This window comes from Telmatherina bonti (assembly GCF_933228915.1).
Source record: "Telmatherina bonti genome assembly, chromosome: 9".
In the NCBI taxonomy this organism is placed as follows: Eukaryota; Metazoa; Chordata; class Actinopteri; order Atheriniformes; family Telmatherinidae; genus Telmatherina; species Telmatherina bonti.
In genome coordinates, this window is record NC_136627.1 from 899,471 (window position 1) to 1,043,649 (window position 144,179).

The 144,179-nt window shown below is 48.8% G+C and overlaps 1 protein-coding gene across 1 annotated transcript; it reads right to left on the reverse strand.

Annotated features, from left to right (window-relative positions):
• Positions 1-63,386: 63,386 nt before the first annotated feature.
• nlk2 (nemo-like kinase, type 2) lies at positions 63,387-110,582 on the reverse strand. The gene is made up of 11 exons (XM_079246294.1): positions 109,243-110,582; positions 107,014-107,143; positions 106,806-106,861; positions 87,616-87,722; positions 87,002-87,087; positions 84,870-85,079; positions 78,257-78,358; positions 77,987-78,073; positions 72,744-72,942; positions 66,851-66,944; positions 63,387-64,129 (listed from the first exon to the last, which is right to left on the reverse strand). The coding sequence occupies exons 1-11, from the start codon at positions 109,698-109,700 to the stop codon at positions 64,075-64,077; spliced, it is 1,584 nt and encodes a 527-aa protein (XP_079102420.1). The 5' UTR covers positions 109,701-110,582; the 3' UTR covers positions 63,387-64,074.
• Positions 110,583-144,179: the final 33,597 nt, after the last annotated feature.

Consider the following 144,179-nt stretch of genomic DNA (forward strand, 5'->3'; position numbering starts at 1 on the left):
GTTCTGCACCAGCTTGGTTCTGCTGATGGCTCGGTTCTGCTGACAGCTCGGTTCTGCTGACGGCTTGGTTCTGCTGACGGCTCGGTTCTGCACCAGCTTGGTTCTGCTGACAGCTTGATTCTGCTGAAAGCCCGGTTCTGCTGACAGCTTGGTTCTGCTGACAGCTTGGTTCTTCTGACGGCTCGGTTCTGCACCAGCTCGGTTCTGCTGACATCCCAGTTCTGCTGACAGCTTGGTTCTGTTGACAGCTCGGTTCTGCTGACGGCTCAGTTCTGCACCAGCTTGGTTCTGCTGAGAGCTCGGTTCTGCACCAGCTTTGTTCTGCTGACTGCTTGATTCTGCTGATGGCTCGGTTCTGCACCAGCTTGGTTCTGCTGATGGCTCGGTTCTGCTGATAGCTCGGTTCTGCTGACAGCCCGGTTCTGCTGACAGCTTGGTTCTGCTGACAGCTTGGTTCTGCTGACGGCTCGGTTCTGCTGACAGCTCGGTTCTGCTGACGGCTCGGTTCTGATGAAAGCTCGGTTCTGCTGACGGCTTGGTTCTGCTGACGACTCGGTTCTGCACCAGCTTGGTTCTGCTGATGGCTCGGTTCTGCTGACAGCTCGGTTCTGCTGACGGCTTGGTTCTGCTGACGGCTCGGTTCTGCACCAGCTTGGTTCTGCTGATGGCTTGATTCTGCTGAAAGCCCGGTTCTGCTGACAGATTGGTTCTGCATAAAGCTTGGTTCTGCTGACGGCTCGGTTCTGCACCAGCTCGGTTCTGCTGACATCCCAGTTCTGCTGACAGCTCGGTTCTGCTGACGGCTTGGTTCTGCTGACGGCTCGGTTCTGCACCAGCTTGGTTCTGCTGATGGCTTGATTCTGCTGAAAGCCCGGTTCTGCTGACAGCTTGGTTCTGCTGACAGCTTGGTTCTGCTGACGGCTCGGTTCTGCACCAGCTCGGTTCTGCTGACATCCCAGTTCTGCTGACAGCTTGGTTCTGCTGACAGCTCGGTTCTGCTGACAGCTCGGTTCTGCTGACGGCTCAGTTCTGCACCAGCTTGGTTCTGCTGAGAGCTCGGTTCTGCTGACAGCTTGGTTCTGCACCAGCTTCGTTCTGCTGACAGCTCGGTTCTGCTGACAGCTTGGTTCTGCACCAGCTCGGTTCTTCTGACAGCCCAGTTCTGCACCAGCTTGGTTCTGCTGACAGCTCGGTTCTGCTGACAGCTTGGTTCTGCTGACGACTCGGTTCTGCACCAGCTTGGTTCTGCTGACAGCTTGATTCTGCTGAAAGCCCGGTTCTGCTGACAGCTAGGTTCTGCTGACAGCTTGGTTCTGCTGACGGCTCGGTTCTGCAACAGCTCGGTTCTGCTGACATCCCAGTTCTGCTGACAGCTTGGTTCTGCTGACAGCTTGGTTCTGCTGACAGCTCGGTTCTGCTGATGGCTCGTTTCTGCACCAGCTTGGTTCTGCTGACAGCTCGGTTCTGCACCAGCTCAGTTCTGCTGACGGCTCGGTTCTGCTGAAAGCTTGGTTCTGCTGACGGCTCGGTTCTGCACCAGCTCGGTTCTGCTGACAGCCCATTTCTGCTGACGGCTTGGTTCTGCTGACGGCTCGGTTCTGCACCAGCTTGGTTCTGCTGACAGCTCGGTTCTGCACCAGCTTCGTTCTGCTGATGGCTTGATTCTGCTGATGGCTCGGATCTGCACCAGCTTGGTTCTGCAACAGCTTGGTTCTGCTGATAGCTCGGTTCTGCTGACAGCCCGGTTCTGCTGACAGCTTGGTTCTGCTGACGGCTCGGTTCTGCTGACAGCCTGGTTCTGCTGACGGCTTGGTTCTGCTGACGACTCGGTTCTGCACCAGCTTGGTTCTGCTGATGGCTCGGTTCTGCTGACAGCTCGGTTCTGCTGACGGCTTGGTTCTGCTGACGGCTCGGTTCTGCACCAGCTTGGTTCTGCTGACAGCTTGATTCTGCTGAAAGCCCGGTTCTGCTGACAGCTTGGTTCTGCTGACAGCTTGGTTCTGCTGACGGCTCGGTTCTGCACCAGCTCGGTTCTGCTGACATCCCAGTTCTCCTGACAGCTTGGTTCTGTTGACAGCTCGGTTCTGCTGACGGCTCAGTTCTGCACCAGCTTGGTTCTGCTGACAGCTCGGTTCTGCACCAGCTTTGTTCTGCTGACGGCTTGATTCTGCTGATGGCTCGGTTCTGCACCAGCTTGGTTCTGCTGATGTCTCGGTTCTGCTGATAGCTCGGTTCTGCTGACAGCCCGGTTCTGCTGACAGCTTGGTTCTGCTGACAGCTCGGTTCTGCTGACGGCTCGGTTCTGCTGACAGCTCGGTTCTGCTGACAGCTCGGTTCTGATGAAAGCTCGGTTCTGCTGACGGCTTGGTTCTGCTGACGACTCGGTTCTGCACCAGCTTGGTTCTGCTGATGGCTCGGTTCTGCTGACAGCTCGGTTCTGCTGACGGCTTGGTTCTGCTGACGGCTCGGTTCTGCACCAGCTTGGTTCTGCTGACAGCTTGATTCTGCTGAAAGCCCGGTTCTGCTGACAGCTTGGTTCTGCTGACAGCTTGGTTCTGCTGACGGCTCGGTTCTGCACCAGCTCGGTTCTGCTGACATCCCAGTTCTGCTGACAGCTTGGTTCTGTTGACAGCTCGGTTCTGCTGACGGCTCAGTTCTGCACCAGCTTGGTTCTGCTCAGAGCTCGGTTCTGCACCAGCTTTGTTCTGCTGACGGCTTGATTCTGCTGATGGCTCGGTTCTGCACCAGCTTGGTTCTGCTGATGGCTCGGTTCTGCTGATAGCTCGGTTCTGCTGACAGCCCGGTTCTGCTGACAGCTTGGTTCTGCTGACGGCTCGGTTCTGCTGACAGCTCGGTTCTGCTGACAGCTCGGTTCTGATGAAAGCTCGGTTCTGCTGACGGCTTGGTTCTGCTGACGACTCGGTTCTGCACCAGCTTGGTTCAGCTGATGGCTCGGTTCTGCTGACAGCTCGGTTCTGCTGACGGCTTGGTTCTGCTGACGGCTCGGTTCTGCACCAGCTTGGTTCTGCTGACAGCTTGATTCTGCTGAAAGCCCGGTTCTGCTGACAGATTGGTTCTGCTGAAAGCTTGGTTCTGCTGATAGCTCGGTTCTGCTGACAGCTCGGTTCTGCTGACGGCTTGGTTCTGCTGACGGCTCGGTTCTGCACCAGCTTGGTTCTGCTGACAGCTTGATTCTGCTGAAAGCCCGGTTCTGCTGACAGCTTGGTTCTGCTGACAGCTTGGTTCTGCTGACGGCTCGGTTCTGCAACAGCTCGGTTCTGCTGGCATCCCAGTTCTGCTGACAGCTTGGTTCTGCTGACAGCTTGGTTCTGCTGACAGCTCGGTTCTGCTGATGGCTCGGTTCTGCACCAGCTTGGTTCTGCTGACAGCTCGTTTCTGCACCAGCTTCGTTCTGCTGATGGCTTGATTCTGCTGATGGCTCGGTTCTGCACCAGCTTGGTTCTGCACCAGCTTGGTTCTGCTGATAGCTCGGTTCTGCTGACGGCTCGGTTCTGCTGACAGCCCGGTTCTGCTGACGGCTTGGTTCTGCTGACGGCTCGGTTCTACACCAGCTCGGTTCTGCTGACAGCTCGGTTCTGATGAAAGCTCGGTTCTGCTGACGGCTTGGTTCTGCTGACGACTCGGTTCTGCACCAGCTTGGTTCTGCTGATGGCTCGGTTCTGCTGACAGCTCGGTTCTGCTGACGGCTTGGTTCTGCTGACGGCTCGGTTCTGCACCAGCTTGGTTCTGCTGACAGCTTGATTCTGCTGAAAGCCCGGTTCTGCTGACAGCTTGGTTCTGCTGACAGCTTGGTTCTTCTGACGGCTCGGTTCTGCACCAGCTCGGTTCTGCTGACATCCCAGTTCTGCTGACAGCTTGGTTCTGTTGACAGCTCGGTTCTGCTGACGGCTCAGTTCTGCACCAGCTTGGTTCTGCTGAGAGCTCGGTTCTGCACCAGCTTTGTTCTGCTGACGGCTTGATTCTGCTGATGGCTCGGTTCTGCACCAGCTTGGTTCTGCTGATGGCTCGGTTCTGCTGATAGCTCGGTTCTGCTGACAGCGCGGTTCTGCTGACAGCTTGGTTCTGCTGACAGCTTGGTTCTGCTGACGGCTCGGTTCTGCTGACAGCTCGGTTCTGCTGACGGCTCGGTTCTGATGAAAGCTCGGTTCTGCTGACGGCTTGGTTCTGCTGACGACTCGGTTCTGCACCAGCTTGGTTCTGCTGATGGCTCGGTTCTGCACCAGCTCGGTTCTGCTGACATCCCAGTTCTGCTGACAGCTTGGTTCTGTTGACAGCTCGGTTCTGCTGACGGCTCAGTTCTGCACCAGCTTGGTTCTGCTCAGAGCTCGGTTCTGCACCAGCTTTGTTCTGCTGACGGCTTGATTCTGCTGATGGCTCGGTTCTGCACCAGCTTGGTTCTGCTGATGGCTCGGTTCTGCTGATAGCTCGGTTCTGCTGACAGCCCGGTTCTGCTGACAGCTTGGTTCTGCTGACGGCTCGGTTCTGCTGACAGCTCGGTTCTGCTGACAGCTCGGTTCTGATGAAAGCTCGGTTCTGCTGACGGCTTGGTTCTGCTGACGACTCGGTTCTGCACCAGCTTGGTTCAGCTGATGGCTCGGTTCTGCTGACAGCTCGGTTCTGCTGACGGCTTGGTTCTGCTGACGGCTCGGTTCTGCACCAGCTTGGTTCTGCTGACAGCTTGATTCTGCTGAAAGCCCGGTTCTGCTGACAGATTGGTTCTGCTGAAAGCTTGGTTCTGCTGATAGCTCGGTTCTGCTGACAGCTCGGTTCTGCTGACGGCTTGGTTCTGCTGACGGCTCGGTTCTGCACCAGCTTGGTTCTGCTGACAGCTTGATTCTGCTGAAAGCCCGGTTCTGCTGACAGCTTGGTTCTGCTGACAGCTTGGTTCTGCTGACGGCTCGGTTCTGCAACAGCTCGGTTCTGCTGGCATCCCAGTTCTGCTGACAGCTTGGTTCTGCTGACAGCTTGGTTCTGCTGACAGCTCGGTTCTGCTGATGGCTCGGTTCTGCACCAGCTTAGTTCTGCTGACAGCTCGTTTCTGCACCAGCTTCGTTCTGCTGATGGCTTGATTCTGCTGATGGCTCGGTTCTGCACCAGCTTGGTTCTGCACCAGCTTGGTTCTGCTGATAGCTCGGTTCTGCTGACGGCTCGGTTCTGCTGACAGCCCGGTTCTGCTGACGGCTTGGTTCTGCTGACGGCTCGGTTCTACACCAGCTCGGTTCTGCTGACAGCTCGGTTCTGATGAAAGCTCGGTTCTGCTGACGGCTTGGTTCTGCTGACGACTCGGTTCTGCACCAGCTTGGTTCTGCTGATGGCTCGGTTCTGCTGACAGCTCGGTTCTGCTGACGGCTTGGTTCTGCTGACGGCTCGGTTCTGCACCAGCTTGGTTCTGCTGACAGCTTGATTCTGCTGAAAGCCCGGTTCTGCTGACAGCTTGGTTCTGCTGACAGCTTGGTTCTTCTGACGGCTCGGTTCTGCACCAGCTCGGTTCTGCTGACATCCCAGTTCTGCTGACAGCTTGGTTCTGTTGACAGCTCGGTTCTGCTGACGGCTCAGTTCTGCACCAGCTTGGTTCTGCTGAGAGCTCGGTTCTGCACCAGCTTTGTTCTGCTGACGGCTTGATACTGCTGATGGCTCGGTTCTGCACCAGCTTGGTTCTGCTGATGGCTCGGTTCTGCTGATAGCTCGGTTCTGCTGACAGCCCGGTTCTGCTGACAGCTTGGTTCTGCTGACAGCTTGGTTCTGCTGACGGCTCGGTTCTGCTGACAGCTCGGTTCTGCTGACGGCTCGGTTCTGATGAAAGCTCGGTTCTGCTGACGGCTTGGTTCTGCTGACGACTCGGTTCTGCACCAGCTTGGTTCTGCTGATGGCTCGGTTCTGCTGACAGCTCGGTTCTGCTGACGGCTTGGTTCTGCTGACGGCTCGGTTCTGCACCAGCTTGGTTCTGCTGATGGCTTGATTCTGCTGAAAGCCCGGTTCTGCTGACAGATTGGTTCTGCATAAAGCTTGGTTCTGCTGACGGCTCGGTTCTGCACCAGCTCGGTTCTGCTGACATCCCAGTTCTGCTGACAGCTCGGTTCTGCTGACGGCTTGGTTCTGCTGACGGCTCGGTTCTGCACCAGCTTGGTTCTGCTGATGGCTTGATTCTGCTGAAAGCCCGGTTCTGCTGACAGCTTGGTTCTGCTGACAGCTTGGTTCTGCTGACGGCTCGGTTCTGCACCAGCTCGGTTCTGCTGACATCCCAGTTCTGCTGACAGCTTGGTTCTGCTGACAGCTCGGTTCTGCTGACAGCTCGGTTCTGCTGACGGCTCAGTTCTGCACCAGCTTGGTTCTGCTGAGAGCTCGGTTCTGCACCAGCTTCGTTCTGCTGACAGCTCGGTTCTGCTGACAGCTTGGTTCTGCACCAGCTCGGTTCTTCTGACAGCCCAGTTCTGCACCAGCTTGGTTCTGCTGACAGCTCGGTTCTGCTGACAGCTTGGTTCTGCTGACGACTCGGTTCTGCACCAGCTTGGTTCTGCACCAGCTTGGTTCTGCTGATAGCTCGGTTCTGCTGACGGCTCGGTTCTGCTGACAGCCCGGTTCTGCTGACGGCTTGGTTCTGCTGACGGCTCGGTTCTACACCAGCTCGGTTCTGCTGACAGCTCGGTTCTGATGAAAGCTCGGTTCTGCTGACGGCTTGGTTCTGCTGACGACTCGGTTCTGCACCAGCTTGGTTCTGCTGATGGCTCGGTTCTGCTGACAGCTCGGTTCTGCTGACGGCTTGGTTCTGCTGACGGCTCGGTTCTGCACCAGCTTGGTTCTGCTGACAGCTTGATTCTGCTGAAAGCCCGGTTCTGCTGACAGCTTGGTTCTGCTGACAGCTTGGTTCTTCTGACGGCTCGGTTCTGCACCAGCTCGGTTCTGCTGACATCCCAGTTCTGCTGACAGCTTGGTTCTGTTGACAGCTCGGTTCTGCTGACGGCTCAGTTCTGCACCAGCTTGGTTCTGCTGAGAGCTCGGTTCTGCACCAGCTTTGTTCTGCTGACGGCTTGATTCTGCTGATGGCTCGGTTCTGCACCAGCTTGGTTCTGCTGATGGCTCGGTTCTGCTGATAGCTCGGTTCTGCTGACAGCCCGGTTCTGCTGACAGCTTGGTTCTGCTGACAGCTTGGTTCTGCTGACGGCTCGGTTCTGCTGACAGCTCGGTTCTGCTGACGGCTCGGTTCTGATGAAAGCTCGGTTCTGCTGACGGCTTGGTTCTGCTGACGACTCGGTTCTGCACCAGCTTGGTTCTGCTGATGGCTCGGTTCTGCTGACAGCTCGGTTCTGCTGACGGCTTGGTTCTGCTGACGGCTCGGTTCTGCACCAGCTTGGTTCTGCTGATGGCTTGATTCTGCTGAAAGCCCGGTTCTGCTGACAGATTGGTTCTGCATAAAGCTTGGTTCTGCTGACGGCTCGGTTCTGCACCAGCTCGGTTCTGCTGACATCCCAGTTCTGCTGACAGCTCGGTTCTGCTGACGGCTTGGTTCTGCTGACGGCTCGGTTCTGCACCAGCTTGGTTCTGCTGATGGCTTGATTCTGCTGAAAGCCCGGTTCTGCTGACAGCTTGGTTCTGCTGACAGCTTGGTTCTGCTGACGGCTCGGTTCTGCACCAGCTCGGTTCTGCTGACATCCCAGTTCTGCTGACAGCTTGGTTCTGCTGACAGCTCGGTTCTGCTGACAGCTCGGTTCTGCTGACGGCTCAGTTCTGCACCAGCTTGGTTCTGCTGAGAGCTCGGTTCTGCTGACAGCTTGGTTCTGCACCAGCTTCGTTCTGCTGACAGCTCGGTTCTGCTGACGGCTTGGTTCTGCTGACGGCTCGGTTCTGCACCAGCTTGGTTCTGCTGATGGCTTGATTCTGCTGAAAGCCCGGTTCTGCTGACAGCTTGGTTCTGCTGACAGCTTGGTTCTGCTGACGGCTCGGTTCTGCACCAGCTCGGTTCTGCTGACATCCCAGTTCTGCTGACAGCTTGGTTCTCCTGACAGCTCGGTTCTGCTGACAGCTCGGTTCTGCTGACGGCTCAGTTCTGCACCAGCTTGGTTCTGCTGAGAGCTCGGTTCTGCACCAGCTTCGTTCTGCTGACAGCTCGGTTCTGCTGACAGCTTGGTTCTGCACCAGCTCGGTTCTTCTGACAGCCCAGTTCTGCACCAGCTTGGTTCTGCTGACAGCTCGGTTCTGCTGACAGCTTGGTTCTGCTGACGACTCGGTTCTGCACCAGCTTGGTTCTGCACCAGCTTGGTTCTGCTGATAGCTCGGTTCTGCTGACGGCTCGGTTCTGCTGACAGCCCGGTTCTGCTGACGGCTTGGTTCTGCTGACGGCTCGGTTCTACACCAGCTCGGTTCTGCTGACAGCTCGGTTCTGATGAAAGCTCGGTTCTGCTGACGGCTTGGTTCTGCTGACGACTCGGTTCTGCACCAGCTTGGTTCTGCTGATGGCTCGGTTCTGCTGACAGCTCGGTTCTGCTGACGGCTTGGTTCTGCTGACGGCTCGGTTCTGCACCAGCTTGGTTCTGCTGACAGCTTGATTCTGCTGAAAGCCCGGTTCTGCTGACAGCTTGGTTCTGCTGACAGCTTGGTTCTTCTGACGGCTCGGTTCTGCACCAGCTCGGTTCTGCTGACATCCCAGTTCTGCTGACAGCTTGGTTCTGTTGACAGCTCGGTTCTGCTGACGGCTCAGTTCTGCACCAGCTTGGTTCTGCTGAGAGCTCGGTTCTGCACCAGCTTTGTTCTGCTGACGGCTTGATTCTGCTGATGGCTCGGTTCTGCACCAGCTTGGTTCTGCTGATGGCTCGGTTCTGCTGATAGCTCGGTTCTGCTGACAGCCCGGTTCTGCTGACAGCTTGGTTCTGCTGACAGCTTGGTTCTGCTGACGGCTCGGTTCTGCTGACAGCTCGGTTCTGCTGACGGCTCGGTTCTGATGAAAGCTCGGTTCTGCTGACGGCTTGGTTCTGCTGACGACTCGGTTCTGCACCAGCTTGGTTCTGCTGATGGCTCGGTTCTGCTGACAGCTCGGTTCTGCTGACGGCTTGGTTCTGCTGACGGCTCGGTTCTGCACCAGCTTGGTTCTGCTGATGGCTTGATTCTGCTGAAAGCCCGGTTCTGCTGACAGATTGGTTCTGCATAAAGCTTGGTTCTGCTGACGGCTCGGTTCTGCACCAGCTCGGTTCTGCTGACATCCCAGTTCTGCTGACAGCTCGGTTCTGCTGACGGCTTGGTTCTGCTGACGGCTCGGTTCTGCACCAGCTTGGTTCTGCTGATGGCTTGATTCTGCTGAAAGCCCGGTTCTGCTGACAGCTTGGTTCTGCTGACAGCTTGGTTCTGCTGACGGCTCGGTTCTGCACCAGCTCGGTTCTGCTGACATCCCAGTTCTGCTGACAGCTTGGTTCTGCTGACAGCTCGGTTCTGCTGACAGCTCGGTTCTGCTGACGGCTCAGTTCTGCACCAGCTTGGTTCTGCTGAGAGCTCGGTTCTGCTGACAGCTTGGTTCTGCACCAGCTTCGTTCTGCTGACAGCTCGGTTCTGCTGACAGCTTGGTTCTGCACCAGCTCGGTTCTTCTGACAGCCCAGTTCTGCACCAGCTTGGTTCTGCTGACAGCTCGGTTCTGCTGACAGCTTGGTTCTGCTGACGACTCGGTTCTGCACCAGCTTGGTTCTGCTGACAGCTTGATTCTGCTGAAAGCCCGGTTCTGCTGACAGCTAGGTTCTGCTGACAGCTTGGTTCTGCTGACGGCTCGGTTCTGCAACAGCTCGGTTCTGCTGACATCCCAGTTCTGCTGACAGCTTGGTTCTGCTGACAGCTTGGTTCTGCTGACAGCTCGGTTCTGCTGATGGCTCGTTTCTGCACCAGCTTGGTTCTGCTGACAGCTCGGTTCTGCACCAGCTCAGTTCTGCTGACGGCTCGGTTCTGCTGAAAGCTTGGTTCTGCTGACGGCTCGGTTCTGCACCAGCTCGGTTCTGCTGACAGCCCATTTCTGCTGACGGCTTGGTTCTGCTGACGGCTCGGTTCTGCACCAGCTTGGTTCTGCTGACAGCTCGGTTCTGCACCAGCTTCGTTCTGCTGATGGCTTGATTCTGCTGATGGCTCGGATCTGCACCAGCTTGGTTCTGCAACAGCTTGGTTCTGCTGATAGCTCGGTTCTGCTGACAGCCCGGTTCTGCTGACAGCTTGGTTCTGCTGACGGCTCGGTTCTGCTGACAGCCTGGTTCTGCTGACGGCTTGGTTCTGCTGACGACTCGGTTCTGCACCAGCTTGGTTCTGCTGATGGCTCGGTTCTGCTGACAGCTCGGTTCTGCTGACGGCTTGGTTCTGCTGACGGCTCGGTTCTGCACCAGCTTGGTTCTGCTGACAGCTTGATTCTGCTGAAAGCCCGGTTCTGCTGACAGCTTGGTTCTGCTGACAGCTTGGTTCTGCTGACGGCTCGGTTCTGCACCAGCTCGGTTCTGCTGACATCCCAGTTCTCCTGACAGCTTGGTTCTGTTGACAGCTCGGTTCTGCTGACGGCTCAGTTCTGCACCAGCTTGGTTCTGCTCAGAGCTCGGTTCTGCACCAGCTTTGTTCTGCTGACGGCTTGATTCTGCTGATGGCTCGGTTCTGCACCAGCTTGGTTCTGCTGATGGCTCGGTTCTGCTGATAGCTCGGTTCTGCTGACAGCCCGGTTCTGCTGACAGCTTGGTTCTGCTGACAGCTCGGTTCTGCTGACGGCTCGGTTCTGCTGACAGCTCGGTTCTGCTGACAGCTCGGTTCTGATGAAAGCTCGGTTCTGCTGACGGCTTGGTTCTGCTGACGACTCGGTTCTGCACCAGCTTGGTTCTGCTGATGGCTCGGTTCTGCTGACAGCTCGGTTCTGCTGACGGCTTGGTTCTGCTGACGGCTCGGTTCTGCACCAGCTTGGTTCTGCTGACAGCTTGATTCTGCTGAAAGCCCGGTTCTGCTGACAGCTTGGTTCTGCTGACAGCTTGGTTCTGCTGACGGCTCGGTTCTGCACCAGCTCGGTTCTGCTGACATCCCAGTTCTGCTGACAGCTTGGTTCTGTTGACAGCTCGGTTCTGCTGACGGCTCAGTTCTGCACCAGCTTGGTTCTGCTCAGAGCTCGGTTCTGCACCAGCTTTGTTCTGCTGACGGCTTGATTCTGCTGATGGCTCGGTTCTGCACCAGCTTGGTTCTGCTGATGGCTCGGTTCTGCTGATAGCTCGGTTCTGCTGACAGCCCGGTTCTGCTGACAGCTTGGTTCTGCTGACGGCTCGGTTCTGCTGACAGCTCGGTTCTGCTGACAGCTCGGTTCTGATGAAAGCTCGGTTCTGCTGACGGCTTGGTTCTGCTGACGACTCGGTTCTGCACCAGCTTGGTTCAGCTGATGGCTCGGTTCTGCTGACAGCTCGGTTCTGCTGACGGCTTGGTTCTGCTGACGGCTCGGTTCTGCACCAGCTTGGTTCTGCTGACAGCTTGATTCTGCTGAAAGCCCGGTTCTGCTGACAGATTGGTTCTGCTGAAAGCTTGGTTCTGCTGATAGCTCGGTTCTGCTGACAGCTCGGTTCTGCTGACGGCTTGGTTCTGCTGACGGCTCGGTTCTGCACCAGCTTGGTTCTGCTGACAGCTTGATTCTGCTGAAAGCCCGGTTCTGCTGACAGCTTGGTTCTGCTGACAGCTTGGTTCTGCTGACGGCTCGGTTCTGCAACAGCTCGGTTCTGCTGGCATCCCAGTTCTGCTGACAGCTTGGTTCTGCTGACAGCTTGGTTCTGCTGACAGCTCGGTTCTGCTGATGGCTCGGTTCTGCACCAGCTTGGTTCTGCTGACAGCTCGTTTCTGCACCAGCTTCGTTCTGCTGATGGCTTGATTCTGCTGATGGCTCGGTTCTGCACCAGCTTGGTTCTGCACCAGCTTGGTTCTGCTGATAGCTCGGTTCTGCTGACGGCTCGGTTCTGCTGACAGCCCGGTTCTGCTGACGGCTTGGTTCTGCTGACGGCTCGGTTCTACACCAGCTCGGTTCTGCTGACAGCTCGGTTCTGATGAAAGCTCGGTTCTGCTGACGGCTTGGTTCTGCTGACGACTCGGTTCTGCACCAGCTTGGTTCTGCTGATGGCTCGGTTCTGCTGACAGCTCGGTTCTGCTGACGGCTTTGTTCTGCTGACGGCTCGGTTCTGCACCAGCTTGGTTCTGCTGACAGCTTGATTCTGCTGAAAGCCCGGTTCTGCTGACAGCTTGGTTCTGCTGACAGCTTGGTTCTTCTGACGGCTCGGTTCTGCACCAGCTCGGTTCTGCTGACATCCCAGTTCTGCTGACAGCTTGGTTCTGTTGACAGCTCGGTTCTGCTGACGGCTCAGTTCTGCACCAGCTTGGTTCTGCTGAGAGCTCGGTTCTGCACCAGCTTTGTTCTGCTGACGGCTTGATTCTGCTGATGGCTCGGTTCTGCACCAGCTTGGTTCTGCTGATGGCTCGGTTCTGCTGATAGCTCGGTTCTGCTGACAGCCCGGTTCTGCTGACAGCTTGGTTCTGCTGACAGCTTGGTTCTGCTGACGGCTCGGTTCTGCTGACAGCTCGGTTCTGCTGACGGCTCGGTTCTGATGAAAGCTCGGTTCTGCTGACGGCTTGGTTCTGCTGACGACTCGGTTCTGCACCAGCTTGGTTCTGCTGATGGCTCGGTTCTGCTGACAGCTCGGTTCTGCTGACGGCTTGGTTCTGCTGACGGCTCGGTTCTGCACCAGCTTGGTTCTGCTGATGGCTTGATTCTGCTGAAAGCCCGGTTCTGCTGACAGATTGGTTCTGCATAAAGCTTGGTTCTGCTGACGGCTCGGTTCTGCACCAGCTCGGTTCTGCTGACATCCCAGTTCTGCTGACAGCTCGGTTCTGCTGACGGCTTGGTTCTGCTGACGGCTCGGTTCTGCACCAGCTTGGTTCTGCTGATGGCTTGATTCTGCTGAAAGCCCGGTTCTGCTGACAGCTTGGTTCTGCTGACAGCTTGGTTCTGCTGACGGCTCGGTTCTGCACCAGCTCGGTTCTGCTGACATCCCAGTTCTGCTGACAGCTTGGTTCTGCTGACAGCTCGGTTCTGCTGACAGCTCGGTTCTGCTGACGGCTCAGTTCTGCACCAGCTTGGTTCTGCTGAGAGCTCGGTTCTGCACCAGCTTCGTTCTGCTGACAGCTCGGTTCTGCTGACAGCTTGGTTCTGCACCAGCTCGGTTCTTCTGACAGCCCAGTTCTGCACCAGCTTGGTTCTGCTGACAGCTCGGTTCTGCTGACAGCTTGGTTCTGCTGACGACTCGGTTCTGCACCAGCTTGGTTCTGCTGACAGCTTGATTCTGCTGAAAGCCCGGTTCTGCTGACAGCTAGGTTCTGCTGACAGCTTGGTTCTGCTGACGGCTCGGTTCTGCAACAGCTCGGTTCTGCTGACATCCCAGTTCTGCTGACAGCTTGGTTCTGCTGACAGCTTGGTTCTGCTGACAGCTCGGTTCTGCTGATGGCTCGTTTCTGCACCAGCTTGGTTCTGCTGACAGCTCGGTTCTGCACCAGCTCAGTTCTGCTGACGGCTCGGTTCTGCTGAAAGCTTGGTTCTGCTGACGGCTCGGTTCTGCACCAGCTCGGTTCTGCTGACAGCCCATTTCTGCTGACGGCTTGGTTCTGCTGACGGCTCGATTCTGCTGACAGCCCAGTTCTGCTGACGGCTCGCTTCTGCTGACAGCTCGGTTCTGCTGACAGCTTGGTATTGCACCAGCTCAGTTCTTCTGACAGCCCAGTTCTGCACCAGCTTGGTTCTGCTGACAGCTCGGTTCTGATGACAGCTCGGTTCTGCTGACAGCTTGGTTCTGCTGACGACTCGGTTCTGCAACAGCTTGGTTCTGCTGATGGCTCGGTTCTGCTGACAGCTCGGTTCTGCTGACGGCTTGGTTCTGCTGACGGCTCGGTTCTGCACCAGCTTGGTTCTGCTGACAGCTTGATTCTGCTGACAGCTTGGTTCTGCTGACGGCTCGGTTCTGCAACAGCTCGGTTCTGCTGACATCCCAGTTCTGCTGACAGCTTGGTTCTGCTGACAGCTTGGTTCTGCTGACAGCTCGGTTTTGCTGATGGCTCGGTTCTGCACCAGCTTGGTTCTGCTGACAGCTCGGTTCTGCTGATGGCTCGGTTCTGCACCAGCTTCGTTCTGTTGATGGCTTGATTCTGCTGATGGCTCGGTTCTGCTGACAGCTTGGTTCTGCTGACGGCTTGGTTCTGCTGACGGCTCGGTTCCACACCAGCTCGGTTCTGCTGACGGCTTGGTTCTGCTGACAGCTTGGTTCTTCTGACGGCTCGGTTCTGCACCAGCTCGGTTCTGCTGACATCCCAGTTCTGCTGACAGCTTGGTTCTGTTGACAGCTCGGTTCTGCTGACGGCTCAGTTCTGCACCAGCTTGGTTCTGCTGAGAGCTCGGTTCTGCACCAGCTTTGTTCTGCTGACGGCTTGATTCTGCTGATGGCTCGGTTCTGCACCAGCTTGGTTCTGCTGATGGCTCGGTTCTGCTGATAGCTCGGTTCTGCTGACAGCCCGGTTCTGCTGACAGCTTGGTTCTGCTGACAGCTTGGTTCTGCTGACGGCTCGGTTCTGCTGACAGCTCGGTTCTGCTGACGGCTCTGTTCTGATGAAAGCTCGGTTCTGCTGACGGCTTGGTTCTGCTGACGACTCGGTTCTGCACCAGCTTGGTTCTGCTGATGGCTCGGTTCTGCTGACAGCTCGGTTCTGCTGACGGCTTGGTTCTGCTGACGGCTCGGTTCTGCACCAGCTTGGTTCTGCTGATGGCTTGATTCTGCTGAAAGCCCGGTTCTGCTGACAGATTGGTTCTGCATAAAGCTTGGTTCTGCTGACGGCTCGGTTCTGCACCAGCTCGGTTCTGCTGACATCCCAGTTCTGCTGACAGCTCGGTTCTGCTGACGGCTTGGTTCTGCTGACGGCTCGGTTCTGCACCAGCTTGGTTCTGCTGATGGCTTGATTCTGCTGAAAGCCCGGTTCTGCTGACAGCTTGGTTCTGCTGACAGCTTGGTTCTGCTGACGGCTCGGTTCTGCACCAGCTCGGTTCTGCTGACATCCCAGTTCTGCTGACAGCTTGGTTCTGCTGACAGCTCGGTTCTGCTGACAGCTCGGTTCTGCTGACGGCTCAGTTCTGCACCAGCTTGGTTCTGCTGAGAGCTCGGTTCTGCACCAGCTTCGTTCTGCTGACAGCTCGGTTCTGCTGACAGCTTGGTTCTGCACCAGCTCGGTTCTTCTGACAGCCCAGTTCTGCACCAGCTTGGTTCTGCTGACAGCTCGGTTCTGCTGACAGCTTGGTTCTGCTGACGACTCGGTTCTGCACCAGCTTGGTTCTGCTGACAGCTTGATTCTGCTGAAAGCCCGGTTCTGCTGACAGCTAGGTTCTGCTGACAGCTTGGTTCTGCTGACGGCTCGGTTCTGCAACAGCTCGGTTCTGCTGACATCCCAGTTCTGCTGACAGCTTGGTTCTGCTGACAGCTTGGTTCTGCTGACAGCTCGGTTCTGCTGATGGCTCGTTTCTGCACCAGCTTGGTTCTGCTGACAGCTCGGTTCTGCACCAGCTCAGTTCTGCTGACGGCTCGGTTCTGCTGAAAGCTTGGTTCTGCTGACGGCTCGGTTCTGCACCAGCTCGGTTCTGCTGACAGCCCATTTCTGCTGACGGCTTGGTTCTGCTGACGGCTCGATTCTGCTGACAGCCCAGTTCTGCTGACGGCTCGCTTCTGCTGACAGCTCGGTTCTGCTGACAGCTTGGTATTGCACCAGCTCAGTTCTTCTGACAGCCCAGTTCTGCACCAGCTTGGTTCTGCTGACAGCTCGGTTCTGATGACAGCTCGGTTCTGCTGACAGCTTGGTTCTGCTGACGACTCGGTTCTGCAACAGCTTGGTTCTGCTGATGGCTCGGTTCTGCTGACAGCTCGGTTCTGCTGACGGCTTGGTTCTGCTGACGGCTCGGTTCTGCACCAGCTTGGTTCTGCTGACAGCTTGATTCTGCTGACAGCTTGGTTCTGCTGACGGCTCGGTTCTGCAACAGCTCGGTTCTGCTGACATCCCAGTTCTGCTGACAGCTTGGTTCTGCTGACAGCTTGGTTCTGCTGACAGCTCGGTTTTGCTGATGGCTCGGTTCTGCACCAGCTTGGTTCTGCTGACAGCTCGGTTCTGCTGATGGCTCGGTTCTGCACCAGCTTCGTTCTGTTGATGGCTTGATTCTGCTGATGGCTCGGTTCTGCTGACAGCTTGGTTCTGCTGACGGCTTGGTTCTGCTGACGGCTCGGTTCCACACCAGCTCGGTTCTGCTGACGGCTTGGTTCTGCACCAGCTTGGTTCTGCTGACGGCTGGGTTCTGCTGACGGCTCCGTTCTGCTGACAGCACGGTTCTGCTGACGGCTTGGTTCTGCACCAGCTCGGTTCTGCTGACAGCCCGGTTCTGCTGACTGCTTGGTTCTGCTGACGGCTCGGTTCTACACCAGCTTGGTTCTGCTGACGGCTCAGTTCTGTTGACAGCTCGGTTCTGCTGACAGCCCGGTTCTGCTGACAGCTTGGTTCTGCTGACGGCACGGTTCTGCTGACAGCCCGGTTCTGCTGACGGCTTGGTTCTGCTGACAGCTTGGTTCTGCTGACGGCTCGGTTCTACACCAGCTTGGTTCTGCTGACAGCTCGGTTCTGATGAAAGCTCGGTGTTTCTGACGGCTTGGTTCTGCTGACGGCTCGGTTCTGCACCAGCTTGGTTCTGCTGACATCCCAGTTCTGCTGACAGCCCGGTTCTGCTGACAGCTTGGTTCTGCTGACGGCTTGGTTCTGCTGACAGCGCAGTTCTGCTGACGGCTCGGTTCTGCTGACGGCCCGGTTCTGCACCAGCTCGGTCCTGCACCAGCTCGGTTCTGCTGACGGCTTGGTTCTGCAACAGCTTGGTTCTGCTGACGGCTGGGTTCTGCTGACGGCTCGGTTCTGCACCAGCTTGGTTCTGCTGACGGCTCGGTTCTGCTGACAGCCCAGTTCTGCTGACAGCTTGGTTCTGCTGACGGCTCGGTTCTGCACCAGCTCGGTTCTGCACCAGCTTGGTTCTGCACCAGCTCGGTTCTGCTGACAGCTCGGTTCTGCACCAGCTCGGTTCTGCTGATGGCTCGGTTCTGCACCCGCTCAGTTCTGCTGACGGCTCGGTTCTGCTGAAAGCTTGGTTCTGCTGACGGCTCGGTTCTGCTGAAAGCTTGGTTCTGCTGACGGCTCGGTTCTGCACCAGCTCGGTTCTGCTGACAGCCCATTTCTGCTGACGGCTTGGTTCTGCTGACGGCTCGGTTCTGCTGACAGCCCAGTTCTGCTCACGGCTTGGTTCTGCTGACAGCTTGGTTCTGCTGACGGCTCGCTTCTGCTGACAGCTCGGTTCTGCTGACAGCTTGGTTCTGCACCAGCTCGGTTCTTCTGACAGCCCAGTTCTGCACCAGCTTGGTTCTGCTGACAGCTCGGTTCTGATGACAGCTCGGTTCTGCTGACAGCTTGGTTCTGCTGACGACTCGGTTCTGCACCAGCTTGGTTCTGCTGATGGCTCGGTTCTGCTGACTGTTCGGTTCTGCTGACGGCTTGGTTCTGCTGACGGCTCGGTTCTGCACCAGCTTGGTTCTGCTGACAGCTTGATTCTGCTGAAAGCCCGGTTCTGTTGACAGCTTGGTTCTGCTGACAGCTTGGTTCTGCTGACGGCTCGGTTCTGCAACAGCTCGGTTCTGCTGACATCCCAGTTCTGCTGACAGCTTGGTTCTGCTGACAGCTTGGTTCTGCTGACAGCTTGGTTCTGCTGACGGCTCGGTTCTGCAACAGCTCGGTTCTGCTGACATCCCAGTTCTGCTGACAGCTTGGTTCTGCTGACAGCTTGGTTCTGCAACAGCTCGGTTCTGCTGACATCCCAGTTCTGCTGACAGCTTGGTTCTGCACCAGCTTGGTTCTGCTGAAAGCTCGGTCCTGCATCAGCTCAGTTCTGCTGACGGCTCGGTTCTGCTGAAAGCTTGGTTCTGCTGACGGCTCGGTTCTGCACCAGCTCGGTTCTGCTGACAGCCCATTTCTGCTGACGGCTTGGTTCTGCTGACGGCTCGGTTCTGCTGACAGCCCGGTTCTGCTGACGGCTTGGTTCTGCTGACAGCTTGGTTCTGCTGACGGCTCGCTTCTGCTGACAGCTCGGTTCTGCTGACAGCTTGGTTCTGCACCAGCTCGGTTCTTCTGACAGCCCAGTTCTGCACCAGCTTGGTTTTGCTGACAGCTTGATTCTGCTGAAAGCCCGGTTCTGCTGACAGCTTGGTTCTGCTGACGGCTCGGTTCTCCAACAGCTCGGTTCTGTTGACATCCCAGTTCTGCTGACAGCTTGGTTCTGCTGACAGCTTGGTTCTGCTGACAGCTCGGTTCTGCTGATGGCTCGGTTCTGCACCAGCTTGGTTCTGCTGATGGCTCGGTTCTGCTGACAGCTCGGTTCTGCTGACGGCTTGGTTCTGCTGACGGCTTGGTTCTGCTGACGGCTCGGTTCTGCACCAGCTTGGTTCTGCTGACAGCTTGATTCTGCTGAAAGCCCGGTTCTGCTGACAGCTTGGTTCTGCTGACAGCTTGGTTCTGCTGACGGCTCGGTTCTGCACCAGCTCGGTTCTGCTGACATCCCAGTTCTGCTGACAGCTTGGTTCTGCTGACAGCTCGGTTCTGCTGACGGCTCAGTTCTGCACCAGCTTGGTTCTGCTGAGAGCTCGGTTCTGCACCAGTTTTGTTCTGCTGACGGCTCGGTTCTGCTGATAGCTCGGTTCTGCTGACAGCCCGGTTCTGCTGACAGCTTGGTTCTGCTGACAGCTTGGTTCTGCTGACGGCTCGGTTCTGCTGACAGCTCGGTTCTGCTGACAGCTCGGTTCTGATGAAAGCTCGGTTCTGCTGACAGCTTGGTTCTGCTGACGACTCGGTTCTGCACCAGCTTGGTTCTGCTGATGGCTCGGTTCTGCTGACAGCTCGGTTCTGCTGACGGCTTGGTTCTGCTGACGGCTCGGTTCTGCACCAGCTTGGTTCTGCTGACAGCTTGATTCTGCTGAAAGCCCGGTTCTGCTGACAGCTTGGTTCTGCTGACGGCTCGGTTCTGCACCAGCTCGGTTCTGCTGACATCCCAGTTCTGCTTACAGCTTGGTTCTGCACCAGCTTGGTTCTGCTGAGAGCTCGGTTCTGCACCAGCTTGGTTCTGCTGACGGCTTGATTCTGCTGATGGCTCGGTTCTGCACCAGCTTGGTTCTGCTGATGGCTCGGTTCTGCTGATAGCTCGGTTCTGCTGACAGCCCGGTTCTGCTGCCAGCTTGGTTCTGCTGACAGCTTGGTTCTGCTGACGGCTCGGTTCTGCTGACAGCCCGGTTCTGCTGACAGCTTGGTTCTGCTGACAGCTTGGTTCTGCTGACGGCTTGGTACTGCTGACAGCTTGGTTCTGCTGACGGTTCGGTTCTGCACCAGCTCAGTTCTGCTGACGGCTCGGTTCTGCTGACAGCCCGGTTCTGCTGACGGCTTGGTTCTGCTGACAGCTTGGTTCTGCTGACGGCTCGGTTCTGCACCAGCTTGGTTCTGCTGACGGCTCGGTTCTGCACCAGCTTGGGTCTGCTGACGGCTCGTTTCTGCACCAGGTCGGTTCTGCTGATGGCTCGGTTCTGCTGACGGCTCGGTTCTGCCGACGGCTTGGTTCTGCTCACGGCTCGGTTCTGCACCAGCTTGGTTCTGCTGACAGCTCGGTTCTGCTGACGGCTCGGTTCTGCACCAGCTTGGTTCTGCTGACAGCTCGGTTCTGCACCAGCTTGGTTCTGCTGACAGCTTGGTTCTGCTGACGGCTCGGTTCTGCTGATGGCTCGGTTCTGCTGACAGCCCGGTTCTGCTGACAGCTTGGTTCTGCTGACGGCTCGGTTCTGCTGACAGCCCGGTTCAGACGACGGCTCGGTTCTGCTGACAGCTTGGTTCTGCTGACGGCTTGGTTCTGCACCAGCTCGGTTCTGCTGACGGCTCGGTTCTGCTGAAGGCCCGGTTCTGCTGACGACTCGGTTCTGCACCAGCTCGGTTCTGCTGATGGCTCGGTTCTGCTGACAGCTCGGTTCTGCTGACGGCTTGGTTCTGCTGACAGCTTGGTTCTGCTGACAGCTCGGTTCTGCAACAGTTCGGTTCTGCTGACATCCCAGATCTGCTGACAGCTTGGTTCTGCTGACAGCTTGGTTCTGCTGACAGCTCGGTTCTGCTGATGGCTCGGTTCTGCACCAGCTTAGTTCTGCTGACAGCTCGGTTCTGCAACAGCTTCGTTCTGCTGATGGCTTGATTCTGCTGATGGCTCGGTTCTGCACCAGCTTGGTTCTGCACCAGCTTGGTTCTGCTGATAGCTCGGTTCTGATGACAGCCCGGTTCTGCTGACAGCTTGGTTCTGCTGACGGCTCGGTTCTGCTGACAGCCCGGTTCTGCTGACGGCTTGGTTCTGCTGACAGCTTGGTTCTGCTGACGGCTCGGTTCTACACCAGCTCGGTTCTGCTGACAGCTCAGTTCTGATGAAAGCTCGGTTCTGCTGACGGCTTGGTTCTGCTGACGACTCGGTTCTGCACCAGCTTGGTTCTGCTGATGGCTCGGTTCTGCTGACAGCTCGGTTCTGCTGACGGCTTGTTTCTGCTGACGGCTCGGTTCTGCACCAGCTTGGTTCTGCTGACAGCTTGATTCTGCTGAAAGCCCGGTTCTGCTGACAGCTTGGTTCTGCTGACAGCTTGGTTCTGCTGACGGCTCGGTTCTGCACCAGCTCGGTTCTGCTGACATCCCAGTTCTGCTGACAGCTTGGTTCTGCTGACAGCTCGGTTCTGCTGACGGCTCAGTTCTGCACCAGCTTGGTTCTGCTGACGGCTTGATTCTGCTGATGGCTCGGTTCTGCACCAGCTTGGTTCTGCTGACAGCCCGGTTCTGCTGACAGCTTGGTTCTGCTGACAGCTTGGTTCTGCTGACGGCTCGGTTCTGCTGACAGCTCGGTTCTGCTGACAGCTCGGTTCTGATGAAAGCTCGGTTCTGCTGACGGCTTGGTTCTGCTGACGACTCGGTTCTGCACCAGCTTGGTTCTGCTGATGGCTCGGTTCTGCTGACAGCTCGGTTCTGCTGACGGCTCGGTTCTGCTGACGGCTCGGTTCTGCTGACAGCCCGGTTCTGCTGACGGCTTGGTTCTGCTGACAGCTTGGTTCTGCTGACGGCTCGCTTCTGCTGACAGCTCGGTTCTGCTGACAGCTTGGTTCTGCACCAGCTCGGTTCTTCTGACAGCCCAGTTCTGCACCAGCTTGGTTTTGCTGACAGCTTGATTCTGCTGAAAGCCCGGTTCTGCTGACAGCTTGGTTCTGCTGACGGCTCGGTTCTGCAACAGCTCGGTTCTGCTGACATCCCAGTTCTGCTGACAGCTTGGTTCTGCTGACAGCTTGGTTCTGCTGACAGCTCGGTTCTGCTGATGGCTCGGTTCTGCACCAGCTTGGTTCTGCTGATGGCTCGGTTCTGCTGACAGCTCGGTTCTGCTGACGGCTTGGTTCTGCTGACGGCTCGGTTCTGCACCAGCTTGGTTCTGCTGACAGCTTGATTCTGCTGAAAGCCCGGTTCTGCTGACAGCTTGGTTCTGCTGACAGCTTGGTTCTGCTGACGGCTCGGTTCTGCACCAGCTCGGTTCTGCTGACATCCCAGTTCTGCTGACAGCTTGGTTCTGCTGACAACTCGGTTCTGCTGACAGCTCAGTTCTGCACCAGCTTGGTTCTGCTGACGGCTTGATTCTGCTGATGGCTCGGTTCTGCACCAGCTTGGTTCTGCTGATGGCTCGGTTCTGCTGATAGCTCGGTTCTGCTGACAGCCCGGTTCTGCTGACAGCTTGGTTCTGCTGACAGCTTGGTTCTGCTGACGGCTCGGTTCTGCTGACAGCTCGGTTCTGCTGACAGCTCGGTTCTGATGAAAGCTCGGTTCTGCTGACAGCTTGGTTCTGCTGACGACTCGGTTCTGCACCAGCTTGGTTCTGCTGATGGCTCGGTTCTGCTGACAGCTCGGTTCTGCTGACGGCTTGGTTCTGCTGACGGCTCGGTTCTGCACCAGCTTGGTTCTGCTGACAGCTTGATTCTGCTGAAAGCCCGGTTCTGCTGACAGCTTGGTTCTGCTGACGGCTCGGTTCTGCACCAGCTCGGTTCTGCTGACATCCCAGTTCTGCTGACAGCTTGGTTCTGCACCAGCTTGGTTCTGCTGAGAGCTCGGTTCTGCACCAGCTTCGTTCTGCTGACGGCTTGATTCTGCTGATGGCTCGGTTCTGCACCAGCTTGGTTCTGCTGATGGCTCGGTTCTGCTGATAGCTCGGTTCTGCTGACAGCCCGGTTCTGCTGCCAGCTTGGTTCTGCTGACAGCTTGGTTCTGCTGACGGCTCGGTTCTGCTGACAGCCCGGTTCTGCTGACAGCTTGGTTCTGCTGACAGCTTGGTTCTGCTGACGGCTTGGTACTGCTGACAGCTTGGTTCTGCTGACGGTTCGGTTCTGCACCAGCTCAGTTCTGCTGACGGCTCGGTTCTGCTGACAGCCCGGTTCTGCTGACGGCTTGGTTCTGCTGACAGCTTGGTTCTGCTGACGGCTCGGTTCTGCACCAGCTTGGTTCTGCTGACGGCTCGGTTCTGCACCAGCTTGGGTCTGCTGACGGCTCGTTTCTGCACCAGGTCGGTTCTGCTGATGGCTCGGTTCTGCTGACGGCTCGGTTCTGCCGACGGCTTGGTTCTGCTCACGGCTCGGTTCTGCACCAGCTTGGTTCTGCTGACAGCTCGGTTCTGCTGACGGCTCGGTTCTGCACCAGCTTGGTTCTGCTGACAGCTTGGTTCTGCTGACGGCTCGGTTCTGCTGATGGCTCGGTTCTGCTGACAGCCCGGTTCTGCTGACAGCTTGGTTCTGCTGACGGCTCGGTTCTGCTGACAGCCCGGTTCAGACGACGGCTCGGTTCTGCTGACAGCTTGGTTCTGCTGACGGCTTGGTTCTGCACCAGCTCGGTTCTGCTGACGGCTCGGTTCTGCTGAAGGCCCGGTTCTGCTGACGACTCGGTTCTGCACCAGCTTGGTTCTGCTGATGGCTCGGTTCTGCTGACAGCTCGGTTCTGCTGACGGCTTGGTTCTGCTGACGGCTCGGTTCTGCACCAGCTTGGTTTTGCTGACAGCTTGATTCTGCTGAAAGCCCGGTTCTGCTGACAGCTTGGTTCTGCTGACGACTCGGTTCTGCACCAGCTTGGTTCTGCTGATGGCTCGGTTCTGCTGACAGCTCGGTTCTGCTGACGGCTTGGTTCTGCTAACGGCTCGGTTCTGCTGACAGCTCGGTTCTGCAACAGTTCGGTTCTGCTGACATCCCAGATCTGCTGACAGCTTGGTTCTGCTGACAGCTTGGTTCTGCTGACAGCTCGGTTCTGCTGATGGCTCGGTTCTGCACCAGCTTAGTTCTGCTGACAGCTCGGTTCTGCAACAGCTTCGTTCTGCTGATGGCTTGATTCTGCTGATGGCTCGGTTCTGCACCAGCTTGGTTCTGCACCAGCTTGGTTCTGCTGATAGCTCGGTTCTGATGACAGCCCGGTTCTTCTGACAGCTTGGTTCTGCTGACGGCTCGGTTCTGCTGACGGCCCGGTTCTGCTGACGGCTTGGTTCTGCTGACAGCTTGGTTCTGCTGACGGCTCGGTTCTACACCAGCTCGGTTCTGCTGACAGCTCAGTTCTGATGAAAGCTCGGTTCTGCTGACGGCTTGGTTCTGCTGACGACTCGGTTCTGCACCAGCTTGGTTCTGCTGATGGCTCGGTTCTGCTGACAGCTCGGTTCTGCTGACGGCTTGGTTCTGCTAACGGCTCGGTTCTGCACCAGCTTGGTTCTGCTGACAGCTTGATTCTGCTGAAAGCCCGGTTCTGCTGACAGCTTGGTTCTGCTGACAGCTTGGTTCTGCTGACGGCTCGGTTCTGCACCAGCTCGGTTCTGCTGACATCCCAGTTCTGCTGACAGCTTGGTTCTGCTGACAGCTCGGTTCTGCTGACGGCTCAGTTCTGCACCAGCTTGGTTCTGCTGACGGCTTGATTCTGCTGATGGCTCGGTTCTGCACCAGCTTGGTTCTGCTGACAGCCCGGTTCTGCTGACAGCTTGGTTCTGCTGACAGCTTGGTTCTGCTGACGGCTCGGTTCTGCTGACAGCTCGGTTCAGCTGACAGCTCGGTTCTGATGAAAGCTCGGTTCTGCTGACGGCTTGGTTCTGCTGACGACTCGGTTCTGCACCAGCTTGGTTCTGCTGATGGCTCGGTTCTGCTGACAGCTCGGTTCTGCTGACGGCTTGGTTCTGCTGACGGCTCGGTTCTGCTGACGGCTCGGTTCTGCACCAGCTTGGTTCTGCTGACAGCTCGGTTCTGCTGACAGCTTGGTTCTGCTGACAGCTTGGTTCTGCTGACGGCTCGGTTCTGCACCAGCTCGGTTCTGCACCAGCTTGGTTCTGCACCAGCTCGGTTCTGCTGACAGCTCGGTTCTGCACCAGCTCGGTTCTGCTGATGGCTCGGTTCTGCACCAGCTCAGTTCTGCTGACGGCTCGGTTCTGCTGAAAGCTTGGTTCTGCTGACGGCTTGGTTCTGCTGATGGCTCGGTTCTGCTGACAGCCCAGTTCTGCTGACGGCTTGGTTCTGCTGACAGCTTGGTTCTGCTGACGGCTCGCTTCTGCTGACAGCTCGGTTCTGCTGACAGCTTGGTTCTGCACCAGCTCGGTTCTTCTGACAGCCCAGTTCTGCACCAGCTTGGTTCTGCTGACAGCTCGGTTCTGCTGACGACTCGGTTCTGCACCAGCTTGGTTCTGCTGATGGCTCGGTTCTGCTGACAGCTCGGTTCTGCTGACGGCTTGGTTCTGCTGACGGCTCGGTTCTGCACCAGCTTGGTTCTGCTGACAGCTTGATTCTGCTGAAAGCTTGGTTGTGCTGAAAGCCCGGTTCTTCTGACAGCTTGGTTCTGCTGACAGCTTGGTTCTGCTGACGGCTCGGTTCTGCAACAGCTCGGTTCTGCTGACATCCCAGTTCTGCTGACAGCTTGGTTCTGCTGACAGCTTGGTTCTGCTGACAGCTCGGTTCTGCTAATGGCTCGGTTCTGCACCAGCTTGGTTCTGCTGAAAGCTCGGTTCTGCACCAGCTCAGTTCTGCTGACGGCTCGGGTCTGCTGAAAGCTTGGTTCCGCTGACGGCTCGGTTCTGCACCAGCTCGGTTCTGCTGACAGCCCATTTCTGCTGACGGCTTGGTTCTGCTGACGGCTCGGTTCTGCTTACAGCCCGGTTCTGCTGACGGCTTGATTCTGCTGACAGCTTGATTCTGCTGACGGCTCGGTTCTGCAACAGCTCGGTTCTGCTGACATCCCAGTTCTGCTGACAGCTTGGTTCTGCTGACAGCTTGGTTCTGCTGACAGCTCGGTTCTGCTGATGGCTCGGTTCTGCACCAGCTTGGTTCTGCTGATGGCTCGGTTCTGCTGACAGCTCGGTTCTGCTGACGGCTTGGTTCTGCTGACGGCTCGGTTCTGCACCAGCTTGGTTCTGCTGACAGCTTGATTCTGCTGAAAGCCCGGTTCTGCAGACAGCTTGGTTCTGCTGACAGCTTGGTTCTGCTGACGGCTCGGTTCTGCACCAGCTCGGTTCTGCTGACAGCTTCGTTCTGCACCAGCTCGGTTCTGCTGACGGCTCGGTTCTGCTGACAGCCCGGTTCTGCTGACGGCTTGGTTCTGCTGACAGCTTGGTTCTGCTGACGGCTCGGTTCTGCACCAGCTTGGTTCTGCTGAGAGCTCGGTTCTGCTGACGGCTCGTTTCTGCACCAGGTCGGTTCTGCTGATGGCTCGGTTCGGCTGACGGCTCGGTTCTGCACCAGCTTGGTTCTGCTGACAGCTCGGTTCTGCTGACAGCCAAGTTCTTCTGACGGCTTGGTTCTGCTGACGGCTCGGTTCTGCACCAGGTTGGTTCTGCTGACGGCTCGGTTCTGCTGACGGCTGGGTTCTGCTGACGGCTCGGTTCTGCACCAGCTTGGTTCTGCTGACAGCTCGGTTCTGCTGACAGCCCAGTTCTGCTGACAGCTTGGTTCTGCTGACGGCTCGGTTCTTCACAAGTTTGGTTCTGCACCAGCTTGGTTCTGCACCAGCTCGGTTCTGCTGACAGCTCGGTTCTGCACCAGCTCGGTTCTGCTGACGGTTCGGTTCTGCACCAGCTCGGTTCTGCTGACGGCTTGGTTCTGCTGACAGCTTGGTTCTGCTGACGGCTTGGTTCTGCTGACAGCTCGGTTCTGAACCAGCTTGGTTCTGCTGACAGCTCGATTCTACTGACAGCCCAGTTCTGCTGACAGCTTGATTCTGCTGAAAGCCCGGTTCTGCTGACAGCTTGGTTCTGCTGACAGCTTGGTTCTGCTGACAGCTTGGTTCTGCTGATGGCTCGGTTCTGCACCAGCTAGGTTCTGCTGACATCCCGGTTCTGCTGACAGCTTGGTTCTGCTGACAGCTCGGTTCTGCTGACGGCTCGGTTCTGCACCAGCTTGGTTCTGCTGACGGCTTGGTTCTTCTGACGGCTCGGTTCTGCACCAGCTTGGTTCTGCTGACAGCTCGGTTCTGCTGACAGCTTGGTTCTGCTGACGGCTTGGTTCTGCTGACGGCGCCGTTCTGCTGACGGCTCGGTTCTGAACCAGCTTGGTTCTGCTGACAGCCCATTTCTGCTGACGGCTTGGTTCTGCTGAGAGCTTGGTTCTGCTGACGGCTTGGTTCTGCTGACGGCTCGGTTCTGCACCAGCTTGGTTCTGCTTACGGCTCGGATCTGCACCAGCTTGGTTCTGCTGACAGCCCAGTTCTGCTGACGGCTTGGTTCTGCTGACAGCTCGGTTCTGCTGACAGCCCAGTTCTGCTGACAGCTCGGTTCTGCTGACAGCTCGGTTCTGCTGACGGCTTGGTTCTGCTGACGGCTCGGTTCTGCACCAGCTTGGTTCTGCTTACGGCTCGGATCTGCACCAGCTTGGTTCTGCTGACAGCCCAGTTCTGCTGACGGCTCGGTTCTGCTGACGGCTTGGTTCTGCTGCCGGCTCGGTTCTGCACCAGCTTGGTTCTGCTGACAGCTCGATTCTGCTGACAGCCCAGTTCTGCTGACAGCTTGATTCTGCTGACAGCTTGGTTCTGCTGACGGCTCGGTTCTACACCAGCTCGGTTCTGCTGACGGCTCGGTTCTGCACCAGGTCGGTTCTGCTAATGGCTCGGTTCTGCTGACTGCTCGGTTCTGCCGACGGCTTGGTTCTGCTGACGGCTCGGTTCTGCCGACGGCTTGGTTCTGCTGACGGCCCGGTTCTGCACCAGCTCGGTCCTGCACCAGCTCGGTTCTGCTGACGGCTTGGTTCTGCACCAGCTTGGTTCTGCTGACGGCTGGGTTCTGCTGACGGCTCCGTTCTGCTGACAGCACGGTTCTGCTGACGGCTTGGTTCTGCACCAGCTCGGTTCTGCTGACAGCCCAGTTCTGCTGACAGCTTGGTTCTGCTGACGGCTTGGTTCTGCTGACGGCTCGGTTCTACACCAGCTTGGTTCTGCTGACGGCTCAGTTCTGTTGACAGCTCGGTTCTGCTGACAGCCCGGTTCTGCTGACAGCTTGGTTCTGCTGACGGCTCGGTTCTGCTGACAGCCCAGTTCTGCTGACGGCTTGCTTCTGCACCAGCTCGGTTCTTCTGACAGCCCAGTTCTGCTGACGGCTTGGTTCTGCTGACGGCTCGGTTCTACACCAGCTTGGTTCTGCTGACGGCTCAGTTCTGCACCAGCTTGGTTCTGCTGACAGCTTGGTTCTGCTGACGGCTCGGTTCTACACCAGCTTGGTTCTGCTGACAGCTTGGTTCTGCTGACGGCTCGGTTCTGCACCAGCTCGGTTCTTCTGACAGCCCAGTTCTGCTGACGGCTTGGTTCTGCTGACGGCTCGGTTCTACACCAGCTTGGTTCTGCTGACGGCTCAGTTCTGTTGACAGCTCGGTTCTGCTGACAGCCCGGTTCTGCTGACAGCTTGGTTCTGCTGACGGCTTGGTTCTGCTGACAGCCCGGTTCTGCTGACGGCTTGGTTCTGCACCAGCTCGGTTCTTCTGACAGCCCAGTTCTGCTGACAGCTTGGTTCTGCTGACGGCTTGGTTCTGCTGACGGCTCGGTTCCACACCAGCTTGGTTCTGCTGACGGCTCGGTTCTGCTGACAACTCGGTTCTGCTGACAGCCCGGTTCTTCTGACAGCCAAGTTCTGCTGACAGTTCGGTTCTGCTGACAGCTCGGTTCTGCACCAGCTTGGTTCTGCTGATGGCTCGGTTCTGCTGATGGCTCGGTTCTGCTGACGGCTTGGTTCTGCTGACGGCTCGGTTCTTCACCAGCTTGGTTCTGCTGACAGCTCAGTTCTGCTGACAGCTCAGTTCTGCTGACAGCTTTGTTCTGCTGACGGCTCGGTTCTACACCAGCTCGGTTCTTCTGACAGCCCAGTTCTGCTGACAGCTCGGTTCTGCTGACAGCTCGGTTCTGCTGACAGCTTGGTTCTGCTGACGGCTCGGTTCTGCACCAGCTCGGTTCTGCTGACAGCCCAGTTCTCCTGACAGCTTGGTTCTGCTGACAGCTCGGTTCTGCACCAGCTTCGTTCTGCTGACGGCTTGGTTCTGCTGACAGCTCGGTTCTGCTGACAGCCCGGTTCTGCTGACAGCTTGGTTCTACTGACGGCTCGGTTCTGCTGACGGCTTGGTTCTGCTGACGGCTCGGTTCTCCACCAGCTTGGTTCTGCTGACAGCTCGGTTTTTCTGACAGCTTGGTTCTGCTGACGGCTCGGTTCTGCACCTGCTCGGTTCTACTGACGGCTTGGTTCTGCTGACGGCTCGGTTCTGCTGACGGCTCGGTTCTGCACCAGCTTGGTTCTGCTGACGGCTTGGTTCTGCTGACGGCTCGGTTCTGCTGACAGCCCAGTTCTGCTGATGGCTTGGTTCTGCTGACGGCTCGGTTGTGCTGACAGCCCGGTTCTGCTGACAGCTTGGTTCTGCTGATAGCTCGGTTCTGCACCAGCTTGGTTCTGCTGACGGCTCCGTTCTGCTGACAGCACGGTTCTGCTGACGGCTTGGTTCTGCACCAGCTCGGTTCTGCTGACAGCCCAGTTGTGCTGACAGCTTGGTTCTGCTGACGGCTTGGTTCTGCTGACGGCTCGGTTCTACACCAGCTTGGTTCTGCTGACGGCTCAGTTCTGTTGACAGCTCGGTTCTGCTGACAGCCCAGTTCTGCTGACAGCTTGGTTCTGCTGACGGCTTGGTTCTGCTGACGGCTCGGTTCTACACCAGCTCGGTTCTGCTGACAGCCCAGTTCTGCTGATGGCTTGGTTCTGCTGACGGCTCGGTTGTGCTGACAGCCCGGTTCTGCTGACAGCTTGGTTCTGCTGACAGCTCGGTTCTGCACCAGCTTGGTTCTGCTGACGGCTCCGTTCTACTGACAGCACGGTTCTGCTGACGGCTTGGTTCTGCACCAGCTCGGTTCTGCTGACAGCCCAGTTCTGCTGACGGCTCGGTTCTGCTGATGGCTCGGTTCTGCTGACGGCTCGGTTCTGAACCAGCTTGGTTCTGCTGACGACTCGGTTCTGCTGACAGCGCAGTTCTGCTGACGGCTCGGTTCTGCTGACGGCTCGTTTCTGCTGACGGCTCGGTTCTGCTGACGGCTCGTTTCTGCTGACGGCCCGGTACTGCACCAGCTCGGTCCTGCACCAGCTCGGTTCTGCTGACGGCTTGGTTCTGCACCAGCTTGGTTCTGCTGACGGCTGGGTTCTGCTGACGGCTCCGTTCTGCTGACAGCACGGTTCTGCTGACGGCTTGGTTCTGCACCAGCTCGGTTCTGCTGAAAGCCCAGTTCTGCTGACAGCTTGGTTCTGCTGACTGCTTGGTTCTGCTGATGGCTCGGTTCTACACCAGCTTGGTTCTGCTGACGGCTCAGTTCTGTTGACAGCTCGGTTCTGCTGACAGCCCGGTTCTGCTGACAGCCCAGTTCTGCTGACAGCTTGGTTCTGCTGACGGCTCGGTTCTTCACCAGCTTGGTTCTGCACCAGCTTGGTTCTGCACCACCTCGGTTCTGCTGACAGCTCGGTTCTGCACCAGCTCGGTTCTGCTGACGGCTCGGTTCTGCTGAAAGCTTGGTTCTGCTGACGGCTCGGTTCTGCACAAGCTCGGTTCTGCTGACAGCCCATTTCTGCTTACGGCTTGGTTTTGCTGACGGCTTGGTTCTGCTGACGGCTCGGTTCTGCACCAGCTTGGTTCTGCACCAGCTTGGTTCTGCACCACCTCGGTTCTGCTGACAGCTCGGTTCTGCACCAGCTCGGTTCTGCTGACGGCTCGGTTCTGCTGAAAGCTTGGTTCTGCTGACGGCTCGGTTCTGCACAAGCTCGGTTCTGCTGACAGCCCATTTCTGCTTACGGCTTGGTTCTGCTGACGGCTGGGTTCTGCTGACGGCTCCGTTCTGCTGACAGCACGGTTCTGCTGACGGCTTGGTTCTGCACCAGCTCGGTTCTGCTGACAGCTTGGTTCTGCTGACTGCTTGGTTCTGCTGACGGCTCGGTTCTACACCAGCTTGGTTCTGCTGACGGCTTAGTTCTGTTGACAGCTCGGTTCTGCTGACAGCCCGGTTCTGCTGACAGCTTGGTTCTGCTGACGGCTCGGTTCTACTGACAGCCCAGTTCTGCTGACGGCTTGGTTCTGCACCAGCTCGGTTCTTCTGACAGCCCAGTTCTGCTGACAGCTTGGTTCTGCTGACGGCTCGGTTCTGCTGACAGCCCAGTTCTTCTGACGGCTTGGTTCTGCACCAGCTCGGTTCTGCTGACAGCCCAGTTCGTCTGACAGCCCAGTTCTGCTGACAGCTTGGTTCTGCTGACGGCTTGGTTCTGCTGACAGCCCGGTTCTGCTGACGGCTTGGTTCTGCACCAGCTCGGTTCTTCTGACAGCCCAGTTCTGCTGACAGCTTGGTTCTGCTGACGGCTTGGTTCTGCTGACGGCTCGGTTCCACACCAGCTCGGTTCTGCTGACGGCTTGGTTCTGCACCAGCTTGGTTCTGCTGACGGCTGGGTTCTGCTGACGGCTCCGTTCTGCTGACAGCACGGTTCTGCTGACGGCTTGGTTCTGCACCAGCTCGGTTCTGCTGACAGCCCGGTTCTGCTGACTGCTTGGTTCTGCTGACGGCTCGGTTCTACACCAGCTTGGTTCTGCTGACGGCTCAGTTCTGTTGACAGCTCGGTTCTGCTGACAGCCCGGTTCTGCTGACAGCTTGGTTCTGCTGACGGCTCGGTTCTGCTGACAGCCCAGTTCTGCTGACGGCTTGGTTCTGCACCAGCTCGGTTCTTCTGACAGCCCAGTTCTGCTGACAGCTTGGTTCTGCTGACGGCTCGGTTCTGCTGACAGCCCAGTTCTGCTGACGGCTTGGTTCTGCACCAGCTCGGTTCTGCTGACAGCCCAGTTCGTCTGACAGCCCAGTTATGCTGACAGCTTGGTTCTGCTGACGGCTTGGTTCTGCTGACAGCCCGGTTCTGCTGACGGCTTGGTTCTGCACCAGCTCGGTTCTTCTGACAGCCCAGTTCTGCTGACAGCTTGGTTCTGCTGACGGCTTGGTTCTGCTGACGGCTCGGTTCCACACCAGCTTGGTTCTGCTGACGGCTCGGTTCTGCTGACAGCTCGGTTCTGCTGACAGCCCGGTTCTTCTGACAGCCAAGTTCTGCTGACAGTTCGGTTCTGCACCAGCTTGGTTCTGCTGATGGCTCGGTTCTGCTGATGGCTCGGTTCTGCTGACGGCTTGGTTCTGCTGACGGCTCGGTTCTTCACCAGCTTGGTTCTGCTGACAGCTCGGTTCTGCTGACAGCTCGGTTCTGCTGACAGCTTTGTTCTGCTGACGGCTCGGTTCTCCACCAGCTCGGTTCTTCTGACAGCCCAGTTCTGCTGACAGCTCGGTTCTGCTGACAGCTCGGTTCTGCTGACAGCTTGGTTCTGCTGACGGCTCGGTTCTGCACCAGCTCTGTTCTGCTTACAGCCCAGTTCTCCTGACAGCTTGGTTCTGCTGACAGCTCGGTTCTGCACCAGCTTCGTTCTGCTGACGGCTCGGTTCTGCTGACAGCTCGGTTCTGCTGACAGCCCGGTTCTGCTGACAGCTTGGTTCTACTGACGGCTCGGTTCTGCTGACGGCTTGGTTCTGCTGACGGCTCGGTTCTCCACCAGCTTGGTTCTGCTGACAGCTCGGTTCTGCTGACAGCTTGGTTCTGCTGACGGCTCGGTTCTGCACCAGCTCGGTTCTACTGACGGCTTGGTTCTGCTGACGGCTCGGTTCTGCTGACGGCTCGGTTCTGCACCGGCTTGGTTCTGCTGACGGCTTGGTTCTGCTGACGGCTCGGTTCTGCTGACAGCTCGGTTCTGCTGACAGCTTGGTTCTGCTGACAGCTCGGTTCTGCACCAGCTTGGTTCTGCTGACGGCTCCGTTCTGCTGACAGCACGGTTCTGCTGACTGCTTGGTTCTGCACCAGCTCGGTTCTGCTGACAGCCCAGTTCTGCTGACAGCTTGGTTCTGCTGACGGCTTGGTTCTGCTGACGGCTCGGTTCTACACCAGCTTGGTTCTGCTGACGGCTCAGTTCTGTTGACAGCTCGGTTCTGCTGACAGCCCGGTTCTGCTGACAGCTTGGTTCTGCTGACGGCTCGGTTCTGCTGACAGCCCAGTTCTGCTGACGGCTTGGTTCTGCACCAGCTCGGTTCTTCTGACAGCCCAGTTCTGCTGACAGCTTGGTTCTGCTGACGGCTCGGTTCTGCTGACAGCCCAGTTCTGCTGACGGCTTGGTTCTGCACCAGCTCGGTTCTGCTGACAGCCCAGTTCTTCTGACAGCCCAGTTCTGCTGATGGCTCGGTTCTGCACCAGCTCGGTTCTTCTGACAGCCTAGTTCTGCTGACAGGTTGGTTCTGCTGACGGCTCGGTTCTGCACCAGCTCGGTTCTGCTGACAGCTTGGTTCTGCTGACGGATCGGTTCTGCACCAGCTCGGTTCTGCTGATGGCCCAGTTCTGCTGACAGCTTGGTTCTGCTGACGGCTTGGTTCTGCTGACGGCTCGGTTCTACACCAGCTTGGTTCTGCTGACGGCCCAGTTCTGCTGACAGCTTGGTTCTGCTGACGGCTTGGTTCTGCTGACGGCTCGGTTCTACACCAGCTTGGTTCTGCTGACGGCCCAGTTCTGCTGACAGCTTGGTTCTGCTGACGGCTCGGTTCTGCTGACAGCCCTGTTCTGCTGACGGCTTGGTTCTGCACCAGCTCGGTTCTGCTGACAGCCCAGTTCTGCTGACAGCTTGGTTCTGCTGACGGCTCGGTTCTGCTGACAGCCCAGTTCTGCTGACGGCACGGTTCTGCACCAGCTCGGTTCTTCTGACAGCCTAGTTCTGCTGACAGCTTGGTTCTGCTGACGGCTCGGTTCTGCACCAGCTCGGTTCTGCTGACTGCCCAGTTCTGCTGACGGCTTGGTTCTGCACCAGCTCGGTTCTGCTGACAGCCCAGTTCTGCTGACATCTCGGTTCTGCACCAGCTCGGTTCTTCCGACAGCTCGGTTCTGCACCAGCTTGGTTCTGCTGACGGCTCGGTTCTGCACCAGCTTGGTTCTGCTGACAGCCCAGTTCTGCTGACAGCCCACTTCTGCTGACGGCTTGGTTCTGCACCAGCTCGGTTCTACTGACAGCCCAGTTCTGCTGACAGCTTGGTTCTTCTGACGGCTCGGTTCTGCACCAGCTTTGTTCTGCTGACGGCTCGGTTCTGCTGACAGCTCGGTTCTGCTGACAGCCCAGTTCTGCTGACGGCTTGGTTCTGCTGACTGCTCGGTTCTGCACCAGCTTTGTTCTGCTGACGGCTCGGTTCTGCTGACAGCCCGGTTCTGCTGACAGCTCGGTTCTGCTGACAGCCCGCTTTTGCTGACAGCTTGGTTCTGCTGACGGCTCGGTTCTGCTGACAGCCCGGTTCTGCTGACAGCTTGGTTCTGCTGACGGCTCGGTTCTTCACCAGCTCGGTTCTTCTGACAGCCCAGTTCTGCTGACAGCTTGGTTCTGCTGACGGCTTGGTTCTGCTGACAGCCCGGTTCTTCTGACGGCTTGGTTCTGCACCAGCTCGGTTCTGCTGACAGCCCAGTTCGTCTGACAGCCCAGTTCTGCTGACAGCTTGGTTCTGCTGACGGCTTGGTTCTGCTGACAGCCCGGTTCTGCTGACGGCTTGGTTCTGCACCAGCTCGGTTCTTCTGACAGCCCAGTTCTGCTGACAGCTTGGTTCTGCTGACGGCTTGGTTCTGCTGACGGCTCGGTTCCACACCAGCTCGGTTCTGCTGACGGCTTGGTTCTGCACCAGCTTGGTTCTGCTGACGGCTGGGTTCTGCTGACGGCTCCGTTCTGCTGACAGCACGGTTCTGCTGACGGCTTGGTTCTGCACCAGCTCGGTTCTGCTGACAGCCCGGTTCTGCTGACTGCTTGGTTCTGCTGACGGCTCGGTTCTACACCAGCTTGGTTCTGCTGACGGCTCAGTTCTGTTGACAGCTCGGTTCTGCTGACAGCCCAGTTCTGCTGACAGCTTGGTTCTGCTGACGGCTCGGTTCTGCTGACAGCCCAGTTCTGCTGACGGCTTGGTTCTGCACCAGCTCGGTTCTTCTGACAGCCCAGTTCTGCTGACAGCTTGGTTCTGCTGACGGCTCGGTTCTGCTGACAGCCCAGTTCTGCTGACGGCTTGGTTCTGCACCAGCTCGGTTCTGCTGACAGCCCAGTTCGTCTGACAGCCCAGTTATGCTGACAGCTTGGTTCTGCTGACGGCTTGGTTCTGCTGACAGCCCGGTTCTGCTGACGGCTTGGTTCTGCACCAGCTCGGTTCTTCTGACAGCCCAGTTCTGCTGACAGCTTGGTTCTGCTGACGGCTTGGTTCTGCTGACGGCTCGGTTCCACACCAGCTTGGTTCTGCTGACGGCTCGGTTCTGCTGACAGCTCGGTTCTGCTGACAGCCCGGTTCTTCTGACAGCCAAGTTCTGCTGACAGTTCGGTTCTGCACCAGCTTGGTTCTGCTGATGGCTCGGTTCTGCTGATGGCTCGGTTCTGCTGACAGCTTGGTTCTGCTGACGGCTCGGTTCTGCTGACAGCCCAGTTCTGCTGACGGCTTGGTTCTGCACCAGCTCGGTTCTGCTGACAGCCCAGTTCGTCTGACAGCCCAGTTATGCTGACAGCTTGGTTCTGCTGACGGCTTGGTTCTGCTGACAGCCCGGTTCTGCTGACGGCTTGGTTCTGCACCAGCTCGGTTCTTCTGACAGCCCAGTTCTGCTGACAGCTTGGTTCTGCTGACGGCTTGGTTCTGCTGACGGCTCGGTTCCACACCAGCTTGGTTCTGCTGACGGCTCGGTTCTGCTGACAGCTCGGTTCTGCTGACAGCCCGGTTCTTCTGACAGCCAAGTTCTGCTGACAGTTCGGTTCTGCACCAGCTTGGTTCTGCTGATGGCTCGGTTCTGCTGATGGCTCGGTTCTGCTGACGGCTTGGTTCTGCTGACGGCTCGGTTCTTCACCAGCTTGGTTCTGCTGACAGCTCGGTTCTGCTGACAGCTCGGTTCTGCTGACAGCTTTGTTCTGCTGACGGCTCGGTTCTCCACCAGCTCGGTTCTTCTGACAGCCCAGTTCTGCTGACAGCTCGGTTCTGCTGACAGCTCGGTTCTGCTGACAGCTTGGTTCTGCTGACGGCTCGGTTCTGCACCAGCTCGGTTCTGCTGACAGCCCGGTTCTGCTGACAGCTTGGTTCTACTGATGGCTCGGTTCTGCTGACGGCTTGGTTCTGCTGACGGCTCGGTTCTCCACCAGCTTGGTTCTGCTGACAGCTCGGTTCTGCTGACAGCTTGGTTCTGCTGACGGCTCGGTTCTGCACCAGCTCGGTTCTACTGACGGCTTGGTTCTGCTGACGGCTCGGTTCTGCACCGGCTTGGTTCTGCTGACGGCTTGGTTCTGCTGACGGCTCGGTTCTGCTGACAGCTCGGTTCTGCTGACAGCTTGGTTCTGCTGACAGCTCGGTTCTGCACCAGCTTGGTTCTGCTGACGGCTCCGTTCTGCTGACAGCACGGTTCTGCTGACTGCTTGGTTCTGCACCAGCTCGGTTCTGCTGACAGCCCAGTTCTGCTGACAGCTTGGTTCTGCTGACGGCTTGGTTCTGCTGACGGCTCGGTTCTACACCAGCTTGGTTCTGCTGACGGCTCAGTTCTGTTGACAGCTCGGCTCTGCTGACAGCCCGGTTCTGCTGACAGCTTGGTTCTGCTGACGGCTCGGTTCTGCTGACAGCCCAGTTCTGCTGACGGCTTGGTTCTGCACCAGCTCGGTTCTTCTGACAGCCCAGTTCTGCTGACAGCTTGGTTCTGCTGACGGCTCGGTTCTGCTGACAGCCCAGTTCTGCTGACGGCTTGGTTCTGCACCAGCTCGGTTCTGCTGACAGCCCAGTTCGTCTGACAGCCCAGTTCTGCTGATGGCTCGGTTCTGCACCAGCTCGGTTCTTCTGACAGCCTAGTTCTGCTGACAGGTTGGTTCTGCTGACGGCTCGGTTCTGCACCAGCTCGGTTCTGCTGACAGCTTGGTTCTGCTGACGGATCGGTTCTGCACCAGCTCGGTTCTGCTGATGGCCCAGTTCTGCTGACAGCTTGGTTCTGCTGACGGCTTGGTTCTGCTGACGGCTCGGTTCTACACCAGCTTGGTTCTGCTGACGGCCCAGTTCTGCTGACAGCTTGGTTCTGCTGACGGCTTGGTTCTGCTGACGGCTCGGTTCTACACCAGCTTGGTTCTGCTGACGGCCCAGTTCTGCTGACAGCTTGGTTCTGCTGACGGCTCGGTTCTGCTGACAGCCCTGTTCTGCTGACGGCTTGGTTCTGCACCAGCTCGGTTCTGCTGACAGCCCAGTTCTGCTGACAGCTTGGTTCTGCTGACAGCTCGGTTCTGCTGACAGCCCAGTTCTGCTGACGGCACGGTTCTGCACCAGCTCGGTTCTTCTGACAGCCTAGTTCTGCTGACAGCTTGGTTCTGCTGACGGCTCGGTTCTGCACCAGCTCGGTTCTGCTGACTGCCCAGTTCTGCTGACGGCTTGGTTCTGCACCAGCTCGGTTCTGCTGACAGCCCAGTTCTGCTGACAGCTTGGTTCTGCTGACATCTCGGTTCTGCACCAGCTTGGTTCTGCTGACGGCTCGGTTCTGCACCAGCTTGGTTCTGCTGACAGCCCAGTTCTGCTGACAGCCCACTTCTGCTGACGGCTTGGTTCTGCACCAGCTCGGTTCTACTGACAGCCCAGTTCTGCTGACAGCTTGGTTCTTCTGACGGCTCGGTTCTGCACCAGCTTTGTTCTGCTGACGGCTCGGTTCTGCTGACAGCTCGGTTCTGCTGACAGCCCAGTTCTGCTGACTGCTCGGTTCTGCACCAGCTTTGTTCTGCTGACGGCTCGGTTCTGCTGACAGCCCGGTTCTGCTGACAGCTCGGTTCTGCTGACAGCCCGCTTTTGCTGACAGCTTGGTTCTGCTGACGGCTCGGTTCTGCTGACAGCCCGGTTCTGCTGACAGCTTGGTTCTGCTGACGGCTCGGTTCTTCACCAGCTCGGTTCTTCTGACAGCCCAGTTCTGCTGACAGCTTGGTTCTGCTGACGGCTTGGTTCTGCTGACAGCCCGGTTCTGCTGACGGCTTGGTTCTGCACCAGCTCGGTTCTTCTGACAGCCCAGTTCTGCTGACAGCTTGGTTCTGCTGACGGCTTGGTTCTGCTGACGGCTCGGTTCTACACCAGCTTGGTTCTGCTGACAGTTCGGTTCTGCTGACAGCTCGGTTCTGCACCAGCTCGGTTCTGCTGATGGCTCGGTTCTGCTGATGGCTAGGTTCTGCTGACGGCTTGGTTCTGCTGACGGCTCGGTTCTTCACCAGCTTGGTTCTGCTGAAGGCTCGGTTCTGCTGAGAGCTTTGTTCTTCTGACGGCTCGGTTCTACACCAGCTTGGTTCTGCTAACGGCTCATTTCTGCTGACAGCTCGGTTCTGCCCCAGCTCGGTTCTGCTGACAGCCCAGTTCTGCTGACGGCTCGGTTCTGCACCAGCTCGGTTCTGCTGACAGCTCGGTTCTGCACCAGCTTGGTTCTGTTGACGGCTCGGTTCTGCTGACAGCTTGGTTCTGCTGACGGCTCGGTTCTGCACCAGCTCGGTTCTGCTGACAGCTCGGTTCTGCACCAGCTTGGTTCTGCTGACGGCTTGGTTCTGCACCAGCTCGGTTCTGCTGACAGCCCAGTTCTGCTGACAGCTTGGTTCTGCTGACGGTTCGGTTCTGCCCCAGCTCGGTTCTGCTGACAGCCCTGTTCTTCTGACAGCTTGGTTCTGCTGACGGCTCGGTTCTGCACCAGCTCGGTTCTGCTGACAGCTCGGTTCTGCACCAGCTTGGTTCTGCTGACGGCTTGGTTCTGCTGACGGCTTGGTTCTGCTGACAGCCCAGTTCTGCTGACAGCTTGGTTCTGCTGACGGTTCGGTTCTGCCCCAGCTCGGCTCTGCTGACAGCCCAGTTCTGCTGACGGCTTGGTTCTGCACCAGCTCGGTTCTGCTGACAGCCCAGTTCTTCTGACAGCTTGGTTCTGCTGACGGCTCGGTTCTGCACCAGCTCGGTTCTGCTGACAGCTCGGTTCTGCACCAGCTTGGTTCTGCTGACGGCTCGGTTCAGCACCAGCTTGGTTCTGCCCCAGCTTCTGCTGACAGCCCAGTTCTGCTGACAGCTTGGTTCTGCTGACGGCTCGGTTCTGCTGACGGCTGGGGTTTTGCAAACGAAGGTTTCTCTGAGGTTCCAGAGGTTGGGGATGGTGATCTTGGATATCCTCTGCTTCTGCCATCAGGTGGCGCCGTGGTACGAGACATGCTGTACTTATAAATGACCTGCTGGAGTGTCGTGCTGTGGTGGGATGTTTGACCTACAGTTTCACCTTCATGGCTGACATGTATGTGGGGCGCCAGCGTTACAGGTTTGTTCTTGTTTCCATTCCAGATCATTTTGGGGCCCACCTGGTGTGGAAGTGGATCCGGATGGAGGGCTGCTCCCTCTTTTCTGGAAATGCATTGCTGTTTTGTGGCAGGGCCTGTCTGTGTTTTGTGATGTCCATCAGGTTGTTCATAGTGCTCTGCCTCCACCAGCTTACTCTGGGTGGAACTCCTTACGGCTGGTGACTGGAGCCGGGTGGAACTCCTTACGGCTGGTGACTGGAGCCGGGTGGAACTCCTTACGGGTGGTGACTGGAGCCGGGTGGAACTCCTTACGGCTGGTGACTGGAGCCGGGTGGAACTCCTTACGGCTGGTGACTGGAGCCGGGTGGAACTGCTGACCAGGAAGCTCTGGGGTTTTCGGAGGTTCTGACTGCTGATGCTGCTTCTTTAAAAGTTCCTGTGCCACTGGGCGACGTGAACATCCCAGGTGTGTTGGACGGTCTGCTTGCACCTCTTGGGTGGATAGAAAAGGGGAGTTCGTGGCCTTGACCGGATAGGTGTCTATCAACTGGGAGTCCGTGACCCCTGGTACGGAGGGGTTTTGCCTGGAGGCATGCGGAGGTTGTTTTATTTTGATCCCTTTTGGATCTTTGAAAGCAGAGTAACAGCAAGTTTAGAAGAATGCAATGCGAGGAGTTAGTTATTTTGAGTTGGTAATTTCAGACCCAAGGGTCTGAAAGCAGAGTTACAACAAGTTAATGAGAGAAGTGTCTCTCCTGCACATTCGTCGCACTCTAGCAGCACATCTGCTTGACATCTTTCTGTGGATGCTGGCTACATTGGCCTCCCTCTCTGTTCCTCCAGGAAACACACCATCAGCAGGTGTTCGCCTTCGACGTCACAGGATAGATCATCATGACGAACATGATAATCTGTGGTACCAGTTAGCTGAGCAACCTGCTGCTGGAGTGTCTAATGCTATGTGTTATATGTGATCATCACTCCTGTTTCTCCTCTTCTCCATCTATGGCCTGTAGATGTTGGTATTGTACTTTTGGCTTTTGCTGCCATATCGATCTGTAAAATAATGGTATACATTTTTTTTTTTAGATGCTTCTGCTCCCATGCGGCATTGTCCCTGGATGTATAACTTTTCTCTCTAGACTGTTAGGGTCCCTTGTGGGTTTTCCTCAGTAACAAACCGCTCTGTGGCCGAAGCTGTTGTGATGGTGAACACACTGACTGAAGCTTTGTTGAGTTTCTGCCCTGTTGTGTGGGTTCCTTGTCTCTAGGTGAGAGTGTTTCGTGAGCTGTTGCTCTGCCGGCCTGGATTTAGCCAAGATTTTGTGTATCGCCTCAGGACGTCTGTTGGGTTTTCATATATCTGACGGATTTTTCCTTGTTTGGTTTAGGTTCTCGACCGTCCCGAGACTGACTGTGATTTTCCTTCTCCTGAGGGGTGTGCCTGCCTTGCTAATGTGGGTTGGGGGTGTTGTGTTACATCTTTTTTTTTGTCTAGTGACGAGTGTGGTACGTGTTATCGGACTCATCTCATTCCCCATCTTCGTGTCCTTCCAGACTTGTCGGGGTTCCAGGCCTCTGCTGTTGTAGAGGGGTTGTCTGTCTTATCCCTGGACTGAGGGCTCTTGGGGTGTTGGCACTGCAGACTGGAATGACTTTAGGTTTGGTTGTTTGGGGTCATATTACACTTAGGACTTATGTTGGGTTAAGTGGCCCATTTTAATTTCTTTACTGGTGTTTAGTATTGCTGTATTTGGCTACTGCTTTTGTGTTGTGGTCTTATTTTATTTCTTTTGGGGTAACCGTGTGTTTGGTCTAAGTCTGTCTGGTGCTTTGTACTAATAAGGATTAAGTGATGTTTTACAGGTCTGTTGTATTATTTAATGGGTATTGTTGGATGTAGTCTGTTAAATAACTAGGTTTTCTACCTTTTTTGATCCTGTTTGTTCCTTCAGTTGTCTACCTGTTGGTTGTCAACAGGTTGTCCAACTGTTGTTTTAGGTTTTGTCTGATGGTAATAGTGTTTCATGTTTTCGCTCCGAGTTTTGGACATGGGTTTACTCGGGAGGTTGTCGGCAACTGCAGGTTGCTTTACTGAGGGTTGAGGTCGTGCTTCTTTTTATGCTCGGTGTGTGGAATTGGGTGCCATGCTCTGCGGCTTCCATGTTTGGTTTAGTGATTTCTTTTCTTTCTGTCTGTCTCCTTTCATATGATTTGTGTTCTGTTTGTGTTTTTAATTCATGTATCTGTGTCTAATCTTTTTGCTTTTACAGGGTTCTGGTTATGCAATTCAATTGTTCTGTTGAATAAAGAATTTTTTTGGCTTCATTCTGTTTTTTGGATTTAGGCATGGCTTGTTGTGCATGTGATTCCTCACCTGTGTTCTTGTGTTTCTATTTTCAGGGTTTATGTCTCTATTGTGCATGACTGGTTGATTCATGTGTAATGGTTGCATTTCAGGGTCTTAGTTGGCCATTGATTGGTTTGATTATCACGTGTCTCATTTAGGAGGTGGTTGTTTTGATGTTGTTTGTTCATAACATTTCTTCTGTTCGGTGATCTGTATGAAACAGGTTTCATTATGATCAGAAGAGGGGTATTGTTGTGGAAATGTTATGTTCTGACTTAGATTTTCATGTATTTAATAGTCCTAGTGTATATTTATTTCTGATTATGGCTTTGTGGGCTTTCTGAAAAGGACATGATGAACTTAAGAGCTTAAGCTTAATTACACAGTGTCTGCTTATTCCCCTTTACAGACATAGATTTGTAGAGGGCCTGACATGTCTGTATTCAGACATCTGGGATCTGATTAGTTAGAACACTCTCTTCCTTGAAGAGGGTTACAGCTAACAACAGATAGTTCTTGTTTAGAACAACATAGATTAAGGGCAGACAATTGACGCCCTTTTGCGAGGGTAAAAGGATGGTTCAGCCCCGGACTCAGGTAGTGCATTCCAGACTTCTGCCCCGTTGGACCTCTGGACTGTCTCTCCAAATTGCATTTTGTATTATTCTGTACTTTATTTTCTGTTCAATAAACTTTGTAATCTTTTTCACTTCAGAACCAAACTCCTTGTCATCGACAGAATTTTTTTCCACAACAGCTTCAGGCTAAGAACAGCATCTAATTTCATTTGGGTATGTCTTTTTCAGGCGTATTTGGCATTTTGGGTGAGACTTAAGGGTTTAATAAAACTTAAAGATTGAAATGCTTTATACATTCTTGTTGGATAATAAAATTAGCTAATTAAGCTACATAAAGCTATGATTACATGGATCTCTAACATAAGAATAAAATACTAATAAAGTGTCATATGCACCAAGCTTAGTTCTCTGGCTTCCTCCCACCGTCCAAAGACATGCATGTTAGGTTATTTGGTTACTCTTAATTGCCCCTAGGGATGAGTGTGTGTCAGTGGTTGTTTGTCTCTGTGTGTCCCTGCAATGGACTGGAAAGCCTACCAGGGTGTACCTTGCCTTTCGCCCAAAGACTGCTGGGATGTGGTCAGAGGAGAGGGATGAATTCATATCACTTATAATGTGGTCGCTAATAGCTGGGCATGTCTTATCATTCCATTAAGGGCGTCACTATTGCAACGCATTAATCAGCTGGTTCAGATCAGCTCATTTCTGACAGGTGAACAAAAGAAACAGTTATTTAGCATAAAAACTACATGGAGGCAAACATGAAATAGTTCCTATGCTTTAGTATATTTAGCAAGTTTTGTAAAAACATAAATATTTGTTATAAAATGTTTACGGTGTGGGACGATAATGGGACACCGTGCGTCGTGGCATTCGAGACTCCACGTTGTGGCGTGAAATGTGGCTCCTCGCCTTCCATGTTGGACTGTATCTGTTTGCTGTCATGTCATCATAAATAAACATTTTCTTGTTGCTAAATTTATTTCTGTACATATTTATTAACTTTTCATCCATTGAAAAAGAGAGAAGTAGCAGTCGTTGTTGTAGGGTAGGACAAACAAGGACCCAAGTGCAGATTGGATGTGGATACTTGGAAGGGTTTATTGTTTTCCTGGGCAGATTGGTAGGTGGCCAGGCAGGCAGGTTGACGGGCAGGAAGGCAAGAATCACGCACTGGTGACAGAACAGACAATTGTTAGACAAGCTGTTTGAGTCCTTAGGCAGAAATGCTGCAATGGCCGAGAGCTGTTACCACTGATGAAACAACAATCAGGCGATGACTGGTGAACTGAGCTGGCCTTTTATCCTGCTACTGCTGATCTCAAGATGAGAACCTGGTGTGGACTTGGTTGCCAGGGAAACAGGCACACCCACTGCAGCACAGGTCAGAGCAGGAACCACAACAGTCGTAGCAGATTAATAACCAGATAAGCTTCAGTAGACAGGAGTGCGCATAAGCAATGTCTGTCTATAGGCAACCGTGAATGTCCAACACACAAGTGAAGTAGGGAGGGGGTAGGGCCTGCACAGATTCTGCTCAAAAAGACAGTTTTGCTGGGTGTTGTATTTTCTGTGTATTACTTTGGTAAATATTATTAGATTAAGTGTTGATGTGACTGACGTGTAGACTGTAGGAAAGTTATGAAAATATGGAACAAAGTGCATCCTGTATTGGTTCAATCCGGGATGCAACATTTGTCTGTTGATTAAAGAACGATTCTGTATTTTACAAGACGGGTGGCGACCCTAAACAGGAGCAAACCAGTTAGCCAAGGGAAGCAGGGTAAAGCTAAATTATGCTGTTAACCGACTGAAAACCGTGATTGTGCTACATTCCTCCTTCTTGAAGCAGGAGATTGGGTACGTGTCAATCAAAAGGACACGCCTCTAAATATGCAGAACTTCGAGATTAAATTACTTTAAAACAGGTGTGTTTGAAAAAAAATCACTCCCCCCACAGTTGTCATGAAGGTAAACCGAAAATGGATTTTTGAACCAGGATGTAAACATGTTTATTCCTGCTGTAAACATGTTTATTTCTGCTGTAAACGTGTTTATTTCTGCTGTGAAGTTGGTCTTTTTAACATGGGAGTCTATGGGAATTTGCTCTGTTTTGCAGCCCCTAGTGGATGAAGGGGGAACTGCAGTTTTATACAATTCCGCATAGGCTTCACTTTTAACTGCCGGAGGTTGATGCTTGTTCTGAACATAACCAAGATTAGGCATCACGGTAAATGTGGCGGATCAGTAGAATAGTAATAATTATATATTAAAAGAAATCTGTGTGTTAAACTAAACACAATCAGATTGACTGGAGTTGTAGTGAATCACATTAGTTTTTCTTTATAAGCATGAATTCTCCTCCGTCACTATTTTATACATTATAATAATGAGATCACCCTATAAGGGACAGATACTCACACCCTAGTTTTTACATTGTGCATCTTTTGACACTGAGACAGACATTCTACTAGTTCCACCTTAGTGGACATGAATAGAAATGAAGGGACTTTGAGCATTTGACCTAAAACAAACTGGTCTGCTTTCATCAGGACATAGTAAAAAGTCAGCTTGGCATTATTAAGTCTCTTCATCTTCATCTTCATCTTCTGCCACTTAATCCGGGGTTGGGTCGCGGGGGCAGCAGCCTAAGCAGGGAAGCCCAGATTTCCCTCTCCCCAGCCACATTTGCCAACTCTGCGGGGGGATCCCGAGGCGTTCCCAGGCCAGCCGAGAGATATAATCCCTCCAGCGTGTCCTGGGTCTTCCCCGGGGTCTCCTCCCAGAGGGACGGGCCTGGAAGACCTCACCAGGGAGGTCCAGGAGGCATCCTGACCAGATGCCCGAGCCACCTCAACTGGTTCCTCTCGATGCGGAGGAGCAGCGGCTCTACTCTGATCTCCTCCTGGATGACCGAGCTCCTCACCCTATCTCTAAGGGAGAGCCCGGCCACCCTGCGGAGGAAACTCATTTCAGCCGCCTGTATAGGAGATCTCCTTCTTTCGGTCACAACCCACAGCTCATGACCATAGGTGAGGGTAGGAACGTAGATCGACTGGTAAATCGAGAGCTTCACCTTCTGGCTCAGCTCCTTCTTCACCACGACAGACCGGTGCAGAGTCCGCATTACTGCAGACGCCGCACCGATCCATCTGTCGATCTCGCGCTCCATCCTTCCATCACTCGTGAACAAGACCCCGAGATATTTAAACTCCTCCACTTGAGGCAGGACCTGACTCCCGACCCGGAGAGGGCAATCCACCCTATTCCGGCTGAGGACCATGGTCTCAGATTTGGAGGTGGTGGGATTACCGCCACGACAGGCACCAACGACCTTACAGCCACAGCTCCGGCTGGCCGCCTCAGCAATAGAGGCACGGAACACAGCCCATTCGGACTCAATGTCCCCCGCCTCACTCGGGACATGGTTGAAGCTCTGCTGAAGGTGGGAGTTGAAGCTCGCTCTGACGGGGGACTCAGCCAGACGTTCCCAGCAGACCCTCACAACACGTTTGGGCCTGCCAGATCTGACCAGCTTCCTCCCCCACCATCTGAGCCAACTCACCACCAGGTGGTGATCAGTTGACAGCTCCGCCCCCCTCTTCACCCGAGTGTCCAAGGCATGTGGCCGCAGGTCCGACGATACGACTACAAAATCCATCATTGAACTGTGGTCCAGGGAATCCTGATGCCAGGTGTACATATGGACACTCTTATGTTGGAACATGGTGTTCGTTATGGACAATCCATGACGAGCACAGAAGTCCAATAACAAAACACCATTTGGGTTCGGGAGGGGGGGGGGGGGAGGGGGGGGGGGCATGCCTCCCGATCACTCCGCTCCAGGTCTCACTGTCATTGCCCACGTGAGCATTGCCCACAAGTCCCCCAGCAGAACAATGGAGTCCCCAGAAGGAGCACCCTCCAGCACTCCCTTCAAGGACTCCAGAAAGGGTGGGTACTCTGAACTGCTGTTCGGTGCATAAGCACAGACAACAGTCAGGACCCGTCCCCCCACCCGGAGGCGGAGGGAAACTACCCTTTCATCCACCGGGGTAAACCCCAACGTGCAGGCACCAAGCTGGGGGCTGATGAGAATGCCCACACCTGCTCGGCGCCTCTCACCATGAGCAACTCCAGAGTGGAAGAAAGTCCAGCCCCTTTCGAGAGTACTGGTTCCAGAGCCCAAGCCATGCGTCGAGGTGAGTCCAACTATATCTAGTCAGAACCGCTGAACCTCGCGCACAAGCTCAGGCTCCTTCCCCACCAGAGAGGTGACGTTCCACGTCCCTAGAGCCAGCTTCTGCAGCCGGGGATCGGACCGCCAGGCTCCCCCCCTCTTGCTGCCGCCCAGCTCACACTGCACCCGACCCCTACGGCTCCTCCCACCAGATGGTGAGCCCACGGGAGGTGGGACCCATGTAACCCGTTCGGGCTGAGCCCGACCGGGCCCCATGGGTAAAGGCCCGGCCACCAGACGCTCGCTCACGTACCCCACCTCCAGGCCAGGCTCCAGAGGGGGGTCCCGGTAACCCACGTCCAGGCAAGGGAACATTTCAGCCTGAGTTTGTGTTCATCATAGGGGTCTTGTGAGCCGTGCTTGGTCTGGTCCCTCCCCTAGACACCTGTTTGCCATGGGTGACCCTACCAGGGGCATAAAGCCCCAGACAACATAGCTGCTAGGATCTTCCCCTCCACCACGATAAGGTGACGGCTCAGGGAGGGGATTATGATTAAGTCTCATTTCATTTTATCTAGTTGTGTTATCTTTGCCAACACTTCATATCTTCATACACATTATGAGATTTTGGTAAAAATAAAAAGCAGGTAATTGTCTTTTAAGAATGTCTAACTAATGCATTTGGTCTCCAGTCAAAGAGGATTTCAGCTAAGGATGCCTTGGCTCACCCTTAAAAACTGCAATTTTATGCACTTCTGCATAGCCTTCAGTTTTAACCACCGGAGGCTCCGTCCATCTTTCACATCCAGTCTATGTTATTACCATTCGGCTGGTACAGCACTGATCTAAAGCGACATTGTCAACACTTATGAAATATCTCAGGAACCACACAACAAAACTTAAGGGGAAAATTGCTATTACTGTTTGTGTGATCTATCGGGAACGTTTTCAATCCAGCCATTTTAAGTGCGGCATTTTTTCCGGGAACTTTGCAAGTGAATTTTGCCGCGCCATGTTCATGATGCTCAGATTTCTTCTTCTTTTGTTTTTATGACGGTGACATCCAATAAAATCAGCATGATTGAAATAATTGTTTTTCAGTATCGAAAACAAATAACTTTTTAATGTTTTTTTTTTTTTTTTTTTTTTTTTTAAAGTAATACAATATACATATAAAAAAAAACCTCCTCTCTCACCCACCCCTCCCATCTCCCAGGGTAGGGCGGGTGGCTGTTCATCTCTCCAGCTCGGGTTCTACCAGAGTCCTGGGAGGCTCCTCTTCAGTATCTTAGCTGTTCCTAGGACTGATCTTTTCTGGACGGAGATGTCTGATGTTCCACCAGGTATCTATTGGAGCCATTTCTCCAGTGGGGGGGACACGGCCCCCAGTGCTCCCATCACTATGGGTACTACTGTTGCTTTCACCCTCCAGGCCTTCTCCAGGTCTTCCTTGAGGCCTTGGTACTTCTCCAGTTTCTCCTTTTCTTGATATTTCCATCATTGGGGATGGATCCATCGATCACTACGGCTTTCCTCTGCTGCTTATCCATGATCACTATGTCCGCTTGGTTGGCCACCACCATTTTATCTGTCTGGATCTGGAAGTCCCAGAGGATCTTAGCCCTCTCATTCTCCACCATCTTGGGGGGAGTTTCCCACTGGGACTGAGGAAGTCTCCAGTCCATATTCTGTACAGATGTTCCTGTACACTATGCTGGCTACTTGGATATGGCACTCCATGTATTCTTTGCCTGCCAATATCTTGCACCCTGCTGTGAGGTGCTGGATTGTTTCAGGGGCTCCTTTGCATAGTCTGCAACTGGGATCCTGTCTGGTATGGTAGATCTGGGATCCTGCCTGGTATGGTAGATCTGGGATCCTGCCTGGTATGGTGGCTCTGGGTCTCGATGACTCTGGTACTCAAGGCCTGCTTCTGTGCTGCCATGATCAGTGCCTCTGTGCTGTCCTTCAGTCCATCCCTCTCCAGCCACTGATAGGACTTGTTTATATCGGCCACTTTGGTGACCTGCCGGTGGTACATCCCATGCAGGGGCTTTTCCTCCCATGATGGTTCTTCCATCTCGTGTTCCTCCAGATTCCATTGTCTGAGACGTTCACTAAGTGCTTCATCCCTTGGTGTCCTCTTCCTGATGTATTCATGGAGCTTGGATGTTTCATCTTGGAGTCCCCGGCCCCCTTCTTTCTGCTTAGTGTATAGTCGCTGGACACTGGACTTGGGGTGGAACCCTCCATGCATGGTGAGCAGCTTCCGTGTTTTGACATCCGTGGTCTGAACTTCCTCCTTTGGCCAGCTTATTATCCCAGCAGGGTATCGGATCACTGGCAGGGCGTAGCTGTTAATTGCCCGGATCTTGTTCTTGCCATTGAGCTGACTTCTCAGTACTTGCCTCAGTCGCTGCAGGTATGTAGCTGTGGCAGCTTTCCTTGTGGCTTCTTCATGGTTGCCATTCATGTGGTATGCCCAGGTACTTGTAGCTTTCCTCTACATCTGTTATCCTGCCCTCTGAGAGTGCAATGCCCTCCGTATGGATTACCTTCCCTCTCTTTGTTATCATCCGCCCACATTTCTCCAGTCCAAATGACATTCCGATGTCCCTGCTGTAGATCCTGGTGATGTGGATCAGTGAGTCGATGTCCCGCTCACTCTTAGCGTACAGCTTGATGTCATCCATGTACAGGAGGTGGCTGATGGTGGTTCCATTCCTGGGTCGGTATCCATGGCCAGTCTTGTTGATTAGTTGGCTGAGGGGGTCCAGGCCTCTACAGAACAGCAGCGGGGACAGGACATCTCCTTGATATATGCCACATTTGATGGAGACTTGTGCTATTGGCTTAAAGTTGGCCTCCAGGGTGGTCTGCCACAACCTCATTGAGTTTGCAACAAAGGTCTTTATGCTGCCATAGATCTTGTACAGCTTCAGACATTCCAGGATCCATGTGTGTGGTATTGAATTGTAGGCTTTCCGGAAGTCAATCCAGGCGGTGCACAGGTTTGTCTGTCTGGTTTTAGAGTCTCAGATGACTGTCCTGTGAATCAGCAGCTGATGTTTGGCTCCTCTGGTTCCTTTGCCAATGCCTTTCTGTGTCTCCGCCATGTATTGATCCATGTGCCCACTTACCTTAGCCGCTATGAAGCCTGACAGGGGCTTCCATGTCGTGGAGAGGCAGGTTATTGGCCGGTAGTTGGATGGGACTGATCCCTTGTGGGGGTCTTTCAGTATCGGGACTGTTTGTCCCTTGGTATACATAAATATACATACGTAAAACGTTTCTTTAGGTCATTTTAGGCAGTGCATTTGACCTATTTGTTGAGAAGAAAATTGGCAACTTCGGCGTCCCTTTTAAAACTCTTCTCTGTGTTCAGCTCCTACCACCAGGAGAAAGCTAGTTCGATGTTGATCGTTGTTTTTTGTATTTTCTGGTCACACTGCCTTTTAAGTGTCCTTTTGCGCTTTCTCAGCGATGGAGAACAGAACTCACATGCTGCTGCTGCATATACATGGTCCTACATCTGTGTTCACAACAACTTAACACAATTTTCCACACTGACAGCAAGCCGCTGGTTCTAGCAGCTTTAGCAGTTTTAAAACAGCAAAGTCACTGATATATTTTCAGCCCAGTAAAATGCCTAACTTCGGTAATTGCAAAAAAAAAAAAGATTTGATCTACAGTTTATAATGCAGTTATTGGATTAAACAAGTGGAACGCATCTGGAGCTTTATACCAAGAATTGGCAATTATTTATTCCGTCGTTGGGGAAATTTGTCCCATTTAGGAGGCTGTATGATTTCAAGATTCCAGACTGTCATGGCGCGCCCTGCTGGCTTACCCATAGAACCTAGAATCAAATCTAAAATATTTTGTTTTATGAGAATGTCGGGTTTGTAGCAGAGGTCATAATACACCAAAGATAACACACATGTAAATACAGAAATCAATTTTGGCCAGTTAACAACCAAAGATGTTACACAATGTCCATTTAATTCAGAATGTGGTGTGTTCGATCCGGTGTTAGTTTTGCCGGACGTTGCATGGGCGAGTAAGATGGAACAAATGAGCGACAAATTTGACTCCCTGTTCCATGAGTGTCGAAATTTGAAGGATACATTGGTGGTGAAAAAAACCTTATTGTTGTAGACCACACCTCCACCTTCTCCCATAGGCTGTTCTTTTCTTTTCCAATCTTTTCTCATTGGATCATTGAGGTGTGGGGGGGAAGCTCCTCCCCTCCTGTAGGATATGAGAAGAAGAAGACCACATGAATGTACTTTACCATTGAACATTGTTGAACCAAGATGGGAACCCTGCTCCAGAGACGCCTGACCACCATGGTCCTGATGCCGGCCTCTGGAGCTGCCAAGGCCTCTACACTGCGCACCGTGGATGAGGCGGAGCATCCTCCCGAGTCAGCCCTATCTAGCGAGATGGAGCAGCAGCAGCAGTCTGCAGAGCCAGGGGGTGCTTTTGAGGATTCAGTTTCCACAGATGAGGGGTATCAGGACTCCCAGCAGGCCGGGAGTCAATGAAAGAGTCTGTACTCATACCAACATCTTCCCTGGCCCCGTTCGAGGTAAGCATTGATGATGAATATGAGCTGGACGAATGGGTGTCTTCTTCGTTCATCAAAGCTGTGAAAACAGAGGTACTCCACCTGCTCACTATTACCCATCACAAGTTCCCCCAACTGCTAAGCTGCAAGATCAATCACCCTAGCCAGAGAGAGCATCTTTGTCTAGAAGCATTGGAGGACTACCACTACCAGGACAACTTTCACAGCAACATGAGAGAGCTATGCACTCCTCAATTCTGGCCATCCAGCATCTGTTGACCCTACTTAACATCAGTTACGATGACGGCAGGGTCAGAACCACGGCAGAAACCATTTTATACAAACTGAGATTGGTGAAGAACATTAAGGAATTTTCCGACTTGTACGTCTGATTGAGCAGGATCCTGTAAAAATAGGGCAACTCTTAATGTTGAGTGAATATTGGAAAAGCATGTAATTTAATGAAAAAGAAAAACAGGGAAATTACTGGAGAAAACTAAAAATATAGCATCTACTGTCAGCTAATAGAAGTTTTGGAGCAGATCATTGAAAACAGAGTTTTAACTTAAAGAGGTGTGGAGAAGTTTACCGTAAAGTTAGAAACTCAAAGACTGGAAAACATTTTACACGAAGTCCGTTCTCATTCTGTTCAAACACCCTGGGAGACGATTGTACAATGTACTGCGTGTATCGACACATCAGGTGTGTCAGAGACTTCTGAAAACATTGTCAAGGAATGGACTAGAGCTGCTTTTGTTGTATCACCTAATCATTTATTCACTCTTTCTGCATTGTTTATCAATGTGATGTGTTACTGTGTGCAAAACAACATGGATGTAAATATCACTGCAGAATAGAAAAGTTTGCATTGTATTATTCATAATCACTCAGAGAACTGCATTTTAGAGCAAGTCTTTACCATAATTTATGCTTAGGTTTTTTTGTTTGTTTGTTTTTTTTACCTTAAATAAAAAACATTAATTTATTATGATGCTGAATTGAAAAAACAAATGAAGAAAATTGAATAAAGAAGAGCTCTCCTGGCAGTTCCAGAGGAATAGAGCGACTTAGACGGGTTGTGAGAGATGACATACGGGAGAAAGTCAGAATAGATGATGGTCAGAGATTTTTTATCAGAACAAGATGCTCACACTCTGCATAAACCCACTAGAATCCATTTTATTTTTTCATTTCTGTCATGTGGGAGGGAGAGCAGTGAGAGCTTTTGAATCGATTTTCAAAGAAAGCAGCATGCCTAAAAGGTTACTAACGGACTCTCATAAAGTAATTTTTCAACAAAAGTTTCGATGAAGAAAAACAGAATTACACATTTCGCCACAGCTAGTGATCTCAAAGGATGGGTGATTGAAAGATTTAATTGCACTTTTAAAACTAGAATGTGGACATATTTTACCGCCAACAACACCAGATGTTACATCGACATCTTACAAGATTTGGTGAAAAGCTATAACCACAGCTACCATCAAAGTATAAAAATACATATTACAAATTCCAATTGCTCTATTAAATCAGAAATTGTCAGAGCGCACTTTTTGCTGGTAAGATTATCAAAGCTGAGAGGAGTGTTTGAGAAAAAAAATTATGAGCAGAGTTATATGGATGAGATGTTTTTGGTAGCCGAATGCATCCTACCCTGGTATACAAACTCCAAGATTACAACGGAGAGCCCTTTTATGAAGCAGAGTTACAGAAAGTATAGATAGCCAAAGACAGTATGCATTAAGTAGAGGAGATTTTAAAACGGCGAACAGTTGGGGGTGAAAAACAGGTTTTACTACGATGGAAAAACTGGCTTAAGAAATTCAACAGTTGGGTTAAAAACTGGGACCTGACAACTGCCTAAAAAAAAAACAGTGTGCATTGAGATTCAAGCATTCAACATTATGGATCGAGCATCAAGATGGATTTTACGTAATGCTGCCATCCAAGGACGTGTTTAAAGATAACACTAGCTCTAGCTATACGGTCGATCTGCCAAAACTCATTGAGCTGAGCAGTGAGTGGCTCATGGGTCTGTGCAAGATTGTCTACCCTCACACCTGATATAATCTCCAGCCAGATGCAACAATTTTCGAGTTCATTAAAATATTAGACAAAAAATGATCAGAGAAAGGTCCCCAAAAATCACTGGTGAGTGTAAAATTTAGTCAGAAAGACCTCTTGGATTGTCTTTGCACTTAGAAAATACGTCCCCTCAGCAAATGTTTCATACAACGGGGTGACAGAGTGTATCGATTTTAAAGGTGACTGTCAACATAAAATCTGTGCACACAGACGCCTGGCATACATGCTGGGCTTAAAAGTAAATGAATGGTGAACTCTCTTTCTCCTCTCACCACTCTCCTCCAATTGCTCTTCTCCTCACCCCAGCGACCTCAGAATGGGGATATATAACTTTTTTGTCTACACAAATCTTATTCAGTATCAAGCAGTAGGGCCTGCCCGGCTTGTACGGAGCGCCGGTGTGGTATGGCAGAGGCGAAGGATCCATATTCTCCAACCTGTTCTGTTTTGTTACCCCTCTTTTGAAGAAAGGTTTTGCCATAGCCAAGCCTCATCCAAAATCTGCAGCAAAGAACATTGTGACTGACGTGGTGAGCCATATGATGGGGAAAATGACGAGTCTCCTGAACAGGAGCGGTCAGGAGGGATCATGGTCCTCTCGCGCAGACCGAAAAGACATCCTCTGAGGGAGTGCCTGCACACCTCTAAAAAACGTAGAGTTCCTGCCAAGAGAAAATCAGTCAGTGCAGGCTCAGCCAGTTTTTAGTGGGTCTTTTCATGAAAGATAGCAAGCTATTGGGCGGCTGTAGCTCAGGAGGAAGAGCAGTTGTCCTTCAACTGGTAAGTTGGAGGATCAATTCCAGGCTTCCCCTGACTAAAATGCCAAAGTGTCCTAAATCAAGACGCTGCCCCCCAATGTGCCTATTGGGATATGAGTGCTTTGAATGGTCTGCATGACTAGAAAAGTGCTATAGAAGTACTGTTTACCATTTATTGATTCCGTCGTTATGAATAACTGACCAAATGGGATTAAATCAGAGAGCACATGAGGCTTTTACAGGAAGGAGAAACCTCTTGCCATTTAATTTCATCCATAACGACGTGGGCTATTTAGCTTTATGCCGGACGTCAGGTACCCGCCAAGGCCTTTCAGCCTCAATTTAATCAAGGAATCTCGGTTAGAGAGTTTTACAACATGTTTATAGCCATGGGGAGACATCTGAAAGTGACACCACTGAGCATCGACCGCAACTAATTTAACCAAGGCTACTCTTTTTGTCTTAAATCTGAACGCTACCGAGGACACCGACGCCCTGTCGCCCATCTCCAGCTGCCTGAGGCTGGAAATGAGATTCAGGGTACCTCTTCCGCACACAACGACTCTGAATGTGTATGCCTGCTACGTCTCCATACACATCCATACACAACTCGAAAAGACAGGTACCGGTGGATTATAATTAAAAAAATGAATGGCCCTGAAGAAGAAGAAAAATGAATAACCATCAACTGGAGAGTCTTTTGCAGTGTATGCTGGGGATTTTTTTTTTGTGGTGTGTGGGCCTCTGATCAATTACATTTGTTGAGTAGCAAGCTTCACCCGCCCTGCTGTTTTATAGTCAACACGCATCCTTCGGATAAACAGGGAGAACATTGGCTTCTGGAAGAAGATGGATCCTCAAGTGCGTAAAGATTTTTGGCACATCAGGATGTTCAGCCACTTGGAACATAACATCATCCAGAATAACCAGGTGTTTCTGATCAGAAGGAAATAAGGTTCGTCCTTGAAAAAATTAGGCAGACCTTTAATAAACTTGATGTTTTTATTCATTTTTCGCAATTCAGCATACATGGGCTGGAAATAGGTGTAAATCCAAACAACATTTGTAGGCACTGCATCCATGACATGCTCACAGTTTACAATAAAGTGTTTACAAAATAGGATTTCCCACAGAAACTGGGTCCTACCACCAGAATATAAAATGGCGTTTTGAGTCTGTATTTAGGTGCTGAAAAGTGTGACATTTCTTCCGACTTAATAACCTAAAGGCAGAGTAGATCCGTCAGGAAAAAGACATCTTTTGTTATGCACAACACAAAAGTTTTTGTCAAATGTTTAATTTCTGTGTTGACGGCTCTTTTCATCTCGACGAATGGTGTGCTGTGGTACGGTAATGTGCCCTGTGCTGCCGGCATTGGTTAGAAAACGTGCAGAGAAATCACGGGTCTGTGTAATCCCCTTGACCTTCATGACAACTTTCTGACATTCTGATAAGTGTAACTTTTACAAATTCTTGTATGCTGTCGCCGTCCAGTTCATCTGTCAGTTCCCTGAGCAAGTTGCCCAGTTCTAACTCCCCCGTCACCGTTTCTCGCTACATAGATTAACCAGTCAGTATCGGTGTAAAGAATGCAACTCTGCACCTGTTCCAGATAACTGTACAAGTTTTTTTTGTGTATGTGTGTGTCTGTAGGTATGTGTTTGTTGGTGTATACCATGATGATGGTAAGTGTGTGAATGTACTGGTGTGTAAGCAAGGTCTGCAGCATGTCCCCAGGTGGTGCCATCTGCTGTGGGTGTGGGGGCGGTGGGCCTTTGGTCTGTGGTCTTCCCGCCTCTGTCAGTTGGTGCCCTTTGAGGCTGGTGGCGGCTCTCTAGTTTGAGTTGCTGGGAGCTCTGGTTGTTGGGGCGGCTACCACTGGTTTGTCCTGGTCCTCTGGGGCCCCGAGTCCTCCTGTAGGTTTATTTTCTAACTGCAGTTAGTTTTCTTTCTGTGTGTCTGATTTAACCTGTGAGTTCTAGGTTTTCCTGATAGTTAATGGCTTTGTCCTCCCACAGGGGGAACATGACTCCAATGTGTACAGGTGTATGTACACTGCTCAAAAAATGAAAGGGAACACTAAAGTAAGACATTTAGATCTGAATGAAAAAAATATTTTTATTAAATACTCTATTGTTTCCATAGTTGAATGTGCTGACAACAAAATCACACAAAAACAATCAATGAAAATCAAACGTATCAACCCATGGAGGTCTGGATTTGGAGTTCTACTCAAAATCGAAGTGGATACAGAAGACAGAACACAGCATCCAGATAATCATAATCAAGAAAGAAAAAAAACTGTACAGTTTTAAACGTGCATAAACGGTGGTAAAGGTGGCAATGAAAATGTTGGTTTTTCCGGGCGGAGTATTGACACGATCGTGGTATTTCCACTTAACTATAGCTGTTTTTTTATTCAAGAAGGAGAAATACTCTAATTTGTACATTCCAGAGAAGACAAAGTTGAAAAATTGTTCCGGGTTACTGACAAGGTAGATACGAAGGTGATGGTTTCTTTGGGCAAATTTACCCCAGAAAGAGTTCAGCAAGATCTTTGCAATCTGATATTTTGCAGGGTTAACCTTAATTTTCTTGGGGTCTAACCAGATACCCTGATAAGTCTGATCACCCTGATGTATGCTTCACGGGACGCCTGATCGGTTACATCAGCCAGATAACTCAACGCCTCTTTTTTATAGGAAAAAAAAAAAAACTGTCAACAGATATATCATTCTTTCTGTTTGGTGTTCGCTGGCTCTTTTAACTCTGGTGCGCTCCCCCTACATTGAACCAAGCCTGCATCTCTTCTGTTGAAAAATGATAAAGACCGTTTGGAGTGCTCCTCCTATCGGCCCATCTCTCGACTTAACACAAAGGTTAAAATCCTAGCAAAAGTTTTGGCCACCTGATTAGAGGACATCCTCCCTCTTGTTATTTCACCCAACCAAACCAGATTCAGCAAGACCCGACATTCCTAGAGTTGAATGGGACTTTCTCTTTCAAGCTCCTTCCAGTTTTTTTTCTAACCTGTCCTGTCCAGCATCTCAGCAGACAGAACAGCAATCTGCGTGCCGTATTTTTGCCAGACAGATTTGCTCTGTCAAGGGAGGCATCTCATGTATATAGCTGCCCTTGATAATCTGAATATTTTTATTATTATGATAATTATTTTATTTATTTATTTATTTTCCTTTTATCATTTTGCAATCATCGTCAGTCTTGATATGGCCGAGCTGGACCTGACAGGGAAAGAGGAAAAAAAGAGGAAATGAAAGGAGGAAAAAGAGAGAGAGAAAAGAAAGACGTGTCTAAGCTGCTAAAGTTACAGTATTTGCAAAACAATATAAAGTACTGAAAAAATACAACAAGACATAAGTAGGATAGTGACAATATTCAAAAACAGACAAAAAAATGAAAAATAAAAGTAAAAAAAAGTAAATGAATGAATAAAATAACAATTCCAATACCAACCGTTATTAAACATACCTACAGAGAGTCATCAGCAACATTTAGTAGGAAGCAGATGGGAAGATGAGCGCATGTGGGCGTGCACGTGTGACTGTTCAACCTGTGATCATGCAATCAAAGATCAGCTGAGTGCTTGTAGGGGAGCACGACCACGACCCGAGGTGTAGGGGAGGAAGCCAAGGCCCCCAGGGCCCGGCAAGCCCACCGCGCACAGAGCCCGGGCAGGCAAAGCAGAGAGAGCCTCCGTCCCCCGAAGCCCAGAGCAGTGGAAGCCTCCAGGCAGGCGCCACCCGGCGCCACGAGGCAGGGGCACCGGGTAGCACAGGGAGACGGCAAGCCGGCCCGGCGGGCGCCGGGTGCTGAAGCGTGGGCCGCACAGAGCCCCGGCCAAGACCCAGCGGGCCCCGCCCACCCAGAGCAAAACCATCGCGGGCCGGCGCCACCACGATACCAGGGGCGGGATCCCCAAGGACAAGGACACGTCCGTAGACCCTCCCCCCAACAACCCCTCCCCACAACCCTCCCGCTGCTTCCTATCCCCCCTCTCCAGCATACCTCCCCATCCCCCTCCCTCCCACCCAAGCCCTACTGTCCCCAACACTCCCCCCCCCCCCCCCCCCCACTTCCTCCCACACACCCCCTCCCATTCAACCCTCCCTCTCCCTCCCAGTCCCCCCCCCCCAGCAACAGCCGGAGCCGGAGGACTGCAGGCCCCAGACCTGGACTCTCCATGTTCACACACACACACACTTATGCAGCCAACCAGAGACCCTGCCGGCCCCCTCATGCGCCCCAGGCATCGCCCAGGACAGAGGGCCCCCCGCAGCGCCCCGTCCCCAACCCCCAGGCCAGCACCAAGCCCGCCCCCCGTACCCCGAGTGCTCCCCACGAAGAGGGGACATAGGAAGACCCGTGCCCCCCCCACCCGCCCGCCTCTGTAGTGTGTGCATGGGTGGGTAGTGGTTATAGTGCCAGTAAAAAAAAGGGGTGGCCGTGGGGGGGGTGGGACCAGCTGCTACCAGACAGCCAAACCCCCCCTCCCCAGCATTCCCTTGTTTATGTCAGTGTGTGTGTGTTAAGTGTGTGTGCTGCTTGTGTAAATGTAATAGTGTCTAAGTTGTGAGTAAAATCGGGGGGAGAAAGACCCCTTGTCGTCCCCACATCCCCGGCGGCCCAGCGCCAGCACTCCAGGGGCTGGAGAGTCCCCGGTTGGCTGGAGAGTCCCCGGTTGGCTGGAGAGTCCCCGGTTCAGGAGAGTCCCCGGTTGGCTGGAGAGTCCCCGGTTCAGGAGAGTCCCCGGTTCAGGAGAGTCCCCGGTTGGCTGGAGAGTCCCCGGTTCAGGAGAGTCCCCGGTTCAGGAGAGTCCCCGGTTCAGGAGAGTCCCCGGTTGGCTGGAGAGTCCCCGGTTCAGGAGAGTCCCCGGTTGGCTGGAGAGTCCCCGGTTCAGGAGAGTCACCGGTTGGCTGGAGAGTCCCCGGTTGGCTGGAGAGTCCCCGCTTCAGGAGAGTCCCCGGTTCAGGAGAGTCCCCGGTTGGCTGGAGAGTCCCCGGTTCAGGAGAGTCCCCGGTTGGCTGGAGAGTCCCCGGTTCAGGAGAGTCCCCGGTTGGCTGGAGAGTCCCCGGTTGGCTGGAGAGTCCCCGGTTCAGGAGAGTCCCCGGTTCAGGAGAGTCACCGGTTGGCTGGAGAGTCCCCGGTTGGCTGGAGAGTCCCCGGTTCAGGAGAGTCCCCGGTTCAGGAGAGTCCCCGGTTGGCTGGAGAGTCCCCGGTTCAGGAGAGTCCCCGGTTCAGGAGAGTCACCGGTTGGCTGGAGAGTCCCCGGTTGGCTGGAGAGTCCCCGGTTCAGGAGAGTCACCGGTTCAGGAGAGTCACCGGTTGGCTGGAGAGTCCCCGGTTCAGGAGAGTCCCCGGTTCCTTCCAGTTTTGGCTTTGGGCCCTCATTCTGTTTGTGGATCAAACTGCTTTATTAGTCTCCCTCTGTGTCTGTTTGTTTGACAAACAGCCTTTACTCGCAGCCATTTGATCTACACAGAGGAACTTGGCAGGGATGCTCTTAGTATGCTTCTCTTTGCCATTGCCATAGAGCTGCTGGCCATAGCCATTCATAGTAACAGTAAGGGTATCCTAAGGAGGGGAACTGAACACAAGGACCTTCTTCTTTACATTACCAGCCCTAACAGTTCTCCTGAAATTCTCTCTCCTTGAAACTTTTGGCTGCATATCAGGTTATAGGATCAGCCTGGGTAAAAGTGAACTATTCCCAGTTCACTTTGCCAGCTGACATAGTCTCTGCATTTAAAGTGGTGGTTGAACGATTTACCTATCTTGGGGTTTGCGTCACAAGAGCATATAGACACCTTCTTAAGAATAACCCCCTGAACCTGCTTGACCAGGTCAAGGTTTCTCTATCCAAGTGGTCCCTTCTTTCTCTTTCTGGTAGAGGAAAGATTTATCTTAATCAAAGAGGTTATCTTTGATTAAGATAACCATACTGTCAAAATTTCTATATTTTTCCAGTGTCTCCCCATTTTGATCCCTAAATCCTTCTTTAAAGCCCTTTACTTGTTGCTTAGTTCTTACATGTGGAGTGGCAAGCCCCCCAGACTGCGTAGTGTTCCTGGATTGACCCTCCCCAATTTCCCATTTTAATACTGGGCTGCCAACATTTGCAGCATTTTCAACTTCAATAACTTAATGCTGCTTACAGTTACAATACATCTGAAAGCTCAGGGTAAAACTTTAGTGTTACTTTCATAAAAAGCCCATGCTTTTGGATCTACTCCAAAAGGTTCAAGAGCAGCATGGAATCCCCCAAACCCCCTGACTGCCATCTTTGGTCTGCCCCCAGACGGTGAGCTGCCAAAAGCTAAATCCTGGTCTCTTCCTCTCTTATAGCCTGCAGGGCTATCATACTATGTTAGAAGGAGCGCTTACCTCCATCTCTCACACTGGATTGCTGATATGATGAGGAGTCAGTCTGACCTAACCTTTTAAGCAGCAAGACATTTCTTGTTTAGAATAACAGGGTTATGAGGTACAATGGACGTACTGTAGGCGAGTAGTTCTGTGTAGGACTCATTTCAGACTTCCCGCTGTCGGACCTCTGGACTGTCTCGCCAAGTTGCAGTTTGTGTTACTCTGTTCCTTCTTATTTTCTGTTCAATAAACTTGGTGATCTTTTTCACTTCAGGAGCAGACTCCTCTTCATCGACAGACTCGGATTCGATCTTCAGCTCCAGAGCAGAAAGGATGAAGAGGCATGCTGAACGTTGCGGAGCACCAACCTGCCGAAGCTCAGCCAGACAGCGACTGTACAACTATCTAAAACAACTTGTTGGTCGACGTCAGAGGACATTGTTGCATGGACCCAATCCATGGAAAAGTCCAGTCCAGGGAAATCTTCAATGTTTCTTCACTGTGAAGTCATTGAGCTTTGCTGCTGATGGACTCGTCATACACTGCTTTCAAAGTGCTGTGGAAAAGAATAGTTAAAAACATGTCCCAGATGGTTCAGAGGCCTTTGCTGATGAGCAGCGGGCCTGAACACCTGAAGAAAACACCGGACTGCAGTAAACACCTCAAACAATTGTTTTCTAAATATTTTGTTTTGGACCACTATTCAGAAGCAACTTCAGGAGTTTCATTTCATTTTTATTGATCTTCCATTTCAGTGACAGCTGTATTTTTTCCTCATTTAATGAAAGGCTGCCAACACACTTAGGCACGACTGTATCTTCATTTGTCACCTCTAAAGGTTTGTTGGGCTGTGAAATAAATAAAAAGCATTTTCAAAGTGGTGATTCATCCATTTGCATGTTGTCCCTGATGTGCAGACCTGAGACGTTTCCCATTAAACATGCTGTATGCCCAAAATCTGCTCAGTCCCAACACCAGAGTCCAGTTAAACATCTCATTTGGATTTAATCAAAGCCATTTTGCAATATTTCAGCTCGGAATTACTAGCTATGTTAGAAATATCAAACAATCTGATAACAAATATCTGAACAAATATATTACACCACTCAAAGAAAAAAAAATACAACAAAGACTAAATGTCCTCATTTTTAAATAACAAGTGAAACAATAATAAGCCATGTGATACGGACATGAACTATCTATTTCCTTCCATTATGGAGCTGTGAATACATGTTTAGTAGGAAGCAGTGACTTTCCCTCTTCTACAAGGTCTACATGCCTATCTGAGAGGGAAGTTAACAGTCAGGTGACCCTTGGCTATCCATAGGGCTTCATTATGAAAACATGGTCAGTTCAGGAAATCACATCTGATTATGTCAGAGGGGCAGTAGATCCTCCCAGTAGAAAAACTTGAACCTACATTCAAGTCATTTTGTAAATGTCATTTTCCTGTGAATTTAAAAACCAGTGAAGACAAACTCATCCAAGTTACTAAGCTCAAGAGGTAGAAACCAAAGACACTCATACGTACACACACACATATATCTATTCATATATACACATATATACACACACACACATATATATATATATATATATATATATATATATATATATATATATATGTATATGTATGTATGTATGTATGTATGTATACAGACACAGATATTGACACAGTGCTGTGATAAATTAAGCAACATTAACAAAACGGTTGCTGCTTGCCTGATTCTGCTGTACAGTTCCTGGTGAAACTACTGTGTTTTCTGTAAATTGTTAAAGGACTTGTTGTACCCCACACATCATCAATGCGACTTAAGAGATCAAAATATATACATTTGTATGCAAGTTTTAAAAATAAATTGATCTTCACAGCCTCTGAAATGTACAGGCTCATACAATTTCTATACAGTGCCTTTTTTTTTTCATTTTAAGGTTGGTGTGTAGATTTACTGTTCTATTTAACATATTTACATGACCATAGTTTGAGTGAGACCAATGCATGCTGCAGGACACAAGAACAGAAATAGAAAAGAATGGTACAAATATATTAAATACTTTACTTCATCCTCTTTTTTCCTGGATATGCTGGACATCGGTGAGGAGGAAGATCTGGTTTTCTGGCATCTAGACAGCCTGTAATTGAAACCATGCTATCATTTTATTACTTTTATGTTGATACTTGGGTTGTTTGGGTGTAGTTCATCAGGAATAGAATATTTACTTATATTCAGGCTGGCATTCTTGGCTTTGATGTGTTCTTTTCCTTTGCATTTTCAGTTTTTCCACATTGTGTGCGTCTGTTTGACCGAGCTGGAAAGCAGAATGCCACGTCTTGCTTTACGAGGGCAAACTCGGAGGAATGTTGCTGAGATACCAGATACTGTCTTTTTCACATGTGACTCTAAACTCTTTTGGTTTAACCACCTCCATCTACAGCTGCCAGCTGGGTTGGACATGTGAGCCTCGCTGCATGGTGTAGTGACCCTGGAAGAGTATGTTTCATATTCCTGGCACTGGAAGCTTTACTTAGAGCTGCATCTGTTACTACAGACTGTTTCCACAGACCTGGTATGGTCCCGGAACGGTCCAGCTCGGTACGGGACAGGTCTGGGGTCCGTTTAAAGCCGCATGACAAGAAGAAACGCCCTGCTTCCGATTGTGTCGCATTTTCTGCATCATACCACATGGAAGGCGTTGCATCACCATGACAACACGCTGGCTGGCGGTGAATACATGACTAGCAGTGGAATTCTATGAAACTGTGTTATCGATTTCCAATAATCACAAATATTTTCACATTCAAATTTTGACTATGAAATGCAGTGAAAGTAGAAAAACTTTGATGTGAAGCAATTAATCGATTCAGTGATCAAAGATCCACGAACGCCAACAAAAGACGTGCGAAGGACCACGAGGAACCGATTCCGTTGCTTCATCGTAGCCATGTCCGAAAGTTCATGCCGTGGCCTGATGGGCCAGGTGGGGGGTGAACCCACGCCACGCCCTGGGCCAGGTGGGGGGTGAACCCACGCCACGCCCTGGGCCAGGTGGGGGCTGGACCCACGCCACGCCCTGGGCCAAGTGGGGGCTGGACCCACGCCACGCCCTGGGCCAAGTGGGGGCTGGACCCACGCCACGCCCTGGGCCAAGTGGGGGCTGGACCCACGCCACGCCCTGGGCCAAGTGGGGGCTGGACCCACGCCACGCCCTGGGCCAGGTGGGGGGTGAACCCACGCCACGCCCTGGGCCAGGTGGGGGGTGAACCCACGCCACGCCCTGGGCCAGGTGGGGGCTGGACCCACGCCACGCCCTGGGCCAGGTGGGGGCTGGACCCACGCCACGCCCTGGGCCAGGTGGGGGCTGGACCCACGCCACGCCCTGGGCCAGGTGGGGGGTGAACCCACGCCACGCCCTGGGCCAGGTGGGGGGTGAACCCACGCCACGCCCTGGGCCAGGTGGGGGCTGAACCCACGCCACGCCCTGGGCCAGGTGGGGGCTGGACCCACGCCACGCCCTGGGCCAAGTGGGGGCTGGACCCACGCCACGCCCTGGGCCAAGTGGGGGCTGGACCCACGCCACACTCTGATACGATCAGCGGCTTGCGTCATGAACTGGCTGGAAGTCGGTAAAGTGTCCGGAGAGGACACTGGTGTGAATGAAGACATGACTGAATATTGACTGAGCATTTATGACAGCTGACCGCGGCACCGGTCTGTGGCAAAATGCTCCATCCTCAGACAGCGTCTCCATCTTCTCCTTCATCTTACGCTACCGGAAACAGAGCTTTCTGGCACAAAATACCATTTTCCTTTCATTTGTACATGAGGCTCTTCATTTTTGCCAAATGAAGATGTGGGAATGGTGGTCTTCTCGTGACAGCTGACAAAAAAAACAATATTTATAGACCTAAGATGATGTTTTTATCAACCAGGGAGATGTAGCGGTATGAACCAAAACAAGTACAAGTGATTGTCTTTCCACAAGCAGAACAGCAAGTCCTTCTAATAAACACATACAGCAGATATCAGTGGACGTTCACTCCAAACGGACACAGCAGCTGCTCTCCAGTGAAATGCTACGTAGATGATGATCTCTTCTTCCCAGTTTAGCAGCGTCTCACTTGGAAAAAGAGGACGACACACACCGACAGCCATTCATTCCCACACCAGCGGAGATGGAGGCATCTCAGAGGGCTGAGCCACCGTGGAGCTGTGCAGAAGCAGGACACCGTGTGAGTCAGGTTAATACGGCCTTTACCCACAAGACAGTTTGTTGGACTTTTACTTTTGTTGGAGTCCTCACATGCTAGATGCAGGAAAATTCATCCCAAACTGTCCCACTGGTCAGGAGCCCAGTCGGTTTTATTCATTCCAGAGGTGTCCAAAGTCGGTCCTTGAAGGCCACAATCCTGCATGTTGCACGTCTTTGTGAATCGGAACGTTTGCTGCCAAACAAGAAGTGAAAAGACCCTTTCTGGATACGGAGAGCCCATTTGGCCGACTGCACCTGTCAAAATGTCCCCGAAGGCATCCTGATGCCCCCCCGCCTGCTCCGGCAAAATGGGTGCTCCACACCTGCAGCCTCAGAACAATAGGCGCGTCCTGAGAGATGAGCCAACGCCGGCAGCACAAGGTTCCCTGCTCCAGCGACGGCTGGCAGACACCAACACACCTGACTCAAATCCAACCGATTAAACACTGATCTTCTGCTTCACAACTTAATCATTTGACTCAGGTGTGTTAGAGCAGGGATACGTGGAAAACCTGCAGGCCTGTGGCCCTGGAGGACCGGAGCTGGACACCTTTCATTTAGTCTATGTCTTGATGTTGGTGCATCCAAGCAGAACTTTTGGTTCACAAACATCAGATTTACTCCCTAAAATCAGCCAACAGGACTCCAACTTCGCTCTGCGGCTTCGACACGTTTACACAGCCGGTCATCAGTGCGTTAACTCGGCATGATTGTTAAGTTTGGTATGGAAATGTTCATTTCATCATCAGGCACAGGACTGGATGAGTCAACAGCGCTCTGATTCCATGTAGATTTAAACCTGCTCATACTTGCTTTCATTCTTCGTCTGAAGCCCAGAGAAAAGACCCAACAAACTGTAAATAATTAACAAATGCATCTTTATATGTTAACATAGAAATATTATTCCAAATCAATAAGATAATAGATCATTTCTGACCAGTTATCCAACAAGAAAACTGACCCAGTATGAGAAGAATTCGCCAGGATAAAACTGTGGAGAAGAGAGGTTAAATCTCTGCTGTGTTTAGCCATTAGAAAGCTTTTCTTTTCCTTTGCCAGCGGAGCCACATGTGTAGTGGAAATGCATGTGTGGGATGAGCAACAGAGCTCAGACTGTCCATGAACCCAACAGGAGCCCCAGTATGATGGGAAGACGCAGCCACCAGATAAGATTCTGCAATCTGTAGCAACTCCATATCTCCAGCTCTGCCGGGCTTTTCAGCTTGGTGCTTCTGGGGGTGGTGCTTCAACCCCACCACCCCCAGTGGGATCATCCTGGCTGGTACCGGAGGGACCAGCACAGGCTGGCTTCCTCGTTTGTGTTCAAGGCCGCAGATGCAAATCTGCAAAGTGTTAAATGTTTTTTGTGATTAATCAGTTCTGTTGCTGGCTTCTGTATCTGGATGGTATGTTTTCTTTCAGTACAGAAAATTAAATATCCGATATTGGTTATCGATAAAGACTAGCAGAATTGCACACGGTCCTTTAAGAACCAACATGTGACCAAGCTGGTGACAACCATGAGGATGAGGACAAAGAGGCTTTCCCATCATACCAAGGCTTCTGTTTTTTAAATGAAGAACTGGTCAAATTGCCAATATGTCTTACTTCTTCAGACTTGAATCATCCAATAAACAACACAACAAGCAGAATCAGCTGCTCGGCAGCAGGTTTTTCCTGTCAGTAACCCACAGATGCATTTTCTATAGAAACGTAGCTCCAAACAGACAAAACAGAAGCAAACCGGCTTTACAACCGTATATTTACTGCAAAGATGCATTGTTACAACAAACACTAACCATCTTACTTTTTGTGCAAAGGTTATATAACTTTTCTTTGCTTTCCAGGACTGTGCTGGAATTTAAAACTGATCCTCCACAAAGCTTTTGGCTTCCGGTCAATAATTGAGGTTGAGACGTTGCTCGACCGACACTTAGGGCTGGGTGATATGACGATATTTATTGTCTGGACGATAGAAAATGTCCATCGTTTCATATGAGGCTCTATTGTTTATGCCACAATAAGGTGCTTCAATGCAGTATTTTACGTCAAGATGCGCTCTACGGCACGCTGCAATACATAAACATGGAGGAAGGCGGCAGCAGACGTGTTTCAGAGGATAATTCTCTAAAAGATGAGCAGCCGACCCAAACTGATGATCTTGTTCCTAAAAAGAGGGAAATTTCTGTCTGGATGTGGTTTGGATATAAAAAGAGCGACGTGGAACCGACAACAGACTAGCTCCCAGTCCCAACAACGGACTCCGACACAACTAACTCATTTTATCACCTGCAGGAATCAGGATAAAGAACACAGAATAAAGAATAGAGTCAATAAAAGCAGCGTCAAGTGGAGGAGAAAGCTCAGAATAAACTCCAGACGCTGCAGCAGGTATTTACCTGTGGAACGTCATACGACCATAGTTCCCCCAGATGGAAGGAGATCACTGCTGCTGTTGCCTAGCAACACCTGATACATAACTGATGGCTGACACAACATTACACACAGTTTATATGGTTATGGATCGTTATGGGATGGAAGAGGAGCGGTGTCGGGATGTGAGGTTTTGGTCGTGTCGCCCAGTCCTACTGCTAAATATCCCTGTTGTGTTGATTCACTGACCTTCCTGTTAAGTATGTTACTTTCATTTAAACCAATGTGAATTAAAGAGTCACTTACCTGATGAAGCTTTTAAAAGCAGCGGACTGAGGGTTAATGCAGAGTGGTACTCGACTCCCCTTTTGTTGCTCCAAAATAAACTGATGGATGATCTCTAAAAGGAAAACATAAAAAGATTTTTCACCTCTCTGAACTAAATAAATAAAATAAATCACCGTTCTTCAGATACCAGTCTTCTGCCCCTTAATCAATACCAGAGAGCAGAAGATTGATGGAAGACATATTTGTCTTGCCATACTTCAGGCCTGAAAGGGTTAAAGACATTTTTCACAGGGCTAAAGTCCTTCCTTTCTATTTAGTCATTTCCAACACTAAACACACCAGGACAACACAAATACTCAGAACATCTAATTAATCTCATCTCAGTTGCTGTTCATCAGTATCTGGCAAACAGGCAAGAATTTTCATGAAAGACATCACTGATGGAAACCAGGAAAAGAAAGCGATAAAGACGGACCAATACATGAGACATACATGTAACATGACAACACTGGACTGACTTTTACTGGCTGGAGAGAGCTCGGAGTGGACCAACAACAAAGTTAGAAAATCTGCCCAAAATCAGTAGTTCTGCTTTAAACAACTTAAAGGGTAATTATTTGCTTTGTTCCCAACTCATTGTTACCATTAAACTATGTCTGTCCAGCTTATGAAATATGTTAAAAAAAAAAAAAAAGGATCCCTTTTATCTGTTGCTGACTCCTGTCGATGGATATTATATTTAATTTCAAAAGACTTACCACTCTTTACAAATAATAATAATAATACATTTAATTAAAACAGACTCAAGTCCATAAAAGAACACACAGAAGACAAAGAAGACACATACACAGAAAAAAATCATCAACAGCAGCTAACATATGTACATTTCAACCAGTGCATCCTCAGCCTAGAGAAGCACCGGGAGCAACTCTCAGAAGGACTTGAGAAAGCTATAATTAAAATATAAAATATTTGGATATTGGGTTTACATGAAGAATAGCACTCAATCACAAACAGGAGAAATGTTTAGATTTTATCCATGAAGTCAGATAATGATGAAACATAAAAAAAATTAATAAGCAGGAAAGCAGAACAGTATGTAGCATCTTGTTTTTAAATATGTACATTAAGTAAAAATATAGGCTGCACAGCAGTCTGAATCCACCAGAGGGCAGCATCGCTTCCTTAACTTGGAAGCCCATAAACCTGTAAGCTTTCTCTGTAAACATTTCCGCTATATTTCAGGTCATGGCCTCTTGGTTAAGCATTAGACAAGAGGTGGGCCTCAAGGGGCGCTGTCCTGCAGTCAACATCCTGCAGAACTTGACATCAAGCTGTTGACGAGAACCATTTAGAAGTTGAATCAGTGGTGCTGGATCAGAACCCTCGAGAACAGAAGATGGATCCCTTGGATTAGCCACTGAGAGGGGCCCTAAATTGAAGTGCATTGCAACAGGAAAAGCAGGAGGAATTCAGTTGATGGATGGATGGATTTTACTTTCAATGGTTGAGCCAAAATCCTTGACATGGGGTAGTTTTAAGGGCTCTACAATCAAAGTAAATGATCAACACTACCTTTATTTTTATTGGGCAAAAGTGTTTATGTCAGCTTGATATTCATTCAAATGAAGAAAGTTTTGCTGCATCCAGCTGTTTGTGCTAAAGGGATGCTAACATCTCTTATCTGTTTAGCTGTGATAAGAAACCCTACATTCTAAGAAAATACACCCCAAAATAAAAAAAACGCATAAAAAGGAGCAAAGGCTGAAAAGAAGTGGTCCAAGGTTAGTCATTACATTACAACCACCTGCCTCATATTATGTACATAGAGGATAGACTCACGTGTCCTAAATGGACACAGGAACAATGGATCCATTGGATATGTAGGGTGAAGACTGTATTTCCTACATATCCAATCTGGATATGTAGTATCTGGGCAAGTTTATGGCCTGATGGGTACGACTGGGACCTTAAAAACTGCTTAAAATAGATTTTAAAAAAGATAACAAATTAAAACTTTCCCCATTCTTTTAAAGGTCTTAAAGAAAGATTTCTATTTACAGCTGCACACATCCTAATGACAGCTCTAAAAAGTTCCAACTTGGGCCAGGCGATATGGCCTAAAAACAAAATCTTCAGTTTTTTTCAACCAAGTCCCATTTCCAATTTTAATCGATTTTCCTCCCCTACTGTAAATAAAAAAATAATCATAAATTACAAACGTCAAAAATGATTCTTTTCCAAAATGCTTGTATCGCAGTCGGCCCAGGAGTTTAGCAGAATTTAAAGTGCAAATAAACAAGCTGTTAAACAAGCTTGTACAAAGAGATGCAGGCGCTGCCGCTGTTAACAATATAACACACAACATGTTGGCGCTTCTCCACACTGAGCTAGTTTTTAACTTAGGAGCGTACATTTAAGAATAGGCCTCACTTCACTTGTGTAACTTTATTTTTAACTTTATATTTGTGGTTATACTGTAGATAAGAGCGAAGATTGGTCGTATTTCACTGGGGGTTGCCACAAGCGTTCGACATGTCCTGCAGAGTACCTGTGTTTGTTCCAAATCATCTTCCTTGTAACCGAAGTAGTTCCCAATCACTGAAGTGCTGTGTTTTTTTGCCACAAGCTCTATATTCCCCGTCTCAATGCTCTTCTCGCATCCTTCCGCCATCATGACCCTTGTTCATGTGCTGTAATGTTTAACAAGGGAGAGGGGAAGGAGTAAAGGTCTATTTGATTGGCCATTAACACACAGCGTAACAATGTACAGCTGCGATTGGAGCACCATTTTGCTTACTTTTTTGTTGTTTTGTTTGTTTGTTTTTTTTTAAATTTGGCTCCTGAAAATACCCACAACATAAGCACTTTTAGTTATCGCAGTTGAGCCTGTCTTCACGATATCTATATTTCATGGGCTAATATCCCGATGAAGGTAAATTATCAATACATTGTGCAGCCCTACGTGGCGGCGGCCCCTATGAATATGCTGGGACTGATCTAGTTTGCTTACATCAGTATCAAGTCACGTGTTTATCACTTAATTTGATGTTTTATCTTCTTCATTTATTATAACTATGTTCAGTTAAAGAGATAGTAGTTAGGGAGTCATTTGGAGGTGGAAGAAGTGGGGCTGCGGTCTGTCCTTGTGTGTGGATGTCGCAGAAATCTTGACTATGTTTGTTGATTGTTTTTAAATGTCCTGTTATAAACCCTTTTTGTGTGAATGTTTATTTTTCATCTTTATGACTTGGTTTTTATTTTGTAAAGCTCTTTTCGTTGCCTGTGGCATGAAAAGTGCTTAGGAACTAAAGTTTGATTGGATTTGATTTTAAGGAGGGGGCCTTCTCACATCCAATTGACACCACACTAGTCAACCCAGCACAGATGGGTTTGATGACATGCGTCAGACATTTTTAAAAGAAATAAATGCCTTGATGTTAAAATGTGACATTTTTTGTTACACCACAGCAGTGATCCTCACTGTTAATTCAACAGGAACCGCACTCACTAAGACAAGAGGAGAGCCGCCCCACCCCCCACCCAAAAAAAAAATAAAAATTACATATATTTATATTGGTGAGGTAACTTAAGAAAGGATGGGTAATTTATTACAACCTAATAAAATTTTATACAGTTATAACAGCTATGATAACCATAGTCACAAAAATGTTCACATAAACCGATCTTGTATCGGCAAATATCGGTATTGGCAGATACCGATATATTGGCAGCTGTTCAAGTTTCAGGGATCGGTATCGGCAGCTATTCAAGTTTCAGGGATCGGTATCGGCAGCTATTCAAGTTTCAGGGATCGGTATCGGCAGCTATTCAAGTTTCAGGGATCAGTATCGGCAGCTATTCAAGTTTCAGGTATCGGCAGCTATTCAAGTTTCAGGGATCAGTATCGGCAGCTATTCAAGTTTCAGGGATCAGTATCGGCAGCTATTCAAGTTTCAGGGATCAGTATTGGTAGCTATTCAAGTTTCAGGGATCAGTATCGGCAGCTATTCAAGTTTCAGGGATCAGTATTGGCAGCTATTCAAGTTTCAGGGATCGGTATCGGCAGCTATTCAAGTTTCAGGGATCAGTATCGGCAGCTATTCAAGTTTCAGGGATCAGTATCGGCAGCTATTCAAGTTTCAGGGATCAGTATTGGCAGCTATTCAAGTTTCAGGGATCGGTATCGGCAGCTATTCAAGTTTCAGGGATCGGTATCGGCAGCTATTCAAGTTTCAGGGATCAGTATCGGCAGCTATTCAAGTTTCAGGGATCAGTATTGGCAGCTATTCAAGTTTCAGGGATCAGTATCGGCAGCTTTTCAAGTTTCAGGGATCGGTATAGGGAGATTTTCAAGTTTCAGAGATCGGTATCGGGAGATATTCAAGTTTCAGGGATCAGTATCGGCAGCTTTTCAAGTTTCAGGGATCGGTATCGGGAGATTTTCAAGTTTCAGGGATCGGTATCGGCGACTATTCAAGTTTCAGGGATCAGTATCGGCAGCTTTTCAAGTTTCAGGGATCGGTATCGGGAGATATTCAAGTTTCAGGGATCGGTATCGGCGACTATTCAAGTTTCAGGGATCAGTATCGGCAGCTATTCAAGTTTCAGGGATCGGTATCGGCGACTATTCAAGTTTCAGGGATCGGTATCGGCAGCTATTCAAGTTTCAGGGCTCGGTATCGGCAGCTATTCAAGTTTCAGGGATCGGTATCGGCAGCTATTCAAGTTTCAGGTATCGGTTTCGGGAGCTATTCAAGTTTCAGCGATCGGTATCGGCAGCTATTCAAGTTTCAGGGATCTGATCATAACTCCCAAAAAGTGGATCAGTGCATCCCTATTTACATTTTATAGAAGAGACACTGCACTTGAATTTATGTTTACATTTATTGATGATGAACAATTTATAAGAGAGACACTGCAGTTACATTTATGTTTGCATTATTTAAATTATTATACCAAGATAAGTTAGTTTTAATATATACATTTTTTATTTATGTTTTTTTTTTTTGTTACTTTCAACAAATCAGGCAGTGAGGGAATAAAGGATGCCAGAAAACAATTTTTTTGCAACCCATTACAAATTAGCTAGTCATATTGACTATATTGACCACCTCAGGAATCTGCTAGCAGCCATCGGTAGCTTCCTCTTTCTGCCATGTCTAAGCAGCTCAGCTACAGTTCCTTCAGCTGGAAATCTGTGAACCTGCTTCCATCTCTAGAACATTCAATGCCTTGTCTCTCTCGTGATAACCTAAACAGGTTTTTCCAGGTGTGCTTCAAACAACACTTGATTTGCAAATGGGAAATTCTACTCCAGAGTTTAGATAATTATGAGACTGCATTGGTCATTAAAAGTGGCCTTTTCTGCTGAATTTGAACAAACAAGTATGATATTAGTTGTGCAGAGCTATGTAAATGACCCTTATTTGATTTGTTGATTGCAAACTGCTGTGAGATTGTACAACTGGACAGTCCACTCGCACCTTCCTACCATGTCCTCTACTGTTTGATTTTATGCTTGTGTTGTTCTCACTCGTATGTAAGCCGCTTTGGATAAAAGCATCTGCTAAATAACTAGAATAGAATAGAATAGAATTTTGCCAAAAGAAAAGTAATTTGCAGTGGAAATTCTTTTGTCATGAATGTTACATGTCTGTATATCTGACCTTGGACGAGCTGGCTTGAACTCTGAATTTCCCCTCGGGGATGAATAAAGTATCTTTGATTTGATTGATTTGATTTGAAATTAAATCCTTTTGACTGCAACTGTAGATACAGTTTTCACAAAGCATGACTGACTTGAGACCACCAGCCAACAAAAAAAAAAAGCATATTTGGAGAAAACAACACTGAAGTGGAAATCTTCGGGCCAGACCCTTCGGAGTACAACCTAAGAAACCAAACTTACCTTTGACCTGTCTCACAGAGCTCAGGTTCTTCTCAAAGCCATCATCGAACTTGGGATTTGTAACAGGCTCAAAGTCGCTGGTGTAAACTCTGCCAGAAGAGGTGGTGTAGCAGCATTTGCACATGCATGTGTGGTAGCGCAGTCGCCCTTCATCCAGGTAAGGGTGAGCCAAGGCATCCTTAGCTGAAATCCTCTTTGACTGGAGACCAAATGCATTAGTTAGACATTCTTAAAAGACAATTACCTGCTTTTACCAAAATCTCATAATGTGTATGAAGATATGAAGTGTTGGCAAAGATAACACAACTAGATAAAATGAAATGAGACTTAGTAATGCCAAGCTGACTTTTTACTATGTCCTGATGAAAGCAGACCAGTTTGTTTTAGGTCAAATGCACAAAGTCCCTTCATTTCTATTCATGTCCACTAAGGTGGAACTAGTAGAATGTCTGTCTCAGTGTCAAAAGATGCACAATGTAAAAACTAGGGTGTGAGTATCTGTCCCTTATAGGGTGATCTCATTATTATAATGTATAAAATAGTGACAGAGGAGAATTCATGTTTATGAAGAAAAACTAATAGGATTCACTACAACTCCAGTCAATCTGATTGTGTTTAGTTTAACACACAGATTTCTTTTAATATATAATTATTACTATTCTACTGATCCGCCACATTTACCGTGATGCCTAATCTTGGTTATGTTCAGAACAAGCATCAACCTCCGGCAGTTAAAAGTGAAGCCTATGCGGAATTGTATAAAACTGCAGTTCCCCCTTCATCCACTAGGGGCTGCAAAACATAGCAAATTCCCATAGACTCCCATGTTAAAAAGACCAACTTCACAGCAGAAATAAACATGTTTACAGCAGATATAAACATGTTTACAGCAGGAATAATCATGTTTACAGCAGAAATAAACATGTTTACAGCAGGAATAAACATGTTTACATCCTGGTTCAAAAATCCATTTTCGGTTTACCTTCATGACAACTGTGGGGGGAGTGATTTTTTTTTTCAAACTCACCTGTTTTAAAGTAATTTAATCTCGAAGTTCTGCATATTTAGAGGCGTGTCCTTTTGATTGACACGTACCCAATCTCCTGCTTCAAGAAGGAGGAATGTAGCACAATCACGGTTTTCAGTCGGTTAACAGCATAATTTAGCTTTACCCTGCTTCCCTTGGCTAACTGGTTTGCTCCTGTTTAGGGTCGCCACCCGTCTTGTAAAATACAGAATCGTTCTTTAATCAACAGACAAATGTTGCATCCCGGATTGAACCAATACAGGATGCACAGCAGGAATAAACATGTTTACAGCAGGAATAAACATGTTTACAGCAGAAATAAACATGCAAGATAAGATAAGATAGGATAAGATAAGATAAGATAAACTTTATTTATATAGCGCTTTTCATAGACACAAGGTCACAAAGTGCTTCACAACAATAAAACATAAAAAAAACCTGCAACGTGTGAAAAAAATAAAAATAAAAATAAAAACAGTACAAATACACAGCAGTGTCACCGAGTCTTTTTGGAGCTAAAATGTCTGAACAAATGTGTTTTTAAGAGGTTTTTAAAAGCATCTACTGAATCCAGAGAGCGCAGATCCTGGGAACACTCATTCCAGAGACGGGGAGAGACAGCTTTAAAAGAACGGTCTCCCCGGGTTTTAAAACAGGTTCGTGGGACTATCAACAGGTGTTTCCCGGTCGACCTTAGACTTCGAGCCGGACTGCAGGGCTTCGCTAAGTCCTCAATGTAACTAGGGCCCTGTCCATGCAGGGCTCGGAAAGTACCAGGATTTTAAAACACCAGTGAAGAGACTTTAACACGGGTGTGATGTGGGCTCTTCTGCTGGCTCTAGTCAGAAGCCTCGTTGCTGAGTTTTGCGCTGTCTTAAGACGAGTCAGTGCTTTTGTGTTTAGGCATGTAAATCAGCTGTTGCAATAGTCTAATCGTGAGGACACAAATGCGTGTGTAATCCTTTCGAGCTCTCGCTTAGATGTCATTGGTCTCAGCTTTGCAATATTACGTAGTTGAAAAAAGCTATTTTTATGTGTAGAGTGGAGTATGTGATGGGGTGTGTGTGGGTGTATGAGGTGGAGCGAGGTGGAGGGATGGGGTCGGAGTATGGGCATGTATAGGGGGACAGTGTATGAGGGCAACTGGGGTGGGTTGTGTGTAAAGCAGAAGAGTGTGTGAAGGGGGACTGAGTAGGGGGCACATGATGAGTGTGAGGGTGTGTCAAGGGGAGCGTTTGAGGCGGGGATGTAGTGTGTGTGTGTGTGTGTGTGTGTGTGTGTGTGTGTGTGTGTGTGTGTGTGTGTGTGTGTGTGTGGGGTGGGAGGTCTGTAACGTCAGGATAGATAGTGTCTGTGTGTGTAGGAAGGGAGTGTGTGCGCGAGTGGGTTGGTGGGAGGGTATGTGTGTGTGTGTGTGTGTGTGTATGTGAAGTGTGTGGGTACGTGTGTGTGCATAGGAAGGGGGGGGGGGGCCTTGGTGCCCGGAGAGCACGGCTGGTGCACTGAGGCGCGGCCTGGCTCTCCATTAGCGTGAGCTGTACCTTCTGCCTACGGGGGTGGGGGGGGTTGCCTTCGGGCTCTTGGGGTCCTGGGGCCCACACTCTGTCTGCCCTGGGGGAGCCAGGCTTTGCCGTTTCTGGCCTGCTGGGGCCTGTTCTCCCTGACCGTAGGGGCCTCTGCTGGGGCCCCCCCTCTGCCACCTCCTGGGTGGATGCATGGCTGGCTCCGGAGCGGAGCTGTTGGGATCTGTGCTTGGGGACAGTCGCCAGCTGCTCGAGCCTCGAGGGTCTCCGGGCCTTCCTCTTGCCTGCTTGTGGGGGGTGACTTTGTGTCGGCGGGGCCACATTGTGTGGGCGTGATCACTCTTCTCTCAACACATTCCACTCTGTACATTCTGCATGTGACACAGTCACTGAGTCACCTGCAGGTTCATTTACTAACAATGGCTGGTTTTCTTCCTGTAGAAAAGGCCTCAGAGTCACTAATATGATTTTTATTGTTATAATCCAGTTTATTTAGTTTGTCAGTATGTGGTCACTTAAGGGTTAAAGTCACGTTGTCAGCTCACGGGGTGCGTACAGTTAGGAAACTTGCAGAGTTGGTGTACAGGTGGGCTACAATGGTGTGGGGACCTGAGTTTTGGTTTGGTTGATGTGTGCGTGAGTGACTGGTGAGTAATACTGCTTAATGACCATCTTGCTTTGGTGTTTATCTGGCCACTGTTTATCTGACACTGCATATGATAACTGACCTCATTTGTGTTCATATTAAACCATGCTAACTCCGTGCTTGTGCAGCTAAGTAGCCACCGAGCTCACCTTTACCTGTAGCTCATTAAGTGAATTGGCCATGTGTGTATGTTATTTGTATGTAATTCTGCCCCTGTTCACGGCACAGTTGTATCCCATGTACACAAAGTTATTTCTGTGCTGAATCCATTCTAATTACCTTTAAGTAATGGTTTATCGGTGTTTGTGCGAAGCTAACGTACCGGAAGTAGCCCACGTGGACTTTCACAATAAGAGCGTGCAACAGGAAGTGCCGTATAGTTCTATTTATGGTAACTTGACTAGTCGGGGAGCATTGTCTGCTATGCTTATTTGGGTTTATTTTGGTGTTAGTTTCTTTATTGAAGCAATTAGAGGCATGCAACTCCAAGTTGTTCTTATTTACCTTATTTGCTTTGTGTTGAACTATATTTATATTTATTTGCACTAATGTTGGTTGCATTTATTCTAGGAAAGTATGTGTAGGAAACCACACATACTTTATCCCATACATCCCCACCTTTCCTGAAATAAAGAGAAGAGGAAAGATCTGATCAGCCTCCAGCCCGTTTTTCATGTTATACTCTGATCGGCCTTAAGAAGTGCTCTGGCCGGCACCCCAGTGTGAACCTGGTGATAATTCCAGAACAAGCACCTCACAGTCCCTTCAGAACGCTTCCTGTGTGTCTGATCTAGCTTGTGAGCTCTGGGTTTTCCTGATAGTTGATGGCTTCGTCCTCCCGCAGGGGGAACATGACTCTAGTGTGTATAGGTGTATGGATGTGTGTCTGTGTAAGCGGGTGTGTATGCGTGCTTATGTACATGCAAATGTATGTAGGTTATTCTCTTTCTCATTCTTTCTTTTATTTTCTTTCTCTCTCTTTTTTTCTCTCTATAAGGTGTTTTCTGTTTTCTCTTCTTTTCGATTCTCTTTCTGTCCCTCTTCTGTCCTCTCCGGTCCGGTCCAGTAGTACAAGCTTTGTAATACAAACAATTGTGCAAAATAAATAAAAAAATAAAATTAAAATCCAGAATATCAAGGGGAGCATTATATCTATGATGCTTCCCTTGGCAAAGTAAATTTGCCCAGCAGAATACAGCATCCAGAAAATCCATTTTGCCTGCTTAAATGCTTGACAAGACAAAAAAAAAAAAAAAAAGAAAAAGAAAAAAGCTATTTTTAACCAACTGTCTTGAATGATGGTCTCATGACATGGATTCATCGAATATTTACCCATAGGTTTCTCATTTTAGGCTTGGCTGAAGAGCTCAGGTTGCCTAGTTATTGCCTAGCAATAATAAGTGTCTCGGTCTTATAGGAGTTAACTTGGAGACTGTTATCACTTAACCACCTTTTTACTTTTGAAAGGTGGGTTTCAGAAGCTTTAAATGAACAGTACAGTTGGAGGTCATCAGCAAATAAGTGATAGGAAACATCCTTACACTGCTGGATAATCTGACCAAGAGGAAGGATGTACAGTAAGAACAGAAGAGGTCCCCACACAGAGCCCTAAGGCACCCCACACAACAATCTACCAGGCTTAGACAGTAGGTGGTTGGCAGAGACACTAAAGCTTCTACCCACTAGGAATGAAATAAACCACTGTAAAATTGGACCAGACATCTCAATCAGGTTCCACAGCCTTTCAATTAAGATGTGGTTGACAGTGTCAAAGGCCAAAGACAGATTCAGCAGATAATTTCCACCTGTTGTCTATTCCATTTGCACAACAGCAGGTGGAACTGATTGTCAATCAGTGTTGCATCCTAAGTGGACAGTTCCATTTCATAGAAATCTGGTTGACTTGGACTTACATTGTGTTGTTTAGGTGTTCCCTTTATTTTTTGAGCTGTGTATATATAATATTATTAGAACTATATTATACATATAGTATACTAACAAAACATAATGAAAACAGTGTAGAGAAGTGTAAAGAAGAATGACTCACTGGATCAAACACCAGCATCCTGCAGAGGAGATGGACTGCTTCATGCGTTGCTTGGCTAGACAGTGTGTAAAGAACAGGAAGGGATGGCTGCAGACAAAAGCAAGGTAATCAGCTTTCTAACAACTGCTGAAGCAACAGCATGTACTTCCTAATGCAAACCAAGCAAGTATGTTTAGTCAGAAATTTTGTAAAATTAACTTGATAATGTAAAGACACCGTCATGTTTTATTCTGCAAGTTAAAGGAAGCAGAAAAACAAGAAAGCTGTTACCTGTTTGTGAGGTCCTCTGAGAATGTGTGCACGAGCGCCTTCACATGCCGTCCTCATCGCCTCCATGGAGGGAGTTCCCAGCAGGTCAGTGATTAAATCCAGCTACACACAGACACACACTTGTCTCAGACAACAGACTGTAATGACAAGACTTGCCTGATAGATGGTGTGAACTGCTGAATCTACTGGGATTTTCACATGGGGATGGACAGACTGGTTGGAGATGATAGAAAGACAACAGGAAGTCCAGTAAGCACTGGTTCCATCTGTATATACAGAACATCATCTTCGAACATCATCACATTCTTTGTATATTGTGGTATGAGAAGGGAGAAAAACAAAACAAAAACAAAAAATATAGAAATTTTGCTGTTATTACATAACAGCAAGTGTGAATGCCATGATGTGTAATTACTGATGTATAATGCAAAAAAGCTGAAGATGTCACTGAAATTAGTGGCAGCACATTCCTGCAGGATTTTCTCCAATCTGATAAAGTATAAAAGAAATCCAAAGATCACATTTTTTGAAGTGATGAAAATTGCAGAGAGAGAGAGAGAAATAATTTCTTGAAGAGTAAAATGCAGAATGAGGTGATAAGTTGTACTGTGCAGAAATATTTGGTGAAATGTTACATTTTGGATCCAAATCTAAAACATCCAGCACGAAGGCCCATTCTCATGACCACCATTTTGCCCAGATATACATGTGGGGAAACTTCCTTTGAGAAGAGGATGTTCCAGTTACTGGCAAAACTACTGAAGAGTTTTGCTATTGTGATAAAAATGCCATTTTAGAACTTCCATCAGTGTGCAATGAGAAGGATTGCTAAAAAGGAAAGGTTGAACTAAACTGCTGTGAAGAAGCTAAAGATAGTTATAAATAGTGCAAAAGCACATATATCAGAATGAGCTGGAGAGTTTAATATTTGAATGGATGAAGTAGCACAATAGATGTAGAAGCTCGAAACCATGGTTTTCTGAGCATGAGTGTAACCATTAGGAGAAGAAGCGCTGCTGTTTTAACTGATGCAGTACCAGGATTTAAACCTGTGACCCTCTGAACCACAGCCCTTTCATTAAACCACTACACCACCAGAAGACTTAGCAGCACCCTTGCAGTGGCATTACAAAACATTTTTTGCCATCAACCTGTTGGTAAACTGAAAAGCACCATAAACTGAAAAGCATGTAGTTTCTTTTCATTTCTAGTCTTGTAAAGGAACACTTTTCTTATTTAGGTGCTATTAATAGGTACTATTAAGAGATACGGAGCTGACTTAATTAACCAAGGCCCTCCCTTTCTTTTTTTCAAACAGCAACAGATCCATCAAGGCATGCTGGGAAACTCCACCCACCAATGCCTAACATGCTACATTAGTCGATTAATTTGCAATTTTGTCTGTAGTTTAATAGTTGCAGCGCAATAAATGTCTGTAGTTTTAATGAAAATTAACTAAATCAATTTAAAGAGTTGTACCAAGAATTTATGTAAAACTTGCTGGTTTCTATACAGCACATGTAGGAGCATCTCTATCTGTACGTGGCTGTTGTGAGATACTGCCAAGGTGATACAAAACTGGAAGTTTACAGAATAGAAAATGGGAGTCAGAACCACAATGTACCAGACACTGAGAACTGGTATAGACCTCTGAACCAGCTAAAAAAGTTTGACTTGATAATAGGTTTGAGATATAACTATAAATTTAAAGTCAGCAGTTAAAATTTGTGTTTGGTTGTTGAAATCATTGTAAACAGTCATTTAAATCTGCTTGTCTGGTTTTTCAAAATACCTGTGTTCTAAAATTAAAACATCTTTTTATTTTCCCAACAATAATAATGTTGCATTTTGGGCTGTACTACTCAGGTATATCTTGCCTCCTCTTACACTGTAACTTCCAGTTTATGCAGCTCACAGCCGGAGATAATTAAAGGACAGCACCAATCAAAGGCCTCTGAATGTACCTCATAATATCCTAACACTGACCATCAATAAGCTCTATGTTAGATGCTGGATGAGAACCTGATGAGAACAACTCTATACACTTGTGTCGCGGTGCACCCTGATAAAGCAGTCTGCCGCTCATTATGCAAAAAATGGACCAATTGCTGAGATGAATTTCTGTTTCTCCAATCATAAGACAGAATTGAAAAATTGACAAAAACCTGAAGTATTGAAAAAGTTTAAATGTGAAAAAGCCAAACATATCTCCTGAATGAGGTTAATAGTTTAATATTTGAATGGATAAAGTGGAAAAATGACAAAATAGAAACACTGAGTTGACTTGATGTTTTTGCAAAGAAAATTGCAAAAAGTCTGAGCTGTTACTAACTACGCTAATTTAGTAAGAAACAGACATGGCTGGTTGAAGAACACAGCTGGGAGCAATCATCTAACTTGACACATTGTGAATGAAAACAGGTTCAATAAAAGTAAAGTTCCACCATGAATTTATGAAATGAAAAATACTTTATTAATCCCCAAAGGGAAAAATTGTAGTATATAATAATAATAACTAGAGGAGGTCTTGTTCCGGAGGCTGATGGCTGCTGGCAGGAATGATCTTCTGTATCTTTCAGTCTTCCATCGGACCTGAAGAAGCCTCTCACTGAACACACTTTGTTGTTTCATCACTGTGTTGTGGAGAGGGTGTGAAGAATCCTCCATCATCTTCATCAGCTTGTGCAGCATTCTTCTTTGGACAATCAGCTCCAGCGGCTCCAGAGTTACTCCAAGCACAGAAGCAGCTTTCTGGATCAGTTAGTTGATTCTCTTCAAGTCTCTGGTTCTGATGCTACTACCCCAGCAGATGCTGCAAAGCTGACTGCACTCTCCACAACAGACTTATAGAAGATATGCAACATCTTGGTGCAGACGTTAAACCATCTCAGCTTCCTTAAGAAGTAGAAGTCTGATTTTGTGCTTGAGTTGTTCTCACTCGTATGTAAGTCGCTTTGGATAAAAGCGTCTGCTGAATGACTGTAGAGTAGAATAGAATAGATTAACTAGATCTGCGCGTCTACTGATACTCATGATATGAAAGCAGTTATTGAGTGGTGTCTATTAAAAACCAATAAACAGTGTGAATAGATCATAGACCGTATATGAAAGATGGACAGAGCCTCCGGCGGTTAAAAGTGAAGCCTATGTGGAAGTGCATAAAACTGCAGTTTCCCCTTCATCCACTAGGGGCTGCAAAACAGAGCGAATCCCCATGGACTCCCATGTTAAAAAGACCAACTTCACAGCAGAAATAAAAATGTTTACAGCAGAAATAAACATGTTCACAGCCTGGTTCATGACAACTGTGTGAATTTTTTTCTAACTCGCCCATTTAAAATTGGGAACTAGATAGATTTTTTCATTTCGTGTCGCTCTATCAAGAGAGAAGCTGAAAAAGCTCAAAAGTGACTATCGGCGGGTCAAGGACCACGATGGTCAGAGTGGTTCAAACAGACGAGACTGGAAGTAGTTCAAACAAATGGATGCTATTTGTGGTCAACAACCGGCAAGCAATGGGAAGACAATTGGTGTTGATTCGGCCACTACCGTGTTGGAGAGTGTATTGGTGGATGGTGAGTGGATTTCCATTGTTTACATTAGTTATTATTGGGTATAGAGGAGATAATACATAAATTGAAGTAATAATAACAATAATAACAGCTAGTTACTGATGGATGATGGCTTCATTCTCTTCTGCATTTTGTGTGACCATTAATGTTGGCTAAAATCAGTTAGCACTAACCACTAGCCAAGCTAAAAGCTATAATTGGCAAGCCAACACTAGCTGTTTTTTTTATTTTGTTGCTGAAAACTAGACACAGACCAAGTAGCAGATATATTGCCTCTAGGTCCTCCATCTTGTGTTTGTCATGTTTTTTGGGGTTTTTTTTTATGTCGCGCACAATACTGACGACAGTGATTTCATACAAACCCCGCTCATTTTAGAGCCGGTACTAAACTGTAATGGAAAACAAACAGGACCAAGCTGACACGAGTTAAGTTGAGAGAATGGAAAAGAGGCATTTGTGACATCTCACTCAAAGTGACACAGACATAGAGCACAGAGATGAATAGGAGATGAAGGAAGCCTTCAAACAACCAACTGCTGTTGGGAAAAGAAAAGTCGTATCAAAATAATTCTCGAACTGTGAGCGCCAAAAGACTTTTAGGAACATGGGGATAGGACTGGGCGATATATCGAGTATACTCGAGATATCGTGGCTAGTCCCCTGTGCGATATAGAAAATGTCTATATTCGTCATATTCGAGTATCCTGTTGTCACGCAGGTGTTTTTAGCTGTGGGGGGGGTTTCCTCCCTCCTCCTCGACTCTGCACCGCTTTGCACAGAGAGTTAAAGCAAGCGCACCTCGTTACGTACATAACATGAGCTACGTGCTACGTCATGAGAGGCAGCATGGAGACACTTTCTCACTAAATCTGGCGACTTCTTGTGAAAAGCGACACATCTAGCGACTTTTACAGGAGTTATTGGAGACTTTCCAGGTGTTTTGGCGACTGACTTTAAAGCGCATATTGTAAAGTTATTGTCAGAAGGAGAGTCTCTCCCCGTCCTAAAGCACTCAGTCACTCCGGCTGCAGCTGCAGCCAGTCAGAGGAGCAGAGAGGACACCTGCACGACTCCACCTACAGTCACAATGAACAGCCAAACCCGCCACTGATCCCGCTCTGGATTACAGAGTGGGACGTAAATTACAAAGATTTTCACGTCACGCAAAAATAATTCATTCTATTTGATTACATTCACAGCCTCTGTCACTTACTCACCTCATCCACTGTGTGTGACACAAGCATATTTATCTGGCTCCTCATGTCTCTAGAAAGTACAGAAAGGAGTGGGAATCAAACCCTGAATTAAAAACTGTCTGAAGCCGTTTATTGGAGACGATACGAGGACATTCTGCCTGGATTATAAGACTGATTTCTACGCTAAACTGCGATTAAAAAAAATACACGACAACTCAAAAACGTATCCATAAAGCAAAGCCTTATAATAGTTCATCATTTGAAAAGTCCCCCCTAGAGCACCTATTTTCATACGTTGCGTTTATTACATCATGCAAAGTCACTTTATTTTGTTTTAAAATGACATGTTTCTGCCGCTGCTTTAACTGTTCAATAAATACAGTTTTGATCAGTTTGCTTCGTTACAATTTCATCCTTTTGGCATGAATGTTTAAAATCAGCATATCTTAATGCAGTATGAACAATTATGTTTTAATGGAGACACAAAATCATCTTACTGATGTGATTGTATGCACCAAAGCATTCATTCAAGGCTGAGGTAAATATCGAGATATATATCGTATATCGTGACATGCCATAAAAATATCGGGATATTACTAAAAGGTCATATCGCCCAGCCCTACATGGGGATGTAATTTATTTTCCCCAATTGTGAAAGGAATTTAAACTGCAGCAATTTATAAACATGTGGGTCATTTTTATTAGCCCGGTCAGATTTGAATGGAGCTTCAATGAGAGGAAAAGTAGACTTTCTAACCTTTGGAGCTCCGTAACTCAAAAACTGTTCTAGCAATTTCGGAGCCGCAGTCCAGCTGTAGCAAACTTGATTCCCAATTTTTTTTTATATAAAGCTTGTCCATGTACAAAAACTCTTGACGTGAGAGCCATTTGTTTGAGGAGTTCAGAAATTAATTTTTTGAGGCAGATTTGTAGTACAATTTTGGCCGTTTTCCTGATTTTTATGAAACGTAACTTGCAATAGTGTCAAACCCGTACAAGTTACAAAAAAGTCCTTTCATTTGGTGAAAGTTTAATTTGACATGACCTATTTAAACTTTGTTTAATGTTTCTAGGTAAAAGTATGGCTGAACTGTTGGGCTCCAAAGTAGGCTGGGTTCTGGGCCTTTCTTCGCTCCTTTCACCCAAAACCCCATTCATTCATATGGGACAAAGTCGCAGTTTTCTACAAATTCCATAAAAACCATAAGACCTTTGTACAGCAAAAGACATTGCGTACTATTCTCAATTGAGACGCACGTTTTAATATAACTTATGTGGGGGTAGCGTTAAACCTGGGGGAGAAGATGCGCGTCAATCGGGGCGGAAACGGGAGAACTATAAGAAGCAGAATACACACAAAGTGATAGTAATATGTGTTGGTTATAGCATTGGCACCCATAAAAAAGGCGACCTCAGCATCTGATCAGATTAAAAAAAAACATTGCATATGCACAAAAGTACGAAAAACAGGAGAAATTTACTAAAATCCAGCAACCTGCCCACACTAAACAAAGTGAATAAATTATATTTAATGTGTAACTTTCACCTGCAGAACTCTGTTTCTTAGGGAGGATCTCCTCGGCAAGCAGTTGTTTTAGCTATGTGATGTTGCTCTTTTGGTGCGCTTCAGTTACGTGCAGTTACAAACCAAATTAAAAGGCGTAAAAATATGAAACCCCCAGAGTATCCTGGTGTGAATGCTCCTTAACAGAGCATGTTTAAACACTACCTCCCACCTGAGTGCTGCTGTCCAATTCAGTACAACTAATTATGCTTGTACGAACAGAAAATTTGTCTTGAGCTATGAAGAACCATCGTTCAGATCAGCATCACGGTGAACATTACCTGCTGGATGGGACTTTGAGCCTGGAAGAGAATTCGTCTGCCCAGCAGCTCAGCGAAGATGCAGCCCACAGACCAGATATCAATGGAGTTGGAGTAGTGGCGACTTCCCATGAGGATTTCTGGTGCTCGATAGTACTGTGTCACCACTTCTTGAGTCATGTGCCGCGACTCATCTGACTCCTCCACTCGTGCCAGGCCAAAGTCACAGATCTGGAAGACAATCATTCCCTTCTTATCTTCCCAGGCTCGTTCAACAACTAGTCCAGTCCTGAGGACATGTCTCTGATCCGCATCAGCCATTATGACTGATATATATTCATAGATGGACTAAACATCATTTAATCTCATTATATGAAATCAGAAAATCCTAAAAAGAGCAGTATTCACAACAGTACAGACGGACGGACGGACGGACAGACGGACAGACGGACGTACAGACAGACAGATGTACAGACGGACAGACGGACAGACGGACGTACAGACAGACAGATGTACAGACGGACGGACGGACGGACGGACGTACAGACAGACAGATGTACAGACGGACAGACGGACAGACGGACGTACAGACAGACAGATGGACGGACGGACGGACGGACGGACGGACGGACGGACGGACAGACGGACAGACGGACGTACGGACGGACGGACAGACAGATGTACAGACGGACGGACGGACGTACAGACAGACAGATGTACAGACGGACGGACGGACAGACGGACGGACGTACAGACAGATGTACAGACGGACGGACGTACAGACAGATGTACAGACGGACGGACGTACAGACAGATGTACAGACGGACGGACGTACAGACAGATGTACAGACGGACGGACGTACAGACAGATGTACAGACGGACGGACGTACAGACAGATGTACAGACGGACGGACGTACAGACAGATGTACAGATGGACGGACGTACAGACAGATGTACAGACGGACGGACGTACAGACGGACGTACAGACGGACGGACGGACGGACGGACGGACGGACGGACGGACGGACGGACGGACAGACGGACGGACGGACGTACAGACAGATGTACAGACGGACGGACGTACAGACGGACGGACGGACGTACAGACAGATGTACAGACGGACGGACGTACAGACAGATGTACAGACGGACGGACGTACAGACAGATGTACAGACGGACGGACGGACGGACAGACAGACGGACGTACAGACGGACGGACGGACGGACGGACGGACGTACGGACAGACAGACGGACGGACGGACGGACGGACGGACGGACGGACGTACGGACAGACAGACGGACGGACAGACGTACGGACAGACAGACAGACGGACGGACGGACGGACGTACAGACGGACGGACAGACGTACGGACAGACGGACGTACAGACGGACGGACAGACGTACGGACAGACGGACGTACAGACGGACGGACAGACGTACGGACAGACGTACGGACAGACAGACGGACGGACGGACGTACAGACGGACGGACAGACGGACGGACAGACGTACGGACGGACGTACGGACGGACGTACAGACGGACGGACGGACGGACGGACGGACGGACGTACAGACGGACGTACGGACAGACGTACAGACGGACGTACGGACAGACGTACAGACGGACGTACGGACAGACGTACAGACGGACGGACGGACAGACGTACAGACGGACGTACGGACAGACGTACAGACAGACAGACAGACGGACGGACGTACAGACGTACAGACAGACAGACAGACCAACCCTTGGCACCGTATGCAGAAGTCAGTTTATGACCAGCATCTGGACGTTGACACGGGGACCTCTGTGAATCTAATATTTGCTTCTTTATTCAGTTTTTACTGTAAAGTTCTACAAAATATCATACAGCATTTTTCCACAAGAAAATAAACCGGCTATAAAAGACGAATATCTAAAATTCCTTATCTACATGCAATTCATTATGACTGTGAGAGATGCTCCTGTAATGGAACAGACATCCGGATCAGTGGACTTTCATCACACTTAACTTTCTGTGTCAACAAGCCTGAAGTCAATTCTGTGGATGTCCCAAAACGCTGACGTTGTAGCAAAGCAACAACGCCACCGTAACAGTCACACTGGTGGCGGAGAAGGTAGCTACGCAGCCTGCCACACTCACCTTTAAGACACAGTTGCTGTTCACCAGGAGGTTGCCAGGTTTGATGTCTCGGTGTAGAATCCCAGCAGAGTGAAGATATTTAAGTCCTAAGCAGATGGGACAACATTTGTCATGAAAACATGGCGTCTGAACAGTAACAGTAAATCAACCTCTTTCAGAGGGATAAAAACATTTTCTTTCACATTTGAGAGCATGCACTGAAAACCTTCATCTGAGAGGAGAAAACTCACACCTTCAGCCAGCAGCATCTGGCCGATTGTTTAACTAAAGAAAAATCCCAGGAACAGCTGAGCTACAGCCACATGGAGATGATCCAGGATCACTTGCTTTTATGTCGAAACTTACATGTCGTGGATAAAACACGTGTTGATATGCATGAGCTTCGAGGACAGGAGCCAGATTTCCTCTTAACTCAAACACGTAATACTTTAATCGGATTTAGTCTGTGGGGGGGTGGCGGAGGTTAGTCACACCCCCTCCCCCAGGTGAAGCTACACTACCTGGATCTACATGCAGTTCGTGAAGGAGTGAGACAACAGAGTTCACGTTTCATCTGAGGGGAAAGATCTGATCTGCAGCCAGCTACTGCAGGAGCGATCAGAGAAAGAACTCACCTCGCAGAATCTGATAGAGGAAAACTTTGGCGTGGTCTGAGCTCAGAGGCTGTGGTGATACGATGATCTTATGGAGGTCACTTTGCATCAGTTCAGTCACAACGTAGCTGATCAACAGGAAATTAAGGATGAAAAGCACATCAATGATCACCCCAGGTAAATCTCCCTGACAGACAGCTGCTATCAGCTGTGAACCCAACCATGCTTCTGTCAGCTACATATGGAACGGTGAGATCTATGATATGCCGTGCAGCTCGGTCATGTGAGGAGGTGCAGTTTAAACTCTCCAGGATGTAACGGGAAGCCCATGAAGAGAGGCTGAAACAGGAGAAATGTGATCTGTCCTGCTAGTTCTCCTCAGACTACATGGTTCAGCCCATTTCTCTTCAGTTCGTTCTGGTGAAACACCAGTAAACACGCCCTCGTAAACAGCCACATGACTATCAGAACATACCAGAACACATACGTTAGTGCGCGCCATGTTCCTCGGATAGAGCGTTTAGTAAACCCAGACACGATGTGTTCAGGGTCATCGTGGCCTGAACAGATGCTCCAGCGAGCCCTGCTTCCATTCTCAGCTTCACGCCGCCTCATCCCCATCGCCCAATGACACCGAGAGCCCCACATAGTCCTTTAAAGGAACTTGGATTGGATGGTGTGCTGTGGCGGAAGCGGACTTGTCTGTAAAACAGACTAACGTCGTATGATTATTACATAGCAGCTTTGGGATGTTGTGTACATTACAATCTTGTTAGGTCCGATTCCACAGCATGCAACGTGTACTCCACACGGAGTTCTGTGACAACACACCGAACACCATGCTGGGTGTGATGTCGCCTCACAATGACCCACATAAATTCTCATGTGAACAACCATTTGAAAAAAAAAGATAGATCTCAGCAAAGAATCGTAGTTTTAGCGGTGTCACCGAACGGAGGCTCTACCGTCACCGAACGGAGGCTCTACCGTCACCGAACGGAGGCTCTACCGTCACCGAACGGAGGCTCTACCGTCACCGAACGGAGGCTCTACCGTCACCGAACAGAGGCTCTACCGTCACCGAACGGCAGCTCTACCGTCACCGAACGGAGGCTCTACCGTCACCGAACGGAGGCTCTACCGTCACCGAACGGAGGCTCTACCGTCACCGAACGGAGGCTCTACCGTCACCGAACGGAGGCTCTACCGTCACCGAACGGCAGCTCTACCGTCACCGAACGGCAGCTCTACCGTCACCGAACGGAGGCTCTACCGTCACCGAACGGAGGCTCTACCGTCACCGAACGGAGGCTCTACCGTCACCGAACGGCAACTCTACTGTCACCGAACGGCAACTCTACTGTCACCGAACGGAGGCTCTACCGTCACCGAACGGAGGCTCTACCGTCACCGAACGGCAGCTCTACCGTCACCGAACGGCAGCTCTACCGTCACCGAACGGCAGCTCTACCGTCACCGAACGGCAGCTCTACCGTCACCGAACGGCAACTCTACCGTCACCGAACGGAGGCTCTACCGTCACCGAACGGAGGCTCTACCGTCACCGAACGGCAACTCTACTGTCACCGAACGGCAACTCTACTGTCACCGAACGGAGGCTCTACTGTCACCGAACGGAGGCTCTACCGTCACCGAACGGAGGCTCTACCGTCACCGAACGGCAGCTCTACCGTCACCGAACGGAGGCTCTACCGTCACCGAACGGCAACTCTACCGTCACCGAACGGAGGCTCTACCGTCACCGAACGGAGGCTCTACCGTCACCGAACGGCAGCTCTACCGTCACTGAACGGAGACTCTACCGTCACCGAACGGCAACTCTGTCACCGAACGGAGGCTCTACCGTCACAGAACGGCGGCTCTACAGTCACCGAACGGAGGCTCTACCGTCACCGAACGGAGGCTCTACCGTCACCGAACGGCAACTCTACTGTCACCGAACGGACGCTCTACCGTCACCGAACGGAGGCTCTACCGTCACCGAACGGAGGCTCTACCGTCACCGAACGGCAACTCTACTGTCACCGAACGGAGGCTCTACCGTCACCGAACGGCAACTCTGTCACCGAACGGAGGCTCTACCGTCACCGAACGGAGGCTCTACAGTCACCGAACGGAGGCTCTACCGTCACCGAACGGAGGCTCTACCGTCACCGAACGGCAACTCTACTGTCACCGAACGGAGGCTCTACCGTCACCGAAAGGAGGCTCTACCGTCACCGAACAGAGGCTCTACCGTCACCGAACGGCAACTCTACTGTCACCGAACGGAGGCTCTACCGTCACCGAACGGCAACTCTACCGTCACCGAACGGAGGTTCTACCGTCACCGAACGGCAACTCTACCGTCACCGAACGGAGGCTCTACCGTCACCGAACGGCAGCTCTACCGTCACCGAACGGAGGCTCTACCGTCACCGAACGGAGGCTCTACCGTCACCGAACGGAGGCTCTACCGTCACCGAACGGCAGCTCTACCGTCACCGAACGGAGGCTCTACCGTCACCGAACGGAGGCTCTACCGTCACCGAACGGAGGCTCTACCGTCACCGAACGGAGGCTCTACCGTCACCGAACGGCAACTCTACCGTCACCGAACGGAGGCTCTACCGTTACCGAACGGAGGCTCTACCGTCACCGAACGGAAGCTCTACCGTCACCGAACAGAGGTTCTACCGTCACCGAACAGAGGTTCTACCGTCACCGAACGGCAGCCTGTGTCTGGCCTGTATCTTGCCTGTGTCTGGCCTGTGTCTGGCCTGTACATAGACTGTATCTGGCCTGTGTCTGGCCTGTGTCTGGCCTGTGTCTGGCCTGGGTCTGGCCTGGGTCTGGCCTGGGTCTGGCCTGTATCTGGCCTGTATCTGGTCTGTATCTGGTCTGTGTCTGGCCTGTGTCTGGCCTGTGTCTGGCCTGTATCTGGTCTGTGTCTGGTCTGTGTCTGGCCTGTATCTGGCCTGTATCTGGTCTGTGTCTGGTCTGTGTCTGGCCTGTATCTGGCCTGTGTCTGGCCTGTGTCTGGCCTGTGTCTGGTCTTTGTCTGGCCTGTATCTGGCCTATATCTGGCCTATATCTGGCCTATATCTGGTCTGTCTCTGGCCTGTCTCTGGCCTGTGCTTGGTCTGTGTCTGCCCTGTGTATAGACTGTGTCTGGCCTGTATCTGGCCTGTGTCTGGCCTGTACATAGACTGTATCTGGTCTATATCTGGCCTGTGTCTGGCCTGTACATGGCCTGTGTCTGGCCTGTGTCTGGCCTGTACATGGCCTGTGTCTGGCCTGTACATAGACTGTATCTGGTCTATATCTGGCCTGTATCTGGCCTGTATCTGGCCTGTGTCTGGCCTGTACATAGACTGTATCTGGTCTGTATCTGGCCTGTGTCTGGCCTGTGTCTGGCCTGTATCTGGCCTGTACATGAACTGTACATGGCCTGTATCTGGCCTGTGTCTGGCCTGTATCTGGCCTGTGTCTGGCTTGTGTCTGGCCTGTATCTGGTCTGTGTCTGTCTTGTGCCTGGACTGTGTCTGGCCTGTATCTGGTCTCTGTCTGGCCTGTGTCTGGCCTGTATCTGGCCTGTGCTTGGTCTGTGTCTGGCCTGTACATGGCCTGTGTCTGGTCTGTGTCTGGCCTGTGTCTGGCCTGTACATGAACTGTACATTGCCTGTACATGGCCTGTACATGGCCTGTATTTGGCCTGTGTCTGGCCTGTATCTGGCCTGTGTCTGGCCTGTACATAGACTGTATCTGGCCTGTACATGGCCTGTACATGGCCTGTGTCTGGCCTGTGTCTGGCCTGCGTCTGGCCTGCGTCTGGCCTGTACATGGCCTGTTTCTGGTCTGTGTCTGGCCTGTATCTGGCCTGTGTCTGGCCTGTGTCTGGCCTGTGTCTGGCCTGTACATAGACTGTATCTGGCCTGTGTCTGGCCTGTACATAGACTGTGTCTGGCCTGTGTCTGGCCTGTATCTGGCCTGTGTCTGGCCTGAACATGGCCTGTGTCTGGCCTGTGTCTGGCCTGTGCTTGGTCTGTGTCTGGCCTGTATCTGGCCTGTATCTGGCCTGTGTCTGGCCTGTGTCTGGCCTGTATTTGGCCTGTATTTGGCCTGTGTCTGGACTGTATCTGGCCTGTATCTGGCCTGTGCTTGGTCTGTGTCTGGCCTGTATCTGGCCTGTACATGGCCTGTACATAGACTGTGTCTGGCCTGTACATAGACTGTATCTGGCCTGTGTCTGGCCTGTATCTGGCCTGTGTCTGGCCTGTGTCTGGCCTGTACATAGACTGTATCTGGCCTGTATCTGGCCTGTATCTGGCCTGTACATAGACTGTGTCTGGTCTGTGTCTGGCCTGTGTCTGGCCTGTGTCTGGCCTGTGTCTGGTCTGTATCTGGTCTGTATCTGGCCTGTATCTGGCCTGTATCTGGCCTGTGTCTGGCCTGTGTCTGGCCTGTACATAGACTGTATCTGGCCTGTATCTGGCCTGTATCTGGCCTGTACATAGACTGTGTCTGGTCTGTGTCTGGCCTGTGTCTGGCCTGTGTCTGGCCTGTGTCTGGCCTGTGTCTGGTCTGTATCTGGCCTGTGTCTGGTCTGTATCTGGCCTGTGTCTGGCCTGTGTCTGGCCTGTTTCTGGCCTGTACATGGCCTGTACATGGCCTGTACATGGCCTGTGTCTGGCCTGTACATAGACTGTATCTGGTCTATATCTGGCCTGTGTCTGGCCTGTGTCTGACCTGTACATGGCCTGTGTCTGGCCTGTGTCTGGCGTGTACATGGCCTGTGTCTGGCCTGTGTCTGGCCTGTGTCTGGCCTGTGTCTGGCCTGTGTCTGGCCTGTGTCTGGCCTGTACATAGACTGTATCTGGTCTATATCTGGTCTGTGTCTGGTCTGTGTCTGGTCTGTGTCTGGTCTGTGTCTGGCCTGTGTCTGGCCTGTGTCTGGTCTGTGTCTGGCATGTACATGGCCTATACATGGCCTGTACATGGCCTGTACATGGCCTGTACATGGCCTGTGTCTGGCCTGTGTCTGGCCTGTGTCTGGTCTGTATCTGGTCTGTATCTGGTCTGTGTCTGTCCTGTGTCTGGTCTGTGTCTGGCCTGCGTCTGGCCTGCGTCTGACCTGCGTCTGACCTGCGTCTGGTCTGTATCTGGCCTGTGTCTGGTCTGTGTCTGGCCTGTGTCTGGCCTGTGTCTGGCCTGTGTCTGGCCTGTGTCTGGCCTGTGTCTGGCCTGTATCTGGCCTGTATCTGGTCTGTGTCTGGACTGTGTCTGGCCTTTATCTGGTCTCTGTCTGGCCTGCGTCTGGCCTGCGTCTGGCCTGTATCTGGCCTATATCTGGTCTGTCTCTGGTCTGTACATGGCCTGTGTCTGGCCTGTATCTGGTCTCTGTCTGGCCTGTGTCTGGCTTGTACATAGACTGTATCTGGTCTGTGTCTGGCCTGTGTCTGGCCTGTGCTTGGTCTGTGTCTGCCCTGTGTCTAGACTGTGTCTGGCCTGTGTCTGGCCTGTATCTGGCCTGTGTCTGGCCTGTACATGGTCTGTGTCTGGCCTGTGTCTGGCCTGTGTCTGGCCTGTACATAGACTGTATCTGGTCTATGTCTGGCCTGTGTCTGGCCTGTATCTGGCCTGTGTCTGGCCTGTATCTGGCCTGTGTCTGGCCTGTGTCTGGCCTGTGTCTGGCCTGTACATAGACTGTATCTGGCCTGTATCTGGCCTGTACATAGACTGTATCTGGCCTGTGTCTGGCCTGTGTCTGGCCTGTACATGAACTGTACATGGCCTGTACATGGCCTGTATTTGGCCTGTGTCTGGCCTGTACATGGCCTGCGTCTGGCCTGCGTCTGGCCTGCGTCTGGCCTGCGTCTGGTCTGTACATGGCCTGTTTCTGGTCTGTGTCTGGCCTGTATCTGGTCTGTACATGGTCTGTGTCTGGCCTGTATCTGGCCTGTGTCTGGCCTGTGTCTGGCCTGTGTCTGGCCTGTGTCTGGCCTGTGTCTGGCCTGTACATAGACTGTATCTGGCCTGTGTCTGGCCTGTACATAGACTGTATCTGGCCTGTACATGGTCTGTGTCTGGCCTGTGTCTGGCCTGTACATGGCCTGTGTCTGGCCTGTGTCTGGCCTGTGTCTGGCCTGTACATAGACTGTATCTGGTCTATATCTGGTCTGTGTCTGGCCTGTGTCTGGCCTGTGTCTGGTCTGTGTCTGGTCTGTGTCTGGTCTGTGTCTGGTCTGTGTCTGTCCTGTGTCTGGTCTGTGTCTGGTCTGTGTCTGGCCTGTGTCTGGCCTGTACATGGCCTGTACATGGCCTGTGTCTGGCCTGTGTCTGGCCTGTGTCTGGCCTGTGTCTGGTCTGTGTCTGTCCTGTGTCTGTCCTGTGTCTGTCCTGTGTCTGGTCTGTGTCTGGCCTGTACATGGCCTGTACATGGCCTGTGTCTGGCCTGTGTCTGGCCTGTGTCTGGTCTGTGTCTGGTCTGTATCTGGCCTGTATCTGGCCTGTGTCTGTCCTGTGTCTGTCCTGTGTCTGGTCTGTATCTGGCCTGTGTCTGGCCTGTGTCTGGCCTGTATCTGGTCTGTATCTGGCCTGTGTCTGGCCTGTATCTGGCCTGTATCTGGCCTGTATCTGGTCTGTGTCTGTCTTGTGTCTGGACTGTGTCTGGCCTGTATCTGGCCTGTATCTGGCCTGTACATAGACTGTATCTGGTCTGTGTCTGGCCTATATCTGGCCTATATCTGGTCTGTCTCTGGTCTGTACATGGCCTGTGTCTGGCCTGTATCTGGTCTCTGTCTGGCCTGTGTCTTGCCTGTACATAGACTGTATCTGGCCTGTGTCTGGCCTGTGTCTGGCCTGTGCTTCGTCTGTGTCTGGCCTGTGTCTGGCCTGTGTCTGGCCTGTGTCTGGCCTGTACATGGTCTGTGTCTGGCCTGTGTCTGGCCTGTACATAGACTGTATCTGGTCTATATCTGGCCTGTGTCTGGCCTGTATCTGGCCTGTGTCTGGCCTGTATCTGGCCTGGGTCTGGCCTGTATCTAGCCTGTGTCTGGCCTGTACATAGACTGTATCTGGCCTGTATCTGGCCTGTACATAGACTGTGTCTGGCCTGTGTCTGGCCTGTGTCTGGCCTGTACATGGCCTGTACATGGCCTGTACATGGCCTGTATTTGGCCTGTACATGGCCTGTATTTGGCCTGTGTCTGGCCTGTGTCTGGCCTCTGTCTGGCCTCTGTCTGGCCTCTGTCTGGCCTGTGTCTGGCCTGTACATAGACTGTATCTGGCCTGTGTCTGGCCTGTACATGGCCTGTGTCTGGCCTGTACATGGCCTGTACATGGCCTGCGTCTGGCCTGCGTCTGGCCTGCGTCTGGTCTGTACATGGCATGTTTCTGGTCTGTGTCTGGCCTGTATCTGGTCTGTACATGGTCTGTGTCTGGCCTGTGTCTGGCTTGTGTCTGGCCTGTGTCTGGCCTGTACATAGACTGTATCTGGCCTGTATCTGGCCTGTGTCTGGCCTGTACATAGACTGTATCTGGTCTGTGTCTGGCCTGTGTCTGGCCTGAACATGGCCTGGACATGGCCTGTGTCTGGCCTGTGTCTGGCCTGTGCTTGGTCTGTGCTTGGCCTGTGTCTGGCCTGTGTCTGGCCTGTGTCTGGCCTGTGTCTGGCCTGTATTTGGCCTGTATTTGGCCTGTATTTGGCCTGTGTCTGGCCTGTATTTGGCCTGTGTCTGGACTGTATCTGGCCTGTATCTGGCCTGTGTCTGGCCTGTACATAGACTGTATCTGGCCTGTGCTTGGTCTGTGTCTGGCCTGTATCTGGCCTGTACATAGACTGTATCTGGCCTGTGTCTGGCCTGTGTCTGGCCTGTACATAGTCTGTGTCTGGCCTGTGTCTGGCCTGTGTCTGGCCTGTACATAGACTGTATCTGGTCTATATCTGGCCTGTGTCTGGCCTGTGTCTGGCCTGTGTCTGGCCTGTGTCTGGCCTGTACATAGACTGTATCTGGCCTGTGTCTGGCCTGTGTCTGGCCTGTACATAGACTGTATCTGGCCTGTGTCTGGCCTGTGTCTGGCCTGTACATGGCCTGTGTCTGGCCTGTGTCTGGCCTGTACATGGCCTGTACATGGCCTGTACATGGCCTGTGTCTGGCCTGTGTCTGGCCTGTGTCTGGCCTGTGTCTGGTCTGTGTCTGGTCTGTGTCTGGTCTGTGTCTGGCCTGTTTCTGGCCTGTACATGGCCTGTACATGGCCTGTACATGGCCTGTGTCTGGCCTGTGTCTGGCCTGTGTCTGGCCTGTACATGGCCTGTGTCTGGCCTGTACATAGACTGTATCTGGTCTATATCTGGCCTGTGTCTGGCCTGTATCTGGCCTGTACATGAACTGTACATGGCCTGTACATGGCCTGTATTTGGCCTGTGTCTGGCCTGTGTCTGGCCTGTGTCTGGCCTGTGTCTGGTCTGTGTCTGGTCTGTGTCTGGTCTGTGTCTGGCCTGTTTCTGGCCTGTACATGGCCTGTACATGGCCTGTACATGGCCTGTGTCTGGCCTGTGTCTGGCCTGTGTCTGGCCTGTACATGGCCTGTGTCTGGCCTGTACATAGACTGTATCTGGTCTATATCTGGCCTGTGTCTGGCCTGTATCTGGCCTGTGTCTGGCCTGTGTCTGGCCTGTATCTGGCCTGTGTCTGGCCTGTGTCTGGCCTGTATCTGGTCTGTATCTGGTCTGTATCTGGTCTGTGTCTGGTCTGTGTCTGGCCTGTGTCTGGCCTGTGTCTGGCCTGTGTCTGGCCTGTATCTGGCCTGTATCTGGTCTGCGTCTGGCCTGCGTCTGGCCTGCGTCTGGCCTGCGTCTGGCCTGTACATAGACTGTGTCTGGCCTGTGTCTGGCCTGTGTCTGGCCTGTGTCTGGCCTGTGTCTGGTCTGTATCTGGCCTGTGTCTGGCCTGCGTCTGGCCTGTACATGGCCTGTGTCTGGCCTGTACATAGACTGTATCTGGTCTATATCTGGCCTGTGTCTGGCCTGTATCTGGCCTGTACATGAACTGTACATGGCCTGTACATGGCCTGTATTTGGCCTGTGTCTGGCCTGTACATAGACTGTATCTGGTCTGTGTCTGGCCTGTATCTGGCCTATATCTGGTCTGTCTCTGGTCTGTACATGGCCTGTGTCTGGCCTGTGTCTGGCCTGTGCTTGGTCTGTGTCTGGCCTGTGTCTGGCCTGTGTCTGGCCTGTGTCTGGCCTGTGTCTGGCCTGTACATAGACTGTATCTGGCCTGTACATAGACTGTATCTGGCCTGTGTCTGGCCTGTACATGGCCTGTACATGGCCTGTGTCTGGCCTGTACATGGCCTGTACATGGCCTGTACATGGCCTGTACATGGCCTGTGTCTGGCCTGCGTCTGGCCTGCGTCTGGCCTGCGTCTGGTCTGTACATGGCATGTTTCTGGTCTGTGTCTGGCCTGTATCTGGCCTGTACATAGACTGTATCTGGTCTGTGTCTGGCCTGTGTCTGGCCTGAACATGGCCTGAACATGGCCTGGACATGGCCTGTGTCTGGCCTGTGTCTGGCCTGTGCTTGGTCTGTGCTTGGCCTGTGTCTGGCCTGTGTCTGGCCTGTGTCTGGCCTGTGTCTGGCCTTTGCTTGGTCTGTGCTTGGCCTGTGTCTGGTCTGTGTCTGGCCTGTGTCTGGCCTGTGTCTGGCCTGTGTCTGGCCTGTATTTGGCCTGTATTTGGCCTTTGTCTGGCCTGTATTTGGCCTGTGTCTGGACTGTATCTGGCCTGTATCTGGCCTGTGCTTGGTCTGTGTCTGGCCTGCGTCTGGCCTGTGTCTGGCCTGTGTCTGGCCTGTATTTGGCCTGTGTCTGGACTGTATCTGGCCTGTACATAGACTGTATCTGGCCTGTGTCTGGCCTGTGTCTGGCCTGTACATAGACTGTGTCTGGCCTGTGTCTGGCCTGTGTCTGGCCTGTGTCTGGCCTGTACATAGACTGTATCTGGTCTATGTCTGGCCTGTGTCTGGCCTGTATCTGGCCTGTGTCTGGCCTGTGTCTGGCCTGTGTCTGGCCTGTACATAGACTGTATCTGGCCTGTGTCTGGCCTGTGTCTGGCCTGTACATGGCCTGTGTCTGGCCTGTGTCTGGCCTGTGTCTGGCCTGTGTCTGGCCTGTGTCTGGCCTGTATTTGGCCTGTATTTGGCCTGTATTTGGCCTGTGTCTAGACTGTATCTGGCCTGTATCTGGCCTGTATCTGGCCTGTGCTTGGTCTGTGTCTGGCCTGTATCTGGCCTGTACATAGACTGTATCTGGCCTGTGTCTGGCCTGTACATAGACTGTGTCTGGCCTGTGTCTGGCCTGTGTCTGGCCTGTACATAGACTGTATCTGGTCTATATCTGGCCTGTGTCTGGCCTGTGTCTGGCCTGTGTCTGGCCTGTATCTGGCCTGTGTCTGGCCTGTGTCTGGCCTGTGTCTGGCCTGTGTCTGGCCTGTACATAGACTGTATCTGGCCTGTGTCTGGCCTGTGTCTGGCCTGTGTCTGGCCTGTACATGGCCTGTGTCTGGCCTGTGTCTGGCCTGTGTCTGGTCTGTGTCTGGTCTGTGTCTGGTCTGTGTCTGGCCTGTTTCTGGCCTGTTTCTGGCCTGTACATGGCCTGTACATGGCCTGTGTCTGGCCTGTGTCTGGCCTGTGTCTGGCCTGTACATGGCCTGTACATGGCCTGTGTCTGGCCTGTACATAGACTGTATCTGGTCTATATCTGGCCTGTGTCTGGCCTGTATCTGGCCTGTACATGAACTGTACATGGCCTGTACATGGCCTGTATTTGGCCTGTGTCTGGCCTGTACATAGACTGTATCTGGTCTGTGTCTGGCCTGTATCTGGTCTGTCTCTGGTCTGTACATGGCCTGTGTCTGGCCTGTGTCTGGCCTGTGTCTGGCCTGTGTCTGGCATGTACATAGACTGTATCTGGCCTGTACATAGACTGTATCTGGCCTGTGTCTGGCCTGTACATGGCCTGTACATGGCCTGTACATGGCCTGTGTCTGGCCTGCATCTGGCCTGTGTCTGGCCTGCGTCTGGCCTGCGTCTGGCCTGCGTCTGGCCTGCGTCTGGTCTGTACATGGCATGTTTCTGGTCTGTGTCTGGCCTGTATCTGGTCTGTACATGGTCTGTGTCTGGCCTGTGTCTGGCCTGTGTCTGGCCTGTGTCTGGCCTGTACATAGACTGTATCTGGCCTGTGTCTGGCCTGTGTCTGGCCTGTGTCTGGCCTGTACATAGACTGTATCTGGTCTGTGTATGGCCTGTGTCTGGCCTGTGTCTGGCCTGTACATAGACTGTGTCTGGTCTGTGTCTGGCCTGTACATAGACTGTGTCTGGTCTGTGTCTGGCCTGTGTCTGGTCTGTGTCTGGCCTGTGTCTGGCCTGTGTCTGGCCTGAACATGGCCTGAACATGGCCTGGACATGGCCTGTGTCTGGCCTGTGTCTGGCCTGTGTCTGGTCTGTGTCTGGCCTGTGCTTGGCCTGTGTCTGGCCTGTGTCTGGCCTGTATTTGGCCTGTATTTGGCCTGTGTCTGGCCTGTATTTGGCCTGTGTCTGGACTGTATCTGGCCTGTATCTGGCCTGTATCTGGCCTGTGCTTGGTCTGTGTCTGGCCTGTATCTGGCCTGTACATAGACTGTATCTGGCCTGTGTCTGGCCTGTGTCTGGCCTGTACATAGACTGTGTCTGGCCTGTGTCTGGCCTGTGTCTGGCCTGTACATAGACTGTATCTGGTCTATATCTGGCCTGTGTCTGGCCTGTGTCTGGCCTGTGTCTGGCCTGTATCTGGCCTGTATCTGGCCTGTATCTGGCCTGTATCTGGCCTGTGTCTGGCCTGTGTCTGGCCTGTACATAGACTGTGTCTGGCCTGTGTCTGGCCTGTGTCTGGCCTGTGTCTGGCCTGTGTCTGGCCTGTACATGGCCTGTGTCTGGTCTGTGTCTGGTCTGTGTCTGGTCTGTTTCTGGCCTGTACATGGCCTGTACATGGCCTGTATCTGGCCTGTGTCTGGCCTGTGTCTGGCCTGTGTCTGGCCTGTACATAGACTGTATCTGGTCTATATCTGGCCTGTGTCTGGCCTGTATCTGGCCTGTACATGAACTGTACATGGCCTGTACATGGCCTGTATTTGGCCTGTGTCTGGCCTGTACATAGACTGTATCTGGTCTGTGTCTGGCCTGTATCTGGCCTATATCTGGTCTGTCTCTGGTCTGTACATGGCCTGTGTCTGGCCTGTGTCTGGCCTGTGCTTGGTCTGTGTCTGCCCTGTGTCTAGACTGTGTCTGGCCTGTGTCTGGCCTGTGTCTGGCCTGTGTCTGGCCTGTGTCTGGCCTGTGTCTGGCCTGTACATGGTCTGTGTCTGGCCTGTGTCTGGCCTGTACATAGACTGTATCTGGTCTATATCTGGCCTGTGTCTGGCCTGTATCTGGCCTGTGTCTGGCCTGTGTCTGGCCTGTATCTGGCCTGTGTCTGGCCTGTGTCTGGTCTGTGTCTGGCCTGTGTCTGGCCTGTACATAGACTGTGTCTGGCCTGTGTCTGGCCTGTGTCTGGCCTGTGTCTGGCCTGTACATGGCCTGTACATGGCCTGTATCTGGTCTGTGTCTGGCCTGTACATAGACTGTGTCTGGCCTGTACATGAACTGTACATGGCCTGTACATGGCCTGTATTTGGCCTGTGTCTGGCCTGTGTCTGGCCTGTGTCTGGCCTGTGTCTGGCCTGTGTCTGGCCTGTGTCTGGCCTGTACATGGCCTGTACATGGCCTGTACATGGCCTGCGTCTGGCCTGCGTCTGGCCTGCGTCTGGCCTGCGTCTGGTCTGTACATGGCCTGTTTCTGGTCTGTGTCTGGCCTGTATCTGGTCTGTACATGGTCTGTGTCTGGCCTGTGTCTGGCCTGTGTCTGGCCTGTGTCTGGCCTGTGTCTGGCCTGTACATAGACTGTATCTTGTCTATATCTGGCCTGCGTCTGGCCTGCGTCTGGCCTGCGTCTGGCCTGTGTCTGGTCTGTACATGGCCTGTTTCTGGTCTGTGTCTGGCCTGTATCTGGTCTGTACATGGTCTGTGTCTTGCTTGTGTCTGGCCTGTGTCTGGCCTGTGTCTGGCCTGTGTCTGGCCTGTACATAGACTGTATCTGGCCTGTGTCTGGCCTATACATAGACTGTATCTGGTCTGTGTCTGGCCTGTGTCTGGCCTGTGTCTGGCCTGTACATAGACTGTATCTGGTCTGTGTCTGGCCTGTGTCTGGCCTGAACATGGCCTGTGTCTGGCCTGTGTCTGGCCTGTGTCTGGCCTGTGTCTGGCCTGTGCTTGGTCTGTGCTTGGCCTGTGTCTGGCCTGTGTCTGGCCTGTGTCTGGCCTGTGTCTGGCCTGTGTCTGGCCTGTATTTGGCCTGTGTCTGGACTGTATCTGGCCTGTATCTGGCCTGTGCTTGGTCTGTGTCTGGCCTGTACATGGCCTGTACATGGCCTGTACATAGACTGTGTCTGGACTGTGTCTGGCCTGTACATAGACTGTATCTGGTCTGTGTCTGGCCTGTGTCTGGCCTGTGTCTGGCCTGTGTCTGGCCTGTACATAGACTGTATCTGGCCTGTATCTGGCCTGTACATAGACTGTATCTGGTCTGTGTCTGGCCTGTGTCTGGCCTGTATCTGGCCTGTTTCTGGCCTGTACATGGCCTGTACATGGCCTGTACATGGCCTGTACATGGCCTGTGTCTGGCCTGTGTCTGGCCTGTGTCTGGCCTGTACATGGCCTGTACATGGCCTGTACATGGCCTGTGTCTGGCCTGTACATAGACTGTATCTGGTCTATATCTGGCCTGTGTCTGGCCTGTGTCTGGCCTGTACATGGCCTGTACATGGCCTGTACATGGCCTGTGTCTGGCCTGTGTCTGGCCTGTGTCTGGCCTGTGTCTGGCCTGTATCTGGCCTGTATCTGGCCTGTATCTGGCCTGTATCTGGCCTGTGTCTGGCCTGTGTCTGGTCTGTGTCTGGTCTGTGTCTGGTCTGTGTCTGTCTTGTGTCTGGACTGTGTCTGGCCTGTATCTGGTCTCTGTCTGACCTGTGTCTGGCCTGTACATAGACTGTGTCTGGCCTGTGTCTGGCCTGTATCTGGCCTATATCTGGTCTGTCTCTGGTCTGTACATGGCCTGTGTCTGGCCTGTGCTTGGTCTGTGTCTGGCCTGTGTCTGGCCTGTACATGGCCTGTACATGGCCTGTACATGGCCTGTGTCTGGTCTGTGTCTGGCCTGTGTCTGGCCTGTGTCTGGCCTGTACATAGACTGTATCTGGTCTATATCTGGCCTGTGTCTGGCCTGTACATAGACTGTATCTGGCCTGTACATAGACTGTATCTGGTCTGTATCTGGCCTGTGTCTGGCCTGTGTCTGGCCTGTACATGAACTGTACATGGCCTGTACATGGCCTGTACATGGCCTGTATCTGGCCTGTGTCTGGCCTGTGTCTGGCCTGTACATGAACTGTACATGGCCTGTACATGGCCTGTACATGGCCTGTGTCTAGCCTGTGTCTGGCCTGTGTCTGGCCTGTGTCTGGCCTGTGTCTGGCCTGTACATAGACTGTATCTGTCCTGTACATAGACTGTATCTGGCCTGTGTCTGGCCTGTACATGGCCTGTACATGGCCTGTGTCTGGCCTGTACATGGCCTGTGTCTGGCCTGCGTCTGGCCTGCGTCTGGCCTGCGTCTGGCCTGCGTCTGGCCTGCGTCTGGCCTGCGTCTGACCTGTATCTGGTCTGTACATGGTCTGTGTCTTGCTTGTGTCTGGCCTGTATCTGGCCTGTGTCTGGCCTGTGTCTGGCCTGTGTCTGGCCTGTGTCTGGCCTGTGTCTGGCCTGTGTCTGGCCTGTGTCTGGCCTGTGTCTGGCCTGTACATAGACTGTATCTGGCCTGTGTCTGGCCTGTACATAGACTGTGTCTGGTCTGTGTCTGGCCTGTGTCTGGCCTGTGTCTGGCCTGAACATGGCCTGTGTCTGGCCTGTGTCTGGCCTGTGTCTGGCCTGTGCTTGGTCTGTGTCTGGCCTGTCTCTGGCCTGTGTCTGGCCTGTACATGGCCTGTACATGGCCTGTGTCTGGCCTGTGTCTGGCCTGTACATGGCCTGTACATGGCCTGTACATGGCCTGTGTCTGGCCTGTACATGGCCTGTGTCTGGCCTGTGTCTGGCCTGTGTCTGGCCTGTATCTGGTCTGTGTCTGGTCTGTGTCTGGCCTGTGTCTGGCCTGTGTCTGGCCTGTGTCAGGCCTGTGTCAGGCCTGTGCTTGGTCTGTATCTGGCCTGTACATGGCCTGTACACGGCCTGTACACGGCCTGTACATGGCCTGTGTCTGGCCTGTGTCTGGCCTGTGTCAGGCCTGTGCTTGGTCTGTATCTGGCCTGTACATGGCCTGTGCTTGGTCTGTATCTGGCCTGTACATGGCCTGTGTCTGGCCTGTATCTGGCCTGCGTCTGGCCTGCGTCTGGCCTGCGTCTGGCCTGCGTCTGGCCTGCGTCTGGCCTGCGTCTGGCCTGCATCTGGCCTGCGTCTGGCCTGCGTCTGGACTGCGTCTGGACTGCGTCTGGCCTGCGTCTGGCCTGCGTCTGACCTGCGTCTGGTCTGTACATGGCCTGTTTCTGGTCTGTGTCTGGCCTGTATCTGGTCTGTACATGGTCTGTGTCTGGCCTGTGTCTGGCCTGTATCTGGCCTGTATTTGTCCTGTGTCTGGCCTGTATTTGGCCTGTATCTGGCCTGTGTCTGGCGTGTACATGGCCTGTATTTGGCCTGTATCTGGCCTGTGTCTGGCGTGTACATGGCCTGTTTCTGGTCTGTGTCTGGCCTGTGTCTGGCCTGTGTCTGGCCTGTGTCTGGCCTGTACACAGACTGTATCTGGTCTGTGTTTGGCCTGTGTCTGGCCTGTACATGGCCTGTGTCTGGCCTGTGTCTGGCCTGTGTCTGGCCTGTATCTGGCCTGTGTCTGGCCTGTGTCTGGCCTGTGTCTGGCCTGTTTCTGGCCTGTTTCTGGCCTGTGTCTGGCCTGTGTCTGGCCTGTGTCTGGCCTGTGTCTGGCGTGTATCTGGCCTGTGTCTGGCCTGTGTCTGGCCTGTATCTGGCCTGTACACAGACTGTGTCTGGCCTGTGTCTGGCCTGTATCTGGCCTGTGTCTGGCCTGTATCTGGCCTGTACACAGACTGTGTCTGGCCTGTGTCTGGCCTGTGTCTGGCCTGTGTCTGGCCTGTACATGGTCTGTACATGGTCTGTGTCTGGCCTGTGTCTGGCCTGTGTCTGGCCTGTATCTGGTCTGTATCTGGTCTGTACATGGCATGTATCTGGTCTGTGTCTGATCTGTGTCTGGTCTGTACATGGCCTGTGTCTGGCCTGTATCTGGTCTGTGTCTGGTCTGTACATGGCATGTCTCTGGTCTGTGTCTGGTCTGTGTCTGGTCTGTACATGGCATGTATCTGGTCTGTGTCTGGTCTGTACATGGCATGTATCTGGTCTGTGTCTGGCCTGTTTCTGGTCTGTACATGGCCTGTGTGTGGCCTGTGTGTGGCCTGTGTCTGACCTGCGTCTGACCTGTGTCTGGTCTGTACATGGCATGTATCTGACCTGTTTCTGGTCTGTGTTTGGCCTGTATCTGGTCTGTACATGGTCTGTGTCTGGCCTGTACATGGCCTGTACATGGCCTCTGTCTGGCCTGTATCTGGCCTGTGTCTGGCCTGTGTCTGGCCTGTGTCTGGCCTGTGTCTGGCCTGTGTGTGCTCTGTGTGTGCTCTGTGTTTGGTCTGTGTCTGGTCTGTACATGGCCTGTACATGGCCTGTACATGGCCTGTACATGGCCTGTGTCTGGCCTGTACATGGCCTGTGTCTGGCCTGTGTCTGGCCTGTGTCTGGCCTGTGTCTGGCCTGTGTTTGGTCTGTGTCTGGTCTGTGTTTGGTCTGTGTCTGGTCTGTGTCTGGTCTGTACATGGTCTGTACATGGCCTGTACATGGCCTGTGTCTGGCCTGTGTCTGGCCTGTGTCTGGCCTGTGTCTGGCCTGTGTCTGGCCTGTATCTGGCCTGTGTCTGGCCTGTGTCTGGCCTGTGTCTGGCCTGTGTCTGGCCTGTGTCTGGCCTGTGTTTGGTCTGTGTTTGGTCTGTGTCTGGTCTGTGTCTGGCCAGACTTCAATGCTCACGTGGGACAGTGAGACCTGGAGGGGAGTGATTGGGAGGCATGGTCCCCCCCCCCTCTGAACCCAAATGGTGTCTTGTTATTGGACTTCTGTGCTCGTCATGGATTGTCCATAACGAACACCATGTTCCAACATAAGAGTGTCCATATGTACACCTGGCATCAGGACTCCCTGGGCCGCAGTTCGATGATGGATTTTGTAGTCGTATCGCAGACATGCCTTGGACACTCGGATGAAGAGGGGGGCGGAGCTGTCAACTGATCACCACCTGGTGGTGAGTTGGCTCAGATGGTGGGGGAGGAAGCCGGTCAGATCTGGCAGACCCAAATGTGTTGTGAGGGTCTGCTGGGAACGTCTGGCTGAGTCCCCCGTCAGAGCGAGCTTCAACCATGTCCCGAGTGAGGCGGTGGACATTGAGTCCGAATGGGCTGTGTTCCGTGCCTCTATTGCTGAGGCGGCCAGCCGGAGCTGTGGCTGTAAGGTCGTTGGTGCCTGTCGTGGCGGTAATCCCAGGACTCGTTGGTGGACACCAGCAGTGAGGGATGCTGTCAAGATGACGAAGGAGTCCTATCGGGCCTTCTTGGCCTGTGGGACTCTGGAGGCAGCTGATGGGTACCGACAGGCTAAGCGGCATGCGGCTTCGGCTGTCGCCAAGGCAAAAACTCGGGCATGGGAGGAGTTCGGCGAGGCCATGGAGAAAGACTTCCGGACAGCTTCGAGGAGATTCTGGTCCACCATCCAGCGGCTCAGGAGGGGGAAGCAGTGCTCCATCAATACTGTGTACAGTGGAGATGGGGAGCTGCTGACCTCAACTCGGGACGTTGTGGGTCGGTGGAAGGAATACTTCGAAGACCTCCTCAATCCTACCAACACGTCTTCCGATGAGGAAGCAGAGCAGGTGGACTCAGGGGTGGACTCTCCTATCTCTGGGGCTGAAGTCACTGAGGTGGTCAAAAAGCTCCTTGGCGGCAAGGCCCCAGGGGTGGATGAGATCCGCCCGGAGTTCCTTAAGGCTCTGGATGCTGTGGGGCTGTCCTGGCTGACACGCCTCTGCAGCATCGCATGGACATCGGGGACAGTGTTGCTGGACTGGCAGACTGGGGTGGTGGTCCCCCTTTTTAAGAAGGGGGACCGGAGGGTGTGTTCCAATTACAGGGGAATCACACTCCTCAGCCTCCCTGGTAAGGTCTATTCAGGGGTCCTGGAGAGGAGGGTCTGCCGGATAGTCAAATCTCGGATTGAGGAGGAGCAGTGTGGTTTTCGTCCTGGTCGGGGAACAGTGGACCAGCTCTATACCCTCTTTGGGGTCCTGGAGGGGGCATGGGAGTTTGCCCAACCAGTCTACAAGTGCTTTGTGGACTTGGAGAAGGCATTCGACCGTGTCCCCCGGGGACTTCTGTGGGGGGTACACTGCCAAGGCTGCTCTTTATCACCGATTCTGTTCATAACTTATATGGACAGAATTTCTAGGCGCAGCCGAGGTGTTGAGGGGATCCGACTTGGTGGCCTCAGGATTGGGTCCCTGCTTTTTGCAGATGACGTGGTCCTGTTGGCTTCATCTGGTCGTGATCTCCAGCTCTCACTTGAGCGATTCGCAGCAAAGTGTGAAGTGGCTGGGATGAGAGTCAGCACCTCCAAATCTGAGACCACGGTCCTCAGCTGGAATAGGATGGATTGCCCTCTCCGCGTCGGGAGTCAGGTCCTGCCTCAAGTGGAGGAGTTTGGTTTCACACAGCGTTTATTTGTGTATCAAGCAGATTTCTCTGCTGTAAGTCATGTTTTCTCTCCAAACTGGCCCTGCTGCAACCCACATCACGCACAAAACTTTCATTTAAACAGTCTGTAACATGTTTGCAATCAGTTGTATTAAATCACCCACAAACTGTGGTTCAATCCTATTCGCACAGCGGGATCTTCTTCGATCTGCCCCTCTGGTGAAACAAAACCAGCCCTGCCTTTTAAACATTACTGGGAAGAAATGCTCAAGACTTCTGAAGCAAAGGATACATCTCTTCAAAGTAGTCGATGTGTGGAGGCTGCAGAATGTCCAGCGCAGATAGCACCTGTGGAGGGAGTCACACCACTTTATTGCCTCCACAACTGAGCTTCCCAGAGGACACCTGGCGGCGGCAGCGGGGGGGGGGGGGGGGGGGGGGGGGGGGGGGGGGTTTCTTGGCATTTGGAATGAACTGAACGTCTGAGAAAGTGCACTTACGTTTTCATGTTTGAAGAAGCAAAGCATTTTCAGCTCCCGAAACACCCTCTTGCAAGAAACCAGGTTTTGGAAGACATTGGGCATCTTTTTGAGGGCGACTCGTTTTCCGTCTCTGGGATCAGTCACAGACCTTGGTGCAGAGGAGAAACGGCGTCACCGAGACCCAGCCGACAGAAACACTGCATATCATGAGCACTTCATCGCCTTCATCAACATAATTTGAATCATCCTCTCATTGCATTTCCTTGTTCCAGGCAGGATTTTCTGCCTTCGCCGTTCTGTTTTCAGGTGAAAGTTACAGCGTCTCCGAGCCGGAAGCCCAGTAACGTGTGCATCCGAGGGGGTCGGCGCAGGGAAACAGGCAATACAAGCTGCCAGAACGGGGACATTTTCATTCTGACAGAAACAAATGGCTTCTAAACACACATAAACCTGTTTATGACACACACTATACTGGGGAAGTCCTGCGACAATGCAATTGGAGGAGGCAAGCAGCGGTACAGCACCTTTCTAAATGATTAGTAAGAGAATGTGGAGAATGTGAAAGCCTCGTGAGGAGCTCAGCAGGTGGAAGTAAGAGCATTTCCACTCTGCACAAGCCCTTCGCCTCACCTTCAGTGAACCTATCCAAATAGGATCAGGCAAAGGAAGCAGATGGCAGCAGACTGGGCTTTTAGAGACTGTACCCTGATCACCATGAAGAAGCAACAAAAGGAAGTGGCTTTACTGGGATGTTCTACAGGTCATAGGTCCAGTTTACACAAAGCTTGTCATTTAGACTTTACGTGGTCCCAGCAGCGTAAGAGGGTGTTGACATACGAGTCTGTTCATGACCCTCCCAGTATCCTACAATGTCCCAGGAGCAGCCGGGCATCCCACCTGCAGCCCATCTTCCGACAGTAACACGTCCTAATAGCTCACTTATTAACTAAAAAACACCTTTTGACAAACTACAAAGATTACTGGGACAGTAGGAGCTTTGGAGTAACGCAGCGCCGTGTTGATCAGCATGTTAACCCTGCAGCACACGACTCCTGTGGTTAAACTGGCTACAACTCGGCAAGGGAACAGAACGGCCGGGAGCGCACGTGTTGTGGGAACAGAACGGCCGGGAGCGCACGTGTTTTTACAACAATGAGGCGGTGTAGAACGTAAGAATGATTCGGTTTCCTTCCACAAACACACCAGTCGGTGCAGAATTAGTCACCGAGAACCCAGTGGTCCCAGCGGCCAGTGGTCCCAGTGGTCCCAGCGGCCAGTGGTCCCAGTGGTCCCAGCGGCCAGTGGTCCCAGTGGTCCCAGCGGCCAGTGGTCCCAGTGGTCTCAGCGGCCAGTGGTCCCAGCGGCCAGTGGTCCCAGCGGTCTCAGCGGCCAGTGGTCCCAGCGGTCCCAGCGGCCAGTGGTCCCAGTGGTCCCAGCGGCCAGTGGTCCCAGTGGTCCCAGCGGCCAGTGGTCCCAGTGGTCTCAGCGGCCAGTGGTCCCAGTGGTCTCAGCGGCCAGTGGTCCCAGTGGTCCCAGCGGCCAGTGGTCCCAGTGGTCTCAGCGGCCAGTGGTCCCAGCGGCCAGTGGTCCCAGTGGTCTCAGCGGCCAGTGGTCCCAGCGGTCCCAGCGGCCAGTGGTCCCAGTGGTCTCAGCGGCCAGTGGTCCCAGTGGTCCCAGCAGCCTCAGCGGCCAGTGGTCCCAGTGTTCCCAGTGGTCCCCGGTTCTCCACCCCTCAGCAACAAGCTACATTTATTTTCTGCTTCCTTTTCCTTTCATTATGGTGGAAGAAATTTCCAATCACTATTGACAAACTGTCAGATAACAGCGCGCAGAAAGGTGGGCTAACCCCTCCCCCGTGGCCCGGCTGCTCCGTCAGTCATTCATTCAGCGTTTCGTTTTTTATTCTAATTCCGTCTAAATTAATAAGCCGCCAATTCTGACATGTTTTCATCCCGGGACGCGCAGAGCACCTGCTGCTCATCTCTGTGTTGGAATTAACTTAGAATGAATAAAAAGAAGAAAGCTGGTTCCAGGTGTGGCCCCCCCAGGTAGCAGTCTGAAGGGGGGGCCTCTGTGACGGCCCTGCGCCCTAATTTCCACACAGGATCATTTATGGACCTTTTAAGCTTCAGATACTCTGCTGCTGCCTGAAGTGGACCAGAACCAGGAAAATGTTGGGGGGGGTGTGCGTGCTTTCGATCTGATCTGAGCAGGAGGCAGGAGCGGCGGGGGGCGGGGGGGACTTACCAGACAACCCCAAACGCTCCATAACCAATGGGCCTGTCCGGCTCGATGTCCAGCGGCTGTGGGAGGTGGTGCGTGCTCTGATGATGCTGGTGATGGTGGTGATGGTGAGCTTTGACACCAGCGGCGGCTTGAACCTGGGCGGGCGCCGCCGCCGCCGCCGGCCCAGGAGCCTGTCCGGGAGCAGGCGAAGGGAAGTAGGACTGCTGCTGACCAGGATTCAGCATCACCGCCGCGGCGGCGGCTGTGGACGCGTGCTGCTGGACTGTGTGCACGGCAGCGGCAGATCCCGGGTGCTGCAGGTGATGCTGGCCCGCCAGGTGGTGGTGATGGTGGTGTATGTGTGGAGGCGGGAGGTGCTGGAGCTGCTGGTGGTGATGGGCAGCCATGGCTGAGGAGCCCCCGCTGTACGCAGCCATCATTTTGGGGACGTTTGCAGCAGTCGTGCTGCAAAGCGCCATCGATGCTGGAAAGCCTCCTCTCTGACGTGGTGGGGGGGCTACCAGACAGCAGCCATGAAACTTACCGAAGTCATAGAGAAGCAGCCTGGGGGGTGAAGTGATCCGACGTCAGCCACGGTTGCACTTCATCTTCATGCCAAGCAGCAGATGGTGCACCATTAGAGGTCTGGGACCAGCAGCGGAGACCAGTACAGCAAGGTTCAGTATACAATAACCCCAACCCACCTCAACAAGTTAACTCTGGTGCTCCTCATGACAGAGGTTTGTGTGGGAAGCGGGTCACGTGGGAAGCGCCCGGGTCTCCACGCTCCGGACCAGCTGGTAAATTCTCCCACCAGGGGGGGCTGCACGCGGCTGGGAAACCGCATCTACTGTCCCAGGTCGTCAGGAGACCGGGTAGCTAGTTCACAGACAGAGGTGGTCTGCAGGGAGGGGGTGTTTCCCAGTCCAGGCAGGCGGACCCAGGCAGGAGGACCCAGGCAGGAGGACCCAGGCAGGAGGACCCAGGCAGGAGGACCCAGGCAGGGGGCAGGCCCAAGCTGCCATTCACTCTCCCCCCATCACAACGCCGCTCCGCCGCCCCATCAGCCCCACGGCTCGGATATGACGGCAGGAATCCCCTTGGAGCTCTTGGAGACTTTACTGCTTTCTGCCCCCTCACGTGCACGGATCCCCTCGTGAGCACGGATCCCCTCGCGCGCGCGGACCCCCGCAGGATGCCGGAGAAAGTTTGCTTTGAAGCGCAGGATGGATCACCTTGCCTCGCGGAGCTACCTAAAGCACATGAAGCCCCGCGAGCCCTGCTGCTGGCAGCCGACACGTTCCCTCAGCGCTACCGTCGCGTTCCGGACCAACGATCAAATGATTGATCACATTGATCAGAAAGCTACTGAGACGAGCAGTGAATCCAACATGGTGAACACAATCTTAGCAACTCGGCGGTGAGATTATGCAGAACAACCGTCCAATCAGCGGTCGAACCGCAATGACGTAGACCTAATCTCTTTGATTGACACCAGAGATGGCCAATGGTGTGTGCTGAACGGTTGACAGCTGGGTTGACCTCTCCTCGGGGGACCCAATGACATGGCCACACTGAGGCAGTGGATTTCTGTGTCCATCTTTCTGCAGGGCCTCTTGTCCAGACAGCAACGACAATCCTCAGAATCCCAGCTACATGACTGAACATCTGAGCGTTAGCTTTGTTTGTCTCCTTTGCTTTTAAAGAGACAGACAAACGACACCGAAACCAAGCCGAAAAAATAACATTTATTTATTCATTAATTCAGAAGCTTCATTCTCTGATCATATTTAACTTAGCTGTTAGTTTCTAAATATTTAGCTAATTTATCAGAATTGTGTTTTGCTTAACTGAAAAATCATCTGCCATGTTTAACAGATGAAAGTATACTAAGACGGAGTATTTATTAGGTATTTCTTTACATTTGTTAGAAATAAAAAAAAACAAAAAAAAACAGATTTTATGTTGCAATGCTTTGTCACCTAAAATTTTTCCCTTTTTTAAGAAATGTGTATTATATGAATGCTAAAATTTATATCTTTTCTCCAACATGGGGTGGTAAAATCCCAATTTTACAACAAACACAAAACCATTAAACTTCAACTATTAATCCAGAAATGTATCATCGGTGATAGTCAGAACCTCCAATACGTACATCTTAAATCCATTATTCTTCCAAAAGTCATCACCGAATGTAACAGTATAGACCGTTCAACAATTACAGAGGACCTCTAAAGTAGCACTGATCCATAATTGTGGATGCAAATATGTCCAAATTGTTTCATTCACTGTAACATTCCAAGAACTGGAAACAGATCGAAGCCTCAATAAAACACAACACACCAAATTTCACACACATTTATAAACAGAATCCTACTTACAAATTCCAGGTTATCACCCTTTCTGTTGTTTTCTCTGTGTGTGTGTGTGTGTGTGTAAATCTGTTTTGACCTTTTTTCCTTCTTCCTCCTTTCTGCAGCTGATGTCATCAGTATTATCCTAATCACACACACGGTCATATTAATATAGAATAGTCTTATCAATCAGTCTAAATGTAATATGATGTATTTTACCGTGTGCTGTGTTTATATCTGACACCAGTGTCATTTCCGCGCTAATATTATATATTATAACTTGCTCTAAATATACATATATATATACATATATATATATATATATATATATATATATATATATATATATATATATATAATTACATTTTAGATTGCGCCGTCTGATGGCTGCAAACTGTAATAGCTCTGACTTGCTATCTTGAATTTTTTATTAAAAGTACAAACTCTTCTCATATAGACATTAGCAAGGAGGTCTTTTTTCCTGAAGATTTCATGCTGGTTTGGAGGGTGTGTTGCAAGGCAAATTTTTCAGCATATTTTTGACTCTTTCAAGACTTGTTATGATGAGTCTCCATGGCAACGAAAGACTTGTTTACAATCGGGATCAACTGATTAACCTCTCCCAAATCAGGATTATTGGCGAAACAACACATCAAATCCCGATGGAATTGAAAAGAAAGAGAAGAGGATGCAGAGCGGGAGTCAGACAGAGGAGAAAGCGATGGAGATTTAAATCATTTCTTCCGACCGTCCTCATGGGTAATTTGAGATTACTATCCACGTTCTGCAGCAGACATAAACATAACAGAACTCTTCTGTTTCAGCTAGTATCTACGTTCTGCAGACATAAACATTACAGAACCTCTCTGTTTAAGCTAGTATCTACGTTCTGCAGCAGACATAAACATTACAGAACTCTTCTGTTTCAGCTAATATGTATGTTCTGCAGACATAAACATTACAGAACTCCTCTGCTTAAGCTAATATCTACGTTCTGCAGACATAAACATGACAGAACTCCTCTGTTTAAGCTTGTATCTACATTCTGCAGACATAAACATTACAGAACCTCTCTATTTCAGCTAGTATCTACGTTCTGCAGCAGACATAAACATTACAGAACCTCTCTGCTTAAGCTAGTATCTACGTTCTGCAGCAGACATAAACATTACAGAACCTCTCTGCTTAAGCTGGTATCTACGTTCTGCAGCAGACATAAACATTGCAGAACCTCTCTGCTTCAGCTAGTATCTACGTTCTGCAGACATAAACATTACAGAACCTCTCTGCTTCAGCTAGTATCTACATTCTGCAGACATATACATTACAGAACTTCTCTGTTTCAGCTAGTATTGACGTTCTGCAGCAGGCATAAACATTACAGAACCTCTCTGCTTAAGCTGGTATCTACGTTCTGCAGCAGACATAAACATTGCAGAACCTCTCTGTTTCAGCTAGTATCTACGTTCTGCAGACATAAACATGACAGAACCTCTCTGCTTCAGCTAGTATCTACATTCTGCAGACATAAACATTACAGAACTTCTCTGTTTCAGCTAGTATCTACGTTCTGCAGCAGACATAAACATTACAGAACTCCTCTGTTTCAGCTAATATCTACGTTCTGCAGACATAAACATGACAGAACTCTTCTGTTTCAGCTTATATCTACGTTCTGCAGCAGACATAAACATTACAGAACCTCTCTGCTTCAGCTAGTATCTACATTCTGAAGTAGACAGAAACTTTACAGAACCTCTCTGTTTCAGCTAGTATCTACGTTGTGCAGCAGACATAAACATTACAGAACCTCTCTGCTTCAGCTAGTATCTATGTTCTGCAGCAGACATAAACATTACAGAACCTCTCTGCTTCAGCTAGTATCTACGTTCTGCAGCAGACATAAACATTACAGAACCTCTCTGCTTCAGCTAGTATCTAAATTCTGCAGCAGACATAAACATTACAGAACCTCTCTTTTTCAGTTAGTATCTACGTTCTGCAGACATAAACATTACAGAACTTCTCTGTTTCAGCTAGTATCTACGTTCTGCAGCAGACATAAACATTACAGAACTCCTCTCTTTCAGCTAATATCTACGTTCTGCAGACATAAACATGACAGAACTCTTCTGTTTCAGCTAGTATCTACGTTCTGCAGCAGACATAAACATTACAGAACTCTTCTGTTTCAGCTAATATGTATGTTCTGCAGACATAAACATTACAGAACTCCTCTGCTTAAGCTAATATCTACGTTCTGCAGACATAAACATGACAGAACTCCTCTGTTTAAGCTTGTATCTACATTCTGCAGACATAAACATTACAGAACCTCTCTATTTCAGCTAGTATCTACGTTCTGCAGCAGACATAAACATTACAGAACCTCTCTGCTTAAGCTAGTATCTACGTTCTGCAGCAGACATAAACATTACAGAACCTCTCTGCTTAAGCTGGTATCTACGTTCTGCAGCAGACATAAACATTGCAGAACCTCTCTGCTTCAGCTAGTATCTACGTTCTGCAGACATAAACATTACAGAACCTCTCTGCTTCAGCTAGTATCTACATTCTGCAGACATATACATTACAGAACTTCTCTGTTTCAGCTAGTATTGACGTTCTGCAGCAGGCATAAACATTACAGAACCTCTCTGCTTAAGCTGGTATCTACGTTCTGCAGCAGACATAAACATTGCAGAACCTCTCTGTTTCAGCTAGTATCTACGTTCTGCAGACATAAACATGACAGAACCTCTCTGCTTCAGCTAGTATCTACATTCTGCAGACATAAACATTACAGAACTTCTCTGTTTCAGCTAGTATCTACGTTCTGCAGCAGACATAAACATTACAGAACTCCTCTGTTTCAGCTAATATCTACGTTCTGCAGACATAAACATGACAGAACTCTTCTGTTTCAGCTTATATCTACGTTCTGCAGCAGACATAAACATTACAGAACCTCTCTGCTTCAGCTAGTATCTACATTCTGAAGTAGACAGAAACTTTACAGAACCTCTCTGTTTCAGCTAGTATCTACGTTGTGCAGCAGACATAAACATTACAGAACCTCTCTGCTTCAGCTAGTATCTATGTTCTGCAGCAGACATAAACATTACAGAACCTCTCTGCTTCAGCTAGTATCTACGTTCTGCAGCAGACATAAACATTACAGAACCTCTCTGCTTCAGCTAGTATCTAAATTCTGCAGCAGACATAAACATTACAGAACCTCTCTTTTTCAGTTAGTATCTACGTTCTGCAGACATAAACATTACAGAACTTCTCTGTTTCAGCTAGTATCTACGTTCTGCAGCAGACATAAACATTACAGAACTCCTCTCTTTCAGCTAATATCTACGTTCTGCAGACATAAACATGACAGAACTCTTCTGTTTCAGCTAGTATCTACGTTCTGCAGCAGACATAAACATTACAGAACCTCTCTGCTTAAGCTGCTATCTACGTTCTGCAGCAGACATAAACATTACAGAACCTCTCTGCTTCAGCTAGTATCTACGTTCTGCAGCAGACATAAACATTACAGAACCTCTCTGCTTCAGCTAGTATCTACGTTCTGCATCAGACATAAACATTACAGAACCTCTCTGTTTCAGTTATTATCTACGTTCTGCAGACATAAACATTACAGAACTTCTCTGTTTCAGCTAGTATCTACGTTCTGCAGCAGACATAAACATTACAGAACTCCTCTGTTTCAGCTAATATCTACGTTCTGCAGATATAAACATGACAGAACTCTTCTGTTTCAGCTTGTATCTACGTTCTGCAGCAGACATAAACATTACAGAACCTCTCTGCTTCAGCTAGTATCTACATTCTGAAGCAGACAGAAACTTTACAGAACCTCTCTGTTTCAGCTAGTATCTACGTTCTGCAGCAGACAAACATTACAGAACCTCTCTGCTTCAGCTAGTATCTACGTTCTGCAGACATAAACATTACAGAACCTCTCTGTTTCACCTAGTATCTACTTTCTGCAGACATAAACATGACAGAACCTCTCTGTTTCAGCTGGTATCTACGTTCTGCAGACATAAACATTACAGAACCTTTCTGCTTCAGCTAGTATCTACGTTCTGCAGCAGACATAAACATTACCGAACTCTTCTGTTTCAGCTAGTATCTACATTCTGCAGCAGACATGAACATTACCGAACCTCTCTTTTTCAGCTAGTATCTACGTTCTGTTGACATAAACATTACCGAACCTCTCTTTTTCAGCTAGTATCCACTTTCTGCAGACATAAACATTGCGGAACTCCTCTACTTAAGCCAGTATCTACGTTCTGCAGCAGACATAAACATTACAGAACCTCTCTGCTTAAGCTGGTATCTACGTTCTGCAGCAGACATAAACATTACAGAACCTCTCTGCTTAAGCTGGTATCTACGTTCTGCAGCAGACATAAACATTGCAGAACCTCTCTGTTTCAGCTAGTATCTACGTTCTGCAGACAAAAACATTACAGAACCTCTCTGTTTCAGCTAGTATCTACGTTCTGTAGCAGACATAAACATTACAGAACCTCTCTTTTTCAGCTAGTATCTACGTTCTGCAGACATAAACATTACAGAACCTCTCTGCTTCAGCTAGTATCTACATTCTGCAGACATATACATTACAGAACTTCTCTGTTTCAGCTAGTATTGACGTTCTGCAGCAGACATAAACATTACAGAACCTCTCTGCTTAAGCTGGTATCTACGTTCTGCAGCAGACATAAACATTGCAGAACCTCTCTGTTTCAGCTAGTATCTACGTTCTGCAGACATAAACATGACAGAACCTCTCTGCTTCAGCTAGTATCTACATTCTGCAGACATAAACATTACAGAACTTCTCTGTTTCAGCTAGTATCTACGTTCTGCAGCAGACATAAACATTACAGAACTCCTCTGTTTCAGCTAATATCTACGTTCTGCAGACATAAACATGACAGAACTCTTCTGTTTTAGCTTATATCTACGTTCTGCAGCAGACATAAACATTACAGAACCTCTCTGCTTCAGCTAGTAGCTACATTCTGAAGTAGACAGAAACTTTACAGAACCTCTCTGTTTCAGCTAGTATCTACGTTCTGCAGCAGACATAAACATTACAGAACTCTTCTGTTTCAGCTAATATGTATGTTCTGCAGACATAAACATTACAGAACTCCTCTGCTTAAGCTAATATCTACGTTCTGCAGACATAAACATGACAGAACTCCTCTGTTTAAGCTTGTATCTACATTCTGCAGACATAAACATTACAGAACCTCTCTATTTCAGCTAGTATCTACGTTCTGCAGCAGACATAAACATTACAGAACCTCTCTGCTTAAGCTAGTATCTACGTTCTGCAGCAGACATAAACATTACAGAACCTCTCTGCTTAAGCTGGTATCTACGTTCTGCAGCAGACATAAACATTGCAGAACCTCTCTGCTTCAGCTAGTATCTACGTTCTGCAGACATAAACATTACAGAACCTCTCTGCTTCAGCTAGTATCTACATTCTGCAGACATATACATTACAGAACTTCTCTGTTTCAGCTAGTATTGACGTTCTGCAGCAGGCATAAACATTACAGAACCTCTCTGCTTAAGCTGGTATCTACGTTCTGCAGCAGACATAAACATTGCAGAACCTCTCTGTTTCAGCTAGTATCTACGTTCTGCAGACATAAACATGACAGAACCTCTCTGCTTCAGCTAGTATCTACATTCTGCAGACATAAACATTACAGAACTTCTCTGTTTCAGCTAGTATCTACGTTCTGCAGCAGACATAAACATTACAGAACTCCTCTGTTTCAGCTAATATCTACGTTCTGCAGACATAAACATGACAGAACTCTTCTGTTTCAGCTTATATCTACGTTCTGCAGCAGACATAAACATTACAGAACCTCTCTGCTTCAGCTAGTATCTACATTCTGAAGTAGACAGAAACTTTACAGAACCTCTCTGTTTCAGCTAGTATCTACGTTGTGCAGCAGACATAAACATTACAGAACCTCTCTGCTTCAGCTAGTATCTATGTTCTGCAGCAGACATAAACATTACAGAACCTCTCTGCTTCAGCTAGTATCTACGTTCTGCAGCAGACATAAACATTACAGAACCTCTCTGCTTCAGCTAGTATCTAAATTCTGCAGCAGACATAAACATTACAGAACCTCTCTTTTTCAGTTAGTATCTACGTTCTGCAGACATAAACATTACAGAACTTCTCTGTTTCAGCTAGTATCTACGTTCTGCAGCAGACATAAACATTACAGAACTCCTCTCTTTCAGCTAATATCTACGTTCTGCAGACATAAACATGACAGAACTCTTCTGTTTCAGCTAGTATCTACGTTCTGCAGCAGACATAAACATTACAGAACCTCTCTGCTTAAGCTGCTATCTACGTTCTGCAGCAGACATAAACATTACAGAACCTCTCTGCTTCAGCTAGTATCTACGTTCTGCAGCAGACATAAACATTACAGAACCTCTCTGCTTCAGCTAGTATCTACGTTCTGCATCAGACATAAACATTACAGAACCTCTCTGTTTCAGTTATTATCTACGTTCTGCAGACATAAACATTACAGAACCTCTCTGCTTCAGCTAGTATCTACGTTCTGTAGCAGACATAAACATTACAGAACCTCTCTTTTTCAGCTAGTATCTACGTTCTGCAGACATAAACATTACAGAACCTCTCTGCTTCAGCTAGTATCTACATTCTGCAGACATATACATTACAGAACTTCTCTGTTTCAGCTAGTATTGACGTTCTGCAGCAGACATAAACATTACAGAACCTCTCTGCTTAAGCTGGTATCTACGTTCTGCAGCAGACATAAACATTGCAGAACCTCTCTGTTTCAGCTAGTATCTACGTTCTGCAGACATAAACATGACAGAACCTCTCTGCTTCAGCTAGTATCTACATTCTGCAGACATAAACATTACAGAACTTCTCTGTTTCAGCTAGTATCTACGTTCTGCAGCAGACATAAACATTACAGAACTCCTCTGTTTCAGCTAATATCTACGTTCTGCAGACATAAACATGACAGAACTCTTCTGTTTTAGCTTATATCTACGTTCTGCAGCAGACATAAACATTACAGAACCTCTCTGCTTCAGCTAGTAGCTACATTCTGAAGTAGACAGAAACTTTACAGAACCTCTCTGTTTCAGCTAGTATCTACGTTCTGCAGCAGACATAAACATTACAGAACTCTTCTGTTTCAGCTAATATGTATGTTCTGCAGACATAAACATTACAGAACTCCTCTGCTTAAGCTAATATCTACGTTCTGCAGACATAAACATGACAGAACTCCTCTGTTTAAGCTTGTATCTACATTCTGCAGACATAAACATTACAGAACCTCTCTATTTCAGCTAGTATCTACGTTCTGCAGCAGACATAAACATTACAGAACCTCTCTGCTTAAGCTAGTATCTACGTTCTGCAGCAGACATAAACATTACAGAACCTCTCTGCTTAAGCTGGTATCTACGTTCTGCAGCAGACATAAACATTGCAGAACCTCTCTGCTTCAGCTAGTATCTACGTTCTGCAGACATAAACATTACAGAACCTCTCTGCTTCAGCTAGTATCTACATTCTGCAGACATATACATTACAGAACTTCTCTGTTTCAGCTAGTATTGACGTTCTGCAGCAGGCATAAACATTACAGAACCTCTCTGCTTAAGCTGGTATCTACGTTCTGCAGCAGACATAAACATTGCAGAACCTCTCTGTTTCAGCTAGTATCTACGTTCTGCAGACATAAACATGACAGAACCTCTCTGCTTCAGCTAGTATCTACATTCTGCAGACATAAACATTACAGAACTTCTCTGTTTCAGCTAGTATCTACGTTCTGCAGCAGACATAAACATTACAGAACTCCTCTGTTTCAGCTAATATCTACGTTCTGCAGACATAAACATGACAGAACTCTTCTGTTTCAGCTTATATCTACGTTCTGCAGCAGACATAAACATTACAGAACCTCTCTGCTTCAGCTAGTATCTACATTCTGAAGTAGACAGAAACTTTACAGAACCTCTCTGTTTCAGCTAGTATCTACGTTGTGCAGCAGACATAAACATTACAGAACCTCTCTGCTTCAGCTAGTATCTATGTTCTGCAGCAGACATAAACATTACAGAACCTCTCTGCTTCAGCTAGTATCTACGTTCTGCAGCAGACATAAACATTACAGAACCTCTCTGCTTCAGCTAGTATCTAAATTCTGCAGCAGACATAAACATTACAGAACCTCTCTTTTTCAGTTAGTATCTACGTTCTGCAGACATAAACATTACAGAACTTCTCTGTTTCAGCTAGTATCTACGTTCTGCAGCAGACATAAACATTACAGAACTCCTCTCTTTCAGCTAATATCTACGTTCTGCAGACATAAACATGACAGAACTCTTCTGTTTCAGCTAGTATCTACGTTCTGCAGCAGACATAAACATTACAGAACCTCTCTGCTTAAGCTGCTATCTACGTTCTGCAGCAGACATAAACATTACAGAACCTCTCTGCTTCAGCTAGTATCTACGTTCTGCAGCAGACATAAACATTACAGAACCTCTCTGCTTCAGCTAGTATCTACGTTCTGCATCAGACATAAACATTACAGAACCTCTCTGTTTCAGTTATTATCTACGTTCTGCAGACATAAACATTACAGAACTTCTCTGTTTCAGCTAGTATCTACGTTCTGCAGCAGACATAAACATTACAGAACTCCTCTGTTTCAGCTAATATCTACGTTCTGCAGATATAAACATGACAGAACTCTTCTGTTTCAGCTTGTATCTACGTTCTGCAGCAGACATAAACATTACAGAACCTCTCTGCTTCAGCTAGTATCTACATTCTGAAGCAGACAGAAACTTTACAGAACCTCTCTGTTTCAGCTAGTATCTACGTTCTGCAGCAGACAAACATTACAGAACCTCTCTGCTTCAGCTAGTATCTACGTTCTGCAGACATAAACATTACAGAACCTCTCTGTTTCACCTAGTATCTACTTTCTGCAGACATAAACATGACAGAACCTCTCTGTTTCAGCTGGTATCTACGTTCTGCAGACATAAACATTACAGAACCTTTCTGCTTCAGCTAGTATCTACGTTCTGCAGCAGACATAAACATTACCGAACTCTTCTGTTTCAGCTAGTATCTACATTCTGCAGCAGACATGAACATTACCGAACCTCTCTTTTTCAGCTAGTATCTACGTTCTGTTGACATAAACATTACCGAACCTCTCTTTTTCAGCTAGTATCCACTTTCTGCAGACATAAACATTGCGGAACTCCTCTACTTAAGCCAGTATCTACGTTCTGCAGCAGACATAAACATTACAGAACCTCTCTGCTTAAGCTGGTATCTACGTTCTGCAGCAGACATAAACATTACAGAACCTCTCTGCTTAAGCTGGTATCTACGTTCTGCAGCAGACATAAACATTGCAGAACCTCTCTGTTTCAGCTAGTATCTACGTTCTGCAGACAAAAACATTACAGAACCTCTCTGTTTCAGCTAGTATCTACGTTCTGTAGCAGACATAAACATTACAGAACCTCTCTTTTTCAGCTAGTATCTACGTTCTGCAGACATAAACATTACAGAACCTCTCTGCTTCAGCTAGTATCTACATTCTGCAGACATATACATTACAGAACTTCTCTGTTTCAGCTAGTATTGACGTTCTGCAGCAGACATAAACATTACAGAACCTCTCTGCTTAAGCTGGTATCTACGTTCTGCAGCAGACATAAACATTGCAGAACCTCTCTGTTTCAGCTAGTATCTACGTTCTGCAGACATAAACATGACAGAACCTCTCTGCTTCAGCTAGTATCTACATTCTGCAGACATAAACATTACAGAACTTCTCTGTTTCAGCTAGTATCTACGTTCTGCAGCAGACATAAACATTACAGAACTCCTCTGTTTCAGCTAATATCTACGTTCTGCAGACATAAACATGACAGAACTCTTCTGTTTTAGCTTATATCTACGTTCTGCAGCAGACATAAACATTACAGAACCTCTCTGCTTCAGCTAGTAGCTACATTCTGAAGTAGACAGAAACTTTACAGAACCTCTCTGTTTCAGCTAGTATCTACGTTCTGCAGCAGACATAAACATTACAGAACCTCTCTGCTTCAGCTAGTATCTATGTTCTGCAGCAGACATAAACATTACAGAACCTCTCTGCTTCAGCTAGTATCTACGTTCTGCAGCAGACATAAACATTACAGAACCTCTCTGCTTCAGCTAGTATCTAAATTCTGCAGCAGACATAAACATTACAGAACCTCTCTGCTTAAGCTAGTATCTACGTTCTGCAGACATAAACATTACAGAACCTCTCTTTTTCAGTTAGTATCTACGTTCTGCAGACATAAACATTACAGAACTTCTCTGTTTCAGCTAGTATCTACGTTCTGCAGCAGACATAAACATTACAGAACTCCTCTGTTTCAGCTAATATCTACGTTCTGCAGACATAAACATGACAGAACTCTTCTGTTTCAGCTTGTATCTACGTTCTGCAGCAGACATAAACATTACAGAACCTCTCTGCTTCAGCTAGTATCTACGTTCTGCAGCAGACATAAACATTACAGAACCTCTCTGCTTAAGCTGGTATCTACGTTCTGCAGCAGACATAAACATTACAGAACCTCTCTGCTTCAGCTAGTATCTACGTTCTGCAGCAGACATAAACATTACAGAACCTCTCTGCTTCAGCTAGTATCTACGTTCTGCATCAGACATAAACATTACAGAACCTCTCTGTTTCAGTTATTATCTACGTTCTGCAGACATAAACATTACAGAACTTCTCTGTTTCAGCTAGTATCTACGTTCTGCAGCAGACATAAACATTACAGAACTCCTCTGTTTCAGCTAATATCTACGTTCTGCAGATATAAACATGACAGAACTCTTCTGTTTCAGCTTGTATCTACGTTCTGCAGCAGACATAAATATTACAGAACCTCTCTGCTTCAGCTAGTATCTACGTTCTGCAGACATAAACATTACAGAACCTCTCTGTTTCACCTAGTATCTACGTTCTGCAGACATAAACATGACAGAACCTCTCTGTTTCAGCTGGTATCTACGTTCTGCAGACATAAACATTACAGAACCTTTCTGCTTCAGCTAGTATCTACGTTCTGCAGCAGACATAAACATTACCGAACTCTTCTGTTTCAGCTAGTATCTACATTCTGCAGCAGACATGAACATTACAGAACCTCTCTTTTTCAGCTAGTATCTACGTTCTGTTGACATAAACATTACAGAACCTCTCTGCTTCAGCTAGTATCTACTTTCTGCAGACATAAACATTACGGAACTCCTCTACTTAAGCCAGTATCTACGTTCTGCAGCAGACATAAACATTACAGAACCTCTCTGCTTAAGCTGGTATCTACGTTCTGCAGCAGACATAAACATTACAGAACCTCTCTGCTTAAGCTGGTATCTACGTTCTGCAGCAGACATAAACATTGCAGAACCTCTCTGTTTCAGCTAGTATCTACGTTCTGCAGACATAAACATGACAGAACCTCTCTGCTTCAGCTAGTATCTACATTCTGAAGCAGACAGAAACTTTACAGAACCTCTCTGTTTCTGTTAGTATCTACGTTCTGCAGACAAAAACATTACAGAACCTCTCTGTTTCAGCTAGTATCTACGTTCTGTAGCAGACATAAACATTACAGAACTCTTCTGTTTCAGCTAGTATCTACATTCTGCAGCAGACATAAACATTACAGAACCTCTCTGCTTCAGCTAGTATCTACTTACACAGACATATACATTACGGAACTCCTCTGCTTAAGCTAGTATCTACGTTCTGCAGACATAAACATTACAGAACCTCTGTTTCAGCTGGTATTTACGTTCTGCAGCAGACATAAACATTACAGAACCTCTCTGTTTCAGCTAGTATTGACGTTCTGCAGCAGACATAAACATTACAGAACCTCTCTGCTTAAGCTGGTATCTACGTTCTGCAGCAGACATAAACATTACAGAACCTCTCTGCTTAAGCTGGTATCTACGTTCTGCAGACATAAACATGACAGAACCTCTCTGCTTCAGCTAGTATCTACATTCTGCAGACATAAACATTACAGAACTTCTCTGTTTCAGCTAGTATCTACGTTCTGCAGCAGACATAAACATTACAGAACTCCTCTGTTTCAGCTAATATCTACGTTCTGCAGACATAAACATGACAGAACTCTTCTGTTTCAGCTTATATCTACGTTCTGCAGCAGACATAAACATTACAGAACCTCTCTGCTTCAGCTAGTATCTACATTCTGAAGTAGACAGAAACTTTACAGAACCTCTCTGTTTCAGCTAGTATCTACGTTCTGCAGCAGACATAAACATTACAGAACCTCTCTGCTTCAGCTAGTATCTATGTTCTGCAGCAGACATAAACATTACAGAACCTCTCTGCTTCAGCTAGTATCTACGTTCTGCATCAGACATAAACATAACAGAACCTCTCTGTTTCAGTTATTATCTACGTTCTGCAGACATAAACATTACAGAACTTCTCTGTTTCAGCTAGTATCTACGTTCTGCAGCAGACATAAACATTACAGAACTCCTCTGTTTCAGCTAATATCTACGTTCTGCAGATATAAACATGACAGGACTCTTCTGTTTCAGCTTGTATCTACGTTCTGAAGCAGACAGAAACTTTACAGAACCTCTCTGTTTCAGCTAGTATCTACGTTCTGCAGCAGACATAAACATTACAGAACCTCTCTGCTTCAGCTAGTATCTACGTTCTGCAGACATAAACATTACAGAACCTCTCTGTTTCACCTAGTATCTACGTTCTGCAGACATAAACATGACAGAACCTCTCTGTTTCAGCTAGTATCTACGTTCTGCAGCAGACATAAACATTACCGAACTCTTCTGTTTCATCTAGTATCTACATTCTGCAGCAGACATGAACATTACAGAACCTCTCTTTTTCAGCTAGTATCTACGTTCTGTTGACATAAACATTACAGAACCTCTCTGCTTCAGCTAGTATCTACTTTCTGCAGACATAAACATTACAGAACCTCTCTGTTTCAGCTAGTATCTACGTTCTGCAGACATAAACATGACAGAACCTCTCTGCTTCAGCTAGTATCTACATTCTGCAGACATATACATTACAGAACTTCTCTGTTTCAGCTAGTATCTACGTTCTGCAGCAGACATAAACATTACAGAACTCTTCTGTTTCAGCTTATATCTACGTTCTGCAGCAGACATAAACATTACAGAACCTCTCTGCTTCAGCTAGTATCTACATTCTGAAGCAGACAGAAACTTTACAGAACCTCTCTGTTTCAGCTAGTATCTACGTTCTGCAGCAGACATAAACATTACAGAACCTCTCTGCTTCAGCTAGTATCTACGTTCTGCAGCAGACATAAACATTACAGAACCTCTCTGCTTAAGCTGGTATCTACGTTCTGCAGCAGACATAAACATTACAGAACCTCTCTGCTTAAGCTAGTATCTACGTTCTGCAGCAGACATAAACATTACAGAACCTCTCTGCTTCAGCTAGTATCTACGTTCTGCATCAGACATAAACATTACAGAACCTCTCTGTTTCAGTTATTATCTACGTTCTGCAGACATAAACATTACAGAACTTCTCTGTTTCAGCTAGTATCTACGTTCTGCAGCAGACATAAGCATTACAGAACTCCTCTGTTTCAGCTAATATCTACGTTCTGCAGATATAAACATGACAGAACTCTTCTGTTTCAGCTTGTATCTACGTTCTGCAGCAGACATAAACATTACAGAACCTCTCTGCTTCAGCTAGTATTTACATTCTGAAGCAGACAGAAACTTTACAGAACCTCTCTGTTTCAGCTAGTATCTACGTTCTGCAGCAGACATAAACATTACAGAACCTCTCTGCTTCAGCTAGTATCTACGTTCTGCAGACATAAACATTACAGAACCTCTCTGTTTCACGTAGTATCTACGTTATGCAGACATAAACATGACAGAACCTCTCTGTTTCAGCTGGTATCTACGTTCTGCAGACATAAACATTACAGAACCTTTCTGCTTCAGCTAGTATCTACGTTCTGCAGCAGACATAAACATTACCGAACTCCTCTGTTTCAGCTACTATCTACATTCTGCAGCAGACATGAACATTACAGAACCTCTCTTTTTCAGCTAGTATCTACGTTCTGTTGACATAAACATTACAGAACCTCTCTGCTTCAGCTAGTATCTACTTTCTACAGACATAAACATTACGGAACTCCTCTACTTAAGCCAGTATCTACGTTCTGCAGCAGACATAAACATTACAGAACCTCTCTGCTTAAGCTGGTATCTACGTTCTGCAGCAGACATAAACATTACAGAACCTCTCTGCTTAAGCTGGTATCTACGTTCTGCAGACATAAACATGACAGAACCACTCTGCTTCAGCTAGTATCTACATTCTGCAGACATATACATTACAGAACTTCTCTGTTTCAGCTAGTATCTACGTTCTGCAGACATAAACATGACAGAACCTCTCTGCTTCAGCTAGTATCTACATTCTGCAGACATATACATTACAGAACTCCTCTGTTTCAGCTAATATCTACGTTCTGCTGACATAAACATGACAGAACTCCTCGGTTTCAGCTTATATCTACGTTCTGCAGCAGACATAAACATTACAGAACCTCTCTGCTTCAGCTAGTATCTACATTCTGAAGCAGACAGAAACTTTACAGAACCTCTCTGTTTCAGCTAGTATCTACGTTCTGCAGCAGACATAAACATTACAGAACCTCTCTGCTTCAGTTTGTATCTATGTTCTGCAGCAGACATAAACATTACAGAACCTCTCTGCTTCAGCTAGTATCTACGTTCTGCAGCAGACATAAACATTACAGAACCTCTCTGCTTCAGCTAGTATCTACGTTCTGCAGCACACATAAACATTACAGAACCTCTCTGCTTCAGCTAGTATCTACGTTCTGCAGCAGACATAAACATTACAGAACCTCTCTGCTTCAGCTAGTATCTAAATTCTGCAGCAGACATAAACATTACAGAACCTCTCTTTTTCAGTTAGTATCTACGTTCTGCAGACATAAACATTACAGAACTTCTCTGTTTCAGCTAGTATCTACGTTCTGCAGCAGACATAAACATTACAGAACCTCTCTGCTTAAGCTGGTATCTACGTTCTGCAGCAGACATAAACATTACAGAACATCTCTGCTTAAGCTGGTATCTACGTTCTGCAGCAGACATAAACATTGCAGAACCTCTCTGTTTCAGCTAGTATCTACGTTCTGCAGACATAAACATGACAGAACCTTTCTGCTTCAGCTAGTATCTACATTCTGCAGACATAAACATTACAGAACTTCTCTGTTTCAGCTAGTATCTACGTTCTGCAGCAGACATAAACATTACAGAACTCCTCTGTTTCAGCTAATATCTACATTCTGCAGCAGACATAAACATTACAGAACCTCTCTGCTTCAGCTAGTATCTACATTCTGAAGCAGACAGAAACTTTACAGAACCTCTCTGTTTCAGCTAGTATCTACGTTCTGCAGCAGACATAAACATTGCAGAACCTCTCTGTTTCAGCTAGTATCTACGTTCTGCAGACATAAACATGACAGAACCTCTCTGTTTCAGCTGGTATCTACGTTCTGCAGACATAAACATTACAGAACCTCTCTGCTTCAGCTAGTATCTACGTTCTGCAGCAGACATAAACATTACAGAACTCTTCTGTTTCAGCTAGTATCTACATTCTGCAGCAGACATGAACATTACAGAACCTCTCTTTTTCAGCTAGTATCTACGTTCTGCAGACATAAACATTACAGAACCTCTCTGCTTCAGCTAGTATCTACTTTCTGCAGACATAAACATTACGGAACTCCTCTACTTAAGCCAGAATCTACGTTCTGCAGCAGACATAAACATTACAGAACTCCTCTGCTTAAGCTAGTATCTACGTTCTGCAGACATAAACATTGCAGAACCTCTCTGTTTCAGCTAGTATCTACATTCTGCAGCAGACATAAACATTACAGAACTCCTCTGTTTCAGCTAATATCTACGTTCTGCAGACATAAACATGACAGAACTCTTTTGTTTCAGCTTATATCTGCGTTCTGCAGCAGACATAAACATTACAGAACCTCTCTCCTTCAGCTAGTATCTACATTCTGAAGCAGACAGAAACTTTACAGAACCTCTCTGTTTCAGCTAGTATCTACGTTCTGCAGCAGACATAAACATTACAGAACCTCTCTGCTTCAGCTAGTATCTACGTTCTGCAGCAGACATAAACATTACAGAACCTCTCTGCTTAAGCTGGTATCTACGTTCTGCAGCAGACATAAACATTACAGAACCTCTCTGCTTAAGCCAGTATCTACGTTCTGCAGACATAAACATTACAGAACCTCTCTGCTTCAGCTAGTATCTAAATTCTGCAGCAGACATAAACATTACAGAACCTCTCTTTTTCAGTTAGTATCTACGTTCTGCAGACATAAACATTACAGAACTTCTCTGTTTCAGCTAGTATCTACGTTCTGCAGCAGACATAAACATTACAGAACTCCTCTGTTTCAGCTAATATCTACGTTCTGCAGATATAAACATGACAGAACTCTTCTGTTTCAGCTTGTATCTACGTTCTGCAGCAGACATAAACATGACAGAACCTCTCTGCTTCAGCTAGTATCTAAATTCTGCAGCAGACATAAACATTACAGAACCTCTCTTTTTCAGTTAGTATCTACGTTCTGCAGACATAAACATTAAAGAACTTCTCTGTTTCAGCTAGTATCTACGTTCTGCAGCAGACATAAACATTACAGAACTCCTCTTTTTCAGCTAATATCTACGTTCTGCAGATATAAACATGACAGAACTCTTCTGTTTCAGCTTGTATCTATGTTCTGCAGCAGACATAAACATTACAGAACCTTTCTGCTTCAGCTAGTATCTACATTCTGAAGCAGACAGAAACTTTACAGAACCTCTCTGCTTAAGCTGGTATCTACGTTCTGCAGCAGACATAAACATTGCAGAAACTCTCTGTTTCAGCTGGTATCTACGTTCTGCAGACATAAACATTACAGAACCTCTCTGCTTCAGCTAGTATCTACGTTCTGCAGACATAAACATTACAGAACCTCTCTGCTTCAGCTAGTATCTACGTTCTGCAGCAGACATAAACATTACAGAACTCTTCTGTTTCAGCTAGTATCTACATTCTGCAGCAGACATGAACATTACAGAACCTCTCTTTTTCAGCTAGTATCTACGTTCTGCAGACATAAACATTACAGAACCTCTCTGCTTCAGCTAGTATCTACTTTCTGCAGACATAAACATTACGGAACTCCTCTACTTAAGCCAGAATCTACGTTCTGCAGCAGACATAAACATTACAGAACTCCTCTGCTTAAGCTAGTATCTACGTTCTGCAGACATAAACATTGCAGAACCTCTCTGTTTCAGCTAGTATCTACATTCTGCAGCAGACATAAACATTACAGAACTCCTCTGTTTCAGCTAATATCTACGTTCTGCAGACATAAACATGACAGAACTCTTTTGTTTCAGCTTATATCTGCGTTCTGCAGCAGACATAAACATTACAGAACCTCTCTCCTTCAGCTAGTATCTACATTCTGAAGCAGACAGAAACTTTACAGAACCTCTCTGTTTCAGCTAGTATCTACGTTCTGCAGCAGACATAAACATTACAGAACCTCTCTGCTTCAGCTAGTATCTACGTTCTGCAGCAGACATAAACATTACAGAACCTCTCTGCTTAAGCTGGTATCTACGTTCTGCAGCAGACATAAACATTACAGAACCTCTCTGCTTAAGCCAGTATCTACGTTCTGCAGACATAAACATTACAGAACCTCTCTGCTTCAGCTAGTATCTAAATTCTGCAGCAGACATAAACATTACAGAACCTCTCTTTTTCAGTTAGTATCTACGTTCTGCAGACATAAACATTACAGAACTTCTCTGTTTCAGCTAGTATCTACGTTCTGCAGCAGACATAAACATTACAGAACTCCTCTGTTTCAGCTAATATCTACGTTCTGCAGATATAAACATGACAGAACTCTTCTGTTTCAGCTTGTATCTACGTTCTGCAGCAGACATAAACATGACAGAACCTCTCTGCTTCAGCTAGTATCTAAATTCTGCAGCAGACATAAACATTACAGAACCTCTCTTTTTCAGTTAGTATCTACGTTCTGCAGACATAAACATTAAAGAACTTCTCTGTTTCAGCTAGTATCTACGTTCTGCAGCAGACATAAACATTACAGAACTCCTCTTTTTCAGCTAATATCTACGTTCTGCAGATATAAACATGACAGAACTCTTCTGTTTCAGCTTGTATCTATGTTCTGCAGCAGACATAAACATTACAGAACCTTTCTGCTTCAGCTAGTATCTACATTCTGAAGCAGACAGAAACTTTACAGAACCTCTCTGCTTAAGCTGGTATCTACGTTCTGCAGCAGACATAAACATTGCAGAAACTCTCTGTTTCAGCTGGTATCTACGTTCTGCAGACATAAACATTACAGAACCTCTCTGCTTCAGCTAGTATCTACGTTCTGCAGCAGACATAAACATTACAGAACTCTTCTGTTTCAGCTAGTATCTACTTTCTGCAGACATAAACATTACGGAACTCCTCTACTTAAGCCAGTATCTACGTTCTGCAGACATAAACATTACAGAACCTCTCTGCTTCAGCTAGTATCTACTTTCTGCAGACATAAACATTACGGAACTCCTCTACTTAAGCCAGAATCTACGTTCTGCAGCAGACATAAACATTACAGAACTCCTCTGCTTAAGCTAGTATCTACTTTCTGCAGACATAAACATTACGGAACTCCTCTACTTAAGCCAGTATCTACGTTCTGCAGACATAAACATTGCAGAACCTCTCTGTTTTAGCTAGTATCTACATTCTGTAGCAGACAGAAACTTTACAGAACCTCTCTGTTTCAGCTAGTATCTACGTTCTGCAGCAGACATAAACATTGCAGAACCTCTCTGCTTCAGCTAGTATCTACGTTCTGCAGACATAAACATTACAGAACTTCTCTGTTTCAGCTAGTATCTACGTTCTGCAGCAGACATAAACATTACAGAACTCCTCTGTTTCAGCTAATATCTACGTTCTGCAGACATAAACATGACAGAACTCTTTTGTTTCAGCTTGTATCTACGTTCTGCAGCAGACATAAACATTACAGAACCTCTCTGTTTCAGCTAGTATCTACGTTCTGCAGCAGACATAAACATTGCAGAACCTCTCTGCTTCAGCTAGTATCTACGTTCTGCAGACATAAACATTACAGAACTTCTCTGTTTCAGCTAGTATCTACGTTCTGCAGCAGACATAAACATTACAGAACTCCTCTGTTTCAGCTAATATCTACGTTCTGCAGACATAAACATGACAGAACTCTTTTGTTTCAGCTTGTATCTGCGTTCTGCAGCAGACATAAACATTACAGAACCTCTCTCCTTCAGCTAGTATCTACATTCTGAAGCAGACAGAAACTTTACAGAACCTCTCTGTTTCAGCTAGTATCTACGTTCTGCAGCAGACATAAACATTACAGAACCTCTCTGCTTCAGCTAGTATCTACGTTCTGCAGCAGACATAAACATTACAGAACCTCTCTGCTTAAGCTGGTATCTACGTTCTGCAGCAGACATAAACATTACAGAACCTCTCTGCTTCAGCTAGTATCTAAATTCTGCAGCAGACATAAACATTACAGAACTCCTCTGCTTCAGCTAGTATCTACGTTCTGCAGACATAAACATTACAGAACCTCTCTGCTTCAGCTAGTATCTAAATTCTGCAGCAGACATAAACATTACAGAACCTCTCTTTTTCAGTTAGTATCTACGTTCTGCAGACATAAACATTACAGAACTTCTCTGTTTCAGCTAGTATCTACGTTCTGCAGCAGACATAAACATTACAGAACTCCTCTGTTTCAGCTAATATCTACGTTCTGCAGATATAAACATGACAGAACTCTTCTGTTTCAGCTTGTATCTACGTTCTGCAGCAGACATAAACATTACAGAACCTTTCTGCTTCAGCTAGTATCTACATTCTGAAGCAGACAGAAACTTTACAGAACCTCTCTGTTTCAGCTAGTATCTACGTTCTGCAGCAGACAAACATTACAGAACCTCTCTGTTTCAGCTAGTATCTACGTTCTGCAGCAGACATAAACATTGCAGAACCTCTCTGTTTCACCTAGTATCTACGTTCTGCAGACATAAACATGACAGAACCTCTCTGCTTCAGCTAGTATCTAAATTCTGCAGCAGACATAAACATTACAGAACCTCTCTTTTTCAGTTAGTTTCTACGTTCTGCAGACATAAACATTACAGAACTTCTCTGTTTCAGCTGGTATCTACGTTCTGCAGCAGACATAAACATTACAGAACTCCTCTTTTTCAGCTAATATCTACGTTCTGCAGATATAAACATGACAGAACTCTTCTGTTTCAGCTTGTATCTACGTTCTGCAGCAGACATAAACATTACAGAACCTTTCTGCTTCAGCTAGTATCTACATTCTGAAGCAGACAGAAACTTTACAGAACCTCTCTGTTTCAGCTAGTATCTACGTTCTGCAGCAGACATAAACATTACAGAACCTCTCTGCTTCAGCTAGTATCTACGTTCTGCAGCAGACATAAACATTGCAGAAACTCTCTGTTTCAGCTGGTATCTACGTTCTGCAGACATAAACATTACAGAACCTCTCTGCTTCAGCTAGTATCTACGTTCTGCAGCAGACATAAACATTACAGAACTCTTCTGTTTCAGCTAGTATCTACGTTCTGCAGACATAAACATTACAGAACTCCTCTACTTAAGCCAGAATCTACGTTCTGCAGCAGACATAAACATTACAGAACTCCTCTGCTTAAGCTAGTATCTACTTTCTGCAGACATAAACATTACGGAACTCCTCTACTTAAGCCAGTATCTACGTTCTGCAGACATAAACATTGCAGAACCTCTCTGTTTTAGCTAGTATCTACATTCTGTAGCAGACAGAAACTTTACAGAACCTCTCTGTTTCAGCTAGTATCTACGTTCTGCAGCAGACATAAACATTGCAGAACCTCTCTGCTTCAGCTAGTATCTACGTTCTGCAGACATAAACATTACAGAACTTCTCTGTTTCAGCTAGTATCAACGTTCTGCAGCAGACATAAACATTACAGAACTCCTCTGTTTCAGCTGGTATCTACGTTCTGCAGACATAAACATTACAGAACCTCTCTGCTTCAGCTAGTATCTATGTTCTGCAGCAGACATAAACATTACAGAACTCTTCTGTTTCAGCTAGTATCTACGTTCTGCAGACATAAACATTACAGAACCTCTCTGCTTCAGCTAGTATCTACTTTCTGCAGACATAAACATTACGGAACTCCTCTACTTAAGCCAGTATCTACGTTCTGCAGCAGACATAAACATTACAGAACTCCTCTGCTTAAGCTAGTATCTACGTTCTGCAGACATAAACATTGCAGAACCTCTCTGTTTCAGCTAGTATCTACGTTCTGCAGCAGACATAAACATTGCAGAACCTCTCTGTTTCAGCTAGTATCTACGTTCTGCAGACATAAACATGACAGAACCTCTCTGCTTCAGCTAGTATCTACGTTCTGCAGACATAAACATTACAGAACTTCTCTGTTTCAGCTAGTATCTACTTTCTGCAGCAGACATAAACATTACAGAACTCCTCTGTTTCAGCTAATATCTACGTTCTGCAGACATAAACATGACAGAACTCTTCTGTTTCAGCTTGTATCTAAGTTCTGATGCAGACATAAACATTACAGAACCTCTCTGCTTCAGCTAGTATCTACGTTCTGCAGCAGACATAAACATTACAGAACCTTTCTGCTTCAGCTAGTATCTACGTTCTGCAGCAGACATAAACATTACAGAACCTCTCTGTTTCAGCTAGTATCTACGTTCTGCAGCAGACATAAACATTACAGAACCTCTCTGCTTCAGCTACTATCTACGTTCTGCAGCAGACATAAACATTACAGAACCTCTCTGCTTCAGCTAATATCTAAATTCTGCAGCAGACATAAACATTACAGAACTCCTCTGTTTCAGCTAATATCTAAGTTCTGCAGATATAAACATGACAGAACTCTTCTGTTTCAGCTTGTATCTACGTTCTGCAGCACACATAAACATTACAGAACCTATCTGCTTCAGCTAGTATCTACATTCTGAAGCAGACAGAAACTTTACAGAACCTCTCTGTTTCAGCTCGTATCTACGTTCTGCAGACATAAACATTACAGAACCTCTCTGCTTCAGCTAGTATCTACGTTCTGCAGCAGACATAAACATTACAGAACTCTTCTGTTTCAGCTAGTATCTACATTCTGCAGCAGACATAAACATTACAGAACCTTTCTGCTTCAGCTAGTATCTACTTTCTGCAGACATAAACATTACAAAACCTATCTGCTTCAGCTAGTATCTACATTCTGAAGCAGACAGAAACTTTACAGAACCTCTCTGTTTCAGCTCGTATCTACGTTCTGCAGACATAAACATTACAGAACCTCTCTGCTTCAGCTAGTATCTACGTTCTGCAGCAGACATAAACATTACAGAACTCTTCTGTTTCAGCCAGTATCTACGTTCTGCAGCAGACATAAACATTACAGAACCTCTCTGCTTCAGCTAGTATCTACATTCTGAAGCAGACATAAACATTGCAGAACCTCTCTGTTTCACCTAGTATCTACGTTCTGCAGACATAAACATGACAGAACCTCTCTGCTTGAGCTGGTATCTACGTTCTGCAGCACACATAAACATTACAGAACCTCTCTGCTTCAGCTAGTATCTACGTTCTGCAGCAGACATAAACATTACAGAACCTCTCTGTTTCAGCTAGTATCTACTTTCTGCAGACATAAACATTACGGAACTCCTCTACTTAAGCCAGTATCTACGTTCTGCAGCAGACATAAACATTACAGAAGTCCTCTGCTTAAGCTAGTATCTACGTTCTGCAGACATAAACATTGCAGAACCTCTCTGTTTCAGCTAGTATCTACGTTCTGCAGACATAAACATGACAGAACCTCTCTGCTTCAGCTAGTATCTACGTTCTGCAGACATAAACATTCCATAACTTCTCTGTTTCAGCTAGTATCTACGTTCTGCAGCAGACATAAACATTACAGAACTCCTCTGTTTCAGCTAATATCTACGTTCTGCAGACATAAACATGACAGAACTCCTCTGTTTCAGCCAGTATCTACGTTCTGCAGCAGACATAAACATTACAGAACCTCTCTGCTTCAGCTAGTATCTACGTTCTGCAGCAGACATAAACATTGCAGAACCTCTCTGTTTCACCTAGTATCTACGTTCTGCAGACATAAACATGACAGAACTCCTCTGTTTCAGCCAGTATCTACGTTCTGCAGCAGACATAAACATGACAGAACCTCTCTGCTTCAGCTAGTATCTACGTTCTGCAGACATAAACATGACAGAACCTCTCTGCTTAAGCTGGTATCTACGTTCTGCAGCACACATAAACATTACAGAACCTCTCTGTTTCAGCTAGTATCTACATTCTGCAGCAGACATAAACATTACAGAACTCCTCTGTTTCAGCTAATATCTACGTTCTGCAGATATAAACATGACAGAACTCTTCTGTTTCAGCTTGTATCTACGTTCTGCAGCACACATAAACATTACAGAACCTCTCTGCTTCAGCTAGTATCTACATTCTGAAGCAGACAGAAACTTTACAGAACCTCTCTGTTTCAGCTAGTATCTACGTTCTGCAGCAGACATAAACATTGCAGAACCTCTCTGTTTCACCTAGTATCTACGTTCTGCAGACATAAACATGACAGAACCTCTCTGTTTCACCTAGTATCTACGTTCTGCAGACATAAACATGACAGAACCTCTCTGCTTCAGCTAGTATCTACGTTCTGCAGCAGACATAAACATGACAGAACCTCTCTGTTTCAGCTAGTATCTACATTCTGAAGCAGACAGAAACTTTACAGAACCTCTCTGTTTCAGCTAGTATCTACATTCTGCAGCAGACATAAACATTACAAAACCTCTCTTTTTCAGCTAGTATCTACTTTCTGCAGACATAAACATTACGGAACTCCTCTACTTAAGCCAGTATCTACGTTCTGCAGCAGACATAAACATTACAGAAGTCCTCTGCTTAAGCTAGTATCTACGTTCTGCAGACATAAACATTGCAGAACCTCTCTGCTTCAGCTAGTATCTACGTTCTGCAGCAGACATAAACATTACAGAACCTCTCTGCTTTAGCTAGTATCTACGTTCTGCAGCAGACATAAACATTACAGAACCTCTCTGCTTCAGCTACTATCTACGTTCTGCAGCAGACATAAACATTACAGAACCTCTCTGCTTCAGCTAGTATCTAAATTCTGCAGCAGACATAAACATTACAGAACTCCTCTGTTTCAGCTAGTATCTAAGTCCTGCAGATATAAACTTTACAGAACTCTTCTGTTTCAGCTTGTATCTACGTTCTGCAGCACACATAAACATTACAGAACCTCTCTGCTTCAGCTAGTATCTACGTTCTGCAGACATAAACATGACAGAACCTCTCTGTTTCAGCTGGTATCTACGTTCTGCAGACATAAACATGACAGAACCTCTCTGTTTCAGCTAGTATCTACGTTCTGCAGCAGACATAAACATTACAGGACTCTTCTGTTTCAGCTAGTATCTACATTCTGCAGTAGACATAAACATTACAGAACCTCTCTGTTTCAGCTAGTATCTACGTTCTGCAGACATAAACATTACAGAACCTCTCTGCTTCAGCTAGTATCTACGTTCTGCAGCAGACATAAACATTACAGAACTCTTCTGTTTCAGCTAGTATCTACATTCTGCAGCAGACATAAACATTACAGAACCTCTCTGTTTCAGCTAGTATCTACGTTCTGCAGCAGACATAAACATTGCAGAACCTCTCTGTTTCACCTAGTATCTACGTTCTGCAGACATAAACATGACAGAACCTCTCTGTTTCAGCTGGTGTCTACGTTCTGCAGACAGAAACATTACAGAACCTCTCTGCTTCAGCTAGTATCTACGTTCTGCAGCAGACATAAACATTACAGAACTCTTCTGTTTCAGCTAGTATCTACATTCTGCAGCAGACATAAACATTACAGAACCTCTCTGCTTCAGCTAGTATCTACTTTCTGCAGACATAAACATTACAGACCTCCTCTGTTTCAGCCAGTATCTACGTTCTGCAGCAGACATAAACATTACAGAACCTCTCTGCTTCAGCTAGTATCTACATTCTGAAGCAGACAGAAACTTTACAGAACCTCTCTGTTTCAGCTAGTATCTACGTTCTGCAGCAGACATAAACATTACAGAACTCCTCTGTTTCACCTAGTATCTACGTTCTGCAGACATAAACATGACAGAACCTCTCTGCTTAAGCTGGTATCTACGTTCTGCAGCACACATAAACATTACAGAACCTCTCTGTTTCAGCTAGTATCTACGTTCTGCAGCAGACATAAACATTACAGAACTCCTCTGTTTCAGCTAATATCCACGTTCTGCAGATATAAACATGACAGAACTCTTCTGTTTCAGCTAGTATCTACGTTCTGCAGCACACATAAACATTACAGAACCTCTCTGCTTCAGCTAGTATCTACATTCTGAAGCAGACAGAAACATTACAGAACCTCTCTGTTTCAGCTAGTATCTACTTTCTGCAGACATAAACATTACAGACCTCCTCTATTTCACCTAGTATCTACGTTCTGCAGACATAAACATGACAGAACCTCTCTGTTTCAGCTGGTATCTACGTTCTGCAGACATAAACATTACAGAACCTCTCTGCTTCAGCTAGTATCTACGTTCTGCAGCAGACATAAACATTACAGAACTCTTCTGTTTCAGCTAGTATCTACATTCTGCAGCAGACATAAACATTACAGAACCTCTCTGCTTCAGCTAGTATCTACTTTCTGCAGACATAAACATTACAGACCTCCTCTGTTTCAGCCAGTATCTACATTCTGCAGCTGACATCAACATTACAGAACCTCTCTGCTTCAGCTAGTATCTACGTTCTGCAGCAGACATAAACATTACAGAACCTCTCTGCTTCAGCTAGTATCTACGTTCTGCATCAGACATAAACATTACAGAACCTCTCTGTTTCAGCTAGTATCTACGTTCTGCAGACATAAACATTACAGAACCTCTCTGCTTCAGCTACTATCTACGTTCTGCAGCAGACATAAACATTACAGAACCTCTCTGCTTCAGCTAGTATCTAAATTCTGCAGCAGACATAAACATGACAGAACTCTTCTGTTTCAGCTTGTATCTACGTTCTGCAGCAGACATAAACATTACAGAACCTCTCTGCTTCAGCTAGTATCTACTTTCTGCAGACATAAACATTACAGACCTCCTCTGTTTCAGCCAGTATCTACGTTCTGCAGCAGACATAAACATTGCAGAACCTCTCTGCTTCAGCTAGTATCTACATTCTGAAGCAGACAGAAACTTTACAGAACCTCTCTGTTTCAGCTAGTATCTACGTTCTGCAGCAGACATAAACATTGCAGAACCTCTCTGTTTCACCTAGTATCTACGTTCTGCAGACATAAACATGACAGAACCTCTCTGTTTCAGCTGGTATCTACATTCTGCAGACATAAACATTACAGAACCTCTCTGCTTCAGCTAGTATCTACGTTCTGCAGCAGACATAAACATTACAGAACTCTTCTGTTTCAGCTAGTATCTACATTCTGCAGTAGACATAAACATGACAGAACCTCTCTGCTTAAGCTGGTATCTACGTTCTGCAGCACATATAAACATTACAGAACCTCTCTGTTTCAGCTAGTATCTACGTTCTGCAGCAGACATAAACATTACAGAACTCCTCTGTTTCAGCTAATATCCACGTTCTGCAGATATAAACATGACAGAACTCTTCTGTTTCAGCTAGTATCTACGTTCTGCAGCACACATAAACATTACAGAACCTCTCTGCTTCAGCTAGTATCTACATTCTGAAGCAGACAGAAACTTTACAGAACCTCTCTATTTCACCTAGTATCTACGTTCTGCAGACATAAACATGACAGAACCTCTCTGTTTCAGCTGGTATCTACGTTCTGCAGACATAAACATTACAGAACCTCTCTGCTTCAGCTAGTATCTACGTTCTGCAGCAGACATAAACATTACAGAACTCTTCTGTTTCAGCTAGTATCTACATTCTGCAGCAGACATAAACATAACAGAACCTCTCTGCTTCAGCTAGTATCTACTTTCTGCAGACATAAACATTACAGACCTCCTCTGTTTCAGCCAGTATCTACGTTCTGCAGCTGACATCAACATTACAGAACCTCTCTGCTTCAGCTAGTATCTACGTTCTGCAGCAGACATAAACATTACAGAACCTCTCTGCTTCAGCTAGTATCTACGTTCTGCAGCAGACATAAACATTACAGAACCTCTCTGTTTCAGCTAGTATCTACGTTCTGCAGACATAAACATTACAGAACCTCTCTGCTTCAGCTACTATCTACGTTCTGCAGCAGACATAAACATTACAGAACCTCTCTGCTTCAGCTAGTATCTAAATTCTGCAGCAGACATAAACATGACAGAACTCTTCTGTTTCAGCTTGTATCTACGTTCTGCAGCAGACATAAACATTACAGAACCTCTCTGCTTCAGCTAGTATCTACTTTCTGCAGACATAAACATTACAGACCTCCTCTGTTTCAGCCAGTATCTACGTTCTGCAGCAGACATAAACATTGCAGAACCTCTCTGCTTCAGCTAGTATCTACATTCTGAAGCAGACAGAAACTTTACAGAACCTCTCTGTTTCAGCTAGTATCTACGTTCTGCAGCAGACATAAACATTGCAGAACCTCTCTGTTTCACCTAGTATCTACGTTCTGCAGACATAAACATGACAGAACCTCTCTGTTTCAGCTGGTATCTACGTTCTGCAGACATAAACATTACAGAACCTCTCTGCTTCAGCTAGTATCTACGTTCTGCAGCAGACATAAACATTACAGAACTCTTCTGTTTCAGCTAGTATCTACATTCTGCAGTAGACATAAACATTACAGAACCTCTCTGCTTCAGCTAGTATCTACGTTCTGCAGCAGACATAAACATTACAGAACTCTTCTGTTTCAGCTAGTATCTACATTCTGAAGCAGACAGAAACTTTACAGAACCTCTCTGTTTCAGCTAGTATCTATGTTCTGCAGCAGACATAAACATTGCAGAACCTCTCTGTTTCACCTAGTATCTACGTTCTGCAGACATAAACATGACAGACCTCCTCTGTTTCAGCCAGTATCTACGTTCTGCAGCAGACATAAACATTGCAGAACCTCTCTGCTTCAGCTAGTATCTACATTCTGAAGCAGACAGAAACTTTACAGAACCTCTCTGTTTCAGCTAGTATCTACGTTCTGCAGCAGACATAAACATTGCAGAACCTCTCTGTTTCACCTAGTATCTACGTTCTGCAGACATAAACATGAGAGAACCTCTCTGTTTCAGCTGGTATCTACGTTCTGCAGACATAAACATTACAGAACCTCTCTGCTTCAGCTAGTATCTACGTTCTGCAGCAGACATAAACATTACAGAACTCTTCTGTTTCAGCTAGTATCTACATTCTGCAGCAGACATAAACATTACAGAACCTCTCTGCTTCAGCTAGTATCTACTTTCTGCAGACATAAACATTACAGACCTCCTCTGTTTCAGCCAGTATCTACGTTCTGCAGCAGACATAAACATTGCAGAACCTCTCTGTTTCAGCTAGTATCTACGTTCTGCAGACATAAACATGACAGAACCTCTCTGCTTCAGCTAGTATCTACGTTCTGCAGACATAAACATTACAGAACTTCTCTGTTTCAGCTAGTATCTACGTTCTGCAGCAGACATAAACATTACAGAACTCCTCTGTTTCAGCTAGTATCTACGTTCTGCAGACATAAACATGACAGAACTCTTCTGTTTCAGATTGTATCTATGTTCTTCAGCAGACATAAACATTACAGAACCTCTCTGCTTCAGCTAGTATCTACGTTCTGCAGCAGACATAAACATTACAGAACCTCTCTGTTTCAGCTAGTATCTACGTTCTGCAGCAGACATAAACATTACAGAACCTCTCTGCTTCAGCTAGTATCTACGTTCTGCAGCAGACATAAACATTACAGAACTCTTCTGTTTCAGCTAGTATCTACATTCTGCAGCAGACATGAACATTGCAGAACCTCTCTGTTTCAGCTAGTATCTATGTTCTGCAGCAGACATGAACATTGCGGAACCTCTCTGTTTCACCTAGTATCTACGTTCTGCAGACATAAACATTGCAGAACCTCTCTGTTTCACCTAGTATCTACGTTCTGCAGACATAAACATGAGAGAACCTCTCTGTTTCAGCTGGTATCTACGTTCTGCAGACATAAACATTACAGAACCTCTCTGCTTCAGCTAGTATCTACGTTCTGCAGCAGACATAAACATTACAGAACTCTTCTGTTTCAGCTAGTATCTACATTCTGCAGCAGACATAAACATTACAGAACCTCTCTGCTTCAGCTAGTATCTACTTTCTGCAGACATAAACATTACAGACCTCCTCTGTTTCAGCCAGTATCTACGTTCTGCAGCAGACATAAACATTGCAGAACCTCTCTGTTTCAGCTAGTATCTACGTTCTGCAGACATAAACATGACAGAACCTCTCTGCTTCAGCTAGTATCTACGTTCTGCAGACATAAACATTACAGAACTTCTCTGTTTCAGCTAGTATCTACGTTCTGCAGCAGACATAAACATTACAGAACTCCTCTGTTTCAGCTAGTATCTACGTTCTGCAGACATAAACATGACAGAACTCTTCTGTTTCAGCTTGTATCTATGTTCTTCAGCAGACATAAACATTACAGAACCTCTCTGCTTCAGCTAGTATCTACGTTCTGCAGACATAAACATGACAGAACCTCTCTGCTTAAGCTGGTATCTACGTTCTGCAGCACACATAAACATTACAGAACCTCTCTGTTTCAGCTAGTATCTACGTTCTGCAGCAGACATAAACATTACAGAACCTCTCTGCTTCAGCTAGTATCTACATTCTGAAGCAGACAGAAACTTTACAGAACCTCTCTGTTTCAGCTAGTATCTACGTTCTGCAGCAGACATAAACATTGCAGAACCTCTCTGTTTCACCTAGTATCTACGTTCTGCAGACATAAACATGAGAGAACCTCTCTGTTTCAGCTGGTATCTACGTTCTGCAGACATAAACATTACAGAACCTCTCTGCTTCAGCTAGTATCTACGTTCTGCAGCAGACATAAACATTACAGAACTCTTCTGTTTCAGCTAGTATCTACATTCTGCAGCAGACATAAACATTACAGAACCTCTCTGCTTCAGCTAGTATCTACTTTCTGCAGACATAAACATTACAGACCTCCTCTGTTTCAGCCAGTATCTACGTTCTGCAGCAGACATAAACATTGCAGAACCTCTCTGTTTCAGCTAGTATCTACGTTCTGCAGACATAAACATGACAGAACCTCTCTGTTTCAGCTAGTATCTACGTTCTGCAGACATAAACATTACAGAACTTCTCTGTTTCAGCTAGTATCTACGTTCTGCAGCAGACATAAACATTACAGAACTCCTCTGTTTCAGCTAGTATCTACGTTCTGCAGCAGACATAAACATTACAGAACCTCTCTGCTTCAGCTAGTATCTACGTTCTGCAGCAGACATAAACATTACAGAACCTCTCTGTTTCAGCTAGTATCTACGTTCTGCAGCAGACATAAACATTACAGAACTCCTCTGTTTCAGCTAATATCTAAGTTCTGCAGATATAAACATGACAGAACCTCTCTGTTTCAGCTGGTGTCTACGTTCTGCAGACATAAACATTACAGAACCTCTCTGCTTCAGCTAGTATCTACGTTCTGCAGCAGACATAAACATTACAGAACTCTTCTGTTTCAGCTAGTATCTACATTCTGCAGCAGACATAAACATTACAGAACCTCTCTGCTTCAGCTAGTATCTACTTTCTGCAGACATAAACATTACAGACCTCCTCTGTTTCAGCCAGTATCTACGTTCTGCAGCAGACATAAACATTACAGAACCTCTCTGCTTCAGCTAGTATCTACATTCTGAAGCAGACAGAAACTTTACAGAACCTCTCTGTTTCAGCTAGTATCTACGTTCTGCAGCAGACATAAACATTACAGAACTCCTCTGTTTCACCTAGTATCTACGTTCTGCAGACATAAACATGACAGAACCTCTCTGCTTAAGCTGGTATCTACGTTCTGCAGCACACATAAACATTACAGAACCTCTCTGTTTCAGCTAGTATCTACGTTCTGCAGCAGACATAAACATTACAGAACTCCTCTGTTTCAGCTAATATCCACGTTCTGCAGATATAAACATGACAGAACTCTTCTGTTTCAGCTAGTATCTACGTTCTGCAGCACACATAAACATTACAGAACCTCTCTGCTTCAGCTAGTATCTACATTCTGAAGCAGACAGAAACTTTACAGAACCTCTCTATTTCACCTAGTATCTACGTTCTGCAGACATAAACATGACAGAACCTCTCTGTTTCAGCTGGTATCTACGTTCTGCAGACATAAACATTACAGAACCTCTCTGCTTCAGCTAGTATCTACGTTCTGCAGCAGACATAAACATTACAGAACTCTTCTGTTTCAGCTAGTATCTACATTCTGCAGCAGACATAAACATTACAGAACCTCTCTGCTTCAGCTAGTATCTACTTTCTGCAGACATAAACATTACAGACCTCCTCTGTTTCAGCCAGTATCTACGTTCTGCAGCAGACATCAACATTACAGAACCTCTCTGTTTCAGCTAGTATCTACGTTCTGCAGACATAAACATTACAGAACCTCTCTGCTTCAGCTACTATCTACGTTCTGCAGCAGACATAAACATTACAGAACCTCTCTGCTTCAGCTAGTATCTAAATTCTGCAGCAGACATAAACATGACAGAACTCTTCTGTTTCAGCTTGTATCTACGTTCTGCAGCAGACATAAACATTACAGAACCTCTCTGCTTCAGCTAGTATCTACTTTCTGCAGACATAAACATTACAGACCTCCTCTGTTTCAGCCAGTATCTACGTTCTGCAGCAGACATAAACATTGCAGAACCTCTCTGCTTCAGCTAGTATCTACATTCTGAAGCAGACAGAAACTTTACAGAACCTCTCTGTTTCAGCTAGTATCTACGTTCTGCAGCAGACATAAACATTGCAGAA

Coding starts and splice junctions, on each gene's coding strand:
- nlk2 (XM_079246294.1), bottom strand. CDS start 109,700: ATGGCGCTTTGCAGCACGACTGCTGCAAACGTCCCCAAAATGATGGCT. Junction 66,945..72,743: donor CTCTGTGAGACAGGTCAAAG/GTAAGTTTGGTT, acceptor TTTTCCTTTTAG/AGATCATCCATCAGTTTATT. Junction 64,130..66,850: donor GCTTTTAAAAGCTTCATCAG/GTAAGTGACTCT, acceptor GCTTCTGCACAG/CTCCACGGTGGCTCAGCCCT.